We start from the raw sequence: 144,179 nt of genomic DNA, 5'->3' as shown, positions 1-144,179 counted from the left end.
GTTCTGACGGAATTTTTTGAATATCATAAGGAACATTTCCTGAGAGTTTGAGGTAATTATCTATAAAAACGTAGGAGAAGATAGATTTGTAGTAATTTCTATTCATTTGCCAATTTAGTTTGCCCTTCCCATAAGGAACTTATTGTAGTCTCCGACTTAGACCGGCTATATCTCAAAAAAAAGTTTGAATTTTAAAAATCTTTAAAAAGCAACTTGTAGCTTAGTTGAAACTTGATAAAATTATACTAAATTGTGAAAAAAGTGATTTACTTCTGTATGCCTTTAATTACTGAAAACTTACTGTAATGCTACTTGAAATGTGTTTTAGGTAACTCAAACAACAACTGACATAGTTTATCACAAACAAAATTCAAATTAACTTGGAATTTTTTTGTGTTTTTTCTCATCTATAATTAATTGATTAACATTTAAAATTGTTTTAAATTTCAAGTTTCAATTTTTTTTTGAAATTCTAAGTTGTTTTTTAATTTTTTTATTTCCATGTTAAGCTGTTTGAAAGTTTGAGGTCAATGGCTTGAAAAAAATATAAGATAGATTATTACTGAATTTTTAAATGTCCAGTGTTTTGGCGCGTCAGGCTAAGTCGGGCTAAATCAGTTTTTTTGAAAAAAGTAGAAAAAGGTCAGGCTAAATCATTTTTTTATTTAAAAATCCAAAAATCTCAGTTTTTCTCAGTCCAAATGCTTGAAAATTTTTGATTAAAAAATTAAGTAATCTTTTAAAGATCAAATTGAGATGTGATGTTAATTCTAAATAAAGATTTAGTTATTAAAGACAAAATCAGTCAGTATTTGTAAAAATAAATGCTTAAAACCTTTTGTTGAATCTCTAAAATTTTTTAAGAATCTTCATTATTTAGTTTTGAGTAGATTATATATATCATAGTTATGAAAATTCATTAAAAAAAAATACAGTTTAAACATTACAGTTTAGTTTAATAACTTAGCTGCATGTTTGAATTTGTTAACATCAGCTATGGTTTTCAGAGCTTAGTTGGTTGAACTGTTTTAATTTCTAATTTAAAGGCTTTATACCAAATTTTTTTTTGATTAAAACTCTTAGCAGTTTATTGATATATTTTAATGTTTGTTTAAAGTTCTTAGAGATATTCACAACACTAAAACATAGCTTTTAAATATAAATACTACGTTTTGTAGGAGTACAAATTTTAGGTACAATTCATTTTTCTTTTCAAGAACAAAATATTAAAGGTTTTTTAAAAATTTAAGTGTAAGATTTTTAAATTTGAAATGAAATCAACAATCACTGTATTTATTTATAGTTTAGGATTTATAATTATGCTTCAATTTCAAGAATTAGTCAAGATACTATAATAAATATTTTTTACTTATTTCAATACTTGTGTAAGCAATTCATTTTAAATTTTAATAAAACACGTCAATGCACGTTATTTTGTTTTAAATCTTCTGGTTATAATGTTTTTACGTAGTGCTTAATTAAATTGAACAATTGTTTTTAGTAATATATATTAAATTTTTACACTAGTAATAGATTAGATATAACACTTATTTTAAAACTTATCACTGAGTTTGTTATATTAAGGGCATAAGGTGTCAATCACCTTATTCACAGTTTAGTCTTATTTTATTGAGTTGTAACTAAGCTATGAGTTGCTCCTTGCAGATTTTTAAAGCTCATAAAACTTTTGAGATATAGCTGGTTGAAGTTGGAGACTACAATAGTACTATTCAAGACCCCTCCCCAATACCTAAAATGACTTCTAAAGGGGATTTTCCTTACTTTGAAAAAATTTCAGGCTAAATTGATCTCAGTCAGGCTAAATAAAAATAATTTTGTGCACAAACCCTGAATGTCTGTGTAAATTGACAGTGTGAAAATAGTGGTCCTTAGATTTCTATCATAAACTATGTAAAAAATGACTTTATCTCACAGGTCATACAAAATGTTATATATTATAAAATCTAACTTGTAGTTTTGAAATTTAAGGGCATAGAGGGAGAGTAAAACTTTTTTTCACAATTTGATTGTATTTTATATAGTTTTTACTAAGCTACAAGATACTTTTTACAGATTTTAAAAATTCAAAATATCTTTAGAGATATAGCCAGTCAAAGTCAGAGGCAACAATAGGTTCCTTATGTGAGGCTTTTTTCATGTTAATTTTTTTTATAAAAATTTATTTTTTGATTTTTTTTATATTTTGTTCTGACAGAATTTTTTAAATATTGCAAGTAACATTTCCTGAAAATATGAGGTAGTTACCTAAAAAAACTTAGGAGGACATAGATTTTTAGTTATTTCTAGTTATTTTCCGTTTTAGTTTGTGCCTTCCAAAGAAACCTATTGTTGCTCCCAACTTTGAACAGCTATATCTCAAAAATTATTTTGAATTTTTAAAATCTGTAAAAAGCATCTTGTAGTTTAGTAAAAACTATATAAATTAAGATCAAATTGTGAAAAAAAGTGTTTTACCCCTTCTCCCCCTGCCCTTATCCCCTAAGGCTCTTTATAAAGAAATCAATGCATTTAAAAAATAAGCTTTTATTTGGTAAAGTATAATTAGAATTTAAAAAAGCACTTTAAAAAAAGTCGGTAAACATAAATCACTTTAAGTTTTATACTTAATTTTTTTTTTAAGGTAAAAATTTGGCACAGTGTCTTAAATTTTTCTATAAACTCAGGCTACAATTTTGTGGACTTAGACTTTTTTACTTTGAATAATGGGAAGTTGTTGCTATATACTTGAAAATAAGTATTATAAATTTGGGAGATTAAAGTGGCCACATATTTTACAAAAAACTAACATTTTTTCATATTTTAAAGCTAAGTATGAATAATAATTGACAATTAAAACTTCCAATAATTTTTGATACACAATTATTTATGTAAAAATTTTCTTAGACCATTGTTTTTTATTGGCAATGGAAATTGAACTATTTTCTAAAAATATATCTATTTATTTTTTTTCTGCTGTAGTCCTCAAGTTTTCCTGTTAAACTCCTTAATAGTTTTCTAGTGAAAAACTTTAAAATATTAATAAATAAATATCTGGAATAAAAAACCATAAATTGGATGGTTTTACAAAAAGAAGAAAAATTACATAAGTAGTAAACATAGATCAACTATAAATAATTTAAATAAAATTAAGTTAAAATATAAAGGAGGTATGTACTTTTATAAAAATTAACTTTTCTAGTTAGCTGATTCCATAAAAAATTTATTGGTTCAGGTTTTGATTCTTTAATCTCTAAAATGACTTTAAACTTTGTTAAGCAATTAATTGATTTTCTGAAAGCTAAGTTATAATACTCAAAATAAGATCAGCTTGTAAAAATAAGGTTGATCCCTTATAGCCTTTAGTCTTGTAAACACCTTACTACTTTATGGAATAATAAATATATATGTTTTACGTATAATTAAAATAGTCAATATTTAGAAAGTTTTATGAATGTTTAATGAATAATTATTTTTTAATAAACTTAAGAATAATTTTTCATAAATTAAATAGTTAAAATAATAACTAAAATGAAACTTTACAAAAACTTTATAAAACATGTAATAAATTTGATGTACTAAACAAAAAAGTGCATTAATCAGTAAACATTTCAAATTTATTTTGAATTTGTTCAATTAACACAAGATAACTGCCACATTTCAAAGATATTGTAATTGTACAATGACATTGTAATATAATAAAAACATTTCAAATACTCCAGAGATAATAGTTAAACCTCTAACATGCCTTATGCCAACCAACCAACGGTCAACGTCACTGAACTGACAAACGAAAACATAAAGTTTGTGCTGGAGGACACTGACCTCTCGGTTGCCAACTCACTTAGGAGGATGTGGATCGCAGAGGTGCCAACCCTGGCCATTGACTGGATTCAAATTGAAGAAAACTCATCTGGTAAGTTTGTTGTTTGATTGTTATTTTTATTCTGAGTAATTATCTGGCTCTGATAAAGAAAATTCATCTGGAATGTTTTGTTGTTTTAATATTTTATTTAAAGTTTTGATTTCAAGTAGTTTTCTGACTTTGTTTAAATAAGTAAACTCATCTGGTAATTGTTAAAGTATTATTGTTTGCATATTTTTTCTCTGTTTTTGTTTTATCATTAAGACCATACAGGGGAATAAAACAAATTTTTATGATTAAGATTATTTTTTTGTTTTTTTTTTTTGGTAATTAGACTGTTTCAGAAAAAAAATTCATTTTTTTTTTGAATTATTATAGGATTTTTTTTAGTTAAATTTTTATGTTAAAATATTGTCATTTATGATTACTAATTTTTAATATACTAATTTTTTTTGCTTGTATTTTTTTAAATCTTTATAGATTGGTATAGTTATAAATAAGATCTTGCAATTTTATATATAGATTTGTTCAGTTTGAAAACACTCTATATTTAGAAAATTATACATTATGCAGGGTTGCCACACACTCAGGGAACTCAGGGAATCTCAGGGAATTTTCAAACTGTAGAAAATCTCAGGGAAACTCAGGGAATTTTGGCATTTTTCTTTTAACTCAGGGAAACTCAGGGAAGTTTTTATTTTTTCTCTAAATTTCAGGGAAGTTTTTGAAAATCTCAGGGAAATAATTTTCTAGATCTAGAATGAGGTTTAGTTAATCCAGTTTCAATATTTTGTTCAAAAGTAGTAATTTTTATTATTTAAGTGGTTATTTAAATTTTTTTTGCCTTGCGGCTAGTTCTTCAATATTCTTAGTATTAATATTGTAGTTTTTTTTTAAGTTTTAAATTTATATTTATATTTTCACAAAAAAGATGTAGAGTTAGGATGTGCTGCTTCTACTTTAATTCAAGATTCGCTTAATCAAGGTAAATTTTCTAACATTTTATTAAAGTCATCTCACAATGAATGTAAACTTTTTATATTTGCTATAATAAAAAAAATTAAAACAAGAGTGACTGTTGGTTTGAACTTTTCTTTTTTAAGAAGGGCTGCTGTTTTAAATCCGACATGTCTAATTGGAATGGGTAAAGACCGTTGTGTCAGAAACTTTACAAGGCTGGTCCAACAACTTGTCAGCATGAAGATACTAAAAGCAAAAGAGGGTGATGACAGCATTAATAAATACATTGATTTGTTAAGTTCTTCTAACACTCAAATACATTTTGAAAATTTTCTTGAAAAAAGTCACAGTTTAGACACCTTTTATTTTGACACACTCGATATCCCAAGCAAGTATAAAGATTTAACAAGAGTCCTTGAGGCTGTTTTTGTGCTTCACAATGACCAGGCAAGTGTTGAACGGGGCTTTAGCTTAAATAAGGAAGTAATATCAACTAATATGGGAGAGATGACAATAAGGTCCCGAAGAATGATCAAAGATTAACTATATGCAAACAATCTAGAACCAAGCACAGTTGAACTAAGTTCTGAATTGTTGAAATTTGTAAAATCTTCTAGGGCCCAATATTTGGCATATCTTGAGCAACAGCGCTTTGCTAAAAATGTTCCAAATAAAGGTGATGCTTTGAGCAAGTTAGGAGAACAAAAAAGTAAACTTACAAAGCAACTCAAATGTTTGAATGAAGACTATGACAAATATACTGCAGATGCCAACAAACAGTCTGATTTAGAAGCAATGAAAGAATTATTAGCAAGAGGAATAGCTGCTAAGGACAACGCAAATAAACTTGAAAATAAAATTAAAACTATTGATTTAGAAATTGCATACTTAAAAAAACAGTATTAAGATTTTTTTATTAGGTAATGTGAAATTGTTTTATAATCAAAATTATGTTTTCAGTTATTTAAAATAGGTTGTGTATGAACATCTACAAGACATAAAAAAATTTTTAACTTTAGATTATTTTGTATCAGTTGTTAGGTATTAAGTTGTACTTTGATATGAGATATTTCTTTAGCTATTTCTTTAAACTTTCTTTTTGTAGGTTTTTTACAATAATGTTAAGCTTTTAAGTTTTATTTACTGCATTCAGAACAGTTGCTAGGAAAGACATACAAGTCATAATGAAGTTATTATGTATGCATTTAAGTGAGTTCTTCATATGAAATTATTATTATAGTATAACTAAATTTTGTCAATTAAAATGTCAAACAAATTAAACTTTATTCTTTTATGTAGAAAGTTAACTAACAAGTTTACACAAAGTTGTGCAAAAATTTAGTTTTTAATTTTTAATTGGTTTAAACCTTTCAAGATTGCGTTTTTGAAAACAGTTTTTTTCATAAATTTAATGCAGAAGCATACACATACAACCTTCCTTTTATTATTAAAGAAGAAAAATGAGAATGAGGTATTAATAATTTGTGTTAGAAGAGAAAAGAATTTTTTTAAGATTTGAAAAATACTCAGGGAAATTTAAGGTTACTCAAGGAAATTTTTGGTCACTCAGGGAAGATTTTTTGGCTCAAAGAGTGGCAACCCTGATTATGGTTGCTTGCAGTATTAAAACACTTCATAGGATCTTTTTTTTTGTGTGGATTAAAAACATATTAGTGGAGAGTATACATTCAAAAGTTTGTATAAACTTCAATAGCATGTTTTATTACTAAATTAAGTAGGCCTGTCAACATGAATCTCTGGCCCTTGACATTTTTTTTAGCTTAAAGCTACGTTGTATAAGATAGAAAAAGTTTAGCTTTTTTAATTGAATATTTTTTAAATGGCTCATAACTTGATTTTTAGTACATAGTGCTTATTGAATCATTGTTTGTTGCATTTGTGCTTTGAATTTACTAAAGTACTTTTTACAGTACAAATTTTCAAACTAATGTGGCCCACAAAAGATTTTTTTGGCAAACATGGCCTGCCAACTAGAAAAGCTGCCCACCTCTGTGCACTTAACTATGTTTAAAATATACTACGACGTTTTTTTTTAGTTTTATATCTATTTTACAGATGTAAAAAGACAACAAGTGTATTAAGTTTTTTTAGACAGATTGAAGTGTTCGAAGTTGGTTTTGATTTTGTTTACTATGTTTCACTCGTAAAAACCTGCATGTTTTTGTCTATAGGTTATCTTAAAATTTAAACAAAAATATAACTAGTATGGTTGATTAATTAAAAATACTTGTAAAAATATTGACGTTCTTTCTCAATTCAAACAATGTTTACGTTTTTCACTGTTTAAAGTTGTTTAACTCTCATCACATTTATACTCCAGTGCTTCACGACGAGTTCATATCTCACCGCGTCGGGCTGATCCCTCTGACGAGCGATGACGTCATAAAGGACATGGTTTACTCGCGCGACTGCGATTGCGTGGAGTTCTGCGAGAGGTGCTCGGTCGAGCTGGTGTTGAACGTGAAGTGCACGGCTGGCGGAACCAGGCAGGTTCGGAATTGAGAAATATGGTATAGTTTACAGGGTTTCCACAAAACCTGGAATCCTATGTAACTTTGTAATGATGTAAAAATGAGTTTGTTAAGTAAATAACTTGCAGTACCAGAGACCTCATCGAAAATAAATATAGTGGTAAAAAGAATATAAAACACATAATATAATAAAGATTTTATTTTTTGAGCAAATTTTTTATAGTACAAAACAGGTTTGACTTGAGCTTGAAAAAAAAGTATATAATATGGAAATTAATTTGTTAGGTAAACAACTTGCAGTACCACACTGTTTTGGTTGTGAAAAGTAAATGATGTTGTGTTCAAATTTGTTAACCTTCACACTTTTATAAGGTAGACATCAAGAATTGCTTATTTAATTTTTATGTTTTAATGCTTGTTAACATTCAGGTTACAACACAAGACCTGGCATCTGGCAAATTTGTTTCTATCATTGTACTCTCCTTAATTAGGCTTTAAATATCAAATTTTTTACTCTACTCACAAAAACAAGTCATTTTGAAATGCAGATAAACAAAACTGCGCGTACTTCCAAGTGGAATTTTTGTGAGACATACGGGTAAGTAAACTAATCTAGATGTTTTGCTTCAGGTAACGACGCGGGACCTGATATCCCGCAACAGCAAGGTGGTTCCGGTCACCTCCAAGGACAGGGACGTGGCGGACGACATGTTCAGCGAGCACCACGACATCCTGCTGTGCAAGCTGAGGAAGGGGCAGGCTCTCAAGTTCCGCGCCTACGCCAAGAAGGGATTCGGTTTGTTTCATGCTATGTGTATCTATGTATATTATTGGTAGTATAAATTATAAAAATAACGTGCTGTTATATTTTGTTGTTATGTTATATTAAGGCCATAGCGGGGTCCAACATTTTTATTTACAAAAATTAACTTTGACATTTATATGAAAGCTTTAAGTACAAACTCAAGCCAGTTTTTATAGAATTCAAAAATATCATTTAACTTTTGAGATATTTAATTTTTTGTAAAAATTTTCCTTTACAAACGCATGGACGGCAAATTTTTTGTCAAAATTTTCTCGGAAATTTTAAAATTCACTGAAAATCTATCTCCTCCTTCAATTTTCAAGCAATCTTCTTCAAATTTTCAGGAAACGTTCCTTATAATAAAAGATAAAAACGTTACTTTAGAATTTAAGTACTTTAGAAAATAAAAATAATACAAAAATTAAAAAAAAAGTGTTTTTTTTTTTTTCAAAAAAAAAATTTTTTTTAATTTTTTTTTTAATCCCAAAGTATCGTTTTTTTTTTAAATTGTATAAAGATTAGACTGTAGAAGTTTGAAGAAGATTGCTTGAAAAATGTAGGAGGAGATAGATTTTAAATAAATAGTCTTTTTTCGCTGTTTTAGTTTTCCCTTCCCATAGGGAGCCTATTATGCGGCCCGACTTTGACTGGTCATATCTCATAAAATTATTTGAATTTTTTAAAACGATAAAAAGCATCTTGAAGCTTAGAAAAAACTATAAAATAAGATCAACTTGTAAAAAACATGGTTTACCCCCCCTCCCCCCTATGGCTTTAAATGTTCTAGTTTACTGATTAGTTTATAAGCTCAATTTCCGCGCATACGCCAAGAAGGGATTCGGTTTGTTTCTTACTTGATAGTTAATTTATATAATAAAATTTATATAGCTAAATAAGTTTCTATTAAGCTTGCATTTTATTTGGTACATAGATAAAGAGCTTGCAAACTGGCAGTGTTATAAAATAGTAAAACTCAGGCAAGGAACACGCGAAATGGCAGTGCGTATCGGCTGTTGCTTTCGAGTACGATCCTGACAACGCGATGAGGCACACGACCTACCCCAAGCCCGACGAGTGGCCCAAAAGCGAGCATTCCGAGCTCAAGGACGAAGAAGACAAGTAAGATGAGTTTTCTACCTTTGAGAGCTTTTATTATGTTACATTAAGGTCTCCAATGTGAAATAACTTTAGCTAAATAACTTAAGTAAAAATACTTTAAGCCCAGGCAAAAGTGTGCACCTCGGGTGAAATGCGCTCTCCGTAGCTAAGCTTAACAGTTTTGATAAGTATCAGCGGTAGTAGTTGCCATGTTTCAAATTTTTTCGTTTGCGCTCATCTAAATTACATGCTGGTCCCTTAAAAAGCTCTAGTTTATAAAAAAACATAAAGTTTTCGATCATCGATTAAATTCATCATTGTGACGCAACACACGTGACAACGTTTTCATTGTGACGCAACACAGGCACCAGGCGGACTACGACGCGCACCTGGAGCCGTCCAAGTTCTTCTTCAACATCGAGGGCGTGGGATCGCTGCGGCCGGAGAACATCGTGCTGAACGGGCTGGCGGAGCTGAAGAACAAGCTGGAGCATCTGCAGTTCCAGGTGACGCAGGAGTGCGCCGGCAGCGACTCCGATGCGCTCAGGGTCAATTAGAAGTTATAGTGGTTGTTTTTATGGGTTGTTTTGCCTTCATGTGGGTAGATTGGTAAAGTTTTTGAAAAACATTTTAGTGGTTCTTATCGTTGTGTTTCGTTTATTGCTTAATTGCTTTGCAAAATGAGTTTTCTTAAATGTTAGCTGACTTGCGGGAGGTTTGAAAATGTTTTACAAACACAACTTTAAAGTACTAATTTTCCTTGCTCAATAGTTTTACAAGGCAAAATGTTTTAATTACTTTTTTAAATACGTCGTTGATTTTACTATGTTGTTCTGGTTTAATGTGAGTAGAGTTTTGCTAAAGTTTTCCGATGTATTTCAACTCTATCACAGTTTGAAATATTATTTTATGTTTTATTTAGCTCCCTCGCTGAATATTTTTACAAGAAAATTGTTTTAAATATTTTATAAATAAGTTTTGTAAGTGGTTTACTTACATTTTTTCATCGTAAAAAATTTAATTTTAAATGATTCAATATAGAATTGTTCTGAGGGTTTTACTATTAGTTTGATATTATAGTTTTTGAACTTTCCATGTAAATTAGGGAACGTTTTCCTTGTTAGTTAAAATCATTGTGGGAATTTAAAAAATGTTCTTTTAAAAATACTTGTTTTGCTTAAATTAGTTTCTGATTGATTAGGAAAGTATATTTAACGTGTTTTACTTGTACTTTTTCAATTTTCTTTAAAATTTTGTGTCTTATATGAACTTAAAAATATAACTTTGTCGTGGTTGTCGAACTTAGAAACATATAAACCGCACCTTCTTGGTTCATTTTAAGAGATATACTTTTATTTTAAAATATTTTAGTTGAAAGTAAATTTTTGCTGACCGTGAGAATGATAGCTTTTAATTTCTTAATTGAATTTTTACCAATTTATGTTGTGAATTTTTTAAAATACATAATTGATTATACCTTGTGTTTTAGTTAAATGTGAATAAATTTTTAAAAACTATTCCAACGTATTTTAACTCGAATTAAATTTTAAAAAGTTATTTTGTACATTTGATTTCTACTTTTTTTTATGTAGTAACACTTGGTTTGTTTTATTAGTGAGAAAAAATTGAAAACTTCATTTTTTTTTAAATTTTATAGTATATATAAAATTTAGAGATAAGTTTTTAGTTGCACTTTAAGTATGAACTTAAACATACTTAAATGTACATAGCAGTCACACAAGTTTATTCAAAAACTTCTTACTCAATTAACCATAAATTAATCTAAGATCAGAATACTCGATAGTTGCGCAATTAAATGTTGTTCATCAATTACAGAAAGTTACCTTACTGATGTCTCTAACGACAAAGACTTAAGTTTTTGTAATTTCAAATTAAATGGTAATTATAACATTAAACATTTTGTTAAAAACGAGGTTGCCACTTTACCTGGAATTTGACAATTTAGGCTAAAAAACCTGGAATTTTAACATGTTCAGTAGTAAAATTTCAATTTGACACAAAAAATCTATCATAAAGATAAAAAAAAATTTCATCAACAATTTTTTTTTATGCAAAAACACATTTAAAGTAGCTTTACAGTATCTTTTCAATGTTTTTATACTATTTAACACAGTTTTCATTTTAAACTTAAGTTGAAACTGAAGATAGACCCAACAATTTGCACTTTTAAAAATTGAAAAATCGAGTGGCAACCTTGTAAAAAACAATCCACAAGAATAATATATACAGTACAACAGCTAGCTTACTTATTACCACACACTAAAACTGCTTGCAAAAAAAATCTGATTATTTTTAAAAATCATGCTTGTTCATAGTTAAATGCAAAACTCCGCTAAATTGTTTTTTTTTTCTTAGGCTAGGTTTAAAGACTTTAAATTCAACCGTTTTTCTTAACACAGTAAATTGCCAACTAGGTAGCTGTGTTGAAAATACCATTTAGTTTCTGAAATTTAAAAACAAACCCTAAAGTACTAATACCAAAATATTATGTTTTAAAATGTAAGTATTAAATTTATACAAATTTGATATTTAATAATTTATATACTTCAATGAACCAGAAAATAACTTACAAGTTGTGTATCTTACAATATTTAAAACAAGCATATTTAAGTTTAATTAAAGAAAATTAAAAACGGGGAATTACAAGTTTGCTTACCTAATGATTGAGACATATGGGTAAAAAATACTTTAAAGCCATACAAAGTTTAAATAATGAACAGTGCAATTAAAATTTCCATACTGAATGATTGAAGCATAAAATTAAAAAGTGTATTTAAAAGCAAATTTAGATTTTAAAAAATGATGATCAGTGCATTTGACATAATCATACCTCATGATAGATTTTTTTTTAATAATCATTTGCTATCTTATGTGGCTTAAATTAATCTTTGCAGGCGTAATGTAGGTAATTGAAGACCAAAATTTTCCAGGTGCGCACTGCCGGTTGGGTACGCACTTTTGGGCTGTGTTCGAAGTGCGTACCTAGTTGGCAGGTTAATGTGTTTAAGCATTTCTTCATGATAACTAGTCCTTTTGTTATTATAAGGTTGTTTTATTTTTGTACCTTGAAATTTTTTTATTAGTTTTTGACTCTCATTTTCTTTTTTTTTTAAATCAGGCTAAGTTTAGCCTGAAAATTGGTAACCCTACTCTGTGCGTATATTTAGTTTATATACAAATCAAATTTTAATATTACAAAGAACTCTTGATAATGTGACCAGCAACTTTTGAATTTGCTAAAATTTTTGAAAAAAATAGTTAGACTTGGGAAAATATTTTAAACAATTTAGTCTGACTTTGAATTAGTAATTTACTGGATCCAGCCAGATCTAATAAGATCCGAATCTATTGATTGTATAAGGTATGAGTCAAGTTTTTTGGTAAAAACAACATCTTTAATTTGAATAACAATCAAGCTAAATTTATAATTGAACGACACAAGCTCTAAGCCAGGTGTCGGCAAACTGCGGCCCGCGAGGTACTTTATTGCTAAAAACTTGTTTTTTAAACGCATTAAAATAAATAGTTTTGCAATAAAACTTTTTAATTAGACGCTTAGTATAATATTTACTCTTAACTAGTGGTATTTTACAGCTTATTTTATAAAATTTTGGTTTAGAAATATACTTTATTACTAACTACTATGATTATGTTCAAATTGTTACAACCCTTAAAAACTTTTTTGTGGATAGTGCGGCCCGCTAGCAATTTTTTCAGTAAAAATTGGCCCACGAGTTATAAAAGGCTGCCGACCCCTGCTCTAAGCTAACCATCAACTACTTACAAATACTTCGTTGTAGATACTTTTAAAATAGTATATGACATGTATTAAGAGGTTCTAAAATCTAAAACATTAAAAATATTTTCTGTTTGCTATAGAAGTTATGAAAGTGTTTAATGAAAAGTTAAGTATAAATTTTTAAATTTTACTTATCATGCTTATTTTTAAAAAGTTGTTTAAAAAATCCTGATTTTTAGTCATTTTGTTTTCTTTTCAGGTAACACCATCACTTATTTTAAAAGTTATTTCTGCTCTGATTTACTTTTTAATAATTTTTTTAATTAATTAATCTTTGTCCTATTCAGCAGTTGAGAGCCTTTTATAAGTGAAAGGTCTCATTTAATGGAAGTCTTTCGAGTCGCAAAACGATAAAAATATCTTCGCTGGCCACTTTATTTTTGTAAAATTATACTAAAGAAATCATTCTGTAGAATATAGCAGCCTAATATCAATATACATTCTCTTAGTTATTTTTCCAGCTATTAATATGGCAAGTGCTGTTGACATGCTAACTTTATTGCTAACTTTGGCTTCCTGCTGAATTAGCTTTCTTCCAACATCAGCTGCAGCCTTGTCATGTAAATATTGACTTTTCAATCCTAAAGCATACATTTTTGGTGGTGTAACGCCTTCTTCACTGGCAATTTCAGTTGTTGTGCTAGTAAATGAAAGTAGGCGTCGCTGTTGCGTTCTTGGAGCAGCTTCATCTAAGGGAAGTTTTTTACCAAATTTAGAATATGAAGACTTTTCTATAACTATTTTCTCGACTATATTTCTATCTGTTCTATGTAATTTTTTATAGTTTTTTTGGATAGTTTTGTAAACTTTGAATAGCTTATCAAGATCTTCTTTAACTTTAGATTTGATAGATTTTGAAAGTTCAAGCTTGTCTATCACTTCATCAGCAACATCGTCAAAGTTAGGCTTAGTTTGAAATTGTGGTTTTTGAACAGTTCGTATATTTCGATGTTAGTTAAACTATCCATATTACTGCTAGGTTTAAATAAGTTATAGTAATAAATCTACAAAAAATATATTAGTTTTAATCAGATGCAATACTCTGAATATCTTGTATCATAAATAAAAACACTACTATTACAAAAACTACTATAATAACTTCAGTACTACAATACCTTAAATTTGCTAAAATAGTAAAAAAAAACTATTTCAATAACTAAAACATATGCTAAGCTACCATGTTTTGACCAATACTAACTGTTCTCATCATTCTTGGAGCTTAAATGATCTGTAAACAAAAGTAAGTGAATACATACACATTAAGAACCTTCTAGAACATACAAAATGGTCTTTTTTGTCATAGTGAAAAACCAGGGATAGGATACTATATCAAATTTTTTAACAGAAATATCGCTTGTAAAAACCTAAAAAATAGTTATATTTCACATGATAGATTTGTCTGTAAATTTGTATATAGAATCCTTGTCATTTTTACTAAATTATGAAAAAAATATATGTTGGTTGTACGGTGGCGAATTGAGAAAATTAACCCTAAAAAATACCCTAAATTGCCAGCAAATCATCAATGAATTTTCGACGAGAATAGAAGATTTTTTAAATGAGAAATAACATTCTTTTACATTTAAATATTCAAAGAGTTTTGTCTTTTTTCAATTAACACTAAACCAAAGAAATGGAAAAACTTAAAAAAAAGTATTTGTATAAAAGCTTGTAAAGTGTTTTTTAACAGTAGATGTAGACCTTAATTTTGACAAAATTTAAGCATTTTTCGAGACTTTTTTAAACTTAAAAAAAGCAAATTTTGGCTACATTTAAGCTTACATAACTTTTAGTATACTTAAAGCAGAACAGAAATGAACCCAGTTTTTAAAAGACGAAACCCCGCTTTAAACAATTAAATAAAAATCTTGCTTTAACTGTTTAGTCGTAAAAATAGTCAATGGCCACTTGCCAGCCCACTGTGTTCTAAGGAAATTTTTAAAAGAAAAAATGTTGAATAAAAATGGATGCATGCTGAAAATCAAATTAAGAGCACCTTTGCATATATATAAACGCTTAGTTTTGGCATTTTAACAAGTTGTTTAAAAATTAAAAATACTTTTAGATTTCTGCTAGTAGTTTGTTTGAACCATGTTCTACAATAGGGGTGGGCAACGTACGGCCCGCGGGCCGGATCCGGCCCCCGGAGTCAAAATGACCGGCCCCCAAACCTTTTTTTAATTTTAATGGAATCCGCGAATGGATGATCGGGCCCGCTAGGCATTTTCAAAATTTATATGAAATCCTACAAGCCAATGTAAATATTATAAAATTTGTACAAAACCTTTTTTAGATTATTTTCACAAAATAAACTGTAAGACTTTAACCTGAAAACGTTTTTAAAAGAAAAATGGCATTTAATTTTTGTAGTAATAAAAACACTCTTTTGTTATAGTACCTTGTTCTGTTTCAAGTCAGTTCAATTGATTCTTTCTCAATTTATCCAAAAAAAATTGTTTGCTGAACTAACTTTGATAATCTTACCTATCATAACGATTTTCATAGAAAATGACATGTAAAAAATTGATGTCTTTCCCAGATGTGTAGTGAGTTGATCTTATAAATGTTAAGAAAAGTAGTTTTTAATAATATTCACACCTACTTTAAGTAAAACTGCTCAACTTTACATTTTAGTAGAATATTCCAAGTTGAGACTACAGTTTGCACTCTTTTCTGCTATTGATATTTTAATCAAGGAATTTTTGATTAATTAAATGGTTAAGTTTAATCATGACCAACTGATGACAGTATTTCAAAACAATATCTCATCAACTTTAAGTATGATTTGTTTAGGAAATTTATTTGTGCATGTTGTAATAACAGTTTACAATCTAACAAAATTTTGAATGAATCTTTATAAGTTTTTTAAATTGAAAGATAGTAGTTTAATGTTGTAATATAGTTAACTTCTGAATAATAATATTATTATAGCCTCGAGCCAAGGATTACCAAATTTAGATAACTTCGAATAGTTAAAAGTTTTAATTGTTTTAATTTGAAATCTTAGGCTCGAGTAACTTATAGTAAGTAAATTATTGTTTTTATAAAACTAACTAATATTAATTCGGTCCAGAGTTGTAATAAATAGAGAATTATGGGTACTTAAGGCCATAGGGGGGTGAGGGGGTGAGGGGTAAACCATGTTATTTACAAGTTGATCTTATCTTATAGAGTTTTTTTCTAAGCTACAAGATGCTTTTTACTGTTCTAAAAAAATCGAATTATTTTTTGAGATATGACCAGTCAAAGTCGGGCAGCATAACAGGTTCCCTATGGGGAGGGAAAACTAAAACAGCGAAAAAAAGACTATTTTATTTAAAATCTATCTCCTCCTACATTTTTCAAGCAATCTTCTTCAAACTTTTACAGTCTAATCTTTATACAGTAACAATAAAAAAAATTACTTTGGAATTAAAAAACAAACTTTTTTTTTACTTTTGTGATAAAATTTTTATTTTTTTAAGTTACTAAAACTTAAAGTAACATTTTTTTCTTTTATTATAAAGAACGTTTTCTGAAAATTTGAAGAAGATTGCTTGAAAAATAAAGGAGGAGATAGATTTTTAGTGAATTTAAAAATTTCCGAGAAAATTAACTGCGAAAAATTTGCGGTCCATACGTTTACATCAGAAAATTTTTACAAAAATTTAAATATCTCAAAATTTAAATGATACTTTTTAATTTTATAAAAAACTAGCTTATAGTTTGTACTTAAAGCTTTCATATAAAAGCCAAAGTTAATTTTTGTAAAAAAAATGTTGGACCCCCCCTATGGCCTTACTAAAAATTAACTTAAAATTGCATACTTGAGAACCTTGGTAATTAATAAATTGATTCAAAATTTTAAAACACCTTATCAATTAGCATCCAGCCGAATCCAAGTCTTTTGAAATTAGTTTTATTCGGATACGAAACCTTGTCTAAAATTAGTATTTAGCCGGATCCGGATAATATTTTTGAATAAAGATTCGGATCTAAAAAAGGATCCAACTGAATCAAGTAGATCACTTACTCGAAATGCTCCGGCCCGCTGAGGATTTTTTTTTGGATTCGGTCTTTCAATTATTTACGTTGCCCATCCCTATTCTACAACAAAGTTGTTTAAATTGAAATAGCAATAAACCAAAAACTATTTAGTAACATGGTTTTCACACACTCAGTATAGTTAAAGCTATTTTGAGTTTTCGAACGAATAAGGCTAGTTTAGAAAGCTTTTCTAAATTTCAGGCTCTTTTTCTTTTGGCTTTAAATCTTTGCATTTTCTAAGAAATTTTACTAAAAATTTAGTCATTATGTTATTTTTTTGGCATTGAAAGTTGGTTAGTATTATTATTTCAATTTTTGAACAGTTTCTTTTTAAATCTTCTTATAACTTCAGGCAGCCTTTTTTATCATAAAGAGTGTCAACCCTAAAATAACGCCTTTATTTGTTCTAAAAGGGGGATAAACAGCCTTTAATTTAAACCAACACTCTACCAGTATCTTGCTAAAAGACTTAGTAGTCCATTAAAGAATCTAGTATATATTATTTACTAAACTATCTTAATTTCTTTACGCAAATCTACAGAAACGTATACTTATGTGTGAAAAAAATTGCTTTTATTTCAACTTGAAAAGACTCTGCGTTCTTAGCTTTTAGCATTCATTTATACTTAGTTATGCACTCCTGAGAGATAACTTTGACATATATGTACTCTTTAGCACTTTTAGTGTCGTTAAAATTAAACGAATTAAACACATCCAAATTGTAACATTTAGAGCGTTAAAGCTTTAACTTGTCAAAAAGCTACATTGCAAAATTGATTCTAATGGAAGCTGTAGCTTCAAAAATGAAAATCATACAATTTTATTTTACAAAAGTTTGCATAACTTGTTGTTACTATTGACGACGTTAAATGTTTGATTTTTAATATAAATGTTTTTGACTTAAATTGTGTTAAGTTATTTTATACTTACTTTTAATGAATGTTTTCTGGGTTTAAACAAGTGGCAACACATAAAGAGTCATAGGGGGTGTGGAGCAAAATAAATTTCTTTGTATACAGTTATCACTCATACTTCAACATTTCATTTTTGATGTATTAACATAACTGCATATTTTCAGATTAAATTCAATAACAATAGAGGTAGTTTAAATTGCTGTGTTCCCGCTAGGACGTGTTATTCTAGATGCTTTAACTTTTGCAGATTCGTAACTTTTTTGAGCTAGCTACGTCCCTGCTTCACATTCTAATGTATTTTTCACTTATTGATGGTAATCCAATTCAATTTTTTTTTGGATTAACGAGTTATATAAGATTAATGATTAGTAGAAAAAAACTGGTGCACCATTTTATTACTAACTACTTTATGTATGAATGAGGGTGTGTATTAAAATATTTTTATCAACTAAACTGTAGTTAGGTTTTGATATTTTGATTTGTTTGTTAAGCTGCTTCTGTCATATAATAACGAAAATTACTATGGACACATCAATTTTGAAAAGTCAAACATTAAGTCTTGCTTGTACAACTCAGTTAAGTAACTTTGACAGGTAAAGTTATTATAACAAATAAAGTACCGCCTTTTTTTTTCATTAAATCGTATTATTCAAAACTATAAATTCCTCGTATAAAATAATTTGTCTGCTTTTAACATAAATAAAGGTATGTTATGAATAGTAATTTTCTGGCTTTTATATTCTATCAATTTTAAACTACTATGTCCCATGAATTAAATATTTACTTTTTTTAACTAGTTTAGAATAAAAAATTCTGAAAAAATATGTAAAATATATTAGTTTTTAAGAAGTTTGTTGTTTTAATATTTTTATAAACTTCCTCCATATTTGTGATAATAGCTAAAAAAACCTCATATAATCATGTATAACAAAAACTCGACCTAGTTGGCTTAAAAAGATTTATAATATCTTTAAGTTACTATCATGGGAACGGGTCATAATTACACGAAGACAAAATTACACGAAGGAACGAAACTGCACGAGGGGACAAAATTGCACGAGAACAATTTTGCACCAAGTTATATTTTTGCACCAGAGTAAAAACAGATATAAAAAAACAGAAAAAAAAATACAAATTAATAAAAAACAAAAAGAAAAAAAAAAGTTACTGACCGAGGGTAAGGGTTAGGAAACAAGGGTTAGGTTAGGGGTAACAGTGATAATAAAAATAAAATTACAACTAATAAAATTATTATAAAAAATTAAACTAAATTAGTTAAAAAGAAAAATTAAAGCTACCGACCGAAGGTAAGGGTTAGGGTAAATAGTTTTAAAAAAAAATATTATAAATAAAAATATAAAAAAATTACTAATAAAAAAAATTAACGACCGAAGGTAAGGGTTTGGAGTAACAGTGATAGTAAAAAAACTAAGTTAAAAAATAATTTAACCCGTGCAAAAAGGTCTTCGTGCAATTTTATACCCTAGTGCAAAAGTGTCTTCGTGCAAATTTAACAGCTACCCACTATCGTAGTTGTGTACAATGATAAAAATCAATTTTTTTTTAATACAATCTATCAAAGTACATTAATGAAGTCGAGTTGTCTAAGCTGCATTTAATGTAAGAAAAACTGCTATCTCAAATGCTTACGTCATTATACTATAACACAACTGATAGCTAGAAAACAACGTATATAAAACGAACAAGCCCTTGATGAATCAGTCATATGCACTCCGGATCCAAAAAATCCGTAATTTAAAACAGCTTTCCAGTATCTGTAATCATAAAAAATACATATTCTGATAGTCATAAATTAGGATTTACAAACATTTTTAGCTAGTAAATTTACTGTTTTTATTCCTTTTTTAAGAACCTTTCCATATAAATTAGCTCATTTCTTTTACCCGGAACATTTTTAGCTATCGTGATTTTAAATAGTTTTAAAAATATATATTGTAAAATTTACACAGACTCAAAAAATATCTAACTATGTGGATTTCCTTGTAACAAGCCGTTTAAACTCAAAAAGCTTTAAACACCCTAGCAAACTGCGTAACTTTGAAAAACTTTTTTTTTCCGAAAATTTTACAAAAATCGTTTAGAGCGAATGTGAAGTGAATACTTAACGCATAAACCCAATAAGAGCACTTTTCAGAATACTTGTTGTGAAAAAGCTAAATTTGCTTTTGCACAATTTTTCTCGAGTTAGAAAAAACGTCTCGTGGGCCAGAGGTTTCTGTTTGCGAGCCGGATCCGGTCCGTATGTCGTACGTTGCCCAGCCCTAGTTGAATCTTATGCACATTTGTTTTAACAAAAAAAATTATGCAAAAATGAACTTCCATCAGGTTTGAATTTGTTGTTAAACGAGTTTACTCGCTTTCGTACATGTAAGTTGTGTGCACATATACAGAAAGTTTATTTAGAAAAATATGAAACAATATCAACTAAAATTTAGTTTTTTCTTTTGGCTTTTTAAATAGCTTTATTAAATGGAATATATATGTTTAAACGGCATTAAATTGCTCTTTACAAGTAGTTATTCCAGTTGTGAGTGTGAACAAAAATTTGAACTGGTTTTGCTAAAGAACAGTTGCTAATTTTTTTTTTCACGATATTTAACAAGTATAAATAATATAAAAAGTAAAGATATTTTTGCAGACTCATTGTATTTTTTAACCTTAGTCGACGTATAAGTAAACTTGAGTTTGCTAAAAGATACACAAATTATCGGTGATGACGGTTTTCTCTAAAAATCAGGTATTGCATTCAAATATCTTTATAAAAAAATATTAATTCAAATATCTTATATAACTCAAGTTGAATGCGCTTACTTCTTACTCGGTTAATAAAAAATGTCTTTAAAGTTACTACTTATACTTAGAATAATTTCTGGGAACTTTGTGTTTTCGTTTATAAAAGTTGTACCGCTTGTTTTATACTTTATCAAAGGGTACAAGAGTTTTTTATTTTAAAAGTATTAAAATACAATCACTGTACACCAGGCTCAATTCATAACTAGTCGCTTTAATCAATTTCAAACGAATTAATAGATAAAGAAAGAATCGTTTCTTTAAACTGTTTCATACAAACAGTACTTTTATTAAAACACAATAGAATAAGTTTTATTAGTAAATAAAAAATTACTAACATAACGAATTTTAAACTTTTTTAGATTTCTTTTAAAACACTTACTAAAATTAATGCCACTGTAACTCTTTTTATGAAGCAAAATGAAAGAGTTTACTAATTACAAAATACTTTTCAAAGTAGTTTTGTAGAAAATTGATTGTTAAAGCATAAGTTTCTTAAAAAATATCGAGTTTTAAAATACTGTTATTTTTAAACAAATTCAAAATTTTACATTTTTTTATCATAATTTATATTTCCAATATTTATTTCAACAGTTTATTACAATCAAAACAATGTTTCACTCCTATACTTGCATATAGGAGATCCTCAGTTGTTGTAAATAGGTCTTATTCAAATAGATTCTATTTGAATAAGACCTATTTACAACAACTGAGGATCTCCTATATGCAAGTATAGGAGTGAAACATTGTTTTGATTGTAATAAACTGTTGAAATAAATATTGGATATAAATCTCCTTAAAGACATTTAAGTCGAGAACTTTAAATTGTTTGATTTAAAACAAGTTACATTATTATAATTTATATTTATAAGTTTTGAATACATCTTAAAAATGTAAGCCTTAATTTGTTATATTTGTTTTAAATGAAAAATTAGTTGTAACTTAAGATCTTTAATACATAGAGTTAAATATTGTTTTATAATAAATAATTTTGAAATACTAAATCAATATTTATCTTCTTGGGCAAAAACTGAATTTTAGTTAAAACTAAAAGGATACAAAAATTTTTAAGTTATTTATCTACAACGAAAGTTTTATTTTAAAAGCTCCTACATTTGATAAGTACAAAATTAAACTTAATACTTATATAATTTGAAAAGTTACTTTTAATGGAACATAAATAGTTTAAATAAACAACTTCGTTGCTCTTTAATATTAATACTTCTGCTTATTTCTTACAAGATTCAAAAAACTTTTCAACTAAATAAATATAAACATTTCTGATGAACAATAATTTAACAAATTATACCATAAAAGTTAAGTACTAAAAAACGGACAATATTTGAAACAGTTTACATGTTTATCAAAATATCATCAACTTATTATATCAAATAATCAAAAATATACTAAACTCAGTCAAACAAATAGAACTTAAATAAAAATCAAACAATTAAGTTGAGACAGTTTATTTATTATAACAGCAAACTGTTAAAGCTCACGAAAATAACTACTGCCGAAAAGAAAACTATGATAACAAATATACAAACACTTACAATTTTCTTGTAGAATTCATACTTTTTATCTTATAAATATTGTGGCAGAAAAAACATTCTGTAAAGAGAAGTGCATAAAATTGCACATTTAGAAAAAGCATGTTAAACTACAACTTTTTATACCAATAAATACAAAAACATCACATATTCATTTTATTAAGAGAAAGTTTTTCGTGAAACCTATGCTATTGAAGGAAATGTAATTTAAGAAAATAATTAATTGAAGCGACAAAATCCGCCATCAGAAATTTTCGTTCAGATGTTCATCAATGGCTGCAAAGTTATTATTTTTATAATAAAAGAATTTATTATTTAAACTTATTGCTATAACATTTTGCTTCAAAAATTAAATGAAAATAAATTAGAAATTCATTAAAATAAAACACTTAAAAAAGACCAATATTGATAATCTAAGTCAGGGTTTCCCAAACTGGGCAATATTGGGGGCAAAGGGCCAAAGGGGGGCGTGAATATTAAATGGGGCCACGAAGTCATAATTTGAGACTTACTAGATGTTTTGGAGTTGATTATGAATAGCAAAAGAGTCTTGGGCATTTTTAAATGGTAGTTTTTGAGAAATTTCGTCGGAGGGACCATAGCTTTTTTAATTTCTTTAAAGGTGGCCTTAAAAAGTTAGGGAAACCCTGATCTAAGCAAATACTTAATTAAGTTACATGAAATTTTATGCAGAACAAAATATATAATTATAAATTAAAAATGTCATTGTTTGATTGTTTTTAACAAGTTGTAGTGTTTGGTATATGTAAAGAAATACTACTAATTCATAAAAATAGTAAAATAATAATAATAATCTAAGTGTAAAAAAAAGTTGTTTAAATCTACTGTGAAAACATATTGAAACTGTTGGAACCACTGGTTTTATGAACCAAGTTACTAATTCACAAAATCTACAACCTTATTAAGTTTATTAATTCAAGATCATTGCACCAACGCATAAAACTTTGTGTTAAACAATAAACTTTGAATTTAAAATTGTCTTATTGACAACCTTATTAAAAAAGGTTCGCTTCATCACTGAAGTAACTCCAAATAAATTAAAAATATTAAGTACTGACAGTTGGAAAACCTTAAAACAAAAGCCAATGGGAGTGTATGAACACTACGCTTGAAATGTTAATACATACTTACCAAATATCATAACAGTAAAAGTCAACCTATAGTAGATAAATTGCAAACAAACTCACGTGAGCAGAAACTCAACAGCGCTGTTCACGTTGCCGTTGGTGGCCTGCAGCGCCCTGATGTTGGCCTCTCTGTTGGTGAAGCCCATCTGCACCAGCTGCTCCAACTGCGTCCTGTACCTCTCTTCGGGCGGCTCCTGCGAGTTTGCGCCTGCCAAGAGAAATAATAAATATCAAAGCTTGCTCACTACTGTGGGTATAAATTGTAAAATCAAAGGGATATAATGCTGGTTTTAGTAGACTGATATTTTCGTTTGCACTTGTTACAAATAATAATTTAGTAAATAAGTTTGATCAGTTGTTTTTCAATTGAAACGATTTGAAACCAACTAAATTGGTACGTTTGAGAATTTGTGCCTGCGAAGAGGAATAACTGTTAGTTTAAATTCTGATAAATTGTGGCGTGACTGACCAAACGGTAGGCGTTATTTTTAAAGGTAAAACGTTCATAAACACGGTAAGCTTTTAACACATAACAATCGATAAGCCCGTTTCGTTCGACTTAATTTTGGCAAGTAACATTTATAAAAAAATGTAGATTCGATACAACTTTAATGTGCTTAAAAAAACGGAATTTTTACTATTTTTTTGTATTTAAAAAATTAGGCAATAGATTATCTTCTAAAGATAACACTAAAATTATTAAACATATTTTTGAAATCAACATTAAATTAATTTAGTTAAAACGAAATATCAAATGCTGTCCGCAGTTTGCCGACCCCTGGTTTAGATAGATAAATGAAAAGTCAAAACTTTATGGTTAAAAATCAATACTCGAGTGTGAATTGCGAAAAACTCATTAACTACAATGAAGAATACTTATATGACAATTCTTTATATTAACAATCATGTGGTGACTTATTTATACAAAATCAAACAAACAAACCTTGTTGCTGGCCTCCCATGAGGTTCCTCATCATGTTCAAAATACCCGGGTCGTTCAGCATACCGCCCGCCGATTGGCTGTTGAAAATATTACCGGCATTTGATTGGTTGTTGCCAGTTGATGTCTGGTTCCCGCCAGTGGCAGCTCCTGCGCCTCCGAATCCTGCGGCTCTGTTGTTAAATTTATCATTATTTATTGTTACAATAAAAAAGTTGTTTGACAACTGAATAATAGCCAAATAAAAATTTCATGCAAATGATCAGTATTAAATAATTAATACTTCGAGTTGCTTTACACACATAAAAGTAGTTTTAATGAAAGTAGAGTTTTCATATTTCATATATATCTTTATTCCTAAACTATTGCTATTTAAAACAGCTTACTTTGTAAAACCAAGTCTACCAACTTCTCTGCTAAAACTTATACAATTGAAAGTAATAAATAAACGAATTGAATACTTTCTTGGAAAAATCTAGATCAGCAAGTGAAAAATAAAATATCCAAAAAAATTTGATGCAAAATAAATTTTAGATATACTTGGCTATGTAATTGAAAAATTAGTCAAGTAAATATTTTAATATGAAACAACAAATAAAAAACTGTCTTTTTATGACTATGACCAGTATAGACTACTTGTGTGATACTATGTCAAAAAAATATAGATCTGAAAACTGTGCAATTAAAACAATTTACCCGGGAAACAGTCCTGGCGCTTCGGATTGCAGCTGCTGCATTCCCTCCTGGATCTGCCGCAACGCCTGCTGCGTGCGGGGGTTTCCCATCTGCTGCATCATTGCAGGGTTGTCGAGCATCATCTGCATCATTTGCGGCATCATCTGCTGCATTTGCGGGTTGTTTGCGAACAACGGGTTGCTTCCCAACATCTGTGTGATATTAAAATGCAATAAAAAATATTAAAACAGTTTTGTTATCAAAGCTACTGATAAAAATGTTTTTGTGATTAATTGTACATTTTATTAGTAAACTGAATTAAATACAAACATATGGTCATAATCAGGCTGTTTAGGTTAAACTAACACGCCTTACTAAACTTTTAATTATGAGTTAAACGCCAATTTGTTGTTATTAATACTGTATCATAATAAGACACGACCGTTTAAATCTAGTGGTAACTGTCCATTAACCTTTAAACTTAAGAGCTATCAAGTTATACTGAGATAAAAAACTTATACTTGTGAATAACATTTTATACAACATGAAATTAACTTTAGTTGCACACACAAACCTGCTGCATCGTTTCGGGGTTGTTGGCCATCTGTTGCATCATGGTTCTGACGTAGGGCGACTGCATCATGTTCGTCATCATGTCCGGGTTGGAAGTCAATTGTGACATCATATCCTGCACGCCCGGCGTGTTGAACATTCCTGTTGAATTTTATGAAAATGTTTGTAAATTTTATGAAAATGTTTGTAAATTTGATAAAAAACTTCATCACTGAACGATGATTATAAATTGAAGAAACATTCACAAAAAAAAATTGTATTAGTTCCCAAACAACGCATTTTTAATTGCATAAAATACATTTAAGACTATTTTAAATGGAGAACAAACTGTAAAACTATTGAAAATTCTTATATTAAAACTTCATGATGTTGGGACTGATACAATATAACTTTCATTTCTAAACATTTATAAATTATTTAAAACTAGATCAGAGAAAATAAAAGTAAACCGCAATTTATCACCCCTGAAAACCCAAAAAAAGCAAAGATACCAACCGGCCATGTTAGCACCGAACATGTTATTGGTGTTGTTACCACCAGCACTGTTAGTGTTATTAGTTGTGTTCCTATTGGTTGAGGTGTTGCTGCTCGCTTGCTGCTGTGCACCTCCCCACGGGTTCGGCAGCGGCTCGGTGTTCTCAGTCGTTGGCGTTTCTGTTGGATGTAGTTTGTGGTAAATAAAATACTGGTAGCAACATAATATGCATTGGTTGGAACCAACTGACTATGAAGACTCTCTCAAATAAAAAGCATCATCATAAAGAAACTAGTTGTAGCCGGCAAAAATTTTACTTAATATCAAAAAAAAAAACAAAGAAACATTTTATGTGTACGAAATTGCAAACAGAATATTTAACAACTAACCACTTGGCTCATTGTTATTGCAATATCTATTACAATTATTGTCAATAAACATTACACAACTATGCTAGAGCTTTTAAATTAAATAACACTCATCTACCATTTAATTATTTTGTGGTAAAAAATAACTTATACAATACCTACCAGTAGGCTCATTGCTGTTGCTAGCCAACGATGCGAAGGGGTTTCTTGCGAGAGAGTCCATCATTGGCGATTGAATGTCGGTGAAAGCGCGTTGCAATGCAGCACTGCCGCCTGGCATTGACTCCAAGTTGCTCATAACTCTGTTTTGAATTGATCGAAATACTAAGTTATTATTATTGTTGTAGTTTGAGAAACCAACGAAATAAAAAATGAGAAGGCTTTGCAGTCTAAAACAAGCATCGATTCCAACTTTCTCATTACTCTGAGTTTTGTTTAAGAGTTTAATTTAGAATTTGCTGTCATACAAGCTCTTACATTACTTTTTAATTGTTGTCAACCCCTCACCTTAGTTTTATACTTTATAAATATACTGATAATTTTCAATACCTGTCCTGGTTCCTGAGATGTTCCTGCATGGCTGCGGGGTTCCTCGCGAGCTCCATCGTCTGCCTCAGCAAGCTCGGATCGTTCAAAGCGTGCCTGATCTCCGGGTTTCTCTGTTTATTTTATTATACTAATTAATGAAAAACTTCCACAAGCTTGTTTCTACAAATTGGCACGTTCCAAGGAGAAAAATGCTGTCGATGAGATATTGAGCAGCAACTTATTTTTGCGTTGAAAGCACAAAAAAAAACTAAATTTAAAGCATTTAAACGAGAGATACTATACTTCAAGAACTTGATAGTTTTGCTTCTATTCAATATTTTAACACAGGCAAACAATTCGAACAAGTTTCAATTATTTGCCACATTTGCGGGTTGCTCATCATAAATTATCAACAATTAAACGAACCTCCATGAGTTCTTGCATTTGCGGGTTGCCCATCATAATGTTTTGCAGGAGTTGGGGATTGTCCAACATCGACTGCATCATTGGCGAGTTCATCGCTTGCTCCATCATCTGTATGATATGTTTATATTACAACACAATTTTAAACCTCCTAATGCCAATTAAATATTTTCCCAGGTAATTGAAACCTGGATAAGCAATTGGAGGAAACAACAAGTTTGAGCGGCAATTGCTTTCGAAAAAAGTGAGTTTATTCACTCCGTCATTAATATTAAAATGGTAAAATTAATTGGTTTTTATACCAAAAGCTACAATGTAAAATTATTTTAAGTAAAAAAAATACATCTGATTCTCATTATGGGAATGAATAAAAAAATAAATACTCACTTTAAATATTTTTTTTTTAATTACTTCTTTGATTACCAAAAAAAAGATTAAATTGTTTAATATTTTTTTCTTTTCTAGTTAATTGAGTTACTTTTAATTTCATTAGTTTTTATTTAACTCTTAATTACTATATCTTATGCAGTTTTTTTTCTAAGACTTAGTGTAAACTAAAGGTATTTAATGAATTTAGTGAAATATATATTTAAAGCTTGTATAAAACTTAATTCTATATTACAATAACCTTTGGTTTTTTTTTAATTTATTTCCTTAAATTGAGGAAATACAAAAACTTTTAACTTAATTAATCAATTTTGAAACAAAGTGATCATTTTAAGTCAAAAAAATATTCATATATATGTGCAATGAATAACTATATTTGTAAAAAGCAGCAACTCACTTTTGTCAGTTTAAAAAGCAAAATCTTAAAACAACTAATTAAAAAGTAGACAGTAATTAAGACAAAGAACAAAAAATAGATGAAACCATAATGTGTTGCGAAAACAAAGTACAAAACTACGTCAACTTATATGGCTTTTTTAACAAAAATTAAATTAGTAATACTATTGAATAAATAAAATACATAACTATATATAAAACAACAAGAATTGAAATATAAATGGAGTATAAACGTATATGCGTATTCAATTTTTAATTGTAAGGGTGTTACATACGAACTTATATGGGTGATCTACACAAATCAAAATAAATACCTGCGGATTGTTCATCATCTGTTCCTGCATCTGCCTCATCCTGTCACCCCCGAGACCGCCTTGCTGTCCGAACATGCTGCCCAGTCCGCCAAGACCACCGAGTCCGCCAAGTCCAGCTGGTACAAAGTTAATAGTTAACAAGGTGTAAATTAAATAAACAAATCGAAAATTTTGAAAATGGTGTCTTTTAAATATGTTTAACAGTTTTCCGTTTGCAAAGTAAGATCCTAAATAGCTGTACTTATGTTCAAAATTAGTTTAATTAATTGTTACGCACACCCGTTTTGGAAGAATACCAAAATAATTTTAATCTGTTTGTATGTTAAAAGATAATATAAAAAGTATATGTGTATTAACTTGAAGATCATAATTATTTTGACAAAATAAATTTAAAAAACAAGGTATTCTTTAGATTAGTGTAGCAAATGTATTTTCTAGGTTTTCAATGCAACTTGGTCAAGCTTTAATAAACAAATACTGTCAGATAAACCATCTATAAGTATGAACACAGATTAAAATGTAATTTTAAACAACAAAAAAGTATAATAAATAATAAAAGCTGAAAACCTTTATATTACAATTAAAATACTGTAAAACAAAATCTTTCAAAATAAAGTGCACTCAGTATCAGTCAGTATAAAAATATTCAATAAATTACTTATAGTTAGTTACCAAACAAACTGTTAACTATGAAATCATAAGAGGATTTGAAATGAATAAAAATAATTACTTAAGAAATGTAATATTAAATTTAAAAATGTTATGTGTGTCAAAAGTAAATAAAAAAGTTGAGATTAAATAAAAGCTAAAACAGAACACAACTCACCAAACATGTTGTTGGCGTTGTTGGTGGTGCCAGTGTTGTTCGTGTTAGGCGCGCTAGCAGGTTGGTTGGTGGTAGCAGGACGGTTTTGCTGCGGTGGCGGCGCTGAAGTGGACGGCTTGTTCTTGATGACCACATGGATGGTGTGTTTGTCCTTTATCTTGTGCGTCTCAATGGTGTCCTCGTCCTTCAATATTTTACCGGCGAATATGAGCACCACCCTGTCCATGGTGGCTGAGAAAGCAGTGCATGCTTTTTCGCGCAGCTTGAAAAAAAAATGGTTGTAAAAATTAGATTTTACTAGTTTTGTTAACTATTTAACTACTTAGTTATTTTGCTAAATAAATTTTATACCCCTTAAATCTGCATTTGAGGTCTTAAGGTTTTGCATGTTGTACCATAATTGTGAAACTGATTTAACTAACATTAAATTTTGTTATAATGATGTTTGTGAATTTTAGTGTGTTAAACAAAAAGTAGATCAAGTAAATTTAGTAAGTTATTTAATGTTAGTTTTTGTTAGACTTGGTTGATTTGATTCAAAACTTTTATGCCCACAAAAGCTGTGTCTAAGGCCATAGTGTTACTTATTTTACAAGTTGGTTTACTTTGCAATTTTTTTAACTTGATACCTACTTCACTTAATACTACTTTGTTGTGGAGCCTGAGCAAAGCGCACATACCTTTTAATTTAAAACAAATTATTTTTATTTTCAAATTTGAGTAGCACTTACTCTCTAGACTCAAACTTCCATTTTGAAAATAAAAACTACATTTTAGTTTGTTATAGGTACATAAACTTGAATAAAAAATTTAAGTTCTGAGTTATTTTATAAATGGAGTGCTTTTGTACCCTTAAAAATGTATTCATGAAATATTTAAAAAAGCTTCAAATACATATATCTAACCTATATTATAAACTCTCAAAACACAAGAAGTAAACTTAACATTTAAATTTAAAATTAGAAACATACTATCTAGAAAACTAGTAGGTGAATATGAAGAAATAATTTCAACTGAGTATATCTATTACTTATTAATTATTGATGTTACACTTATTTAACTAAGTAAAAGTCTACAAATACTATTTATAAAATCAGTTTCAACAGTTAATATAAATTCAATAGTGAAAAAATCTAAAGAAAACACATAAAAATGCTATAAACTTCTAACAAAATTACCATATCACATAACATAATTACTAATTAAAGTATTATTTTTAATTTTTTGAAATTGAAACTGACGAAATCCAAAACTATTTTATAAATTCTTTCAACATTTATAGAACCATTTCACTAAAAAATATTTTTTTGGTTGCAGGTAAAAAAATAAAGTCATATATTTTTAGCACATGTTTTTAAAATTAAAACATTCATAATTTTAGCTTCTATTTTCCTTAAAAATATCTGTTTGTTTTGTTTTACAACTAACTTAGCTAACATATATATCTATAATATATCTTAAGTATAATTTCAAAATTTAAATAAATTCAACAATTTTTTAAATTTGTTTTTAAATTGGTAGAACATTTGCTTATTTAAAAACCAAAAAAAAAATAAATAAATTCCATTTCACAAATTCTTTAAGGTTTGAGACACAAGCTAAAAATATTGTAGATAATATATTTGGAAATATTGAAAAATCTGGTCTAAAAAAAACCACATATGCTCTGGTGTAAACCTTTTAATTATAACTACATTTTTTACTTAGAACTCTATGAAAATTAACTAATCGTAAATTTGTTACTCTTACTCATTAAATTATTTTTAAAATAAAGGATTTAAATAAAATACTATAAAAAAATCTATAAATTTTTCTAATTACCTCTTTTATGGTGCATTTAGGAGGCACTTTGACAACTTCTTTGCTTTTTGGTGCCTTCAAAGTGATGGAATACTCTTGAACTTCTTCTGACATTTTCAATCTTATATAACTAACTTATAACAAATCTAAAATACAAGTTATTTTGAAACACATGGGTTTTAAATGTAAACTATTTTCATTCAAATTTAACAACTAGAATTGAACTCCAGGTCTCTTATTAATGTCATAAAAAATTATTTAAATAACTATAAATTACAGTTAACAAGTACACTGTTTAACTGTACATTTCATAGAAAACTAATTTAAACATACTACTACTATTGTTGAAAATTTTCAATTACTGTCTGGTTGTACTTGTTAAGCTTTGTATTTATATCTGTACCACCAATTAGTAGTTGTTTTAGTTTTAGAATTTGTTCAGAGCTTATTTTAAAGTTAAATACATCAACATATTTAAAACTTTGTGACTCCTATTAAAAAACTTTTTAACATTAGAAAACTATAATTTAATCAAATTGTAAATTTTATAATATATTTTTTATTTAAGTTCAAGATTTTTTTACAAGTATATCTTTTAATTTTGGAATTTTAGTTATTCTAAAAGTCTATTTCTTTGTCAACTTGCTTGAAACCAATTTGAGTTACGGAAGTTATTTGATTTTTACACAAATAACTAAAAGCTTTATCAAATTTATACATTAAATGGAGCTTAAGATGTTATTAAAGCACTAACTAGGCATTTCTAAACTTTTCTAGAAGCATACACAGACAAAATGCAATTATTAACTAAGTTTAAAACAAAGCTTTAAAATGATTATTAAATAAAAACAAAAACTTTAATTTAAAAATAGATAATAACCATAAGTAAATATGATTTTTTGATTAAATTTTACCGTAGTACAACAATGACCTTGTATATTGAATAAGAAAAGATAATAAATTGAATTTAAATTGGATCAAATTATTACTAATCATCAAAACTGTACATTGTACAAATTATTATCTTTTAAACTTATCTACAATTACAATTTAACATAAATGTATTCAAATAATGCAGTTGCAACATAAATTTATAAATTCAGGGTTGCCACTTGTTTTTTTTCAAATTTTTTCTAGGTTTTCTTATTTCTTCCAGGTTTTTTAAGGTACACATTTTTGGGTCTATTTTTAGTTTAAAGTTAAGTTAAAAGTAAGAAACTGTTTTAAATAGTATAAAAACATTTACAAGATACTTTAATAATAAAAAAAACTATGATGACAAAATTTTTTTATTTATTTGATAGACAAATTGAAATTTCACAACTGAAAATGTGAAAATTGTTAAAATTCCAGGTTTTTCCAGCCTTTTTTTTGCGTTAATTGTCAAAATCCAGGTTTTTCCAGGATTCCAGGTAAAGTGGAAACCCTGTAAATTATAAAAGTTCTAACCTTAACAATAAAAACTCCTCTGATTCATAAACTTAGCCTAAATAGTTTAAGTTTGTTAGAAGAGCTTTAAAACCAATCAGTTTAAAATAAGCTAGTATAACTTTTTTCCAGGCATTTCTAGTTAAAATAGCTTCCCTGAATTCAATGATAATTTATGCTTTTCAAAATTTTCAAAACTTTATCAAATGTTTCTTGACTTTTTTTGGATTTTTTAAAGTGCTTTCCTGTTTAAAAGTAACCCTGTAACAACATGACTTTTTTTTATGCTAACTAGAGAACACATTTGAGGGGATTTAAATAATTAAAATTTTTAAAATGTGTAATTGCTGAATATTAACAGTTTCACAGAATTTTTCTCAGTTTTATTTCAAAATTTTTACACAAATAGGGCTTAAGTATATCCTTAATCTTTTAAAAAATTCAATTTTACGTTTGTTTAGGTTTTGACTGCTTATGTGTTTTTATAATAAACTAAGCTATCTCTTGAACTTTCAATGACAATGTTGTTTTAGTATGAAAAGTATTTTCAATAGCAAAGCTTTGACAAATAAAAAAGTTATTATATTTTTGTTAAAATATGATGTGTTCATTGTTTTTCTGTTGTAAACAGCAGGGTTGCCAGAATTCCAGAAACAAACAATACTGAATGCTAAAGAAACATTTTTTTATTTTATATTTAAGTGTATCAAACTTTCTGAAAGAAATCTAATAACCCTGGTAAGAGAGTTGCCACTCTTCAAGTTAAAAAGGCCAGCTGGAATTTATTTGAAAATAGGAAAAATAGTATGAGCCAAAAACTGAAAAACTAACTAAATCAAGCCTAAATACTTAAAAACACCAAAATATTTAAAAAAACATCCAATATTTAATGAAATTTTACCAAAAAAACATTATAATTCACAAAATTAGTTTGAAATTTTCAAACTAGCCTAAGTTGTCCTTATTTTTTGACAATACTGTACACAAAATTTGTAAGTTATTTTCAAAATAAGTTTATTCATGTGAAAAACTCAATCTTCTTAACTTACTTGGTTCATACATTTGGTTCAGACTTATAACTAAAAAAAAACAAAAGTGACTTTTTGGCATAGGTTTATATTTATTATTAATTTTTTAGCAATAGTTTTTGAATTAAATAACATTTAAATATAGCTTGTAAGGTTAGAATTTGACAATAAAAATAATTTTATAAAAGTTTTATAACTTTAATAAAAAAAGACTATTAAATAATAACCAAGTAGAAAAAAAATCAATTAAGATAGAAATGCAGGGTTTCCAAATGTTTTTGGCAAATTTCTTCCAGGTATTTAAAATAACACGTTTTAGGGTCTATTTTTAGTTTTAAATTGAATTTAGGGTATAAAACTGTGTAAAATAAACATTAAAAAGATATCTTAACGCTATTTTGAGTGTGTTTTTTAATAAAAAAAAATTTAATGGTGACAATAAATTTATATCTCTACAATAGATTTATTATGTTAAATCAAAATTTTACTACTTAACATGTGATATTTGTTTAAAATCCCAGGTATTTTTATGTTTTTTAGTGATTTTTAATTTAAATTCCAGGTTACAAAAAAGTTCTCAAATTCCAGTTTTTTAGTCTAAATTGTCAAAATCCAGGTTTTCCAGGATTCTAGGTTTTTTTTTGCAATCTTGGATATGAATTAATAGTTAAAATGACAGCTGGTTAAATCTTGAAATGGCATAACCATTAAATAAAACCTTGTTAATATTTATACATAAATAATAAAACTAAATTACCAGTCAAAAAAAGTTTGAACTACAAGCTAAATGTTTATGTGAATTATACTTATGATAGTAATTGTACAAAGAGTTTTATGTTTTAAATAAACATTAGATGCAAACATTGACCACAAAAACTTAAAACAAGTATAAACTTATGTTACTCTCTTTTAAAAATTTTAAAGTAAGCTTTTTAATCTTTCAGGTAAATTTTAACCACAAGGAAGTAATTTATATTTTTTCTATACAATATTTGTTCATTAAAGAAAAAAATTAGTGCCCAGAAAGTTAGGTCTAATAACTTGGAGCACAAAAATTCTTTTGGTTATCAAGTCATACTACACAGATACAGTTTAATGCCTTGTCCAGGACTTATAAAATATAAACAAGTTAACAATTGCTATGCAAAACAAAAAAAATCTGAAAGGTCAAAAAAATACTTACTAATTTGTTTTTTTATAATACAATCTCCTTTGGATAATTATATATTTTTCAGAATAGAAATTTCCAAAATACTATCACTTTTCTTGAGTATGTTTACTATAAAAGTGCATGACTATGCACTAGAATTTTTGTATGTACATTCACTATTCAACAATAGTTCCCTTAAACATAAAAAACTAGTTGCAAAACAACAGGCATTCACAACTCACATAAGTGCCGTTGCAGCATTTAGTGTAGTATTCGCCAAGTATTCGATGTAATTTTGTTTCGGAGAATTCTCATATAAAGAGTCAAAGTTGGTCTAAAAAAATGGTATGGGCGTCTTCCCTAAGGTCTGTAGTTTTGCAATTCAGTCTTTGATTTTTATTTTTTGACGTATTTTTTTTCAAAAATGACGTCACAAAAAAAAAAATTCGTCATAAAAAATAGTTTCGGAGAATTCTTAAATAAAGAGTCAAAGTTGGTCTTTAAAAATGGTATGGGCGTCTTTCCTAAGATCTGCAGTTTTGCAATTAAGTCTTTGATTTTTAATTTTTGACGTTTTTTTTTCAAAAATGACTTCACAAAAAAAAGTCATTTTTCGTCTTAAAAAAAAATAGTTTCGGAGAATTCTCGTATAAAGAGTCAAAGTTAGTCTTTAAAAGAGGTATTAGCGTCTTCCTTAAGGTCTGTAGTTTTGCAATTCAGTCTTTAATTTTTAATTTTTGACGTTTTTTTTTTCAAAAATGACGTCACAAATAAAAAGTCATTTTTCGTCATAAAAAAATAGTTGGAGAATTCTTACATAAAGAGTCAAAAATGGTCTTTAAAAATGGTATGGGCGTCTTTCCCAAGTTCTGCAGTTTTGCAATTCAGTCTTAGATTTTTATTTTTTGACGTTTTTTTTTTCAAAAAAGACGTCACAAAAAAAAAGTCATTTTTCGTCATAAAAAGATAGTTTCGGAGAATTCTTACATAAAGATTCAAAGTTGGTATTTAAAAATGGTATGCGCGTCTTTCCCAAGTTCTGTAGTTTTGCAATTCAGTCTTTGATTTTTAATTTTTGACGTTTTTTTTTTCAAAAATAACGTCACAAAAAAAAAATTTGTCATAAAAAATATATTCGGACAATTCTCATATAAAGAGTCAAAGCTGGTCTTTAAAAGAGGTATTAGCGTCTTCGTCTAAGCAAGTTGAAATAAATAAATGTTTCTGAAACCTATAAAGTTATCAATTGTTGTTACAATACACAATATTGTTGTTCATATAGTATGTATATTCTTTTTGTTCTTAAGTACTTTTTTTCGTAGATAAAAAAAATTAAAATACATGTTACAAATAGTTTACTACCATCCGGCTTTATAATAAATTAAAAAACTAAGCTTTTAAAAGCATTTTATAAAAATAAGTTAGTTGGAAATTGGTTTGTTTTACTTAACTATTAAAATCAATCAAAGTTTAGCATTTAAAAATCAATGAATTTTAAAATATACAAAATTTAAGTAGCTATAGTTTAGTAAAAATAAAGAGAAAAATAAACATCAGTGATAACTTTTTGTAGATATAAAGTTGACTTAAAATGTAAAGAAACTTTTAAAGCAATTAATAAAGAACTGCTTTAAACAGTAACTTTTATTTTAAGACACTTAATTTGTTTTCAGAAGTAAATAATAACATCAAAAATTGAAAAAATAATACAAGAAGGAATTTTTGATTGAGAATTTCACCCCTTCAACATAAAACTCTGTAAAAATTAACTACTACAGTAGAATTTTTTGATATGTTTGATCTTTTATAAACATGACCATAAAAAAACACCAAAAATCTACTTCTTTGTTCAAAAATAAAATAAATTTTAACGACCTAATAAAATAAAAAATAAAGTTCTTCTTAATATATTTAAACATATACAAAAAAAAGCATAACTTTAATAGCAGCTAATTAAAAAAAATTAACACTCTACTATAATGCAACGAAAAGTAAAGAATTCCAAAACGAAAAAGCTGACACTTTCTTCACATTTAAAAAATGTTTTAGTGTCAAAATTATATATATATCTGAATGTAAATAAACTATCACACTAATTAAAAAACAAGGCACTCTAGTTTACATTTTAAATGATGAAAAACAATCTTCATTAAAAAAATATTTACTCTTATACACAAAAATCAACTGTAATTTATTTTTTATAACTAAAACAAGGCAAACCTGTTCACATTTTTAATAATAAAAAGCAATCTTCAGCAAAAAAATATCTACACTTATACACAAAAATCAACTGTAATTTATTGTTTTTATAACTAAAACAAGGCAAACCTGTTCACATTTCTAGATTGTATTTAAAAACTAATAAATAAAAAAGGCACACTTGTTTACGTAATTAATAAAAAAAAACTGTATTAATAATCATTGATAAAAACTGTATCTAAACTAATATACAAAAGCTAACTTGAATCTAACTAATACACTAGTTAAAATCAATGCAAGCCTGGTCACATTTTAATAAAACAAACTGTATGAATTAACAAAATTGATCAAACTTAATTTGTCTAAGTAGTACACTTAACATAATTTAAAATCAAATTTTCTAACAAGTATTATTATTATATAAAAAGCATAATGTTGCTAAAAATATACTTTTAGAATTTAAAATACTTATAAATTCAATTTAATAAAGAAAGTTTAGATTGTTTACAAAAAATGTTTACACAAAGTTTAGTTAGAGTTAGTATAAAGAAGAATCGTAAAACTATGGACTTTAAAAAACATGTTTTTGTATTCAAAGCAGAAATGTAAAAGTTTTGATAGTATAAGAAGGCTATAGTGATATAAAATTTAAAAAAACTTTTATAACTTATCGCTGATTAATTACACAAGTTATTTAACAATAAATTTTCAAAAAAAAAAAAATGAACATATAAATATAGCATCGTCAGTAAAAATTCCTCTGACATTATAGTTTTTATTTTTATCGTTTTTAAAGAACAACAAAAAAAGGAAAACTATACTTTTTATTTTAATGTTGCATAAAAAAAAACATGATAATCAAAAAGTTGTTTGTAAAAAGTTTTGATTACTGAAAGTTTTAATACAAATTACACCACAATTTATCTAGTTTGTTTTACAAACTATAATTATCTTTTCAAGCGATTATCAGTTAATAGCTATTTACAAAAACCAAGTAACTTGTTTTAGTTAACTTTAATCTGAATTGTTAAATTAGTCAGTTACTCTATTAACTATACTTTTATTTTAAAACTAATTTTAAATTTTATTACTTATTGTACTAGTGTTTTGAAAACTATTTTAACTTTGACAAATACATATTTAATTAACTTGTTTTTATAACTAGTGTTATGTTTTTTTATGTGCCGTTTCTACTTTTTTTTGAAAATTTTTGTAATTAAACTTTATTTTATTGAATAGAGTAAATTAATATTATTAAAAATTATATAAAGAATTAAAACTTTAACAATCTTTTTGGGAATTGTTATTTAACCATTAAAAATTATTCAATGTAAAAAACTTTATAAGTCATTTTATATTAGATTGGCTTAAAAATTATATTTATAATCAATTTAGGTTGAACAAACTAATTTAAAACTTAAAGATTAGTTTGAAAAACTATTGAGCTAAAAGAGGACGGAAATACTTTTTTTAAGAAATAAATTTAAATTTTTTAAATCTAAAACGTCTTTAAAACAATCAAAAACTGATTTGCAAAATTACAAAACTTGATAAAGACTCTTAGTCTTTTCTTATCACTTAATATTCCTTATGAGGTAATACACTTAAGAAATAATTAAAAAAAGATTATTCTTCAATGACTTAATTGTAATAGAATCGATAAACAAAAGTCAATTTTCAAAAATAGAAATCTTGAAGAAGGAGCCTATTCTATTCTGAATAATTAATTTTAATATTTTTAGGAGAAATGTTCGAAACAAGTTTTTTAAAGCAAAAAATGATTTTATTGTGACGTCATTTTTTAAACGTTTTTAAAACAATCGGAAACTGATTTGCAAAACTACAAAACTTGAGAAAGATTTTTAAGTTTTTTTATTACTTTATCTTCATTATTAGGAAATACTTTAAGGAAATGTTTTAAAAACTATTACTTTTACATGAATTAATTTTAAAAAAATAGAAAGTCAAAAAAAATTCAAAAATAAAATTTTTGAATAGATGCAAATGCCCCATACTATTTTAAATTAACAATATTGCCTATTTATAAGATTATTCTCCGAAACAAGTTTTTTAGGGAGAAAAATGACTTTTTTTTATGACGTCTTTTTTGAAAAAAAACACGTCAAAAATTAAAAATCAAAGACTGAATTGCAAAACTACAGACCTTGGTGAAGACGCCAATTCCATTTTTAAAGACCATTTGTGACTTTTTATAGGGGAACTCTCCGAAACCATTTTTTTAACGACGAAAAATAACTTTTTTTTGTTACGTAATTTTTGAACAAGATACGTCAAAAACTAAAAATCAAAGACTGAATTGCAAAACTACATACCTTAGGAAAGACGCCCATTTAATTTTAAAGACCATTTTTGTCTCTTTATATGAGAATTCTCCGAAACTTTTTGATTATAGCAATTGTTTTTTTTTTCTTTGTGACGTCATTTTTGAAAAAAAAAAACACGTCAAAAATTAAAAATCAAAGACTGAATTGCAAAACTACAGACCTTAAGGAAGACGCCAATACCTCTTTTAAAGACTAACTTCGACTCTTTAAAGGAGAATTATCCAAAACAAAGTTTTTTCAGGATATCAAATATAGAAAAAAAAACTACTATTGAGACGTAATTTAAGATAATTTAAAACTTATATACTTAAAAATAAAAACTGTTTTCTAAAACTTCTGACCATCCAGAAAAAGAAGGTACTTTTTTTTTGGTATATACTTAACTTTTATATGATAAATTATCTTTTTAAAAAAATTTCGAATACTTGGCGAATACCTGGCGAATACTACACTAAATGCTGCAACGTATATAAGTGGTTAATTGAACATAAACAAAAACATGATCAAAATTTTTTAGTTAAAGGACCTGGATACGCAAAAAGACCTCTCGGTCATCGAGTTGCATACCTAACTTAATCAAAGTTATAAAAAGCTACAAATAAAAAAAAAACTTTACAGTCAAAATTTAAACTCTAAAACGAAAAACTCTGTGAAAATGAGACTATTAAACTTTACAACATTAAAATTTTTCTGAAAACAAAATACCCAAAATATTAAAATAATTGTTTTACACACACATATCGAACATTATATACACATAAAATATATATTAAACTATACGTCAAAAGGTAAAGTTTCTATCTGAAAAGTTTTTGATTCTAAAATTTATCAATAACATATTACATAACACATAACTACTTTAATAAAATTTTACTTATTGTAATCATGGATTTTATGAAATAAGACTTATAGGTTTAAATTTCTCTACATATAAAATATTTTTCAATACCACTGGTAAGGCAGCACACGTCCCTTACATGTATTTAAATTATTATTTATTGCTACGACGATAAAACATCTTAAAAAATTTAAAACTTTAAAAACATATGTTTAATAATTCATATCAGTTAAGCACAGCAACTTTTCAATGAAAATTAAAATTTTTCTATTTCATTTTTAAGTATAAAACAAAAACTAACAACCAAACTGTCTTAATATAAACAGCTAGATTATTGTTTAAATTATCAAACTAAGACTTTTGCAGTTTCAATATATGTACTTTTTTCGTAGTTTAAAAATTAAAACAAGTTCCTAAACCTAAAGCTACAAAATTTGATATAAATTACTTTGCAGTTTTGCACAATTTAGTAAGTTTAGTAAGAATGATAGCTTTTTTACATTTTTCCGCTTTCTATAAAAAAAGCTAAACTTATGAAGGCATACAACTCTTTTTTCATTTAACTGTAAAATGTTAGTTTATATTCAAGTTAAAAAAAAAGTCACGAATGAAAGTAATACAATAGTATCAACTAGTATTGCTTATTAAATGACAAAAAAAAGCGCTCAAATTAATTGGTCCTAGTACCGGCAGCGGGTGTAGGAAAAAACATTCTAGTTATCAAGTCGTTATACCACCTAGATACAGTTTAACATCTTGTCCAGGACTAAGTTGTAATAATTAAAATGAAAAACAGTAACTATATCAAAAATTATTGCTTTTTTAGGAAGTTAGTCATGATAATATGCTTGGTCCTCCTTGCTAAAAAGGCAAATTATGTTTTAAACTCAGGCAACTGTAGACATACATGCGTTTTAGACTATACAATATATAAATAACAAATGAATGCATGTCTATAGTCACACAAATAATAAATGTAGTGGTAGAAGAAAATAATGAATATAAAATTTTAATAGCATTTAAAAAGAATATTTATAAACTGTTTTTATAGTTTTTGTTTAGTAATTAAAGATTATTTTGTTTTTAACTAATTTTAAGTTATTAAACAGTTGGATAGAAGTAATTTCAGATTAAAACCATAGTTTTAATGTTTCAGTCTAATTTTGTTATCAATCAATATAAATAATTTAATAAACACTTTAATGTCGGTACTCTTTTTTTTTTCGCAATAGATATTTCTTAATTTATACTTATTACATCACAGCTGTAAAATATACAGTTTAGAAAAAAATATTTATGTATATTTTAGTATTTGTTTTTCTTAAGCACATAGTTTTTATCTGTTGAGATTCATATTTTAGCTGTTTTGTTTTATTTTTCAGAAATTGTTAAATGTTTACATGACTTCTTTTTGGTCAATTTTCAGTTATAACTTTTTACTTATGTAAAAATATTAATAAATTAAACGTCTCAGTGAGTTTAGTTTCTTAAAACGTTTGAAGTTCTTTACAATAAGAGTTATTTCTTCAGAGTTTAAATTTTAACAGTAAAGTTTTTCAATTTTTAGCTTAACATAGTTTCTATTTAAGGTGTGCGATTCGATGACCGAGAAGTCTATTTTCACGCCAAGGTCCTTCGAACAAAATTTTCTCGAGCATCTTCGTTTATGTTCAAAACATTTACTTGATATAGCTTGCATACAATAGCAGCTAAACTAGTAAATCACCATATTTTTTACGTTGGGTATCGGGTCTTTCCCAACTAGTGTTAATAGTAGTTTGTAGTTACCATTTAGTGGAATTAGTTTTTGGGTTCGCTGCATAACAAGTGGTTCTGATCAACTGTGTTTTTTCTACGAAATTTAGTTTTTTTAAACAAACGAGATTTTAAAATCAACTGCACATTATCAGGTTCTAATGTCTTTCGTGTACCTTAGTTCTTCAGATGTGATCCAATTGTTTTGCAAATAAACTCGTACGGGTACTTTGTTTTATTTTAGTTATTAATAACTTTTTCATTTCTGATTAAAACAAAGTTCTTAAACTAAAAACACTTAAAAGTTAGTAAAGTTTGATGATTAAATTGTTATTTATATCATTTTTAGTTTCACATTTACTAAGACATTTTAACAAAATAGTTTTCATTCCAATTTTTTTTTAATTCAGTATAGCGACTAGCAACTTGCTAAATGAAAAATAACTAGACATATTCATGATGTATTTTTATGTAACATCTATAGAACAAAATTACATCAAATGATGTTTTTTTAAGTATTTTTTAATTTATTTTGTGGTGGTACTCTTGTTCTTTTTTAACTGCTTTGCAACTCTTCCTGATTTCAAAACATATTTGGATGTTCAATTTTTGTTTTGTATACTTTCAAAAGCCCAGTCTCATTCTAAATTTATTAAAAAAAAGTTTGTACAGAAACACATACAAGCATTAAATAATTAGATGAAAAAATATAATAAAAGAACAAACTATTGACTAGAATGTCACAATAAACATAAATTCAAAAAAATTTCAGTGTTGAGTTTTCCGAAGAAAGAAATTTTAGGTTTGTCATGATAACTAAATAAAAAGATTTATAAATAATTCGCAAATCGGTCCAGGACACAAGTCAATTGTTTTTATTGGTGATTTTTTTCCCCTGCATCAGTAAATACAAAAAATAAATTAACGATGGTTTAAAAATCTACCAGTTTATTGCACGTTTTCTTCAAATTAATTTCGGACAACCGTCCTTCATCAGTGAAAATTTAAAACTAGTAGAACTAAACACATTCATGCAACAAAAAAATAAATAAAAGTTAAAATATATATTATGACGTAGTAGTTCAAAACTGTGTATAAAACTAAAATTTTAAAAGCTAGGCGATTTTTACATTGTAATAGTATTTTTGTAAGTAAAAGTAAATCCAAATGAAATGAATATAAAAACAAACACTTTACCAATATAAACTTTAAACTAAATTAAAACTATCTTAGTAAGGAACTGTTTGATGTTAGTTATTGTTAATAAATAGTTACTGCTATCGGCGAAATACAAATAAGAATAAAAACTTTTCCCAAACAATACTTAAAGTAATTATAAAAACTTTTATTAATAACAAGCTGTATCTTACAAACTTTTTATCTTAAAAGAGATAGTTTAATCCCTGAATAAAAATAACTATTTTGAAACGAAACTTAAATCTAAATAAGATAATAATACAAAAATTATATAAAGAATTAAATTAACTTGTTTCAGCAGCAAATTATTTTTTCTAATATATTGTTTTTTAAGGTAAACATTTTATCAAGTAAACAAACGGTTAAAAACTATTGTGAAACAAAAAAATATTCTTTGTGAAACTATCTTATTAAAAACCGATTACTGTAAAATTATTGATTTTATAAGTTTTCTATTATCTATAAAAAGGCAGTATTGTTTTGTTTATGTTTATACTTGCTTGTAATAAATTAACCCATTTACTCTCTAAATAATCTAAGTTCGTATGGTTGCTTGTTGAGTCTGTAAAAGTGATTGAATATGCTTCTTCAAAGGTTTTGTTCGATGTTGGATGCTTGTTGGCGTAGTGAAGTTTGAGTGCAGCTCGATCATTTGTCTCGCTGGTGGTCATGTTCTTCCAGTTATGTCTGTGAGAGCACCATCTTTGGGAAAAAGACGTAATTGTCTGTCCCACATAGTGCTCACCACAGATATTGCACTTTGCCGCATAAATTCCAAAATTTTTGCAATTCAAATTCTTTTTTAATTCAATTGTTTTACCACTTTTTGATTTTATTAAGTTAGTTTTTTTCACCATTCCGCCTACTCCCCCTCGGTTGCACAATAAGCATTTTCCACAAGGGTGAGATCCACCAATTGCTACACTATTTTCATAGGCTTGGATCTTATAGTTTGTTAATAGTGCCGCAATTGTTTGTGGACGTTTATATGCCACTAAAACATTCGGGTTTAGTTCTCTTTCTTTCTCAGTGAGTTTTAATAGTTTTGGAAAGTTTGTCGTCCAAACACTTATATTATCGTTAATTTCTCTTGCCTTCTTCATTGGAGGTCCAAACCGATCTTTCCATTCTACTGTGATATTAATCATATCCTCAACTAAAGCCTTACAGAAGCAAGATTTTAAACATTTATCTTTTAAAGACTTTATTGCTTCTAAGTAATCATTGTCACGTTCGCACAATCTTCTTAGTCTTATTGACTCACCGAATATAATTGATTTGTAAATGGAGCGTGGATGGTGTGATTTTCCATTTACAAATACACGATTTTTTGCTGTTAGTTTTATGTAGTTTTTTACATAAAACCCGCTTATTTCTGTCTTGTCAATGACATGATTAATATCCAAAAACTCAAGTTCGTCACCATCATTTTTTGTAGATATTTGTCTGAAAACTAGCTTAAGATTGTGTTCTTCAAACGCACATTTCAATTGTCTTTTAACATTATCTGTAACATCTAATGTCTCAGACAAAAAGACAATATCATCAATGTAGCGTTTGAAGAGTTTTGTAGTTTTAATTGTAGTTGCAATAGGCATTATAACGTGGTGCAGTGCAATATTTGCAATTGACACTGAGTTGTTGTCACCAGTTATAATTCCTTTGGATTGTTTGTAGAAGGAATTGCCGTTTTTTACTACAATATTTTCAAGACAGAAAATTGTGAGGTCGATCAGGATTTTTCTGATTTCTTTGGTGTAATTTGTGCACTTTTGGAGAGCATTTGAAATACTTGCTTTAATTAGTTCTCGACACAAGTTAGGGTACAAACCTTGCACGTCTGCAGCTACTAAGTAAAGAGTTTCATCTTTATTTTTTTTGTTGCTTAAATTATTTTTCCAGTTAGCTAATTCTTCTAAATATGTTTTACTATCCTTGCAATATTCATTAACATTATATTGACAAAATTTTTTTGAAATCGGTTTAAAAATTAATTCTAAAAAGGTGGTTACTTTTGTAGTGGTTATTTTACCTGCAGACTGTACTAGGCGTACGGGTATGTCAAGAACTCTTGTTTTGCTTATTTTAGAACTTTCAAGTTTATGAGTTTTAAATAATGGATAGGCGTAGGCTGGGTCATTACATTGAAAATTTTTTGCTAGTGTACCTTTGATTTTAGTGTAGATTCCGTTCTTAAATGTTACTCCGACTGTGTGTTTTAGGATATTTTCATCTATGCAATTGAGTTTGTGTAAATTAATCATAAAATCTTTAACTTTATTACGTATATTTTCAAAATGTTTTTCAATGTTATTTGAGTTTAATGTGTCGATCTTTTCAAACGTTTTAAGTTCGCGATTCATTATAAGTTTGTAATCATCATGGTTTAAAACAATTAACTTTCCGTCTTTGTCTGATTTACAAATCACTATTTCTTTATTTTTAACTTTTGTATTTAAATCATATAAAGCAGTTCTAAGTTTTGGATTCAAATTATTTCGTTTGAAATATTGTTTGTTTACTTGTTCTTCTAAATTTATTAGTTTACTTTTAGCCATATTACAATAAGTTTTAATTTTGTCGTCAAGTTGTACATTCAAAGGTCGATTGTACTTTTGTATTTTTAATTTAGTTGGTAAATTAATTTGATGTTTTAAGGTTGTTTCGTTATCATTATTGTTGAAGACATTTTGCCACTCAACCGTTCTAATATGTTTCATAAGTCTTAACCATTCATTATCTTTCAGATTGTTATTCCACTTAGGGGTAGGTACAAAATTTAAACCATGTGATAGTAAAACTTTATGATCATTGTTTAAAACAATGTTCGATTTGTTAACAACTGTTGAGTTTGCTTGTTCTAAAATGCATTTATCTAAAGTTAATTTCTTCATTCTTTTACGGTATTTATATCTTGCATAACTTTTTTTGTTTTTAGCTTTTTGTTTAGTTTTTCTATTGAGACTAATGATTTGACTTTTTTGTTTGTTAAATAAAAAATTAAATTTTTGAATATAGTGTTTCTTATGTTTGTTTTGTAAATGTGCATAACTTAGTTTACCTGCTGTATCTTCTGGTAGTTTGTTTTCTTTTCTGATTTGTGTTTCATAGTTCTTGATTTCAATTTGTATTTGTTGTAGTCTAGTTTTTAAGTTTCTTTTTTGTTGAATTAGAAGTAAGTCTCTGTCTATTCCTTTCTTGAAATTTGATTGTAAAATTAAATTTGTTTTAAGAGTTCGTTGCAAGAATGTGTTTAGTTCTTTTAGTTTAGTATAATGTGCAATTTCTTTTGACATGTGTCTTTTCTGGAGATTTATAGTCTGGATCATCTTAAAGATTTATAAATAATTCGCAAATCGGTCCAGGACACAAGTCAATTGTTTTTATTGGTGATTTTTTTCCCCTGCATCAGTAAATACAAAAAATAAATTAACGATGGTTTAAAAATCTACCAGTTTATTGCACGTTTTCTTCAAATTAATTTCGGACAACCGTCCTTCATCAGTGAAAATTTAAAACTAGTAGAACTAAACACATAACCGTTTGTTTACTTGATAAAATGTTTACCTTAAAAAACAATATATTAGAAAAAATAATTTGCTGCTGAAACAAGTTAATTTAATTCTTTATATAATTTTTGTATTATTATCTTATTTAGATTTAAGTTTCGTTTCAAAATAGTTATTTTTATTCAGGGATTAAACTATCTCTTTTAAGATAAAAAGTTTGTAAGATACAGCTTGTTATTAATAAAAGTTTTTATAATTACTTTAAGTATTGTTTGGGAAAAGTTTTTATTCTTATTTGTATTTCGCCGATAGCAGTAACTATTTATTAACAATAACTAACATCAAACAGTTCCTTACTAAGATAGTTTTAATTTAGTTTAAAGTTTATATTGGTAAAGTGTTTGTTTTTATATTCATTTCATTTGGATTTACTTTTACTTACAAAAATACTATTACAATGTAAAAATCGCCTAGCTTTTAAAATTTTAGTTTTATACACAGTTTTGAACTACTACGTCATAATATATATTTTAACTTTTATTTATTTTTTTGTTGCATGAATGTGTTTAGTTCTACTAGTTTTAAATTTTCACTGATGAAGGACGGTTGTCCGAAATTAATTTGAAGAAAACGTGCAATAAACTGGTAGATTTTTAAACCATCGTTAATTTATTTTTTGTAACTAAATAAAAAGTAAGTTACTTCTAAAGTCATACAAAAAAATATATTTAAGCATATAAACTATTACTTTTAGCTTGAACATCATAACTTTTTTTAGTTTAAAACTAATTAAGGTGTAAAACTATGCCAAATCAAAATAGTAAAATGTTGGAATTAATGTATTTTTAAGCAAACTTATACAGCAGGCTGTCGTTTAAATTAATTATATATACAACATTATTTTAAAGTATTTTAACTCATAAAAAGCTTTAATTAAAACACAGTTTATTGTTAAAACAATTAGAAGTTTCAATCAGTCAATGTAATACTTTTAAAGAAACAAATAAGAAAAACAGCAAAAACTTGATATTTTATTCAAACAACATTGCTTCCGAGTGTAATTGAAAATAGATATCTGGCTACATTATTTAAAAATTTAACAATGATTTTAGGTGTATAAGCTAAAGAACAATCCAAGAAAATTATCATACAAAAGTGAATATAAAACACATAAAAATGAATATTGCACATGTTTGTTTAATTTTTCCTTTTTACAAGAATCTCCTGACCTGTACAAAATATTATTATTTTACTAATCGTCTTTAAAGAATTGATCGTTCTGTCGCGTAAAATTAAGTTATAAAAATAAAGAAACTTTTTGTAAATAGAAAAAATAACTCCAATCCCAAAACATGAGTAATGATTAAAACTTAACTATAATTTTAAAAAAATCACTACTGGACATAGAAAGAAAAATATTAGAATTTAGTGGTATTAAGACATTTTATTGTTAAAGCATTTTTTAGAAATATAAATTAAAACCAAAAAAAAAAAATTTTATTTTATTCAGATTAACTCAAAATATTTATTTTGAAAAAATAGGGGATGGGTCAAATATGCATGAAGGGTAACTTTTGCACCAGAGTAAAAAAGAAAAAACAATAAGTAAAAAAAAGTTACCGACCAAGGGTAATGGTTAGTGGAAACAGTGATGAAAAAAAAAGACAAAAACGAATAAAAAAAAATTAATAAACAAAGCTACCGTCCAAGGGTAAGGGGTAAAAGTGGTACTTAAAAAAAATAGAAAATAAATATAGAGAAAATAAAATTGTTAAAGAAAGAAGAAGAAAAAATAGTTACCGAATAAGGGTAAGGGGTAACAGTGAGAGTAAAAAATAAAAAAATAAAAATAGTAAAAAGTTTTAACCCGTGCAAAAGTTACCCTTCGTGCATACTTGTTACCTACCTGAAAACCTTTATATATAGTAATTAAAAACTTCTTAAAACAAGCTTTAAATTTTATCAGAATATGTTTTATTTCTTTTTAAGCTTAATAAACTTTTTGAAAAAATAAAATAACTGAGAAACTATAAAAAGTTTTAAATGCAAATTACTTAATGCATTGTGATAAATTGGTTTGAAATAAAAACAAATAGCCTAATAACGTCAATTATTATCTATGAATTAGTATACTGAAATTATAAACTTAATTTTAAAAATTTACAATTATTGACAACAATTACAAGTTTCCCAGTAAATTTTAATTTCATTTGATAACACGTTCTTACACTCAAGCTAACCTTGTCTAAGTACGAATTTAGTATCATCTGTGTGTCTCGTGTTACTTCTAAACATTTAGTGAGGTTTTCAACTTGAAGCTCGCATTTTCTACTTGTTGATACTTCATACTGAGTACCACCGTATTCACTGGAGAAAATAAAAAGATATATTTATTCAATAAAAATTGGATGCTAGTGCTTAAAATAAATGATAACAAACTTATTTATTGTGATTTTAATAATCAAACAACTTTAGTATCAAAACATATCTTAATATTTTTACATTTCAATCATATAAAATCCAAAATAAGACCTTCAACAATATATTACAACAATTATTAATCTTAATTATTATCCTTGAAATTAGATTAAATTTAAATATATTAGTCATTATGTTCTTATTTGGCTACAAAAATCTAACATTACACTTCCAACAGGATAGTACAGCATTTTCTGATGCTTGTTTGCGCTCTTATTGTGGCTTTTCTTTTGCATCATGGCGCTGGTGTTCGCTTGCTGGACGGTGTAAACGAAAAAGACCATTTTGTCCTCAACAACGCACATGTTTATCAACGTGTCACCCGGTAATGGTGGTACAAACATCTTCTAAAATGTTTTAGAATAATTTAAAAATATGTTTTAGGTAGACATTGCATCACTTATCTTGAAATCAAGTATTTTGAATAACAAGGGTTGTCATTGATTTTTGGCAAAGTTTTTCTAGGTTTTCAAAATTTCTATCTGGTTTAAAAAATACATACTTGTTTTTGGGTCAATTTTTGTTTTAAAACTAATTTTAAGGTAAAAAATAAGTTATACAGTATAACAACATTAAAAAAATACTACTTTGAATCTATCTTATAATAGCATAAGTTTTTGAGCATGACAATTTTTTTTTATCTCTATATTAGATTTTTTCGTGTCAAATGAAAATTTTACTACTAAACATGTAAAATTTGTTTTAAATTTCAGGCTTTTTTTCTAAATTTCTCAAATTCCAAGTTTTTCCAGGATTCCAGGTTTTGTGGCAACCCTGTCTATTACCATAAACAACAATAAATTACTACATTAAAAAAATTAAAAAATTATTAAATCTTAGCAGTCTCTTTTTACTGGAAAACTAATGCTGTAAATTTTATTTAAATATTTTTATTATATTTAAAGAGCTAAATATTTTGTTAAGTTTATTTTACAAGCCTATTTATAAAACTCAATACAAGTTAGGTAAGTGTAGGAACGTAATTAATTTTTTTTTAAATTAATAAGGATTAACAGTACAAAAACCTAGATATATAAGTACATCATTGTTAAAAATTTAAACAAAACAATAAAAAAAATCAAACTTATTTAAAACATCTAACTGCAAGCGGACTGGTTTAAGGTTTGAAAGATAATTACTTTCAAAAACTAGCATAAAGAAGTACATCAGTATAAAAGGATACCCAATAAAATGAAAAACTACACTCAACTAACTGCAAGCGGGCTGTTAATGAGGTTGTTCAAAGTCAGCAGCTTTGGAACGTTCACTTTTTGCTGAAATTTCTGCAAGTTTTTGACAACGTCTTCAATGTAATAAACCACTGAACTCAAGTGATGATCGTTCTCTTGTAAAATCTTCAAAATTCTGTTCGCTTCCCGCAGGCTGTTGTACGCGTCCTGAATCTGATCGAGTTTTTTTGTAAATACCAATATTTTAAGCAATTCAATGCTCATACTATTTAAATATTACTCATTAAATATTACTTGTATAACAACAATGCTTCAAAATAACTTGTATTGCAAGAGTTTTAATATACTAGGTAAAAAATAACTTAACTTAAGACTTAAATAACTTTATTATTTATTGATAATACTCTGTTAAAGTTGTGTTTGTTGAAGCTTATAAGACTTGAATTTTTATTGAATACTAAACGTTTATGAATAAGCCTATTTTGATTACAAACTTTTATAATGAAGAATGTTTAAAAAGATATAAATTATAAAAAGCTAGCCTAAAAAGCTGTAATAAAGTACAGCTGTGAAATCTCTAAACCGAAACAATTCATGATAAAAACTAAACTGGCATTCTATTATATAGCCTTTATTCAAATAATTCTAAATATACTAAACAAATAACTTTGGCTATAAAAACAAATTTTTATTATAAGCAATTTAGAAAGTTTGAATTATATATCTTCTCAATTGCCAATTACTGTTTTAGCGCAGTATAAATTAAAAACTTTAATAATATGTATGATTTTGTTATAGATACCTTTTCATTTATTTTTAATAGAAGTATGATAATGAACAAATCTTTAAAAAATACTTATATAAGCATACTAATTTTAAAAATTAGTGAAGAACTTTAAGAAATGCAGATAAAACTTGGACTAGTTTTTAAAAGCTACTTTACATAATAACTAATGAAACCAAAACTTTTGTAGGTCTATTTGTAATATATTAATATAAGAGAAAAAAATTATTTCATTGAATAAAGATCGTAAGTACCACACAGAACTTGCTGTAAATAAATAATAAATAAATGATTTAAATTTAATTAAAAGATGTTGTTAGTAATGAATTGGAACATTTTAAGTTTTTATAGAAACAATTGTTAAGACATTAATTTACTAATAAGACTTAAAAAACAAACTATGGTAAATAAAAAAAAAAATTGACTGTTAATAAAATAATCTCAACTTCTAAAATAAAACATAAAAATTCACTTTTAAAAAGCTAAATCATAGCTACTTACAACATCATGAATTTTTAAACATACATGTACAACAATTTAAATTTAACTTTATTAGTAAAGTTTTAAATATAAGTAATTCTATTTTATATAAATTTGGCTACTAAAATATTGAAAAAGAGTAAAAACCTAAGATTACGAAATTATATACCAAAAACAAAGCTCAACAAAATAAACTTTTGACAAAAATTTCGAAATTCGGAAGACCATTAAAAAACTTTATCGTACACCACGCTATAAAAATGATAACAATAATTGAGTTAGACTCATTTCATAAACAATATAAGTTGCTTAATCTTACTGATATCATGGGTTTTTAGTAAAACTTGAAGATAAAAGCATCACAATAATCTGATCAGGGAATTAAACATTTATAAAACTCAAAAAAAAAAGGTTTGTCATTTAAAATTATGTTATATCATAAACAGAAGCTATTATAGTTTTCATTAAATCTTTTAAATAATTCTGTTTTATAAATTAAATTTAATCTTATAATTTGATGCCTACTTAAATACTTCACTCTAAAAGAAAAAATAATGAAAATATATATGTTTTTATAAATTCTAACTTGTTGTAATTTCCACTGCTTTAAAAATAAGGTAATTTGATGTCTACTTATATACCAATATACGCTATAATAAAAACTAACAAAAATGTACTCAAAAAAATCAAACCTGCTGTAACTTCCATTGTCTGTCACCCCTGAACGAAGCTTTTATGATGGGTTGCGATTTCGAATTTTTTATGAAAATTTCCAAACTGCACACGGTGTCAAACTGAAGGGTGCAATTTCCATGTATGTTGTCGATACCACTGTTTGTTTTAAATCATAATAAAATTTAATACTTTGACAATATTATTGGAAACGTGAAGATTAGAAAATCACATTTTGTTGCAAACTATTAATTAGTAAACTTTGAAAATACTATTATATCAATTTTTAATATGTTTTTTTTTATCATCGCTTGCTCGGTGTTTATACTGCGATTCTTTTTTTAATTTTAAGTATAAAACATAAAGAAAAATGCAGATTAGTTGTCAATACTGTTTGTTCAAAGAGTATTGTATAAATTTCAAACTTTGACAACATTAATATTTAAATTTTTCAATATGCTGTGGTAAAATATAAAATCACTGTTTGGTTTTTATACTGTGGTTTTGTTCGTAAATATTAAGAGTAAAACATGAAACTATACTAAATTGCAGTAAACTAATACCACATTTTTTTAAAATATATATTTAATGTTTTAATTCAGAACATTTTAGAATTAAGGTTTTTGACATGATGCAAAGGTAAGTTCTTTAAAAAATTAAATTAAAGTTTAGACTCTTTTTTTCTAGACAACTTAACAGCTTTATTATTGATTTATTACATTAGACTTAATTACCATTTAAATATTTAAGTTGACTATTTATCTGATAATTAAGTATATATTAGTAAATGAATGTATATATAAATAATTTCTAACAATGTTAGGTTAAAACAATTTTTAAAAAACTTAATAATTTTCAATGTACCAACAAATTTATTTCATGTTTAAGTATTTAGTAAAAACAATTCAAGTTAAAACCTAAACATTATTTAAACTTTAAATAACTTAATTACGAGATCATACAGAGTTGCCAAAGGTTTTATCTAATATTTTTTAGATCTTAAGACCTTCTTTTTGGAATTCTGATTTTAAGAATTTTTTTAAAAGCACAAGTCTTTAGTATCTTTTTTTCTTAAACTAAACTAAATAAAAACGGCGGTTTCAAAAAATATGACGCTTTAGTGCAGAAGAACACTAGAAAGACTTATAGTGAAAAAAAATCAAAAATTAATAATCTACATATTAAGTTTTAAAAACTATAATCTTTAAACACTTCTTATAATATTTTGTTCCGTTAAACACTCTGTGCTGTCAATAGTGATTCTTGTTTTAGTATTCTTTGACTTGATTTTTTCATTAGTCTGTTATCTTTAAAAAAAAAATAATAAATTATTTCTGACTCTACCTAAAGTGGCACTGTTTTAAAAAAATCATAAACTTTAATTTATCATTGATTACATTGTTCTAAAGTTAAAAAGTTGCACAAAAACTTAATTGAGAGTAAATAGTGAATACTCAAGTATTTTTGAAAAGAAAACATACATCTACATTACAAAATTTCAGTTTTACCTTTATTATAATTTTATAAAGTTTACAAATATATTTATGAGAGTTACCCCTGCTTCAGGCAAAACAGCTAGCCTGAGTAACGAAATTAGGCTCAGTTTATGGAACAATTGAAAAATAAGTACATAAATCAAGCTTTACATTCAATTAAGTTTAGAATTGTCTACCATAGAAATAAAAGAATTGAAACTTTAAAGCGGATCATAAAACCACTGTTTGTAAAAAGATTATGTATTTCATGATATGGATTATGACTTGAAAATTAATTATTTAAATACTAAACATTTACAAAACTAAAAAATAATTTTGTTGATATTAAACTTAATTATTAATATGAGCCACAAACTTTAAATTAATTCTTTTAATCAAGCTTAAATACCTACAAGTATAATAACTAAAGAACTTAATGAAAACAAAAAAAAGATTTAACAGAAAAAAAATTGTTATCAGGCTAGTTTACCAAAAATATATAAACTATCCTGAGTTTTTCAATAAAAACAATAAGTCTGAATTGGCCAGAATTTTTCATAAATTTAAAAACTAGCTTGAGTTATCATGAGTAGCCTGATTTTTGTGCAACCGTGATATATAATAATATTACAAACAAAATATTATAATATAAACAAAACTATGGAATATTTCAACTTGTAAATGCAAATTTAAATTTATTCTTTTTGATAATTTGTTGTATAAAATATAGCACACCAACTAATTGTTAGCTTTTTTTAATCACAATTTGTTACAATATGCTTCATATTTAAACAAACAAAAAATACTTAAAAGCTTAAAAAACTTTAAAAAAACTACGTTACATGCAAAGCAGGGGCGTAGCCTGGGAAGGGACACTGGTGCATGCAGCCACCAAAAAAAAAAAAGAAAATAAGTAAAAAAAAGAATGTAATATATTTATCCTTTATTGTTAATTTTTTCTGCTTAATTTGCATTTTTTCAACTATGTTTATCTAGTATTCGAAAGGTTAAAAGAAATTTTTAATACCAAATAGTGACAAGTTAGGGAAATTACCTAATATACTGATTTGGTGCGCAAGCAAAAGTGCGCACTGATGTCGATGAAAAACTCCATAAGGAAAAATTTTATAACTTTATAAGAATTTAGACTCAAAAAGAACTCAACTAGTTAGTGCACCGCAGTAGTATAACCTTATGACTGATTTTTCTATAAAAAGTTTACAAAAAAAAAGTCACGCTTAAAGGAAAATAATTAAACAATTTTACAAGTTTTTTTTATGCTACAATAAATGTTAAGACTACTGCTAGTTTTCTGCTCTTTATTTTTGTAAACATACAAGAAAAAGCGTGTTGGCCTATGAGAAATAAACTTTGTTTGTGATTTTTATTCTAAACAAATACAATAAGATGAATTAAATTTAAAAAGTATACTTTCAATTAATTTACAAAGTTGTGATAAATTGTAATAACAGTTATAAAGTTGGTCTATTTTAACTTCTGTGTAACTTTATTCAAACTATGTGCAATGAGGTGTTGTTATCACTGTTGTATTGTATATTAAAGAGATTGATTTTTTTTTTGTAAATAAAACAGATACTTTTGTTTTAATTAATATATTCATTTTTAAATATATAAACTTTACTGTAAGTAGTAAAAACAATTTTTATTTAGTAAGTTTACATTTGTGCAAGTATAAGTAATTCTAATGAAATTTATACTTTTTTTTAATTGTTTAATTTGTTAATTCAGTATTTTTTAAAACAGTTACTTCGAACTTATTTTACTTAATGAAACTATTTCAATTATATTACTTATAAAAAAGATCTTTTTATACCTAATTACAGAAGTTTTAGCTTAAGGGATTTTTTGGGAAAAAAATTGCGCACCCCCTGACCAAAACACCACACTATGCCAATGATGCATAGCTAGTATAGAAAATGTTTGTTAAGAGCTGAAACCTTACCAGTTTACAAAGAAGGTCGAAAATTGAAAAACAAGTTTAGCTATCTGCAAGTATAAAATACTTTGCAGCAAAAATTATTAACACTGCAACAGTGTGCAACTGTACTACCATTTTGAAATCACAAATTACAAAATAACTTACGCAGAAGATGCCGTACAGACCAGCTTCAGAGGTTTTTCAGATTTCTCAACAGCGTTTGTGAAACACGACTTCAGTTGAGCTTGCACCAGGCTCAAGACTGCGGGCAGTTCTTTCTTGGTCAGGTAGTCAACTTCCTAACAAAAATGAGCATTTTATAACATATTTAATTTGCCTCTAAGTGTATTTTTAGTCTATATTCAACATTTTGAAAAAGTCAAAAAAATTAGTGTTACAAACTGTCTAGTAAAATGAACTTAATTTAGCCATTGAGAAATATTAAAATTACAAATATCTTAAGCGTTTAATTTTTTGAAAGGAACAAAATAATGTTATTATGAAAAATTAATTGTTGTTTATATTAATTTTAAGTAATAGTTAATATTTATGCTATATTTAATTAATTACAACTAACAAATTTATTGATGAGTGTTTTAGTACATGAACATAAAACATTAGTCTTTTTTTAATGTTTGCCATTTATACACCATTAGATGTATTTAATAACAAAAAACTTTAAAATTGACTTTTAATAAAGTTTTAAAAATATTGACTGTATAAACTTAATTCTTTTGATTATTAAAGATAAACATATAAGGTTTAGATACAGTAAAAACTTATAGTTAAAAATTTATAGATTTTAAAACTTAAACAAAAAAAACAGTTGACTAAAACTTCTGTTGAAAAATTTGAAACAAATTTTTAAAGACTCAAATAGTTTTATTTAAGATTCTATTTGAATAAGAATTGAAAATGTTTGTTTTTCAATAAACAAAAGATCTCTTTGAAATATTTGTATAAGACTGAGACTGATTTTTTTGATAGTTCTAAGCATTTTTTATTTTTGTTTAGTTTTATTTGACATATTAAAATATTAATTTTTAAAACTTATTACTTTTTTTTTTTAGAAAAATTATTACTTAAGTCTAATACTTTATTCTAATAACAGAGTTGCCACTCTCTAGTAAAAAAGATATCCTGAATGACCTTAAACTGTCTTGAGGCATCCTGAGTTTTTTTTTTATTTATAATTTCATATTTTTTTGACAATTTTAAATTAATAAAAATTTAGTTCTTCAACAAAATTGGTTATAAAATAACAAAACATTGATACTTAATCTGTCCTGATAATCTATTATAAAAACCTAAAACTATTCTGATTTATCATAACAAAAACAAAACTATCCTGAGTCAGTCTGAGTACAAAAACAAAAACCGAAATATCCTGAGTCATCTTGAGATTTACAAAAACTTCAAAACATCTGAGTTATCCTGAGTGTGTTGGAACCCTGTAATGTCTTTATTAAATGAGACATTTAAGAATTAGTTAATGTACTTTTCAAAGTTTTAGTCGTGAAGATACAATATTAAACAGACATTACTGTATCTTTCACAAAAGTATATATCAAAATAAAAGTGATGTACTATTTAAAGAATATTTTTTTATTTTGACTGGTATTAATGTAATAAAAGTATTATGAAATTTGCATCCAAGACATTTTTTGCATCATATTATGTAACATCTTTAAACTTACTTTTTTAACTATTTAATACTACCTAGTCAAAACCAAAACACTTATCTAAAAATAATTACTTTAACTAATGATCTTTTCACTTATTTTTTAGAAATTTCTCGTAATAACCTCAAAAATATCTATTATTATACCTTAACCTAGGGGTGGGCATTGTATGGGTAGCAATTTATTTTTTGGTTGTAAACTAGTTGTGTAATTCAGAAATTTTCTTAGTTTAGTTTTCGATTCACACTAGTGGTTATACATGAAATTAAATACTAAATGTTTATACATGAAAGGTCAGCCTGCAATCAAATTTTCTTAGTAAACTTTGGCCTTTTAGCTAGTTAAGTTACCAAAAACAACTATTTATACATAAAAAATCTCATTGTTAACATAGTTAATAACTATTATTTAACGTAATTTCACTGCTTTGCATTTGATACACATAAATGTTGAAGGTAGTTATGTACTTATGCATCAAAAACAAACTTTTATTAAAAACAATGTATCATTTTTGCAGTCAATAAGGTTTGGGACTTTTAAAAAAAAAAATTTCACTGAAAAATCAGACTGGAGAAATTTAAGTGTTTTTTAAGAACAAATAGTAATGAATTTTTACTACATTTGTAGAACAATAAAAAACAAGTGAATATAAATTTTACATTTAACAACATGCCTGCAAAATTTAAACTAAATTACAAAGAGTTGTTTGTGTTTGAGTGATTTGAGTAATGGCCTTTACTTTGGACAAAAAATATAGGTGTTTATTAAGGTACAGTCAGAAGGTTGTAAAATTTTTAATACACTAGTTAAAAATTTAAAATACAAACACATACTAAATTGTATATTTACAACATGTCTGCATAATTTGAACTCTTTTTATAAAAAGTTTTTGTGTTAGAGCACTTCACTTTATTTTTTCTGGTCTAATTTTGTCAATGAAAAAACAACTATGTTTGTATTTTAGGAAAAGAGAATTAGATGAATAATTTAGAAACAAAAGAATAACTGTCCTGTACAATTCTTTATCTAATTAAAAGAATAGTTTAAATTATAATTTTTTTGTTGTAAAAAAACATCAGTCTCAAACTCCACCCCTTGCAACAATAAACGTTTTCTGGAGAGAATAATTCACATCTGTATTAATCATATAACATATAAGATGTGTAAAACAAATCTTTATTATTTTTAAGTTTTTGAATAAAAGTAGTTATCATTAAATTACAATTTACAACATAAGTATAAACTTTTAAACTACTGGACTTTATAAAAAGTATAACTAAAGAAACAAAATCCTAACTTTCATGCACCTAAGCTGATTAAAAGCATTAACTGAAACAATATTTTAAATTACAGAACAAAAACTATATACCTGCATAGTAGATGTTTATTGACCAGGTAGATGTTTATTTGTTGGAGCTTTGTTTCATTGCATTATAAATAAGGTATTGAGAATATCATATGAACTACAGCAATTGTTTTGGAGTAAAATTAATTTTTTAGGTACTTAACCATTTGTGAAACTTAGTATACTTTATCATTGTAGAATATAGCAGTTCTAAAGTAGTAAAAAGTATTTATATGTTTTAATTTTTAATTTAATTACTAATTTCGGTAATGTACATTTTCTACAAACCTTTAATCAATTGAAATCTACATTGGGAACGACATCAAATGTTTCTATTTGTTTTTACAATTGATATTTATTTTAAGTTATGCAAACAAAGATTATATATCTAATTTTTTATTAGATTTTTGTAATTAGTAATTGTACACATTTTACTTAAAGGTAAAACCTTTAGTTATGAATTTTTATCTTATTATTTTATGGTGGAAAAAAGTTGGCAAGCTAGAATTATCAAAAAAAAAAGCTTCTTACGGGCCAAAAATATTGAAAAGTCATAGCGGGCAGTGTATTAAAAAAACTAGTATAACATAAAAATAAAAAATAAAAGTTTATTTAAAAAAATACATTTATAGTTAACATTTCTTTAATTCGTACATTGTAAACCTAAAGTAAATTTCAAAATTTTTTTTACAAACGAGCTTTTATTTGTTTTCACAAATTGTTTTCAGGCTAAAATACGCTGTGAATTATAAATTCTGTTGGTCTGCAAAATAAACGTTGACAACATTGTAGTTACTTTTACTAGCTACATCAAAATTTATCGTCTCAAATTTGAAACTTATATTTCTTTACAAATTACTTAACGATTTTTGAACTAAAAACTTTTTATTGATACATTGTTCTACTTAAACTGAGAACAATTTGTTATTTTTCAAATCTTTCTAAATCTTTACAACCTAAGTAATAACTGTTTCGTATGAGTCTGACTTTAAAATTTAAGTATCAACATCAAAGATATTCTGCTAAATCAAAAACCGTTGAAAGATACAATAACAAAATTTAAATTTATATTGTTTTTTTAACTCTAACAAATATATTTTCTATATAAATTCATATAATTGCTCTTCTTTAACTTTAGTTTCAAATGGTTGACACAAACTTTTCAATGTGGTCTTTGTCTATATTTAAGATTAAGTTATCATTTTTTGCACCAGAAATCGTGTACCTAAAATAAATAAGCCAAAATTTCTTTAGATATTTCAAAAGCCAGTTTTAAATTGTAAAACATATAATAAACAAACAAAAAAGCTTATCTTTATTATTTACTTTAATACAAATTTCAAATTCATTTTAGAAGTTAAACTTGTTTATAAATTACGCTAATATATATAAAATAGTTCTTGTTTTACAAACAGTTTCTTTATTATTTAAGCTATGGTGAAGTTTTAAATACTCTCCAAGTTGACAAATAAAAACATTTGAGGTTGACATATATTCTAATAAATAATTATATTATTAACCTCGTGTTAAACTTAACTTATGGTTGTAATTAATAGTTTAAATTAAGAAAAATATAAATATTTTTATTTCTAATCGTTTAAAACTTTAAACATAGTACTTTAAGCATTAAGGCCTAATCTTTTAACTTTTAGTTTTCCAAGAGTTGTCTTCTCTAAGAGAAGATATCATTAGGATAAATATAATATCAAACAGTTTATAACTGCTTGTTTAATCAACATGATTTGTGCTACATTTTTTGTTTTATTCAGTAGTGAGATGTTTATAAAATTAATTTTTCTGATTTTGATTTGCTTTACCATTTCTTGAAGCTAATATAAAATTAGTTTAAGTTAATGCTACAAGTTGTTTAAATTGTTTTTTCTATTTAGTAAAAAATAAAACTAATACTTGGACTCAGTTTAGTTTTGATTTTTGCTAGCTCGTTTACTTCTTACATGTGAAACTTTGTCTGAAAAAAGAGGAAATCTAGCTAATAAAATGAATCACAGGGAACTAATTGCTATTTTCATTAATTAGTTGGATTTTTAGTTTATTGGATCATTACTAACATAATTACAAATAATCAGGAAAGGATAATCTTTAGGATAATTAGGAAAGTAGGTATTTTTTCTGGAATTGTCAGGAGAGTCAGAAAAATTAGAAGTTTTAAATAAATATGTATTTGTTTTTAAGTAAATTGATGTTTTTTTAGATGTAACAAAAAAAAATTAGAAATTTAAATACATAATTTTAATACTTTAATAATAGCACTTTCAAAGAACACTTGGGAACTACTAATAGCCAATTCAGTTTTGAGTAAGATTTCTGTAAAAATGTGGTTTTGATATTCCTGATCTTACTGGTATTTCTACAGTATCATAGACTGGGTGGTCTTTAGTTTTCAAGAAATTTCCTCCATGGATTAGATATAAATATACAGAAATGATAGGTAATGGTAATACAAATAGTTAATTAATAATAAATATAAATAAAGGGGTTATTTTTGAATTAAACAGTGTTTTACAAAAATTAGATTTAAAACACTAGAAAAAACATTGTATTAAGGTTTATTTACAGTAATTTTTTCATTTTTACAATTGTTACAATAATGTGGTTTGATACTGCTGTTTTCATCCTTAAATGTTTTTAACTCTTAATACTAGTGGTCTTGAAGTAAATCCAATGTATTAAATGCTCTTATCATTGAAAATCTTGAAAGATCACTTGTATTTGTAGACTACATTATGTTTCAACTGATATACATTCATAAAATATTTACCACTTTTGCTATTAGTAAATATAACTTAAGGGCATAGGGGGTCCGACATATTTTTTTACTAAAAATAACATTGGATCTTATATGAAAGCTTAAAGTACAAACTACAAGCCAGTTTTTATAGAATTAAAAAAAAATATTTAACTTTTCAGATATTGTAATTTTTATAAAAAGTTTCCAATACAAACCTATGGACCGCAAGTTTTTTGGGGTCAATTTTCTTTGAAATTTAAAAAATCACTGAAAACCTATCTTCTCCTTCATTTTTTGAGATAGAGACCTCAAAATTTCAGGAAACGTTCCTTTTATAGTTTAAAAGACTTTGAATGTTGGAATTTTAAAAATATTAAAAAAAATATTTTTCAAAATTAAAATAAATTCCTGCATTCAATCTTTTTAAAATTTAATAATACACTTTCTGCGAAAAGATTGCTTAAAAAATGAAAGAGGAGATAGATTTTTAGTGAAATGGTCTTTTTTTGCGTTTTTAGTTTGCGCCTTCCATTAGGAACCTATTGAGGTCACCGACTTTGACTGCTAATATCTCAAAAAATACTTTGAGTTTTTTCAAACAGTTAAAAATTTCTGATAGCTGGGATAAAACTCTATAAAATAAGATCAACTTGTAAAAATTAAGGTGGACCCCCTATGCCCTTAATAGTATTTGACATAATTGGTTAATAGTTTTTCTAGTTACTTTTTATATTTAATACTTGGTTTCCTATGTAAGATACTTTTGAATGTTTCTAAAGTCTAAATAATTAGGTTTTTCATTAGTTCACTTTAATTGTTTTTTTTTTCCATTAGTACACTCTTTATTTTAAAAATGTGTTAAAATGTGCTATGTTGGGATAATAAGAAAATGAGAATTCCAGACAAGTTTTGTATAAATAAGTAATAAAATTGATCCAAAAGCACATAAACACTCATTAGAAAATACAAAAAGAATATATGTTGCTAAAAAAATTGAGTTTCGACTGCCTTCTGATTTTATGGAGAAATTTGTTTCTGTCTCTGTAAGTGTTTATTTATTCAGATCTATGGTTGATGCGATTTGGTACAGATTCTAGTATCATAAGTGTTTTTTTTTTGGCAGAAACTGCAGGTCTAAATGCCAGGCTTGGCTTTAGTTTGTATAGCAAGAATTTTTCAGTTAATTTTGTATTGTATTTTGCTAACAGTAATTTTATGTATATGGATGGAACCTATTTTGCTTACACATATTTGGAGTTATCAAGTTTTAAATTTATTGTGGTTTTATAGGTAGCTACTATTTTTTAAACTAATTTGCACTTAGGCCTATGTAATTTTAAGTTTAGTTTTGCTTCAAAAATTATGTCTTGTTTTCTGTGCTGTACAATTGTAGAAAAAGTCTGTTTTGCTTGCTGTTACCAGTCTTTTGTTATTGTTTTTACATTAAGTTTGCTGTACTAGGCTACTCTTCTTTTTGTTGTTCCCATTTAAGAATTTCTTAAATTTGCTTAATTCACTTAAATGTTTTTGATCATGTTTGTAAACTCATTATTTATATTTAAATACTACAAAAATACTTCTTTTAAATTGTAAAAGTCTACAATTCTACAATTTAGATAATATACTAAAACTAAGTAGATATGGACATTTCAAGTAGAAAGTTAAAGGAGTTGGTTTCCAATGAGAGAAAAAATTTTAAAAGTCAACAAAAAGAGTTGGAAAATTTAAATGCTGTAATTGAAAACCTGCTAAAAGAGAAGGAAGCATGTAAGTTTATTAGTTCTTAACTTGTGTAATTAATTTCATTCTGATTTTAAACTCAAAATGTTGGTTATGGCTTAACAACTTAAAAAAAACTTTAACTTATTTTAATTAAAAAAATGCTTGTTTATGAAGAATATCTCCTTGTCATTTATTTTAACTATTTATTAACAATGAAAAATTTGAAACAAAAACAAATATAAATACAAACACACTGTAATGAGCTGCATGTTACATAATTCTACAAATGAACATTATTATTATTACATTTCATAAACTAGCTTTAAGGTCATAGGGGAGTAGGTCATGTTTTTACATGTTGATCTCATTTTATAGAGTTTTTTTCTATGCTTCAAGATGCTTTTTATTGTTTTTAAAAATTTGAATTATTTTTGAAATATGACCAGTCAAAGTCGCATAACAGGTTCATTATGAAAAGGGAAAATAAAACAGCAAAAAAAGACTATTTTATTTAAAATCTATCTCCTTATACATTTTTCAAACAATCTCCTTCAAACATTCACAGTCTAATCTTTACACAATAACAAAAAACGTTACTTTGGACTTTAAAAAGTTTCAAGTAAAATTAAAAAAAAAAAAAAAAAAAACAACTTTTTTTTTTTTATCATAAAATTTATATTTTTTAAAACAATTAAAATTCATAAGTAACGTTTTTTTTCTTTTAATATAAGAAAAATTTCTTGAAGATTTGAAGAAGACTGCTTGAAAAATTAAAGAGGAGATAGATTTTTAAGGAATTTTAAAATTTCCAAGAAAATTAATCCCAAAAAAATTGTGGCACATAAGTTTGTATCAGAAACATTTTACAAAAATTGAAATATTTCAAAAGTTAAATGATATTTTTGAACTCTATAAAAACAGGCTTGTAGTTTGTACTTAAAGCTTTCATATAAAAGCCAAAGTTAGTTTTTGTAAAAAAAAGTATTGGACCCCCCCCCCTCCTATGGCCTTAAAAAATGTGCTGTGAGAAATAAATTTTGTCAGAATTAATAAATTTATATTCAATGTATTTTAGCTTATAAAGATCTTTTACCTATAATTTTTTTATAAAATTAACTAAAATAGTTATAATGCAATTTCTAGTATAAAAATAATTAAAAAAGTATAAAACTATTAACAAAATTAGTTGTTTGATTAAACTAGTTTTTTTATTTATATGTAATGCTGATAAATTTTTTCATATAAATTTATATTTTTGTAACTGATAGATGTTAGTTTAAGTTTCTATTTGTAATAAATTTAAAAACCTTGAACTTAATAACCATAACTATAGTAAAGTGCAAATTTGATGACAGTTATATACTTTATATCTCAGTATTTTTTTGTAAACTGTTGTAAAAAAGTGTCTTGAACTTGAAAAATATAAAAATTTAAGTATACTTATTTTTTCAGTCTACTAAGATTTTTTTATTATATACTTTTGTAACATTAGATAAAAAAAGTTTAAGAATAACTAATCCTGATTTAAAAAAAAAAACAAGTTTTCTTGTTAATTTTTATTATAAACTTTAATTTATGATAAAAAACTGTTTTAAACAGTACTATTTAAAATACAAAAAAGCTATAAAATAGCCTTAAAATAGTTGTCTAATGAAACAAAAACCAAATCACACTAATTGCAAAGCTTTTGTCTTTTATTTAAAACATTTTCAGTGCAAAAAATTAATTTACTATTTGAAATTAATGTGGTGCAATTTTAAATATGTTAAAAAAAAATTGTTCTTTATACATACTAGACTCTAAAGCACTCTAATTCAAATTCTTTATTTTTGTTAAAGAGTCACAGCTCAAAAAGTAATAAATACATTTAGAGTATCTACTGACCATTTTAATTTTTTTGTGAAATTTCAAATATTTTTTGAGATATGGCTAAAATGATCTTTGAAATGAATAAAATCTTAATATATCTCAATAAGATTTAAATTTGTTTATATGGTTCCCACTTCCGTATAAATCCCTAAAAATCCCTATAATTTTGAAATATTCTGAAAAATTCCTATAAATCCCTAGTTAAAAATTGAAAATTATGAGAAAATTCTTGTAAATTATGTTTTTTTGCTTGGTAATTGAAATTTAAAAGCCAAAACAGCAGCGTTTCAAGGTGAAATAACACGTGAAATTTAACTGCTTTTTTTTTAAATCAAAATCTTTGCAATCTCATATTAGTAAGACCTACTCATGTTCTTTTTTATTTTTTTCAAATATATATAATTTCCGAAACATGGTCTCATAATATATTTTTTTAAGAATTTAAACTGTTGTGTAACCAAATGTTTTACATTTAATCTATATTTTGTTAATTTACATCTAAGAACGTTCAAAATTCTATGTTAAATGACCGTTTTTAATTCAAACCCAAGAATATATATTGTAAGTTTTCAAAAGTTCCAGACCCTAGATATATAGTTTAAGTCTCAAATTTCTGAAATTGTACCTAAGAACTCTTTTATTTTTTTGGCAACTCTTCCAGGGTTACTAAAATACATACATCCATGAAAAACCTGAAGTTTGGCAATTCAGACAAAATAAACTAGTATTTTGAACCTTTTTTAAATTGTTAATTGTAAATTGTTAAATTGTTGTAAAATTAAATGTTATTGAACTAAATAACAAAATTTTTATTTGATACAAAATATCTATCATAAAATAAAAAAATTGTATCTTTATTTATTTCTTTTAAAAAAACACTTGAAGTAGCTTTACAGTATCTTAGTTATACTGGTTAAGACAGGAACAGATCAAATATGCACAAAGACATTTTTTCATGAAGGGTCAGATATGCACAAAGGGACAATTTTTCACAGATACATTCTTGAACAAAGACACTTTTGCACAAAAGTAAAAAAAAAAAAAAAGTAAAAGAAACAAAACAAGATAAAATAAAAAAATAAAAAAATTACCAACCAAAGTTGTTAGGGGTAACAGTAATAGTATAAGAAAAAATTAAAGAAAATGAAAATTTTTAATAAAAAAAATTGAAAAAAAAAAAAAATTATTAATGGTTACCAACCAAGGGTATGAGGTTAGGGGTAACAGTGAGAGTAAAATTGAAAAAAAAAGATATTAATGATATTTAAAAAATAGATAAAATTACAACCTGTGCAGAAGTGAAGCCTTGTGCAAAACTGACACCATGCAAAAATTCCCTTTGTCCAAAAGTGACCCCTTGTGCAAAAGTGTCTCTTTGTGCGTATTTGACACTTATTCATTTAAGACATTTGTTTTTAATTCAACTTTAATTTTATACTAAAAATGGATCACAAAACATGTTTTTTAACAACATGAAAAAAAAATTCTGAAATTCTATAAGAAATTTACAAAAAAAAAACCTTTGGCAACCTTGCTCTTCCTTTCAGATCCCAGAATATCTAGGTAGGATTCAGTAGTTTACATTGTTGCTTAACCCAGTTTTACCCTTCATTGACCTTGGTGGCAAAAATTCTATCTAAATCTCTTGACTTATTCTCTGTTCAGCCCTTTTTCAAATCAGCCTGCATGAGTTTGAAATAGCTCTTAGAATGAATTAGTTAATTTACTGCTTGCTGTTGATTTTAAGATGGTTTGGAAGGTTTCACATAACAACACTCAATTCATCTGGTGTTTAACGTTCCAGCAAGTTAGACCCTTGATATGGAAGTCACGTTACTTATTGAATTTTTTTTTTCAAATATTTTTATTGCATTTATTTTCAAAAAATAAACAAAAGAGGTTCTAAATACAGCACCAATGTACCAATATAGTATTTCAACATATTGGGCTACATACTTTTGTTATTTTAAATTAGTTCTTATAAGCATTGGTAGCCTATCTAGAGACCCACCTTGTACTCTTTATTAAGTCTTTGTACATAAACTTAAACATAGCTTTTACCATTTAATTTAAAACGTTATTTTTAAAATTGAGACAAAGTACATAAACGTTTAACTAGACTCGTTTGAAAAAAGTTTTTCTTACCAATCTGTTATAGACATGGGCATAAATTTCTTGCATATCAGGGTAGTAAGATGTGAACTGATATGCTAAATGACTTAAAAGATCATGATCATTTTGTAGGGTACCAAATAGATCTAATAGATTTTTTACTACAAGACAAATTGAATGGTCAATGAAGGTAGGTTATAGTGGGGATATTATTTTCATATGTTTTAGCATTGTATTGATAAATACTTTACCTAGGAATAGTCCCTGCTAAGCTTGTTAATTGGCTTCTGATGACATCGATCCAGTCTAGGTTGCTGCAAGTACTATTATACTTAGACTATAACTATAAGTTTCAGTTAGTATTTCATTTGTATAGTTACATTTACTAAGTATTTAATACAATTACTTTAAAAATGTTAAATAGTTAAATTACTAACTAAACTACTGTTAAAATGTAAATTGAAAATTTCTTACTTTTGTATTTATTTGCTTATTATTAAAAAATTATGTAGTAAATTCATTTGCTATCTGCTCATGTGGTTACTGTTGATTCTATTGGTATAGATATATTTTTACAGGTAGGCCTAAGTTATTGCTTTAAGCAAAAGTTTACTTTTTTTTCATTATAAGTTATTCTGAGAAAAATATCATATTGTGTTTTTTTACCTTTTAATACGTGTTTTTCTTATTCTTTTATATTTTATTTTAGTAAAATAATACTTTCACTCTTTATTTGTAACACAAAATAGATAAAGTAAATATTTGGTGTGTTACTCAATGACCAAAAGGTCTTTCTATACACCAGGTCCTTTGACTAAAATTGTTGGTTTTTGTTGTATTTAATAGACTATTAGTGTTGTCTAAGATTCTTTAAATAAACTATATTGTAAATAATTTTAAAAGTAGTCCATTCTTATAACAATAACTTTTTTGAAGGCCAAGAAAAAATAATTCATGCAGAATTCCACAAAAATGAAGCTTTGAGTTAGTTTATTTCTTTTTGTACACTATTTATAGCTTAATTGTTTTTACTCTACAGGTTTGCAATAAACTAGTATAACTTTTTTTTGTGAGTTTAATATTATTATGTAAAATTAATTAAGTTACAAATGAAAAGTTTTATTACAAACTTGAATGAAAAATATTGTTAGTTGTTGTAGGCTTTCCTTTTATATTCTTTTGAAATGAAAATCAACAAATAAAATGTTCAAGTTTTGCAACTAGTGAAATAGTTATCTTTAAGTTTAGAAAGTTAAGAATAAATCTCAAAGACCCTTAGCTTGTTGAGTTTTACAAAAGCATAATAGAAATTCAGACAACTTTTTCTAAAGATCATTAAGTATATTTCATGATAGAGATGTTTTTTTTTTTCAGTACTTTTTTTGTAATTTTGTTATTTAAAAAAAAACTACTTGCAACTTGAGGTAGAAAAATGTAGCTTTTTTCATTTTGATAACATATTTTTCATAACGTATTTTTGACACATTCATTGTTAACTTATCAAGTTATAAAGTATATATAAGTTCCATAATTTTTTTTAAGAATCTATTATGAGTTTAAAAATGATTATATTCTTTTATACTTTTATAATATATATATATTTTAATATTACCAAATCTCTATGGTTATTTTAAGTTTTATGTTATACAAAAAGTTTTTTATAGTACATAGCTCGAGTTCTAAATAAGGTACAGTGTTAAATTTTTCAAAGTGAAGTTTGACTTCCTACGGCCTTAATCAACTTTTTGACATGTAAAGATTTTGTTTTTTTACTGAATAATGCTTGATTATTTCTGTCATAATACCTTAAGCACATAAAAAATACGTTTTCAAAAAAAAGTTAATTTAGTCACTTAAATTACTGATACAGATGAATAATTTCTATTTTCTTATGTTAAGTTGCAAACGGTATTCAAACACAGCCTTCCTGCTTTATTTTTCATTCTTTTGATTTCATTAATATTTTAAGCTATTTTTAAGTGGAAACTTTTTTTCGTTTTTCAAAAATTTGTTTTGTTTGCAAAAAAGCATCAGTCACAAACATTTTGTTAGAAAGTCTGGCAGTTCTAAATGAAAACGCTAGCTGCAAAAGACCTCGTTCTAGTGAGTCTAAAAAGCAAGTTATGGCAATCAGCAGAAAGATAAACGAGTGGAAAAGTAAAGGATTGAGAGTGAGATTTGTTTTAGTTTTGAGTAGATTGTATCAGTAGAATAAGTCATTTTGAAGTTATCTATTGTTTGTAGTATTTGTTTAAGTGTAGTACAAGAACAGTAAAGAATAAATTGTAAGCTATTAAAAGGAGATAGTATTTTGTGTTTTTTTAACAAAAATTATTTCTTTCGTTCATTACTCTTAAATGCATAATAAATATCAAAATGTTTTTTAGGTATAACAGTTTTTTTTTTGTATTTATCAAAAGGGTTTAAACAATAAATAATTAAATAAACTTATTAAAAGTATTATATAATCCCATAAATAACATATTGTATTTTTCAAATTTAGTAAATGTTTAGTAACTAGGCAACCCTTCGAACACTTAAAAATGATTTTGTATAAATTTCATATGGTAAAAACAAAGTGTATTTATAAAAAAATTAAAGTAACAATGTTAATACCATAAGTAAATTTTTATTTAGTTTTATAATTTCTCAAATACTATGATCATATTTTGTGTTTCTTTAACAAATCAGAAAATAAACACAAGGACAAACTGCTATTTGTTTAAATTTTCCAGCAGTTTGCTTTTGCTATTAATATTATAAACCTTAAATTTTTTTTTAGTATAGGCAACTAAATTCAGTACTTTTACTATTGTATATGAGTCTACTTATTTATTTATTTTTAATAAATTTTGCAATTGTTGTTCAGTTTTGTTAACAACATTAACATTTTATATTATTTTTTAGTCTAGGCACCTCAGTTTAGTACTTTTACTACTCATATATTAGTCTACTTATTTATTTCAAATTGAAATTGTTATCCAGGCAACTCATTCCATGATAGAATGGACTGCTGAGTGGGGAAAGAAATTTTCACATGTCAAAACGCAAGTAAAAGACCTTAGCAACAAATATGTTAGCAAATATTTTACATTGATATTATATGCTAGATCGTTTAGTATAACAATATGTATACAAAAGTATAAATTATATTATTATAATGAATATTTTTTTTCTTAAGATTATAAGTATGTACAAAACATTTAAAGTATGGTCGTTACTTAGCCAGAAAAAATTAAGAGAGTTATTCGTTTGACCTGTATTGGTTGTTATGGTAGCAAATATATAATGACCGTAATATTAAACATTACTTCTAACTATGTAGAGTTTCACTTGATTTAGGCTCCTAATTTTAAAAACAGATACAATTTTTGTTATAAAGATTTTTTTAAACATATTCATACAAGGCAATAAACACAGAATAAACTGTTTATTTCTGTGATCGTTGCCTTTTTTAAAGTATAATGTAAGAAGTTAATTTAATTTAAAATATTTATTACTAAAAAACGTAAAGTGCCAGAAAATTAAGTAAAATTATATTAGTATATTAATATTAATATAAATGTATATTATTATCAATATTAATATTAATAGATTTTAACATTTATACACATTAAATGAATATTTAAGTTTTTAAATGTAAATAGAATTGAAATCTAACTTTAAAGCGTAAGCAAACAATATTACTAATATTATAACATAAAATAACAAATATTTTTAAAGGTTATATATGTGTATTTCCTAAAATTTACAGTTATAACTTTTTAGTTTTACAACTTGTGTTCTTATTGTTAACATGTTCTCCGTAATTGTAATACAAGACTTATTTAGTTATTATAATTTTGTTCTTTTTCTCAATACTTCTGCAACTGCTGAGAAAAATGTTGTTTCATAATTCAGTCTCCTTTAAAATGCTTGTAGGTTCTCAGTGCAGCCTATTATCAATATTTATAACAGTTCTTTTAAAACTCTGAAAGTTATATTTGTACATTTAATATGAAACCTTGAATACTAATTGGTATCTGGATATTTTTATTGGATGTTTTAAGCAAATAAAATAAAACTGATTTTTTACATTTTGAAATAAAGTTAGTATGTATGTCAATAATTGTGTGTGATTGAATTGTAGTTTTATTAAATTTGTAGTTAGTTTTCGAATATTATATTTTTAAAGTAAACGTATGTTATTAAATTAATTTATATTGAACAAAATGTATTATATGTAAATCTATTTTTGGTATGTGTACTCGAAAAATACCTTAATTTGTAATGTAATGTTAATGTAATTTGTAAAGATTTTTAAATATAGTTTATTAACAAAAGATAGCCAGTGATTGGATACTAAAAATATTTTTAAAATACTAACATAGGGGTGGTCCACCTATTTTTACAAGTTCATCTTATTTTTTAAAGTTTTATCTAAGCTACCAGAAGATTTTAAGTGCTTAAAAAGATACAAATTAAGTTTCAATATAAAAGCAATCAAAAAGTTAGCCAGATTGAAAGTTTCTGTATGGAATCCAATAACTAAAAATGCAAAAATAGATTAGTTAACTGAAAATATTCACATCGTAAAATTTTATCTAATATTTTTAAAATTTCACAGTAACTTCTTACGTTTACTTAAATCGTTAAAAAAATTTAAATTATTCGATAACTAAAGTGTAATTTTTTTTACTAACTTTTTTTCTATAAGTTTTAAGTTTTTTTATATGTTCCAGATTATAGCACTACATTTAAAAAAATTTATAAGGACCGTTTGTTAAATTTGCGGTATGTATCTAAAAATAAAAAAAACACAGTTATTGTGAAATGATTTCGAATGTTGATAATGAGAAAGTTGTGGCCCATATGTATGTACTTAAAACTTTTTAGAGAAATTAATATATCTCAAAAATTAAATATAAACTATGTAAAGTAAATATATTGAAATTTATTCATACTTTAAGATTTCAAATAATGGTCTATGTAAAATTTTGTTAAAAAATCCCCTATTCCTTTAAACCCAGTGATAGAAAGCACTTGTATATGCTTTAAAAGGTTTTGGAAGAATGTTTATTTTAACTTGTTCAAAACTTGCTTAAAGTATTTAAAAAATATTATGACATTTAAGAACTTTTTTATTGTTGTTTAGTTTTTTATTATTTTTATGTAATTTAGATTAAATTAAAACTTCAGTAATATATGAATTTTTTTTTAAATTTAATGATTTTTTTGACTTGTTTATCTACTTAACATTAGCCATATTTTATCAAAATTTAATTGCAATGCCTTTCTTACATTACCATACTTACAGTATTACTATTTTCTTACTAATAGCCAAAACGTATTATGCTTCTTGAAGTAAAATTTTTCAGCTTACATTGATAAAGTAAAGTTGTTATACATGATTAGGGGGTAAGGTAATTTAATAAAGTTGTCTTATTTAGACTTTTTTAAAGCTACCAGTTGCTTTCTTACTGCCTTTTAAAATTTGATGTCATATATGCAATCATATATCAAATTTGGAGAGTTTTTTAGGCTCCTTATTAAGGGCATAGAGAATTGAAAAATAAAAATTTTATATAAAAAATAAACAAGAAAAAACAGTTTTTTTGTTATAAAGTTTTAATTTTTATATTTTTTTATATTCTGTTCCGACAGAATTTTTTAAATATTGCGAGGAACATTTCCTGAAAATTTGAGGTAGTTATCTCAAAAAACGTAGGAGGAGATAGATTTTTAGTGATTTCTAGACGTTTGCCGTTTAAGTTTGAGCCCCCCATAAGGATCCTATTGTTGCCCCCGACTTTGATCGGCTATATCTCAAAAACTATTTTGAATTTTTAATATCTGTAAAAAGCATCTTGTAGCTTAGTAAAAACTAAATAAAATTAGATCAAAAACCAAAAAAGGGTGTTTACTCCCCCCCCCCGCCCATGCCCTTAATGTGACAAACTAAGAAAGAAAAAAACAGAATAACTCATAGAAAATTTAATCCCCCACAGTTTTCATCTGTGAACATATACAGTCTAATTTAAATGATAAAAAAAATCACAATTAAAGAACTCGTTTTTCATTTATATGGCCCAACAAAAATTTTAAAGAACCTTTTTTTAATTAGAAATGGTTTACTTTAGTTCCTATGTACAATATTTTATGGACATACTAATAATCCCCTTAAATTTGGGGTCCGCAGTTAAATATTTTCTTTTGTAAGTTTATTATTTATCTTGACTATGTCTTAAAATTGAACTAAAAAGTTACATATGAAAGTAATTTACACGTACACTTAATATTTGATAATACTAACTTCAAGTTTTTGTAATACACGTTTATAAAAATTTACTTGATGTAGGTAAACTTTATAAGAGTTCCTTGAAAATGTAAACTTTTTTAAGAGGTACAATTGAAACATAAAGATTTGATTTACAGAAGTATTTGATAACGGTTTAAATATTGAATATAAAGTATCAAAATATTAGTTTGCAGCTACTACGTAAGTTTTAATATCACTAAATCAACATATATGCCTTAAAAAGTTTTTTTTTTATTTTGTAAAATTACTTACACGCCTATGATTATAGCTAGGTTTAAGAAGTTCTTTTCTAATACTTTGCTTTATATTTTATAGTATTTACATTTAGTATTTTGATAACTATAGATTTTTTTTAATATTGTTAAATTGGTTTCAAATGTTTCTTTTATTTTTAGAAATAAGCTTTTAAATATTTTTAATGTCATAAAAGTTAAATACTCCTCTCATTTTGTATATGTAAAATAATATAACAAAAGTATTTAGTATTATTATATTCGTACTTAACTTAGATACTTAACTAAATGTTCAAAATTATTTTAGAATCTATATCTTAATAGCTCATTTTATGTTTTTCATAAATTACAGTTTTGTTTTTGAGTAAACTCCTTTTTTAGAATAAACCCCTGTTTAGTTGCACATGCGAGCTTTTATTCTCGGATACAATCTGTGCTGCCAAGGTTGTTTAGAGGCAAAAAAAAATAATTTACACTTTTTATTCTGCATTTCAACTTTTAGAAAAAAGTAAAACATATTAAGGTGTACAGGTTTAAGGATTAAAATTTTTCAGGTTCCTATGGTACATATAATGAAATGGTACAAGCTAAAAGGAAATACAAAACTTTTGCTGAAAACTTATCATTTTATATAGATTTTATACAAACTGTTTTAAGTTTCACTTTATAAATTAAAACTTGTAAAACCAAATAAAGGTATAAAATGTTTATAAAAAGTTATTTTTTTGGGACATTTTTTTTAATTTTAGTAACAAGTTTTTATTATGTTCTTTTCAATTTTAGCATATAAAATATTTTAAAATAATTAGTTGGTAAGCTATTATTAAACTTTGATGTATACAGCTATAAAAATGCAGATAGATTTTGTTTAGTTTTGTTAATTTTAAAAATTATTTATAAAAATATTGGTAACCATAGACTTATAAATATTTTATGCTAATCTTCTACTTATTTCAAAACTTTAGACGACTTTTTATCTCCAAAAAGCAATGTTTTATATACGAAAGCGTTTACATGGAGTTAGTTTTTTTAATTGCCTTAAGTTACTAAATAAAGGTATCCAAAAGTCGGCAATATTTTTTCATAGTTTAGAAACTAGTAAATTATTTCATTAAAATGTTTACTGACTAGAAAACTGGGTAATATAGAAGTATTTAAAGCTACTTAAGTGAAGCTTTAAAAAGTTTTTTTTTTGTTGTTGTTTTTTAAGGCTCTTTTAAGTAGAAGTATTTAAAACTAGTTCTTTGTATTCTTTATATAAAGTAGCTGCAACCCAGATATAAATTGTTGAATGTTGTAGAAATATTAAAGTTCGTTTTATCATGTAAGTACTCATTATATATAAACATAGTAAGCTTGGAATTTTAATTGCTTAGAACCACTATATAATATTTAGAAATATATCACTTTAATTAAATTTCGACTGACTTCAAAACTCGGTAATATAAAAAGCTACAGATCTTTAAAATATTTAAATTATTTGTTTGAACATTAATTTTTTATTTACTTACATATTCTTAAATTAACAAAAAATGTTTGAAATTATATCATTAGAAAAGTTTTCATCAAAAGCAATATAATAATTTTTTCAACATTTTGAGTTAAATTTGTTATGTAAATAATATACTGATTATATATAAACAGAGTAAGCTAGGAATGGAATCTGAACTAAAATCTGCAAGAGAAAATCAATTTAAAGTTGCATATGATAGTAAGTTTTTTTTACATCATATTAGTCAATACTATTTAGAATTTTATCAGTTCTGTGCATCAGAGTTTCTAAAATTGTGCACCAGTGCTCAGTAGAATTTAGCTGTTTCAAATATGCACAAAAGGTTTCAGGAAACAGTTCTTCACTTGTTGAAATATGATGTAACTCGTTTTTAGGCGAATTTGTTTAACTTTATATTCAAATTTTTATTTGAAAAAACTTTATTTGCTTATAACGTAAAAATCATAAATCCCACATACTAAGTTCTCATAGAAAAATTCTGTGAGAAATAGCTGTTCCCAGTCTGAATGTATATTTTCACAACTGTGTGTTATTTTTTTGATGTTTTTAACCGCATGGTGACAATGAAGAGCAAGGTAATTTGTTCTGTTCAATTAAAGCTATAAAGTATTTAACAATGGATGAGTATTTACACTTCCTTTTATTTCAACACAAATCGTGTATTTCTTTCTTTTAAATAACCCAAAATGACAACAACTAAATAAAAGTGGTATTATTTAATTGTTTAGGCTGTAAAATACCAACATGACATTTATAGTAAGTTATAGCAGTAAAATTATAAAAAATAACTAAAAACAATGAATATTTCTAAATAATATCTTTATTTCTTAAACTTGTTAGGAAAACGTAAATTTATTTTATTAGTAATACTGTAACAAAAAAAATAAGTATTTAAAATTTTGGGCTATGCAACAAGCTTATTTACAAAATCTTTTCAAAATCATATTAAAACAACTTTTTTGAGTTGTTCAATTTATATTACCGAGTTATTTTAGTTGTGTGAACTACTCAATTAAAAATATAATTTAGTGTAACACTCAGTATGCATTACTATATTTGATTGACACAAAATTTTTATTGGTTGGTAATTTGTGTAGAAAAAAATAGTATTAAATCTTTATTATGAAAAGCTCTGTTCATACTTTATGCAAAAACACTTTACTTTTTTTGCAAAGTTTTATTTGAGTGATAGACTTGTTATATGTCTATTTTGCTATAAAAAGTATTTTAATTTGTGAAAACACATAATAAAAGACTTAAGATTGCTATTAATGTGGTATCAAAGTTTACATATATTATATTTCCTGTTTTGAAATTTGAGTAACATTTATCTCTAAACTAATGAACTTAAGTGTAATCAAGAAGGACTATGTATGGTAAAAAGTAAGAGTTGAGTTAAAATTTGCTTTGTGAAAAATTCGCTTTGATAAATTATCATAACAATCTTTTATTTAGTTATTAGTTTAGAATTTTTTAGTACTGTTTACAATATAAATGTGTAACTTTACTAATATTTAACTATAAAAACAGCCTATTTTATTACAATTAGAATAATTTTTTTGGTATGCTAGTTTTAAGATTACATAAATTTCTACTTGAATTTTACAAATTTCAATTTTTTAGTTTAAAAACAGAAATAATTTGAAAAAAATTTACTTAATTTGTAAAATAGTTAATGCACGAGAAAATTATTAGCTTTTTACTTTTATGACGTTTTCTCATTTTGACTCATATAAGTAGTTATTTTAGGTCATTTTATATGACATCACTTTTAAAGGAAGTTTAAATTTATAAACTGATGTTTAAATTGCTATAATTAAATAAAATATAATTATTAGTTGAATAATGTAAAATATTTTAACAAACCAGCCTTATTTTAATTAAACGCTATCCTATTTCTATATGACTGTACCATATGTACTACAGTGTTTTCTAATTCAAAATGTTTGAAGTCCGTTACAAATGACAACTATTTTATCCAATAACTTACTTACTGGTTATATGAAGTGATTTTTCAATTCAGATTTGATTTTTTCAATGTTTGAATTGTGAAAATTTAAAATTGTACGTAGTCTTGAGAAAAAATTGAAAATCCACACAATAAAAAACAGAAAATTGGATGGTTGATTATAAGACAACAATTAGTTAAGTATCATCGTTATCATATCTAGTTTAAGAAAAATAGTACAATTTGAATAAGAAACTTTTTAGCAACTTTTTTAAAGTTTACTGAAAACAGCTAAGAAAGATATTTTTTAGTTTTTGAATTTAGATATTTTTATAAAATAAAAAAATACTGTTTTTTTTTTACTTAATAAATAAGAATTATTTAGAAACAAACTAATATTCTATATTATAATAAATACTATATTGAAGCTAAACGATAAATTTATTCTTTAAAAAAGTTCTATAGTTGTTTTATTTCTTAAAGTTTTAAAAAAGAACATTGAAATTTTTTTTATCGGTATTTAGTTTTATGAATTTTTTTAGAAATATTGAACTAACTTTAAATTTTAGTAATGAATAGAAATTTTGTAATTTATTATTTTCTTGACGTGTTTATGTACTTCATATTAGCCATACTTAATCACTTTTTAATTGCAATGCATTTCTTACGTTACCATACTTACAGTATTACTAAATTATTACTAATAGTCAAAACGTAAAATGCTTATTAAAGTAAAATTTTTAATGTCTTTAACAAATAACAACCACGCATTAACTGCTTACTGAATTTTCTTATTTTCTTGTTTAATTATCTATTACTTTTTTTGTAACATTAAAAATTTTCTTTTAGTTGCTAAAGGTTAATTTTTAAACAAAACTTTAAATATTGTTCAGTAGCTTACCTAGTTAGTTTAATTATGTATACAAAATACGACTTTGAACTTTATATTTTTTGTATTTATTGAACAATATGAAACAAAAATCAAATTTTTAATTTGCTTATTTATTAAAATATTTTTTCACAAATCGCTTGTATTAAAAGTTTTGACTGCTTAAAATATCCTTGATTAAACATTTAAAAAATATCACTTATTAAGTTTGTCAGTATAACACCTAGCTTTGAAACTTTCTTGACAAAGTATTAGGGCTGCTAAAAAAATTTGAATTTGACAATTTATGCTAAAGTAAAAAACAATAAAAACCTGGATTTTTGATCAAAAAACACTAAAAAATATGGAAAACCTTGAATTTTAAACAAGTTTTATTTGTAAAGTAGTAAAATTCGATTTGACACAAAAAACCTATCATGTAGATCTTTTTTCGTCATCATAAAAGAAAAATGATTAAAAAACGCATTTTAAGTAGCTTTGCAGCATCTTTTTATTAATGTTTTACTACTTTAAACCGTTTTTTCCTTAAACTTGACTTTAAACTAAGATAGACCCAAAAACTTGTACTTTTGAAAACCTGGAAGAAATTTCTCAAAAAATTTTGGCAACGCTGCAAAAGTATATAAGCTTAAAAAAACAAATCGGACCAACTGTAACGATCATAAGTCAAAACTTTTAGTTTACTCTTTAATTTGTATCACATTAACACACATTTTCCGTAAAACAATACGAACTTTATGTTTATAAGTTTTACATCTATTGGATAAACATCTAAATTGAAAATACAAAGCAAAATCATTAAATATTTCATATATAAGTTTTTTTATTAAGATTTTTTATCTAAACAGATTTTGAGACTTTCTCTTTATAGTGTGGTAGCTTTTATAATAAAAAGGTTATGGCTATTTAATTATCTATGCATACTTCTTTTAGATTTAAAAATCATTAAGAAAAGTTATATCTGAATGTATATTATATAACATCAGATCAGCAAAGTTTCCAGGGTTTTGTAAAATGCTGTGCACGGAAGATGATGTTCATATGCGTCGACAAGCTTTGATTTCAATGAAAGGCTCTTAATCCAACATAAGCTTAAAACTAAATATTTAAAAGTTTATTGTTTTGATCTGTAACTCGTAGCAACGTGTTTATTGTACCATTCACACAAGCACACACTCGAAATTGCATACTACATGGGGAGCCACTTGTTCGAAAAAATTCAACAAAAACGCTGCAAACAACTCACAAATCGGCCACCAGTGCGGCAGCAGAGCATCGAAAGGTCACTCGTCAGAAAAGCAAAGTGCGTGTGACGTCACAATTATCGGCGCTTTCCTATTCTCTTCAGTTTCAAACCGCCTTTCAGTTCGGCTCTTTTCTGTTTCTTGCTGAGTTTTCAATGCTGCTGAATTTTCGTGTGATGGCTGCGTGTGCTCGTGTTGCTGTGAAAAGTTTTGAAGTTTGTGCAAGCTCTCAGGCTCTGTTTGGTTGTATGTGTAATGCTTGCGAATTTGACTTTTTTTTTGTATAAGTTTAACTTTTTTCACTTAACGTCAATTGTTTTTATGCTGCTTATTTTTAAATTTCACATAAACTATATAAACCCTTGGTTTAAAAACAAAAAATACTGAAAATATTCAAGTAGCAAATGTATTCTATTCAATTTGAAAAACAAATATTTTTTATTGAAAAACATTTCAAACTAATATTTGTTTGTTTTAAACGTCGAGTGTCTTTTTCGACTTGTCTCTTTCTTGTTTCTTTTTTACAAAGTTCACTGCTGAGTTTTCGTGCGATGGCTCTCTGTGCTAGTGTAGTTGTGAAAAGTTTTAAAGTTTTTGCGAGCTTTCAGGCTCTGTTTGGTTGTATGTGTAATGCTTGTGAATTTCACATATTTTTTGTATAAGTTTGATATTTTACATAATGTTGTTCGTCATTAAGCTGCTTATTTCAAATTGTCACATAACTTATGTAATCCCTTTCTGTTTCACAATTAAAATTGAAAGTATTAAAATAACAAACGATTTTAGTTTGTAAAACAAATATTGTTTGATGACAATTTTTCAAAATAAAATTTAGTTGTTATAAATGTCAAATCTCTTTTTAAATCGGCTCGTTTTTGTCTCTTGCTTTTTTCAAAAACCTTGCGCTGCTAGCTCTAATGTCGTTGAGTTGGGCAAAAGTTTTTGTGCTTGTAAACTTTCAGAAAATTGTATGTGTATTTTGCTGTTGTTTTAAAATTCCGCATAGCTCATGAAAAAGTATAATTTTGTGAATTTAATATGTAAACCTAGTTTTTGCATTAAAAAAAAGGTAAATTTTAGAAATATTTATGGATAAGTTTAAATTATACAGCAAAAAAAAAGTTGTAAATTTTTAAGTATAAAATTTGAAAGAATTTTTTAGCTGTCTTAGACTAAATTTATATTTTTGAGACTTTTGAAGTTTGATTGTTGTTTTTCTTTAGTATGTTGTTTCTTTTTTTAAAATTCCAACTTTGTGTATACCGTTTTAAAAACTTTAACGGCATATTTATTTGGTACACTTATAAAATCAATAATTATTTAGTAATATAAATTTTAAAATTGATACTAACTTTATGAGAAATTTTTACTTCTCTTAAATGTAAAAAAACGGCTAAAAAATATTTTTATTCCAAAAATTTAAACTATTCGAAGTAAATAAGTATATATATGGTCAATTTTTAGATCTATTCAATAAGACAAGTTAATTAAAGATTGTTTTATATACTTAACATTTTTTTTCACCATTTAAGAACTGCTAATAGTAGTGAGATATCTTATGACTAACGCATTGCATATTTTAACGTAAAATATTTTACAGCCTCTGTTTTGAAACTAGAAAATAAAAATGAACTTGCAAGAAAAGAAACATTAAAAAGACAAATTAAACTTGGTTTGTTTAATATAAAACTTTTAAAATATTTACTTTACTTTATTAGTAAAAGCTGTCATCAAAAGTTATTGCTGTTATAATAGTAATTAATCACTTAATTATTAAAAAACCAAGTTATTTAACATTGTTAAATAACTAGCCTACCTAATCCATCATTTTTCAAAGCTTGAATTTGTCTTAAGCTAAAAGGTATTATAAACTATGATAAATATTTTTTAACATCCTTATTGCACAATAATTTCAAGTAGTAGTACTAATATTTAAAGCCTTAACATGCTTTTCAATTTTTAGCTTTCTAAAGTTTACATATATATACTAATTCTTGGTGGTTATAAATTGGTAATAAATTTTACTTTCTATGCATCATATAAATTTTAAATTTAATTTATAGGAAAAAAAGATGAGTTTCTTACTAGCGAGCAAGCTATTCTAGCAATGTTAGTTTGTTGTAGTTTACTTAAAATTTTCTAAGTTTATTTTTAGTATATTTAACTTTGTAACTTTATTAGTTGTTTTCAATTAAAAAAATTTAAAGTTTAATTTTTTGTTATTAATTTGTAAGTTTATAAATAGTTGTGAATTTAAAACTATGAAAGTTCTTTTTTAGTTTACATAAGATTTTTGAAAAGTTTATTTGTATTAGTTCATTTAAAATGTTGGAGTTTATACAAGTTTACTAAACTTCGCACTAAATTTCGAAAATATGAGGTATATAGTATATTGCTGTAAAACCAAAAAATTCCATAAAAATTCATTAAATGTTTATGAGTGTTTGTTGCTTAAAACTATATGATCGTAAAACTATTTCTTTCTAATTAAAATAAGGTTGTTCAAACTTAAGTTTTTATAACAATAGTGTTTTTTAAATACTTAATTTAAAATAACTTCAAGCTTTTAATCCCTTTTATTCTCTGAAAACTTAATTGAACTAAAAAAATGTATTCACTACACTGTTTTATGCTTAATTCACTATTTTTAATACTTATTTAACTAACTAAATCAGTAATAGCTACTAGTAACTTATATCAAGTTAATAAAAGTTAATATCGAAACACTTTTTTTAAAGTTAATAAAGTTTATTACTTCACTAATAACAAACCTTAATCTTTTTTTTTTCTTAACAAAATACACATATAAGATAAGGATACTTTAAATAGATACAATTTATACACATTGGCTTGCAATATAAGTATTTTTAACTAAGTATAATATACACTTGTACCAATTTATTTTTTAAATTATATTTAAACTGTACACTTGTGAATAGAAATTACTTTATTTGTTTATTTTTTTGGTGTTAAACTTTCGATTAAATAAATAAAGTTTAACATAGCTAAAACAGATAAAAAGTTTTAAGATAAAATAATTGATTTAAAAAAAATTCAAATTTAGGTATTTTATATATATGTTAGTTTTGTTCTTTTAAACAGTAAGTATATGCTGTAACTACTTTTGATTTGTATCTTAAGTATATTGAAGCATGCAACTCTTAATAACCTTAATTAGTTGATGTTCACCATACTAAATATTTTTTATATGCTTCACAGTTTAACTAAAAACTCAATGTTATTGTTTTTTTAAAGTGGGTGATTTTGTTTTTATTAAATATATTTCAAGTTTCAATATTTGATTTTGATAAATACCAACTAATCAAAGTGAAAGTTGAAATATTTTTTTTATATTTATCTGTTTCTATTTGAGATAATACTAATTTTTTAATTCTAAATACTTGCACACCGTAAAATGTCAAGTTTTACAAAAGCATTATTTGGTTACGTAAGCTTTTAAAACTTTTGTTTCACAAACTTAATGAAAACACTACCATTAAGTATGTATTTTACAAAAATAAGTTTACAAGTTGAATTTTACAACACTAAAGTTGTTAATCAGAATAAAAATTGTTTATTTTACGATTTTTTTTTTATTTAGAAGATATAAATTTTGGTTTCAAAATGTACAGCGTAAAGCAGTCAGCTGAAAACTAACAGCTGAATTTAACAAATTGAGTTTACAAAACCACTCTACCTTTAGCAAATATCAATCATTACTTAGATACTATGTGGTGTATGTTTCGCGTTTTCTAAGATTAGATTTATTGTTGGCTCTGTAAATATTTATGATTAATGCGATTGAAAAGGTTTATTTAAAGCTCAGTTCTTTTAAACTTAAATGATAAATTTTATTCTGTAAATTTCAACTTCAAAATTTAGGAATTTTCAGTTGTCAATTAAGAAAAAATTTTAGCTGCGTATACGTTCTTAATCAATAGTTTATTAATAAAACAAAAAATTTATTGTGAGCAAAGTAAATGTATATAAAGTGCTAAATTTAATTAGTTTGTATATATCTTTTATAAATTCGAGATAGTATTAAAAATCTAGCTAAAAACTTGTAAGTTATTTTTATATTATTTTAGCATATTTTAAGTTATAAAATAAGTTTTAAGAGTTTTAAAAAACACTTTTAGTTTTCCCTTTACAAGTTTAAGTATTATGTTTATGATATTTAATGTAATGTGAATATTTATAATCAATGCGATTGAAGATTTAAAAAATCAGTTCTTATAAACTGAAAAAATAAACACTATTTTTTAGTACACTTCAAAATTAAGAAACTTTCTATTATACAAGAATTTATTAAGTGTTTTAGCTGCATATACTTTCTTGTTTAACAATTTATTAATAAAACAGAACTTTTTATGAGCAAAGTAATTGTAGATGAGTTAAATATACAAGTTTTTATATATTATTTACAACTTCATATAATAAAAACATCTAGTTAAAAAGCTTGTTAAAAGCATATATTAAAATCAAATATTCAAAGAAATTAAAAACATTTTTAGTTTTCCCCATCACAATTTAAGCATTTTATTACTGTTTTAATGTTTACCAAAAATATATTTAGATCTAAAAAGGTTTTTTATGAAAGAGAATACATTCATCGAATTTTTTTTTCGATATTTGAAAAACATATCTAGAAAAATTTTATTGATTTGTGAAAAGTAGATCATTTATTGGTAAACTGAAATGCTTTTAATAAACACGTGTACAATTTTTTCAACTTATACAAACCGAGAATTAAGCAAACAAAAAAAGTTTAAATTCACTAAAATATACTTCAAACTGTTTTTTATGTCATCATACTACAGGTTTAAACTTGAACTTTAAAATATTTGTTTAGAAAAAATCAAATATCAAAATCAATAATGCTGTGTTTGAATAAAGAGAAAGGTTAATTATGCCGTTGTATAAGTTTAGTCTTTAATATTATAAATTTCTTAAATGTTTATTCAGTTAACTAGTTAAAATTTACCGAACAAAAGCTTGTTCATAATAAACTTATGCCTTGTGACTTAACGCTTGAACAGTTATGGCATTAATGCTGAGCATGGAATTTTTTTTTGCAGAAAATTTCCTTTGGAAGCAATCGATTTTGCCGACAGGAATTCACAAGTTGAAAACGATTTGATGAATGAAATTGAAAGGTTAAAATATAAATAAGATGAATTTATCAGACTTTAGTTTTACAAAACATTAATATTTCAATAAGCACTGACGAGGTCTTTGACCGAAACTTAGTTTGTAAAATGAATTCTTGAAAGAATATATTCATTATTTCTCCTCCTCTAGTTTAAATCTCTCTATTTGTTTACTTGAAACCAAAACATATAATATTTCAATATGACTGTTAGAGTTTTACATAAATCATGGTTGGCACTAAAACGTTTTATAAACTTACGTATTTGAATTGATCCAAAAATAATCCACAAATGACTAATTGTAATGATTTTAAAGCTTATTGTGTGTTTTACCACGATTGTTTAGTAAAGACAGTGAAAATTTGTTGCACATAACAGCTAATTACAGTTTTTTTGTCTTTAAATTAATGAAAATTTAATGTTAAATAATTTTACAGATATAAATACATTTATAATTTAGTAAATGAAAAATTAAACAAAATGTTTAACTAAATTATAAACTAAAATTAATTTATAATTTACCCACTTGTATATTTTCTCTCAAGTCAATACTTTTTCACGTTTCAAAGCAAATTTCAAAATTTTTAAGTTTAAAATCACATTTTAAAGTTTTAAATTTATAGAAAAAAAATTAACTACAGCAAACAAGTTACTTCTAGTGTTTTCTTTGAATATTTTTAAAACTAAAAGCATATTTTGAATAAATCATAAACTGTTACAATAAATACAGTTTTTTTTATTCAGTGTACTTGTTTTTAACTAACAAAGCATTAAAAGTTGTTTTTATTTTTGTTATTTATTATAAATTACATTTAGCTTTTTTATTAAAACTTTATTTATTTGTTTTATATGTATATTAAGTTTTATTTGTAAATCTTCTACAATGTTTTAGTTTATAATTCAGTTTATGATCCTTATTTTTCAATTATTTTTTACAGTTTAGAAAAATGGATTGCTGAAAACCATGTCGATTAATTTCTTCACATCAATTTATGAAACTCACAATTTATTCAGCTTTTATATATATATTTTATTATATTGGTTATGACCTCAATAGCTAATTTGTTGTACGTTAAAAATGCATTTTCACTGTTTATTTAATTTTTATTAGGTTTGTATTTTACTAGTTGAATTTTTTTTTGTTTTTTTTTTTTAATTTTTTGTTTTTTACAGTTTGTTTTCTTAAAATAAATTACATAAGTATAACTATTTTAATGTAGACAAAAATTTTTGTTTTTATAAAACTTTAACATTTATAAAAACTTACATGAAATATATTAATTAAGATAATTTAGTAAAACAATTTACTTGTTTCCTTACATTGTGGCATGTTAAGGCTTATTTACTTTTCATGTCTTCAACCAAATAAGTTACATTGCACTTAATAAACTAAAAGTTCTTATTATTTTATCTTCTACCACAATTTTAATTATAATTAAACACGTGAAGTCATTCAAATTAAAATACAACTAATTAATGTACAACTGCAACTTTTAATATGTAAGTAGTTTTTTGTGCTAACTTATACTTATATATCTTTATCATGAAAACTGGAGAAGTTTTGAATAGTAAATTTTTCAGTTAAGCTTAAAAAAAATTACTTAAAACCTAAAATTAAAAAAAAAACAAGTTTATTTGTACACTTACTAAACTATTCAGTAGAGTTAAATTGTAATACAATTATATAAGTTTTTTTGTTCAAGTAGTTATATTCTGTAACAACAATTTAATTTTTGTTATGGTGGTACTTCTAATAAAATTTAAAAATTTGTTCACTTTAAACTAGTATATAACAGATAATTAAACCAGTGGTTTTACAAACACTGGTTTACACTATGTTTATAAGTAGTTTTGCAAACATACAAAACATAATTAAACATCTACCATTTAAAAGCTGACCATAGCAGACTATTAATTAACCTTTCTCAATAACCTGAGACAGGTATGTGTCAATTTAAAATTAACCGAAAATTATTACAAAAAGTATTCAAACACCTGATTCAGACAAACAAATATTTCATATAAAGTAGGTTTATCATTTTAGTTCAAATATACAGCTACAACACGGTAGTAAGTTTAAAAAAAAAGCATAAATATAAGTTTTGAGATTTTTTCTTATGTAACTTAGTTGTTATAACAAAGTGTAATAAACTTTCCATAAAAACTAGTTTTAATGTCAGTGAGTATATTGCTTCATATTTAATTTAATAAAGTATGAAATTTAACAAAAATCAAGTAAATTTTAGTTTTTTTCATTGATTCTGAAATAACTACTAAACAAGGAAGTCTTAAATAAAAAATTTAATATTTCAATTTAACACAGCTGCTTAAACATTTATTGGTCTAAGTTTTATACTACTTTAAGTTTTATGTTAAGAATAAAATAAATAAGAGACTAAATTTTTATACAGAATGACTATACATTAAAGAAATAAGTAGTTTGCTTAAAGAATTATTTTGTTATAATATAATTTTAAAACTATGATTGAAATAATTTTACTAAAATATAAAAATTTTAAGTAATGTGTTTAAAACTGCTATGACCAGTAATATCTTATTAAGTATTTTTATTTATACAAATTAAGTTTTAAAAACTACAAAGTATTAATCCTTAAAAGTCAAAATGTATAATATATCTAAAAATAAAAAGAACACATCCATTTAGGGGTCAAAGAAAGTTTCTGAAATTATAAATAATATTAGTTCTTGTATAAGCTTTGTCTTGAAAAGTAGAGTTTTATTCAATAAAATTATTACTGAGTAGGATATAATCGGTTAATATAAAAGTTAGATGTTCTAGTAAGTGTCTTTTTTTACTGCAAATTATAATATCAAGTTTTGATTTATTTTTCAGATTTAGTATACAACTTTGAAAACTCATAGTAAAGCTTATTTATAAAAAAAAATTTAGCTAAATTAAAACTTTAGAAGTAAAATCCCTTCATATTACCTAAAATCATGGTTATAATATTAATATAAATATTTCTTTAATGATAATATACGAAAATGCTATAAAGTAGTGTTCTATTACCATTTTTCATTATTAAAAAATATTTTAGTTTCACAATTTTTAAACCCCTACATATCAAAGTAAATCATTTTTGGTAAAAACTTTGTTTAGGAGTAAGCGTATCTGGTCACCAAGACATGCAAAAAATTCTCAAGATCATTATAGTGAAATGAAGTAATTAATAAAACTTGTTACAACAGTTTTCAGGTTTTAAAACACTTTTTTTTATCAAAAATTCTACAATGTTGAGAAAAGAAGAGTTAGGTAGAGCTAGTTAAATAAGTTTAAACAAAAATTGACATTGCTTAAAGAAAAAAAATTAAGGATAATAAAACTGTATGTAAAAGTCATCTATATATTTCAATGTTAGCAAAATTAACTTATTTTGGCATTAAATTGCTTATGGCAGTTATTTATTGTAGCTCAATTATGGTCTTATCAACTTGTTATCAAAAAAATATGCACACATACAAGCAAATGTTTTATTCAAGCTATAATAAATTAAACTTATCTACAGACAATATTAATTCATACAACTATCTGTATAAAAGATTAATGGTAGGGAGTTTTCAAAATGTTTATAAAAATCATTAATGGATTTTATATGGGCATTTTCAGTTATAACTTTTATAAATTCAATCTAAAATTTAAAAATTTTTATGTCAGTTTCAGAGGAAATCTATAAATCCACTAAAAATGTATTTTTTTAAGACTTGTAACTTTTAAATTATTTCTAACTTGTCAGAAAGATGTAGAAAATAATTGAAAACAGCAGAAATAGGTCAATTCATAATAAGTTTAAGTTTTTTTTCGTGTTTTAAAGGGCTTAATGAAATAACCATTGAACCAATATATAACATAAAAACTCAAGGGATATTTAAATATTTATAACAAGATGACAAAACTGTTAAAAGTATACTGTTATAAAACACAACTAAAAATATTCCACATAGAATATTCAAAACTTTGGATCATGGTAAACTTTATTCATAGCTATGGCTTTGTTACAAGATCTTAATTTCTTTACGATTTTATTTGGTATTGCCAGGGCTTAAGTAGAAACACTTGTAACTTATAGTTGTCTCAGTTTCCATTAGATTAATTCACAAAAACTGCTTTAAACGTAAAACTCTTTATTTATCTAATTGATATTACCTTTTAATGTAGATTTCGCTCTTTTAATTCAGAGATCTAAGCTACAAATTTTCAAAACATTTAACTTAATTCTTAAATATGTAAAACAATTGTTTAAGTATTGTAGTAGAACTAAGTCTATCTTTCGAGTCTATCAAAACTTTGTTTAGTAATTTCAATAAAACTTCAAATAATCAAGTCATATAGTTTACTTTATTCTATCAAATACTTAATTGTACATATTGTTTTCATTTTAGTAAAACTACTAGCAAAAAGCAAAATTTCATTAAATTATAATAGTTTGCTTTTTATATTCAACAATTATTATTAATATAATAACAACTTAATTAAAAATTCTTATACAAAAACTTAACTTAAGCTTGTTTAATCACTTCAAATATGATGAAAAAATGTTTTGTATACATAATGGTATGATTTCATGAAAACAGAAAATTCAATTACTATAGCTTATCTGAATAAATATTAATATTGTATAACAATACAACTATATGGTAAACATTACAGATTAAGAAAACTTTTTAATGGTCTAATTAGTAATTAAAAAGTTATTAAAAAGCATAGAAATCTATGATACATTGCATAATTCCAAGTTAAATTTTAAGTTCATCTTACAAAGGGTATCAACATTACATATTTCAATAAAAATTGATTATCAATTTACAAACTACATGTAAAACAATATTTTTAACATTGAAAAGATTTGTCTGGAAAATAACCAAAAAATAAAAGGTTAATATACCAGAGTGCAGTTCAGAATCAAAAATATTGAATTAAACTATCTGTTCACAACAGGCTTCCACATTTCAGCATTAGTTCTCTCCCCCTTTAATGGCGAAGCCATTCCTGAATAATACAAGAATTATTCGTAGTATTATTACTGTAGGAAGTAACTTAAGTAACCATAACTTAAAGATATTAATAGTTGTATAAAAATTAAATTCTATAACTTTCTAAATATGGTTATAATTATTATAACCTTATTTTGAAAATTGTAGAATTTTTGTATTAATATGTAGTGTTTTAATAAATATGTATATATAGACTTTTTTAACTGTTTTTTAATACAAATTTGTAATTGTATCATAATTATTAGACCAAGATTGCCACCTTCTAAAATAAAACCTGGGTTGTCAAAAACTAGATTAGATTAGGACGAAACTTATGGGTTGAGGTTTTACAATACAACTAAATGGTTAACATTACAGACTAAGAACTTATTAGCTGCATTACTCTATTGGAGTTTCCATTCTTTTAATTTATTTTTTATGTCAAAAAAATTATCTATATGTACAATTTTAGTTTCGAACTGAAATTTCATTTCTTTACATGTTGAAATTGTTTAAAATTCTAGTTTTTTATTTGGCCTATATTAAATTTCAGGATTTCAAGTTTTTTTTTTTGCAACCTTGATAAGCTCAAATTTCTAATAACATCAAAATAAAAAAAAAAGGGCCTATTTAAGAAAAAGACTAAATTAAAATATAGCAGAAATATCCAAACCTCCTGAAGGTGTGACAATTATATACTATTTACAAAAAACTACATGACTAAAAATAAGCTTATAATTTCAAAGTACATGTCACAAACATTAGTAATTCCTTATGCAAAACTTTTGAAAAATTATGAAATCTGCCTTGATCTTATTTTAATAAATATTCAAAAACAGCTTAGTGAGCTTTTAATTAACTCCTGAATTTGGAAGAATTTTACAGAAGTTCAAAACTTGCTCTAATAAGTGGCAATCATGATAATTATTTATTTTATTTTAGACTATTAAAACTTAAACTTAACCAAATTTATTTTTTTCACCTATATTTTTAATTATAACGTACTTAATCAACTATTATACTACAACCGTGGTAAAATCTTTATTTTTTTAAGTATTTTATTTAACATATGCGATAACAACAAAATTAAAAACGCAAACTCAAAAATACATTAACTTAGGGGTATACAACTAGCATTAAGATTATTTACCGTTTTTTTAAGTTGATCACCAACCCAGTCTTCATTGATCACATTGAGCAGCTACTTTGAGCTCACATCAACCAATGACAACCTGCAACAAACAAATGCTAAACATTAATTAATTAGCATTACATTTAGTTGCAATAAATATACCGGTATAATATATCTCTTTTCAATGCTTTTTGTGTTGTTGGCCCGCGTAAGCTGTTTGTTTTTTTACAAAAATATGTTTGTGGTCAAAATAGTCAGTAGTTTGAAAATGTTCCCGTTGTAAGTAAACTTCATAATTTTAACTGATTATCTGCTGGTTCCTCAGGAACATGTATTAACTTTTGGTTTTCCTGTTCCAGAGCACAGCTCAAGGAATTGAGGCTGTCAATTTCTTCCATTCTGCTGATCAGCGACTTCTCCTTCTCAACCATGTACTTGAGATTGGTCAAGGCTTGCTCGTAATCCTGGATCTCCTTTTCAAAGCTATCCTGTCCCTGACTGTCCAACTTGGAGAACGCGTGCTCCTCATCCGACGGCAGCTCAACGTAGCTCAGCTCGTCCTTCTCAGAACTGCTGGAGGTGCCGCAGTCTGCCGATGAGTTGGCGTAAAAGTAGTCTTTGAGGAGAAAGTCGTTGGTGTTCCTGGGAGCGTTCATCTTGGGGCGGTAAATGGTGTCCATTGAAGTTTCATCATTGAGCTTGGCCACCACAAGCTGATCTTTCAGCAGCTTCTGCAAGTTCTTAGACCTCTCAGTCTTCAGTTTTCTGTTGCCTTGCTTTGCTCTGGCGTGCTGCTTTCTCTCAATGCCGTTTGGCTTTTGGTTGAACTGCAGGTCATTTGAAGAGCTGGAGTCGGTTCTTGCCCTCCTGGATTTGGAGCGGTACTTTCTGTAGACGGCTCTGTTTTCCATCACATCAGAGCCATTTTCGTAAGTCTTCTTGTCATAGGGCTTGCTAAAGGAACGCCCGTTTTGATTTTTCTTATTCTTTTCCATCATTGTGCTGAACATGGTTTGAAGAAAAATATTGTTTGTAGAAGCTAACATAAGTCTGAAAGAAAATTGTTTACATAAATATTTCAAAGTGAATTTAACTTATTTGCAAAAAGTTTACTTCCACATTTATTTAAATATTATAAAATAAATACAAAAAAAAAATGTCTTTATTAATACCTACAAAAACTATATATTATCTAACTTATAAAATAAAACATTTCTGTAAAAACTTTGTCTAAATATTCCATTGTTGACAATGCAATTTCTAAACTAGTGATAGATGGTACAAACTTAATATGTATTATATTTTGATAGTGATAGATGATATTTTGAAAAACAAAAATGAAATTATCTTTGATATTTTTTTAACAAATATTTATTACTTCAGCACATAGTTTTATTTAATTAAAACAGAAGAATAAAAAAGCTTAAGAGTATGAGTAAAATTACATATTTCTTCTGTTTTTAAATATGCAAAGACAAATAACTTTAACTTTCATATATAAAAAAAGAATAATTAAATGTTTGGGTACTAGGGCCAACTCTGATGTGCACTTATGTTCTCCTTTTTTTTATTAGAACAAAAATGTTGAACTATTGTAGACATATATTTAAATTTTCAACTATTGTTGCTTACTAAGCTCTATGTCAGGGATTTCTAAGTTTTTATTCATAAATTGACATAATATTTATTCAGAATAACCTTTAAATCAGGGTTTCCCAAAGTGAGCCAATTGGCCCCCTAGGGGGTCATGACAGATACTCAGGGGTCCAAGAGCAGCAAAGGGGGAAGAGGGGGGGCCATGAGCAGTAAAGGAGCCACAGGGGGGGTCATGAGGCCATAACTTGAAACTTACACTAGATATTCTTGAGTTGCAGATGAAGAGCAAAAAAGGTCTTATGTGTATTTTATGGTAGTTTACAAACTTTTACTAGATATTCTTGAGTTGCAGATGAAGAGCAAAAAAGAGGTCTTTGGTGTTTTTTATCGTAGTTTATGAGTAATCTTGTTGAAGGGGGCCGTTGCTTTTTCAATTTCTTTAAAGGGGGCCATTTGCAAAAAAGTTTGGGAAACCCTGCTTTAAATGATTAATTTAGAAAATATATACAGCTCTCACTAATGTTTTTATACTATAACATGAATTAATTACACTAGTCTACAGGGTTGCCACTCTTTGAGCCAAAAAAACTATCTTTAGTAACTAAAAAAAATTCTGGGTGACCTTAAACTGTCTTAAGTCTTCATAAGTTTTTTTATTTCTGTTAAGCTTTCAAAAATAAATAAAAATGAAGTTTTTGAACAAAATTGGTTATAAGACATCAAAATATTGAAACTGGAACATTTAAATCTTATCAAATTCTAGAAATATATGTCCTGAGATTAATAAAAAACTTTATAACTATCTTGAGATTTTATAAAAAAAACAAAAATATCCTGATACATCCTGAGTGTGTAGTAATAGTCTAAAATTTTTAAATAGAAAACTTTGAAATAACTTAAAAATTTTAAGAGCAAAAAGATTCAAAATAATTTTGGTAGTTCAGGTTTTCATTAGCTAGATATGAATTTTTCAATCACAAATACATAACAAAGGTATGTAATAATTAGTATACAAAACTAAGTATTGTATTTAGATTTTTTTTTCAACTTTTTAATTTTCATCAATTAATACCAATATTAAGTTCACCCAATTATGCATTTTTTTATTAAAATTCGAATACTTAATGTCAAGATTCTTTTGTTTATGTTTTTATGCATCAATGAGTTCAGATTCACATTACTGCCATTGTCTAAATGTTATTTACTGTTTTGAATTCATTTGACAAGGTCAGCTAACCCTCACCAAAACCAGGTAATAAACAGAAGCAGTGCATAAACTTTTGTTTTAGTATACATAACTTTTGAAACTATTTAACTTTTTTCTTTTCTTTTTTTAACTACTACTACTAACTACTTTAACAGCTGGTTTGAAAATAATTACAAGTACTAGTGCAATTTTATTAAAATAACAGAAAACCACAATTACAGTGACAAAATATAATTTAAAATTATTACAGTTGCAGTTTTTCAAAGTAAAAACAATTCAAAGTTAGAAATTGACCCTAAGTTTACCCTTTTTCTAAATCCACTTACCCTACAACTTTTTAAAAGTTTTTATTGTTAATTATTATTTAAAATTATGTACATTTATCCCTAATCTGCCTTACTAAAAATTTGAACCAGAAAAAATTGCGACATTGCACAATTAAAAAAATATGACCTTAAACTTTAATTAATTTTAACTAATAAAATTAATTATATTAAAATCAAACAAGTAAAAAAATGATGTCATTATTTTACTTGATTTAAAATCTTTGCTTTCAAACATAACTTATGTTAATCTTTTTTAGGCTAGGACCTCAATTGTCATTCAATTTTATTAAGGGCATAGGGGGGGGTAAACACCCTTTTTTGGTTTTTGATCTTATTTTATATAGTTTTTACTAAGCTACAAGATGCTTTTTACAGATTTAAAAAATTCAACATAATTTTTGAGATATAGCCAGTCAAAGTCAGAGGCAACAATAAGATCCTTATGGGAGGCGCAAACTAAAACGTCAAATAACTAGAAATCACTAAAAATCTATCTTCTCCTACGTTTTTTGAGATAACTACCTCAAACTTTCAGGATATGTTCCTCGCAGTATTTAGAAAATTCTGTCGGAACAGAATTTAAAAAAATTAAATAATAAAAATTTTATAAGAAAAAAACAAAAAAAAACTGTTTTTTTTGTTTATTTTTTATATAATTTTATTTTTTCTAACTTTTTTAAAAATTCCTTCCGACAGAATTTTCTAAATATATCAAGGAACATATCCTGAAAGTTTGAGGTAGTTATCTCAAAAAACGTAGGAGAAGATAGATTTTTAGTGAAATAGTCTATTTTTGCCGTTTTAGTTTGCGTCTTCCATAAGGATCCTATTGTTGGCTTTGACTTTGACCGGCTATATCTCAAAAACTATTTCTATTTTTTTAAATCTGTAAAAAGCATCTTGTAGCTTAGTAAAAACTATATAAAATAAGATCAAAAACCAAAAAAGGGTGTTTACCCCCCCTATGCCCTTAAGTTTTTCAAGATATTCACTAGATAACTATAGGTGAAATTTTATTTAATATTCAAAAAATGTTTATTTAAAGATAGGATTATTAGCAAAAATATATATTATGTATACAAATATATAACAAATACCTTACTATTGAAGTTACACAGTGTATGTTTTTTTATCTGCAAGGTTTTTTAAGAGCATAGGGGGTAAAATGCTTTTTTCACAATTTGATCTCATTTTAGATATTTTTTACCAAGCTATAAGATGCTTTTCACAGATTATAAAAATTCAAAATAGTTTTTGAGATATAGCCGGTAAAAGTTAGAGCAACAATAGGTTCCTTAGAGGGAAGCGCAAACTAAAACAGCAAAAATAGATTATTTCACTCAAAATCTATCTTCTATGTTTTTTGAGATAATTACCTCTAACTATTAGGAAGTGTTCCTTAATATATTTAGAAAATTTAGTTTGAAAGAAATTTTCAAAAATCAAAATTTTATTCAATTTTTTTTTTGTTTTTTGCTATAAAAACTTTATTTTTTATTCTTTTTTAAACTTTCTTCCAACAGAATTTTCTAAATATTGCAACTAACATTTCTTGAAAATTTGAGGTAGTTATCTCAAAAAATGTAGGAGAAAATAGATTATAGTGATTTCTAGTTATTTGCCGTTTTGGTTTACTGACCTGAGTTTTTTTATAACTAACAAAACTATCCTGCATCAGCTTAAGTCCATAGAAAAAACTATTATATCTTAAATCATCCTGAGTCATCTTGAGATTTTCAATAATTTCAAAATATTTTAAGTTATTTTGAGTGTGTGGCAACCCTCAAAAACTCAAATTTAAAAAAAAGTTTATTCACTATAATATAAGATTCACCTCATAGATAAAATAACCATAACCTAAAATTTTTTTAATAACAAAGGCTTTTGGAAAAAACATTCTTTAAATATCTACTAAATAAAATTTTTCAATTTAGAAACTCACAACTAATGACTGTAATTGTTGTAACCAGTTTATGGGTAAAATAGGTTTTCATGCAAAGAATGTATTTTAATTTCTAAATAGTAAGAAAAAAGACTAAATTATTTTTATCACTGAGTGCTGTTAGGAACTTTATCAAATTTTTTTGTAGTGTCCCCTTGCTTAAATCATAAAAAACAGCCTGGGTCATCAAATACTAGCCTGAATATTCACACTATAAAACTTAATTAGTCATTAAGCCAACTTAAGATATTAATAATGGTTTATAGATAAACTAAATTAAAATATATTTGGTAATTACAACTTAAAGTGATAGGGGATACATTTTGTTTACAAAAATTAAGATAACACATAAATTATAAGCTTGGAGTATATTGTGTAAATTATTTTGAAGAGAACTAAACAAATTCCTTTAACTTATGATAAACAATCAATTTTGTAAAATGTTTCCATACAAATTTAAATAAGAGAATACTTTTCGGTTGATCTTATCAGAATACTGAAAACTTACTTAAAATTTATCATCTCCTTCAGTTCTAATTTTGTACAAATTTTAATGAAATATAGTTATTGTTATAAACAACTTGTAATATATAATTTTATACAAAAATATATATGCTAAATAAATAATTATCTTTTTTTGGTTTATTTTTTAAATATTTGATATATTTTTATAATAATTAAAAAGCATGTTTGCTACAAGTTTTTTTTCAAAATTAAAACTAAATATGTGAAAAATAACTGAAAAAAACTAAAAAAAACACTTTGAAGATTTTAAAACACATTTGGTAGCTTAGTTATTTAAGGTAAAAACAAGGCCAACTTTAATAAAAATGATATACACCTCTATGACTTAAAGACTTAAAACAAATTATTTTGATTTTAAAATGATTAAAGTTATAATACAAAGTCAAAAGCAATGGGGTTTGAAAAAGTTTGTCTTGTTTTTAACATTAGCAATTAAGCTACCAGTTGCTTTTTGAGATATATAAATTAAAGCTTGGGATTTGTAAAGTTTGATCTTATTTTATAGAGTTTTTTTAAGCTTCAAGATGCTTTTTATTGTTTTAAAAAGCTCAATTTATTTTTTGAGATATGACCAGTCAAAGTCCGGCCGCATAATGGGTGCCCTATAGGAAGGGAAAACTAAAACAGCAAAAAATGAATATTTTATTTAAAATCTATCTCCTCCTACATTTTTCAAGCAATCTTCTTCAAACTTTCCTAGTCCAATCTTTACACAATAACAAAAAATGTTACTTTGGACTAAAAAAATTATTTTTTTTGAAAAAAGAAGACTATTTTTAATTTTTACGATAATTTTTTTTTTCTAATTATAAAAATTCATAAGTAACATTTTTCTTTTGATATAACAAACATTTCCTAAAAGTTTGAAAAGTACTGCTTGAAAATTGAAGGAATGGATAGATTTTTAATGAATTTTAAAATTTCTGAGAAAATTGACCCCAAAAAAATTGCAGTCTATACCTTATATCATAATTTTTTACAAAAAATAAATTATCTCAAAAGTTAAATGATATTTTTGAAATCTATAAAAACTAGATTGTAGTTTGTACCTAAAGCTTTCATATAAAAGCCAAAGTTAATTTTTGTAAAAAGTTTCCAATACAAACTTAAGAACCACAAATTTTTCAAGTCAATTTTCTTGGAAGTTAAAAAATTACCAAAAATATATTTTCTATTTTAATTTTGAGCAAGAGACCTTAAACTTTTAGAAAACATTCCTTTCATAATTCAAAAGACTCATAATGTTTGGTTTTTTAAAATACTCAAAAATAAAAATTTTAGATAAAAAAACAAAAAAAAGAGTTTTTTCTTTAATAAAATATTCATTCAAAAAATTGTAAAAAATTCCTGCATTAAATCAATTTAAACATTAGTAATGGACTTCCTGTGAAAAATTGAATAAAATTGGTAAAAAAATGAAGGAGATTTATTTTTAGTGAATTTTTTTTTTTGAGGTTTTGTTTTAGCCTTCCATTAGGAACCTATTAAGGCCACTGACTTTGATTGCTTATATCTTGAAAGTTACTTTGAATTTTTTTAAGCAGTTAAAAAGTTTGATGCCTCAGATTAAACTCTTAAATAAGATCAACTTGCAAAATCAAGGTGGACTCCTTACGCCCTAAACTCTAACATCAACTCTCGTATTTTTGACACTTAACTCTTAACCCTTTACCTTATAAATCCTGAGATATTTCAAAACTTGAGACATTTTTTCTTAAACTTACACATAATATTACTTTTAATTACATCTACATACAGTGTTGCCACCAGTTTTTTCAAAAATTTTTCCAGGTATTTAAAGTACACATTTTTGGGTCTATTTTTAGTTTAAAGTTAAGTTTAAGGTACAAAACTGTGTTCAATAGTATTATAACATAAAAAATATACTGTAAAGCTACTTTAAATATTTTTTTTGATAAAAAAAAATTATTTATATGATATAATTTTTGAGTCAAATTGAAATTTCACTACTGAACATGTGAAAATTGTTAAAATTCAAGGTTTTTTTTTAAGTTTTTTTAGTGATTTTTGTTCAAAGTTCCAGGTTTTTATTTGCCTAAATTGTCAAATTCCAGGTTTTTTAAGGATTCTAGGTAAAGTGGCAACCCTGTTTTAATAAAAAAATTTGATGACAAAAAAATCTTATTTATAAGACAAACTTTTTGTGTCAAATGAAAATTTTACTACTAAAAATGTTAAAATTTTAAAAATTCCAGGTTTTTTGATCGAAATTTCAAGTTTTTTTCAAAATTTTTCAAACTCAAGGTTTTTTTAGGTTATTTTTGCCTAAATTGTCGAATTCCAGGTTTCCAGGTAAAGTGGCAACCCTGTACATAGGGTAGCTTCAAATTTCCACTATGGTTTTGGATTGCTTGAAAATCATGCAACTAATTTGTATATTTGCTGAGTCAGCAATTTTTATTTTCTTGTTTTTTGTTTATTGAATTATAAAATTTTAATTTTTGATTTTTTTTTTATGTTTGGGTAAGGTGGGTTAGGGTTAAGGGTATAAATACTCAGCATACTCTGACTCAGCAAATATGAAAATTAGTTGCATGATTTTCAAGCAATTCAAAAACAGTAGTGGAAATTTGAAGCTACCCCTGTATACATATAAATATTAAAGTACTATTTATTGATGTTGATTTAATAATACAACTCTTAAAATCAACAACACATCATTCTATAATAGAAAAAAAAATCTAAATAGGTAAAAATTTATCATCTTTAATTTTTACTGCATATAAACTTTATATTTAGAACAAAACATACAACATTAAGTTTTTTTGAAGGTAAAGTGACTTACATACAATACTTATAATTTGAATGAAACTTATTTTTACTAGAATCAATGAAAATTAACTCATTTCAATAGTTAAAATGTCACCACTTAACAACATTACACCTAAATTCTAAATAGAAACCATGTCTACTAGTTTATACAGTTCAGTTGGGACTGACCTGTTCCACTAGCCAAGCTCTTACCTCCACAGCCCTCAGTGCCTTCTGATAATTGTTGAAAAATATCAACTGTTTTCTAGGCAGTAACTTTTTTTCTTGCATAAATTTAACTTTTCTGTTACATTGTTACACAACAGAGATTTTCACAAAATTTTAAATTTATATCAGGGACAAAATTCTTTCATTTCTGTTCAGATATATCGTTTAATTTAATTGAAGTTTTACAAGAAACACTTTGAAAATAAGCAAAATTTTTTGGAAAAACTTTTTTTAATTGGTTTAATTTTTTTTAAACATTTTTTTTAATTTTTGAACAATAAACTAAATTTTTATAATATCAATTGTACTCAAATTAAGTTTATTTTTATTCTTTTAATTGAAAAAACAAATTATTAAGAACAAGTGATTTATTAAACTTTAACTAATTATTACTTTTAGTTAGATCATAACATCTTAAATATTTTCTTAAGTCCGTCGTGTAGAACTTTTTTTATTTTACTAGTAACACTTTTACTAGTTTTCACTATTAACCTTAACATTTTTAAGTTGGTCATTTTTAAAAGAAACTTTTAAAATTTTGATAAAAAAATACTACAAGTTTTCGTAATTTTAAAATTCTACGTAAACTTTAAGCATTTTATTTTTTTTTAATTTTAACTTATAAATACTTTCACACAATTAAATTATATAAGCACATTGCTTTTAGACATTTAATTATTCTACTAAAGTATAACATAAACATATAACTTAAATTTTTTAACGATATTTTCATTAAGCGTTTACAATATTCTTAGCTTCACTATACAAAAAAAGCTTTGACTTTTTTTTTATAATTAGAAATTATTAAATAAAAGTAATATTATTATAAAAAGATATGTATCTATTTCACCATAAAATTTTCTTTTTAGAAATTATAGTTAATTTAGTAACACTAAAAGAGTTTGGTACACAATTACAATGGTTTTACTCTCGTCAAATTTTTTAAGCAAGTATGTCAACTTTTCATTGAATTCATCAAACTGTTTTTTTTTAATTTACACAATAACTTCTAAATTTTTCTAAATTAAATATTTTTTTTGTTCTGTAATAAAAACCGCAGAAGTTTTTTTTTCAATTTACTTAGCATAAAAAACAAACACACTTTGTTGTCTTTACAAAGTAATGAACACAACGCAAGCCAAAAGTGAGAAGTCTTGTATCTTAATCTAAGCCCAGCCACATATGAAGATATAAGTTAGCTGTAGTTAAAAACTATAACATTAGTTATGTATTGAAAATTAAGTTAAAGATCTAGTTTAAAAGAAGCTTTGATTTGAACAACAGCAAGAATAAATGTAAAATGTGATAAAAAATAATGATTAAAGTTTTTATTTTCAAAAAACTACTATAAGGTTACAAGCTAACAATATTGTTGGTTACTTTAAACAAACGTCTATTTTAAAAGGAAAGCTACCTTCAGCTACAATACAAGCTACTGTTGGTGAGAAGAACTATAGCGTTACATGACATTAAAATACAACAACCCAATTGTTTTTGGTTCTCATTGCTCATAGGGTCATATTCATATCACAAAAACAATTTTAAATATAGTAAAGTACAAACCGTAACAGGAATTAAAGTCAACTAAAACTATGATTATAAAAAAGTTTAAATAAAAAGTTTTTTAGAAAATCAGTCCATAGTTGCTAAAATTAATTTTAATTGAACAAATTAGAGTTTTTTCTATATCTGAAACATCAAAAAAATTAAAGAAAGTCCAAATGTTAAATACTATGAAGGTAAAAAAAAAGTATTGAAAATGAAGTGTTAAAAAAAGTTCACAACAACTCACAAATAATGGAAACTTTTATGTCGGAGTTAAGGAAGTCATGAACCCCAAAACTATAGAAAGATACAAAACGCTTGCTTGAACTTACAAAAAAAAACTTGCTTACAAAAAAAGGCTAAACCAAGTCAAGCACCTGTACTAACAGACATGTTTTGAAGAAGATCTGGTTAGTTAAACTTCAATACCACTGTTATTTCTTTCCTTTAACTGAATATGGTAAATACATTTTTTTATTTATATTTAGATCATGAGACTTGTAATTTTAAACTGCACTACTCGTTATTTTTTATAAGTTTTTGAAGGATATACTATGTATTCATTAAAATTTTTGTTTGTACATTTTTTATGCTCTAGTTGTTTGTATTAAACACAAATAACTTTTTATTTTTTTACAGGTCGAATTAATTTTTTAATGTTGAAGAAAATAGTTTTGCGTTTTGATCACAAAGCTTTTTTTTATTCAAATGCGTTCGTAACAGGATGATTACTGTAGTCTTATTACACCAACAAAATTAATTACAACTGTTTTTAGTTTTACCGCTTAATTTTTACAAATCTTATACTGCCTATGATGAAGGTATTTTGATTTAAATTAATTTTTTATTGATGAAAAATCTCTGAACTTTAAAGCATGAATACAATCAGTCTTAACAAAACCTAAAAATTCCTTAAAACTTTAACGAAATTTAACTGCAATGCTTTAAAACAACTTAACGTAGAATTAAAGACAACTGATACCTTTATACCTGTTATACTTTTCAAAATGTGAATGGAAAAGACCTTAAGACCCAGTCTTAGCAGACTGAACTTTAAACTTTAAAAAGGTTTATACTTTTTCCACACTACCTTAATGCCTGTGATGAGCCGTAAATATATGGAAAAAAGAAGTAAACAGTTTAAGTTTTCTTAAATTTAAAACTGTAATAAGTTCTATAAAACATTAACTAATTACTACTTATATTTATTTTAATCGTTTAAGAACTCTTTTGTAGCTAGTTAAAATAATAGACAATACAATAATACTTAAATTAAATTTTTGGAGTGATGTAACAAAGAGCACATTTTAGAGTAAATTGTACAAACCGTAAGAAAAGATATTTTTTTATAGTATTTAAAAAATAATATTAATTTTAAAGAAAATATTTTTCAATTTTTGCTGAGCTTTAACTGAACTTCTACTCAAACAACTTTAAAAAAAAACTAGAACTCTATATTTTCTAACTTTCTTTAAAAAATTACTTAACTTATTACTTTACTAAAATTACTAAAAAATAAATATTTTAATTTATTCAAGGTATTTGTACTACCAATACCAAGTACAAAGAATTTTAATAAATAGATTACTTTATAAATTTGTTTTAAATTAAGAACTTTCGTTATTTAATTCTCAAGAAAAATGTATTTATTGAAGTTTTTACTTAATGTAAGTTATATAACCCCTTTAATAACTTTTTGCTACAATGTTTTTATAACCTTAAGTTAAAACTAACAGTTAAAAAAGTAATGTAAATTTGTTCAAAAACAAACTAGTTTTAAAAAAAAAATATAACAAAGGTAGCTTATATTCTTAAAGCTCAGAAAATTTTCAATGTATAAAATAAAGTATTTAAGGTTTATTGGTAGTTACCACGTTTTAATATTTTGTACTGTGATCTTTAATTGTTTTTAAGTCTAGCTAGTTTAAATAAGTATTCTGCAATTTAAGAATGAAACGCAGAGTTTAGACAAATTCAATCTTATGAGCTTAGAATTAGTTTATCTGAATAGAAGAATGATGTTAAATTTAAATATTATGAGATATAAATAATTAAGTTAAAGCTTACTTGAAAAGAAAAAATTGTACCACAAAAATTTTAGTTTAAAAATTTAGCCAGAAATAAACTGTTTGATATTTAGTTTTTTAGTAAACAAAACAAAATACATCATAATACAAAAAAAAATTGACATTTAAAAACTTAGCTGAATTTTTTATAAAAAACCATAAAGTTTAAAAATTTTGTTGAAGGTTTATAGAACTAAACTTCTACTAATCATTAAAAAATAACGAAAAAAACTAAATATATAAAGCATTTTATTATTTGAAAATATTTTTTTATGAAGGACTCAAAAGTTTACACAGCCTTTTTGTTGAAAATTAACTTAAAGTTTTTAAAACTGTTTTAAGTATACCTAAACGTTTTTTGCTGTACATATCTATAGTTATTAACTTATTTACTTTTTTTAGTACTTAGTTTAAACATCTATATGCATTCATGTTCTTTACAGGTTAATAAACAAATTTTGAACATGTAAAGATTGATGTTTAACTTAAAAGAAAACTACTATTTTTAATTGCTAAAAATTAAAGGCTTGTAAATTAAAAAAATAAATCTTCTCCGGGATATTTTTCTAAAATCACTCTGCTTAGTATATTTTCAATCATAAAACTGTTTCATAATTCATAAGTGTTTGCAGGTTTAATATGCAGAGCTTAAGTATGCTATATTTAAAAAATGCTTTGCTTATCGTTATAACTTTTCATTCGAAAGTAAGTATTTACAAAATCTATATACAATTTTTTTTGTAAATATATCTATCTAAATTTTATAGTTCTGAAATTTTATGTAAACATTTTTATATAGCGACATATAAAACTAAGTTTTATCATAGAAAGGCATTAATACATTTACCATAGCGGGACTACTTGAAAAAAAAAAATTTACAAAGTTTCTAATTAATTGTAATGTTATTTGTACCAAATTTCAAAAAACTAGTATAAATTAATCTCTGTACTACATTAATATCAATAAACCAAGTCTGATATTCATTATTAATCTTTAATCTTAAACCCTCATCGAGTGCAAAAATAAAGTTAAAGATGTGCAAGTAACAAATTTTTTTTTAATTTTTTGTTTTTATTAGTTTTGCTTTTATTATTAAAATATTTTGTTTTACTTAAGGTCCGATTGAAACTTTACGGTGTTTCCCCTAATATTTGTTAAGACAGAAAAATAAAAAAGCATTTTTTCATGATTTTTTTTATTTTTAGTTATTAAAATTTATTTTTTGATTAGTTTTTAATATGTTTGGTTAAGATGATAAAAGAATAAAAAAATAAAAGCTTTGAAAAAGTTTGCTGCCTCGGCAAGTATTAGGGGAAACACCTTAACGTTTGAATCGGACCCGTTATTATAACAACATTGCTTTTTTGAAATTTTACGGAAAAGTTTATAAAAAAAACTAAAATGCATATATTTCTCATAAATATTTTTGTTTATATTACGTGAATAAGGTTTTGAAAATCTTATGAAGATCTGCAAGTGTAAGATTTTACTCAAATAAAAAACGTTAAAGCTAAGTGACTATTGCTAAAAAAATAAAAAATGTTTTAGAAAAAAAAAACACCGCATTAAAATAAAATAATTGGTAAAGCTTTTCTTAGTTTAGAGTACAAATTAGTTTGAAACTTGCATAAACTTATATGCAATAGTTTTTGGACAAATCAACAACGTAAAGTGTTTCTTAGTACATTTGTGTTTGAAATTATTTACTAAAAAACTTACATTAAATACATAACTAAAAAACTTGATAAGTTTGTACCGTTTTGATAATGTAAAGTTTTAAAAAGTATGTGTTCATTTTGTACTTGCTATTTTATCTCTGCTTCAATGAAATGCAATTTTATTTTGAGAACATCTCTGGTATGTTTACCTTATTTTAAAGTACTTCATATATAGCTTCTAAAACACTTTTTAGCTTAAAACTAAAATACTGTATAAATTTTTTACGAAAACATCTATATTAAGTTTGGTTATTGTTAATAAACTTATTTTAAGTTTTAAGTATAAAAATCACAGTATTGTTTTTTAGTTAGGTAAAAAGAAAGTATTTATTTTTTCCTTGGACTAGAGGTTCTTGAGCCATAGTTTTTGTGCATTGGTTTCCTTACCGTGTTTAATAAACTTGTACTGAATAGTATAAGAAAATAATTATATATTAAATGGGTAAATTATTAAACTAAATGAATTAAAATATCTATAAACTTTTTTTTGTAATTTTAAGAGATTGTGATAAAGAGTTATAATACGCATAATTTCAGCAAATTTAAAGGTTTTTTATACTTGTTTCGAAGTTAAAGTTTTCCTGTTATACTAATTGCTTGTTTTGTAAACAAGTTTTAATAATTTGCACCTTTAATTATTGTTAAAAATAATAACTAGCACGACTTCATGAAATCCTCACAAAAGTTTATTAATTGCAGTTTTATATCTTTTACGTATTAGAAATGAGTTAAATAAATAAAACTTCAAATTTTCTAAAAAAAAAAAACTTTTTCACAATGACTAATAGATTTTCAGTTAGATTACACGTTTTTGCACCACACATAGAAGAAAAATTTTTACGTCTGCACAATAATACCGAAATACAATCATTTAGTTTTCATTCAGATACTGAACTTTTTACAAAAAAAACACTGGTAAAGGTTACAAAAAAAAAACGTGTGATTTAGTTTTCTTCGCAACTGTGTGAAAAAATACGATAAAATCTTACCACTGACAGTAAAAAAATTCTTTGAAAAATTTCATATTTAAAATCAGAGCTAGCTTGCCGCAGACGACGAAAATATCAAGCTTCCAAAAAATCGCATCGATTTCTAGGATATGCGAAATTCGCAAGCGCCTAGCAGATGCGCGGGAATTCCACAAGATTTTTTTTAAACATTTTCCATTTAGCATTCCAACATTTTTTATTAAATTCTCCACAAAAATGTTTTTCATCAAATACTTTCTGTTTACCATTCCAAAAAGTTTTGATGGTTTTATTTTTCCTATTTATTGTCTTCGCTGCTCACAGAGAACCGGTTGTTCAAAGCTGCGAAGTATTCGAATTCGTTGCTCGAGCTGCTCCTGCGTATGCTGTGACGCAAGCAACTTTCGTTGTTATGACGTAAGCACGACTCGTTCGTGTTAGTGTGACGTACACAGTTATCGTTGTTGTGACGTAAGAAGCTCTCGTTGGTTTTACATCCGGGGGTTTCCGGTGGGTCGTCCCGCACTGCGCGGTTAAAGACGCTGCAGTTCGTGGATGAGTTGGGTGATTCCCCCATGTTGCTACACTTTTTAGTGACGGGGGAGCAGGGTTCTTCTTGGAGGAACCTGCAAACGTGGTTGCGCATCCACCTGGAAGCGGTGGTCGTGATCGCTTTCAACCAGGATTTCTAAAAAATGAACTTGATGATAACAATTTTAAAAATATTAAAATAGTTAAGAAAAAAAAATTTAATGATTTCATTGTCGTAAAATTAAAAAAGTATACTTTTTATTTTCAAACGTTGTTTGATATCTTTTATTTGTTTAAAATACTATCAAACTTGTCTTGATTTTTGGCAAAACTTTAGTTTCTTGTCTTACAAAGCTAAAACAGTCAAAAAACAGTTGTTATAAAACGTTTCACACACGGAGTCTCGTATACGCTTATGGAAAGAAAAGTGCTTAAAACTTCCAAACATATTTTTACACCCCAAGTTTTTTTTACCTTTTCCTCCTCGGAAGCGCTCTCCAGCACGACGGCGCCGATCATCTGCTGGAACCGGTTCTCGTGCACGATCACCAGCGACCTCCGCTGGTTCACGCTCGACTGCTCCTGAGTGCACAGGTCGTACACCATGAGCCGGTCCAGGGCAATCGGCTGCCTGTACACCGACAGCAGCGTCCCGTCCTTCAGGTACGCGTGGCGCTTCAGGCTGGACGGGATCTCGTTGGGTCTCTGTGTTGAAAAAAATAAATATATTGCTCTGTTCTTTATTTCGGTTTGAAGATATGTCTAAACATTGAAACTTAGTAAACGATTCGAAAATTAGTTGTCAAATAAATATATATATGTATATTGTTTATTGAACGACAAAAAGCGCCCAAAATATTTGGTCCTGGGACCTGGTGCACGAAAAACCTTTCGGTTATCGAGTCGCACACCACTTGGATGCCTTTTAAGCTCATGTCCAGGACAAATAAGCATGAAAAGAATAAACTTTAGTTGACAAGTGGTAAAAGAACTCATACTTGATGTGATGAATCAATCTGACAAAAATTAAGACAAACTTGTTTTATGATTCTGTACTACTTTTGTTTAGTTTCATAGTTTTACTTTATTGGATCACTAAAGTATAACTTTTGTGGCGGAGTAAAATTCATGATTAAGTAACTGAAGTAACTTGGCACTTCGAAATCATTTGCAAGTAAAAAATTTCGTTCTTTGTACATAGTCGAATTACATAAGTCGAATTAATAATTTTTTTTTTGTTATTAGGCTTTAAAAATACTTGTATACTTGTTTTGGTAATTATGTTTAACACTGATTTAAGATAGTAGTCAAAAGTTTTCTTTTGATAACCTGTGGTTCAAATACAATTATATATTTTTAGGAAATTTGTACTTGAAAATCTAAATAGAAATATAAAATTATTGTTAATGACTTTTAAAAATCTATATTTATTGTAAGTTTATTTTATTTTAAATATTTTTTATTAAACAGGTGTTATCGTAGCAAAAGAAAATACTAACGCGTTTTCTTTTTCTTTGTTTTGTTAGTAGTATGAACTCATCAAATAATATTACATACAATTCTATAGTTTTTCCGTTCTCTGTTAAAGAAAGTTTAAAAACATTATAAACAAGTTTTATAACTAGTTTCAAGTTCACAAGATGATTTTCTTATACAAAAACAACAGATTGAATTTTTTTTTAGTTTTATAAAGTAAGAAACAACATTTAGGTTTCATAAAATACAACTTGTTTGATGTAAACTCCAAATATAACAATCTACTTTGGTTTGAAACTGTTTTTCATATTTTTATACAAGTTTTGAATAGTAAAGTTAAACTTGAAACAAACAAAACTAGTTTTAGATACTTTACTAATTTTATTGAGTAAGTTCATTGAAAAAAGCAAGACGAATATCAAAACATACCAATTACATTCAGTGTTCCTTCTTTTTCTATCTGGCGTTTAGTAGAAGCTAGCAAATTGCAACTAGGTTGGTGTTTTAGCACGTTCTTTAATGCCTGGTGAAAAAATAACTGCATGAAAGCTTTAAACTTTAACCTTTGCATTGACAAAAAAAAGGTGGTTAACTTGAGCATTTGTATAAAATTGATAACTGCACTTAGTTTGTTTTTAAAGTACCAGTTTGCTCTTATCTAACACCTATACCTAACAGGTTACTTATCTAAATTTTTGAATTTTAATACTTGAAAAATTGTAAGCGTTACTTTGTAGTTCGTTCACTTTTTTGAAAAATATTTAAAAGGTCATACTGTTAGTATATTAACAAATTTTTAAACATATTCAAAGGAACTTTTATAATAAAGTCGGAAACATTCTTTAAAAACAACAAAATAAAATAGGTGCATATATACATAAGTAGTAAAGAAACAAATCGCACTTCGGGCAGAAATGTTTTTGGCTCGATGTCGTATACAGGTGGCCATGAAATTGATCTTTGCAGATCTTGTAAGAACTGATACCTCGCCAAACAAGAAACTTTTCCTTCTAGGCTTTCTATAAGTTATTATGTGTTTTGTTAGAATTTTTAAAACACTTGAGTAGTATTTTAATTTGTAAAGTACAAAATATAAACCATTTTATCTTTAAAGTTTAATATTAAAACTATGATATTAGAAAAAATTGTATAAAAAATTCTTGGCAGTGTTTGTTTTTAGTTTTCAATTAATCTTAAGCTACATCTACCTACAGTATAAAAACATTAACTAAGTAAATCTTCTACAACGACTATTAATCAGACCTCGTCGTACTTTTTTTGTTTTTGAAACATGGTTCATAAAAACTTTAACAAGAGTTTAAATTGTCGGAATTCGCGTTGTGGAGATTTGAACAACTAACTGAGCGATTCCTCGACAACTTCAACTGTCCGCTGCAGCTTGTCGGCCTGCTGTATGTCGTCAGTGTACTCTATGATGTGACGTAACAGTAGCGGGTATTTCGTCAGGTGCTGCATGGGAGAGACTAGAAAGTCGTTCAGCTTCAGTCGGTGGCAGCGGGTGTTTTGCTCGCACCACTTGAAAAAATATAAATATTTATAACTGGTATTTTATTTAGTATGTTGTTGTTAAAATTTTTAGTATTTTCTTCCAATGGATGCGCTACTTTTCCGGGTTTCGAAAAAAAGTGCGTCCATTGAAGGTAAACGATAAAAATAAAGTAGACCAACCATAGTAGAAATTTATAAAATATAAGTTAGGCTTTAGAATTTAAAGTAACTGTTTTATTGTATCACTTTAAATATGTTATTGTTTTTACAAATTTATTTAAAAAAGTTAGTTAGCTTTAAACTTAAGAGCAAATTATTTATCTTATATTATTGTTGAGCTAGCGTTAAGACCAACAAATTTGAAAAATATTTACTGATATTGTTAGTTTATTCAAAACCGACAAAGTAATTTTTTTGCTGATAATCATAAAGTAGTTCTTTTGTTTACGTTTAGCTAAAACTTGAAAAGTTATAAAATAATTAAAAAAATGTTCTTCAACTGGTCTTACTTGTAAGAAGATGTTAAAGTCGTTGTCGTTTTTAAGTTCTTCCGTGTAAGCCACTGAATTATCGTACCCAGCAAAATATCGTTGGTAGGGTGGACATATTGATGATTCGAACTGTTTAAACATATATATTATTATTTAAACAAATTTGTTTAGTGCAGTTTATAAATATAGAACTTATTTTAGTAGATTTGTAGAGTATCTAAGCTACATTTAAATCTATAGTTCAATTTTAATAAAGTTGCTTATTTCAAACTTCCACCAAATAAGGATTTATTACAGTTTAACTTTTTGAAAAAAAAATTCAAAACTAATACTCTCAAATGTCAGTATGATTAATTAAAAAGGTAATTAACGGGAGAAAAGACATTTATTATTGAAACATCAGTTCGTAGCGAAAAAAACTAATTTACTAAGACTTGATAATAATTTGAGTAAATCAAAAATTTTTATGTTGAATAAAATTAAAAGTTTTGAACAAAAGTTAAGGCAGACTTTGTATCTTTTCTTTTGTAAAACTTATAAAAACTTAAGTAACTATAAAATACACTCTAAAATTCAAAATAAGTTTTTAGCTTGTCTAAGATAGTGTAATATTTTAAGTAAAAGTAAGAAAAGTTTAAAACGCAGCCTAAATATAATTGTTGTTTTAAACTTTTTAAAGCAAGACTATGCGAAAAAAACAAACATAGTTTTGAAGGTATATATTTGTTAATAAAGTTAACACGTTTGCTTATTTTTAAAACATGACAATTTTACAAAAAAAAAACTAACAGTTTTAATGCTTTAAACCATATTTTACTTTAATTTTTATTCAATACTTAGTTTGAGAACTGTGGTTTTACATTAAATTTGAGTCAAGTCAAAATTTTTCGCTGAAAAACGGATTAATAATTAGGACAACAATAGCAAAATAAGAGTAAAACTAGATTTTCTGAAAGTAATTGTTACAAGTTTAGAGGGTTACTTGGAATAAAACTTTTAAAATTAATTTATTGACAAAGCTGGCAGAAAAAAAAAATACTTCAACTGATGTCTTTTTCAAACTATATATTGTTTATTGAACGACAAAAAAAGTGTTTAAAAAGTTTGGTCTCAGGACCTGGTGTACAAAGGAACCTTTCGGTTACCGAGTCGTACACCACATGCTTTAAAAGTTTCTTACGAGCTATTACACATAGCTTTTTCTATCATTTTAATATTTAAATCTTCAGTAATAAAAAAATTAGTTTAACAAAAAGAAAAATTAAAGAAAATAAAACTAGACGAAAATTAACTGAATTTTGTGTCTAATAATGTTAATAATGTTAATAACTAAAAAATATATATAACTTTAAATAAGCTTTTAAAAGAAGATACAACTTCTTTAAAGAAAGTAAAATGTAATACGCTGAAATATTTTTACGAATTTTTTATATAAGTATTTTGTGCTTAAAAAGTAATTTTCATTTTGTTTAATAATTTAACTTGAACATAATCTAAGACATAATCTTGGACATAAGAATAATATAGTAAACATAATCAATTATTGACCAATAAAATTGGTATTTCATGTTACATCGAATATTTAGTAAGAGCACCGTAACAATGTTTAAAAACTATTAATATGCAGGAGTTGAGTTTTCGCGCGGAAAGTAAGTTAAAGTTAGGAATTAAAATACTGACTTGTGTTTTGGAATAGGGATTATATATGCAAAATATACCAACATGTAAGTAGCTTTTTATGTTGTTGAATTTATCAAGTAGTTCTAATTTGTTGTTCTAACATTAGCTTATAACAAGCTTTTATACATCTAAAAACTATGTGTGTTAAAGTATCAATAGATTTCAAGTCCTTAAATAAATATTTGCTGTACATTTTGTTGCTTAATCCTTCCTCTATAAAACATGATTAAAATGTATTATAACAACAAAATAATTAATATCAGTCAAGTTGGAAAATAGAGTAGGATTAATATAAAGTACAGTTATTTTCTAATTGTTTATTTAGAAAATTAAATTAACTAACTGTTTCAAATGCTGACATCAGTCCTTCTGAATATTCGTTTCTTGAACTTTTCTTTACTACTTCAAGCAGTGTTTCACAAAATTGTAGTGTCACCTGAATTTATATTGAGACGGTTAAAGTTGTAATATGTTGAAATTAATTTCTAATTTTAACTGTAAAACTTTAAAGTTTATTGTAAAAAAAAACATTAAACTTTCACTGTTTCTAATTCTTTAAATAACAAATTATAAGTTTTAGCATGATAAATAAAAAATAGTTAGATAAGGCTATGTTGTATGATAGTGTACTTGTTAAGTATATTCCTTGTGCCTTTTTTTTTGAACTAAGACAAAACTATTTTTTGGCAACAGTAAAAGTTATTTAAACATAACTTTTATTCTTGAATTATTACAGCAGAGATTAATACTACAACTTTAAACTATAATCTATATAGAATTTAAAAACTCAACAACAAAATATACTTATTCATATTAAAAAAATATTAAACAATCTCACAGTTAAAAATGCAGTAGCTGTAACATTTAAAGCAACGTGTTATGGATTGAATCATAAGCATCACTGGTAAATAATCAAATTAAAAAAAAAATCCATCAGAAATCAGTACCCCATTATATACCATGGTTCAATTGTATTTTTTTATGGATTATAATTTAATTGTTTTAAAATTAAAGGTTTTTTAACATTAATATAATTCTAGATTGATATTTTTTAAAACTTGTCAAAAAAAAACTTAGTTAAAACTAATTCTATTATTTGTCATTTTCACCATTATTGTTTTACTAAAAATCTACAATTTGAAAATCCGCTCTGCGGTGAAACTTGGTAATTGTTTTTCTCAAAAGTAATAATTTATTAAAACATCAAACTCACCGAACACAACTGCTCGATGTTGCCAAACACCGATCTCGCGTCTATATGAAGCAGGTGGCCTTCGCACTGAAGCTGCTGCAACGGCTCTAAAAACACCTGTGATTGAAAAATCTCAGTTATTATATACAGTGGTCCCGGACAAGACGTTAAAAGGTATCCAACAAGGTGTGCGACCCGATAACCGAAAGGTTTTTTTCGTGCACCATGTCCTCGGACCAACTATTTTGAGCGTCTATTCTGTCGTTCATTAAACTATATGTTGTGCATATATATAAAAAATAAAATTTACCACGTCAGGTGCACTTTTTTATACTTTTCATAATACAAACTGCTTATTATTGATTGAAAGTTTTGTGGTTAATATTCATTTGAACAAGAAAAATTTTAATCAACCTTTTCTACACGTTTAGATATTAGTGTTAATGCATGGATAACTATTTCCTTATATTTATCGTAACACAAATTACTTAAAACCATTTAGGAAAACCAAAGAAAAACGTTTTATATACTATTATTTTTTCAAAGTTTGTTTGTGTTGAACATACTTTATTATAAAATAATATTTCACATACTTTTTTTAGAATGTTTTTTCATAATCTTGCTTTTTTTTTTGAATAAATATTTATACACACGCAAAAAAAGTATCAAAACACGTATATCGTCTGTTTCAGAAACTCATGCAATCATCTTATGCAAGCGTGTCAAAAATAATTTAATGTGACACGAATGAGGATGTTGGTGCAACATTCTCACAGACATGAGTTTTTACTTATCTCTTATATAAAGTGCATGTATTTTTGGACAGGTAATTTTTCATTTTTAGACATAAAACATTGTTTTAAGTTATATTGATAGTTTTATACATCAAGCAACTTACAAATCACTGTCTAGTAGTGCAATATTTGCAAAAATATTAGGATAGCATAAACTTTGTTTATTGTACAACAAATGTTTAAACTTTTTTTAAACTAAAACAAAAAAAACGTATAAATTACGGTTGTTGGTAGTTACTAGTGAAACGTTACACTGTAAATAGTTTTTGACTTTTTTCATATTTTTTTTCAAAAAAAAAGTCCTTACTTCTAACAAGACGAGCATGCTGTTGACAAGGAAAGACCTTTCAGTTGTGAACAGTTCCTTCAAAGCTTCGTAATACTTCACTTCCCTGTTGGACCGCACGTAGTTTTCATTCGAATCCACCGGTTTCATCTGTGACTTGCTCACCGGCTTCACTGAGGTTTCGTACTGTGAAAACAGTTTTACAACTTATTTAATTTGGTTTAGTTCGATCGTTTCTCAATAAACTCTTAATCGAAGCACATCAAATTTTTGTAGCTGTTTGCTTGAAGTTAGTACAACCAGTTTAAAAACTGTACTTTAGTTTAGTTTAAATTGCTTTAATATTTTGCTTAAACCTGTTTTTCTTTGTAAGTGTTTTCAAAATAAGTGTAACTAATATAAACGACACATCTATCAACATTTAATTTAAAGTGCTTTTTTAAGAACATAGGTTAGTTTGATTTCTACTAAAGCCTATTCAGAAAAAACTATAGCTAAATTTAGATTTTAGCATATTTTTTACCTTAAATTGAATTAAGTTTCGGATTCGTTCGTCGTTATTTTCAATTTCTTCCTTGCATTTTATTTCGCTCATAGCCACCATGAGCTTCGCTTCATTTTTATTGTTCTGTTCAAATAAATAAAAGTTTGTGAAATTTTAAAATTTGGATAATCCTTTGAAACGCTAAAACTTTTGCAACTTTTAAATGTCTTTAATTTGCTTAAAAACCTTTTAGTCTTGTTCCAATTATCGATTTAAACAACACAGGTGTACGAATCGATTTTGTTGGCTTTTTTGTGTGTTTGTACAAGTTTCATTATACGGAAAAAATCAACAAAGTTCTTTAGTTGAAGTTACACAACAAAGAGTTTTCTAAAGCTGTCTGTTTTGAACTTTTTCGTAATATAAACAGAAGTTTTTTTCGAACACCAAATAAAATTAGTTGTTTAGGAAAGTAGAATTCACAAAAGTGATTGAAATAAAATGTTGTACGTAACTACTGCGGCTTGTTCTTTTATAATTCACTTACCATAATTGTGTACGTCATTTTTGCGTAAAGTCAATATTTCAATGCATAATGAACTTTTAAGTATTGATGTTCAAAGTTTTTTGTATAAATTGAATTTTTACTACGTAGAAAAAATGAATATACGCATATGCTTATATATTAAGTATTGTGGTTTTTTTTGCTCTAGTTCTCCAATGAACTAGTTATTTATAAATGAAAACTGAAAAAGTGTATTTGCCAAGCAGTTGCTTGGTTTTATCGATTGTTTTATTTTTTTATTAATTAAATAATGCGATTAGTTACGTTGTTAGTAGAAAAAACAGATAAAATATATTTTTATATGCATCAAACAGTAGCTTGTGTAAAGCTTATAAAAATATGAAATCAAATTTCGTTTTTAAGAATAAAACTTATTTCTTAACTTAGCACTAAAAATATTCTCGCCAAGTCTTGTTTTCAGTAGAACAAGTTGAACTGCTCATTTGTTTAAAACTTTAAGTTTTTTAAAACAAAAAAAAAATCTTTATTCGAAACTCACTTTGAAACCAAGCTTTCCCAGACTCCATTTAGACCTTTTCATATCTGTTATATTTATTTATTATAAAATATATCTAGTCTCTTTTACAGTCAAATCACAGTATCTCTATAAAATTAAATTAATCTATAATAAAAACACACAGCCAACTTATAAAAATTTTTCAATTTAAACCAACCGATATTAGTAACCATGGGCTGATTTCGCTGAAGGGTGGCGATCCGGTCAGACAACACTGAAAGATCTGACTCTGTAAAAAGTATTGCAATAAGAAATAAATATTTGTAGAAACTAGTTTGACGCAGGTTTGAAAGCTAATTTTTTGTCGTTGATTGTATATAAAGAATACTTTGTATTTGAAATGTATACACTTAAATATAGAATTTAATAGATTAGTTTTAATCATTTACGACTTTAAAAGTTTGTAATACTTTTCTAACATCAGTTACCTAAAATTTTGTGCATAGTGTTGTAAAAAACAATCTGAAAACGATTTAAAACAAGTTTGAATATTTCATTATTAATTTTCAAGTTGCGTTGCTGTACAGGTGCGCAACGAAACATCAGTATTGAAATGAGTCTTTTTTAAAGATTGTTGATTTAAAGTCTTTGTTGTTTTCAAAGCTGCATTCAACCTTGTAATAGCAACGTGTGCATTATTTAATAGTTTTATTTAAGAACCCGGTAACGTCGAAACGACGGCAGTTCGTCTCGTGTTGGGGCGACTCAAGTTGACCTGCTGTTGATTTGTCACCTGTTGGTTTGTCACGTGCTGCTGCGCCATTTGTTGCGTCATCTGTTCAACGCTGTCGACGGAGAACACGAATGATGAGCTCGACGAGTTGAAGTTGCTCTTGTTTTTTCCTTCCGATCTGTAGTTTGTTTGTAAACAGTTTTTGTTTTTGTACGAAATAATAGAATTTCTACACCTTTCTTGATATACGTAAGTAATATTATTTGTTTAAAGAAACTATGAGCTATAAATGTTTCAAGGTTACACATATTATGTAACTGAAGAAAAAAATTAACAACAATTCAAAAATACCGAAATTGTAAAATAACATACTGTAAAACTACAGTAGCAAATAAACAAACTGTGCACAGTTTTTAAGTTCGCGCATGTTTTAATATTATAATAGCTTAAATTATCGATGTGAATGATAATATTTTTAAGCCTGAAATTGCTTGTAGTTGCACAACTTTGGTGCATTTATTGTATTACCTTTTTAAACTTGTTTGTGAAAAGTTATCACTTAGAAAAAAGAACACCCAATATCAGACTTTTATGATTATTTTTTGTTCAATTACAGAAACAAGACAGACTCTTTGGAGTGTTTTTCTTTTAATTATACAATAAGTACAAACTAATAAAACGTATAGTTGTAAAAATTTATTCTTTTGTTCTTGATTAGCAAGATACTTATTTCACTAATTGTTAACTGTGGTCGTTTTACTTAAAAAGCAAAATTAACATCATAAAGCAAATTCGTTATTACATAAACTTTCGAAAACTTCAGAAAGCATTAAAAAAGATTAAATAAAGTTGAACTTGCGTTTGTAAAAAAAAATAAACTTTTTGTTCAATATAAACTATTCTAGTAACAAAATTAAGCAAGGAAAACTATTAAACCTAAAAAGAAAGAATTTATTTATGATAACTCAAACTTTGAAAGCAACTATCACAAACAAGATTAAAGATGAAAAAGGTAAGACGGTTAGAATTAATAAAACTAAAATCAATTAAGACTTGTTGGTGTTTTAGAAATTAAAGAAAATTACATAAAAAAGAGTTCAACTGAGAATTCCGTCAAAAATGCAAGGTGAGTTTATAGTTTTTAAATCTGTTTTTTTTTTTATGGAACTTCAATTTCAAATACTGTCTGTCATATTTAATCGGTGCGTCACGGTTTCAAAAGTTCTCTGAAATTTCGTTTCGTAAACAGGTGTTGCCTTTGAAGTGGGTTTAATTTTCTTATAACGCCACAGTCTCCATTTGCAAAAACGATCCGCGTATAAATAATGGTGACGTCATAATTCGAATTAGTCCTGCAGTTCGCAGGCTTTTCAGGCGATTTTATGGAAAAATTTTAATGTTTTAAATTTTAAAAGAGGTCTGATCGCCATAGGACGTTCATAATAGATGGTTTAAAAACAAAATTTATAAAAACTTTAAGGCAAAAATATACCTTTTCTTTTAACGAGCATAAAGTTATTGTTATAGGAAAATTTATTAATTTTTCAAAAAACATAAAACTTTAATGTCAATTATTTTCCTTATCTTAAAAGCTATCTAAAATTTTTTTTTTTATTTTAGAGAACGCACCTTTGCCTTTAATTTAAAAAAAAATATTTAATTTGGGGTTGGAATTATTTCATGGGGTCCCTCCAAAAATAAAGGTTTTTTTTCGTTTTTTTTCATCAAATGGTATTAAAATCAAAAATAAATATTTTTTTTTTTATTTTTTTTTTTGATTTCCCTTAGTTTCCATGTTATAAAAACTCGTAAATAGTTTTTTTATAAATAATGTTAATATTTTTTACGATTTGGCCCAAAATCAAAATGTAGTATATTACACTATCATTTGCCTTGGCCATTTCCTAGATAAAAAATTGATAAAAGGAAAAAAAAGTTAATAAGAATGTGAATATACAACAAATTTAATTAAATTATTTTATTTTAATTTAGTTTGATGTAATTCACATTCTTATTAACTTTGTTTTTCCTTTTATCAATTTTTTATCTAGGAAATGGCCAAGGCAAATGATAGTGTAATATACTACATTTTGATTTTGGGCCAAATCGTAAAAAATATTAACATTATTTATAAAAAAACTATTTACGAGTTTTTATAACATGGAAACTAAGGGAAATCAAAAAAAAAAATAAAAAAAAAATATTTATTTTTGGTTTTAATACCATTTGATGAAAAAAAACAAAAAAAAACCTTTATTTTTGGAGGGACCCCATGAAATAATTCCAACCCCAAATTAAATATTTTTTTTTTAAATTAAAGGCAAAGGTGCGTTCTCTAAAATGAAAAAAAAAAATTTTAGATAGCTTTTAAGATAAGGAAAATAATTGACATTAAAGTTTTATGTTTTTTGAAAAATTAATAAATTTTCCTATAACAATAACTTTATGCTCGTTTTCTTTTAATCTATTGAAAAGTTTAAACTTTTAGTAAAGCATCAAGTTAAAAATTAATGCAAAAAGAGTTAATACACTATCAATAAATATTTTAAGTATAACGGAATTCTTTTAAAAGTAACTAGTAAAAAAAAATACAGAAAAATGATTTTTTATGTTTACTAGGCCTTATTAGTTTTATCAATTAAAAAAAAAAATTTCACAAAACATGACGATTTAGTATTTCCTCTGAATATAAGATGAACTTTATTATTAATGTTTCAAAGTTTCAAGTTTAAAAAATCAAATTTATCTAAAAAACTCGAGTAAAGTTTTTTAAAGCAAAAAGTAAAATGTAAGATCTAAAAATTTTTTCATATTAAATGTTAATCAGGAAATTTTACATTTGGTCTTTACATTAAATTATCAAGCAGAAAGGCTTAAGAAATTTTTGATAAAGTTTAGACTTACTTATCAGTCTCAAACAACAAAAAAGCTACCTTTGTTATAAACATAAGGGTCATTTGTATTATTAATGACAAGTTTAGTAGTTATAAGAAAATTTTGTAAACATTAAGCTCATTTAAAATTATCGTTTAAAATTATTTATTATTTAAAAAGTAAATTTTAACTTGTCGCGTTTTTTAATAAAAATAAATTTTGAGCTACTTCAGAAAAATCGTGTTTATATTGTCCAAGCTTTATTAAATTTTTGCCTTTTAATGTCAGCTCAGTTGAAAATAACGCTGTGACGTGTCAGCTTTTAATCTTGATGTGTTAAAAAAACAACACGTCTCTTTTTAAAACAGAATTTAATTCAAGCCTAATTGTTGTGTAAGAATGTTTTGAAAAAATAAGAAACGCTATAAAAGACAAAACCTAAATTATTATTTGTGTTTTGTCTCAACGAAAAGATAAACTTAAATAAATTCTTTGTAAAGACGCGACTCTTCTGTTTTATTTTATGTTAAGTCTTCTTAGGTTATTAGCTCTATAAACGAAATATGTGGCACTTTAAAATAAATTTCAAGAAATTTGTACAATATTTTAAAAAGTTTTATTTTCAAACAAAATGTTAAATAAATTTTATAGAAACGTTTAAATATCGTTAAAATTAAAAAAGAAATTGTTATACAGATATACATTTGTATATTTTTAAGACATTTTGAATTGTACTGTTTTTCAAAATTTCAATCAAAATTTATAATCTTAAAATAAATTCCTATAATATATAAACAAACTGCTTATAACTTTTTAAAAACAAAATTATTATTCTTTAATACGTGTTTGTTTTTAAAAAACGATTAAACTATTAAAATTAGCTTTTCTTAGAGTAACTTAATAATCTGGCTTGCACAGTTATCAGTTGTTTTAAATATAAAGTTTTTTTTTGCAAAATATTTACAACATACGTATTTTTAGTAAGGCCTTCAATTTACAGTTTGACACAAAGTATAAAGTCCAAAAACTTTTCATCATATGTGTCATTTCACTGAACAAAGTAAGTTAAAATTTTTAGGCGAGTATTTACTAGAAAAATTTGTTCACACAAAAACGTATATATATATATATATATACATATACAAGTGCGCTCTGATGAAAGTAAATGAGTTTAAACAATCACCTTATTTTCTATATATACATGTATATCTATATCAATTATATGTATAACACATCAATTTCTAGCCAGTCTACTTAAAGTTATCTAGAAATATTTAAATTTCCCTAATACTCTATAATTTTATTTTAATATAGAAATCAAATAGATTAAAGAGCTTAATAATGGCTAATATGATATTTCATCAAATATGTATTGAGTTAAAATTATCATAATTTTCGCTTTAACCTTCCTTTTAAAAAAGTTAAACTGAAAAGTTTCTTAAAAATTTAAATAATGTTTTAAACTCTTATAAACTAAAAGAAGAATCTTTTGTATGAACTTTATAACTAACGGGTCAAAAATAGTAATTCACCTGTTTTTTTGTATTAACATTAAAAATCTTTTAGTTGTAGATACAATTTCAGCTTAACTAATACTAGACTAGTTCACAGAGGATAGTTATTTTATAAAAGCTTTGAAAATGTTTACTAATATCAAAAGTTAAAAAATGTAAAACTATCGAACCACAGTATTTATTCGTACACCAGGTCCTTAGACCAAACCTTTTTTGCATTTTTTTTTGTCGTTCAATAAACAGTATATAACCACCATCAAAAATAAAATTCTAGAAAACGTATTAAATTATGACATCATTTCCATATTGTGAATCACTATAGCTTTATAACATGTAATTTTTGCAAAACTTGAACTATGTATAAGAGCATTCTGATTAAATGTTATAAATATGGTCAAATAATTTTTTTTTTAATCTCATAATAATTACTTGTAGCCATTTATACCGTTATGAAGCATAAATTATTTTATTAACAAATCATAAAGGTTGAAAATATAACTGTTGTTAAAGTAAACTTTTTAAATAAGTTAAATAGTTTACAAAAACTAAAACAAAATTTTCACGATTTAAAAACATATATTGTTTCAAACCATATTCCCAGTATGACCTGCATCTTTTTTACATACAACCGACAAAACATTTTAAAATAACAAATAAAAAATAATGTCACTGATCTTACTTTTATTACTTGATGCAAACGCAGCACAAACCTGCACAAAATTAAGTTTAAAAAAGCTGCTTGCTTTAAAACAACCAGTGAAGGTGTTTAAAAAAATCAAAACAAACTTTTCATCGAAGTTGGAACTGTCCGAGTCGACCGGCGTCTCCGCACTTCTCCGCTTCGAACCGCCCTTGCTCTGCCGTGCACCGCCGCTGCATCCGTCAATTGCGTGCAGGTTCGGTATTGCAGCGCCTTCCTCGTGCGGATGGTTCCTTCTCCTGCATAAAACGCAGCAGCGTAAGCACTTGCGCAAAAACCCGGGAAGCTTTAGCTTTTTCGGAAGGCTCGATTTCTGGCTCATGGTTTTTGTTTGTCGCGTTCGTTCGCGTGAAAAGTGAATGATTTTTCGTCGCGCAGAAGGGTTTTTAGCGCGCGCGTTGAGGTGTTTGTGACAAACAGCTTTTTCTCTTTTTCGCTTATTTGTGCATTTTTTTTTTCAAAAGCACTCTTGAAAGATTTGAAGCGTCGCTTTTTGCAATTAAAAGGGAAGATAAAATCGGATTAAGCACTTCATGTGTGGAGATAATTAATTAGCATTTAAGCTTGTCGTTAAAAAAACACATGTTAAGTGTTCATAAAAAGTTGTAAAGCTCTAAGCTTAGAAAATGTTTAGAACTAAATGTTTTGAATCTATTGAACGAATTTTATAACCAACGAGTAAAATATTGATACATATGTATATAAATTTTAAAGGTTTTAAATAAAAAGAAAACTAAATGGTTTTATTATTAATATTCTTAAAAAATGATCTATAGTAAAAAAGAGCAATTTTTTCTTTAATTTTACACCTAAAAACTTAATTAAGCTAAAACTATTTTATACATTGCCATTTATCTTATCTGAAGTCAAAGTCGTTTGTTAAAGTTTTAAATTTTATTGTAGTTTTCATATTTCGTTATAAAAAACGTTTAAAGTCATATAAACGAAGTTTATACATAAAATGCACAAAAAAGCATGTTCTCTCAAAAACAAACTATATAAAAATAATCGGCCAACAAACAAGATTCAAAAAGTTTAAATGTATGTAGGAATTAGTAAATTTTGTTTATCTAAACGTGCGTTGGCGTCACTGTTAACCATATTCAAACTTAATAAAGAATTTAATGGGTTTTTTATCAAAAACAAACAATGAATAACAAGTTTTTTCAATAATGACCATTTTAAACTGTAGTTCAATGTGTTGTAGAAATAAGTAAATATGTAGCAGCGTAAGTATTAAAATGTTTCTACTGAGAAAAACAAATTAAAGTTCGTTTTCTTAAAACTGACAACTTTCTAATATCGTAAAAACCGTAGCAGGTCTATGACGCATGAGTGTCACATAAAATTATCTTTCTGGATTATGAGCACTTTGTCTTTTCCTAACTCTCTAAGTTTTCTAAATAAAAACACTTTTTAGTTTAAAAAAAATGTTTTGTTTTGTAAAGATTATATTTTAAAGTGATTAGCGTCATGAAATTGTTTATGAGTTTTACAAACAGTTACTAGATTTTAGAATATGGTTTTGATTGATGTAAACTTATAACTCGCAATCAGTAAAAAGTATGTAGAGTACAAGCGTACCAATAATGTTTTCATCATATAATGTTTAGTAAACCCTTTAGTTTGGAAGCATGTAATTTAACAACTGCTTTTAAACTATTTATAAGTTTCTATTGGCTATCTCTATAGAAGTTTATTTTATGCGCTTAAAGATCAGATAGTTAATGTAAAATCAGTAATAAAGTATCAAAATGTTTTTCTTCACACAAACTACGCACATAGTATGGAAAAAACAATACTTAAATATATTATTTAATACCAAGCGATGAAATCATTAGTTATATAAAAACTTGAATATTATTAAGCGTCGGAATAACAAAGACTACGTGACTTTTTTTTAAACTGACTGAGGTTTATTTAAAGGTAAGATCAAATTGTTTTATTTTTGATGGCTCTGTTTTTATAAGTATTTTAAGCAGTATGTAAATGCTTTTAAGATTTATACAAAAGATGATTATGAGGTTATATATTCAGCTTTTCATAAATATAGTAGCATGTCTTGTAGTTTAAGCAAACTAAACTTATAGATATTGGTTTTCTTTTGTTATAGTTTTGATTAAACATACGTTTGAGACAGTTTTATAAGAATCTTGGTCGAATTTGAACCTACTTTATCACTAACCTTAATGCAAATTTAGCATAATTATATTAGTAAGCTTTGTTTAAACAAAAGCTAAAGCACAGCTCTTGTTATAACTAATAAAAAATTACCTAAACATACCATACATGTTAAAATGTCAAAATAAAACAATTTAAACATAGAAATTCATAGCTGATAATGCATTACATATGACAAACTAATTTTAAAAATAAAAGAACTGATGTATACAAAACAAAGCATCCATCTCAAGCTTGCTACAATTGTTACAAAAGCATTTGTATTTTCAATACGTTTGTGTTCAAAATATAATAAAAAATAGTAAGTGTCTGATTAAAAATTGTTTTAAAATAAACTTGTGTGTTACCACAGTAGTAGTTAATGAAAAAAAAAAACAGTATTAGCAGCAGTTTTTGTCAACGTTTTGTCAACAAAAGTTACCAATCGTCTTGAATAAAGATGAAGTTCAACTAAAGTTATGCGTCGATCTAGTCGGAATTTTTGCTGCATTCTCAAGTTTTCACGATTATGAGTATTTTGTTAGTCTTTTCAACTGTACTTAAATGTTCAAAATTTTAGCCGTGGTTTTATAAAATAATTCAATCCTTTATTATAAACATCTTCGTATTAAAACGTTTTGGCATTGTTTTGCGTTTTTAGTTACACATGTTAGTTTCAATATGCAACTAGTGGTGAATTAGAATTTTATGAACTTCATAAACAATAAAGAGAATAATAAAAGTAATATTTTCTAACTGATTAGAAGTAGTTTATATAAAGTTAAGAATTTATATTTTCCAACAAAATTACGAAAAGTTTTGCTATAAAGCTGTTTATACGAGGCTCAATTACAACTAACTGCACCAGCATAGAAGTACCTACACCACCTGTAACTGTTTTCTATGTAGTATTAAAAAAAAGGATAATGAAAGCAAAACTTTTGGACTGATTGAAAGTAATTTAACTTAAAATTAGAACTAGTATTTTCCAACAAAAAACGCAAAGTCTCTGCAAAACTACATTTACTAGACTCAACTACAATTTAAACAAAACGCATCAACATATGAATTCACTGGCCGGTTGAGGATGGGAGTGTGAAATAAGTTTAAATTTTACTGTTAAAGTTTATATTTTAAGCTTTTACAAACTATTTTAATCCGAAATGTCACTTACTGACCGGTTCAAAGTAGGAGTGCAGTAGAACGACTCCGAGCTGAAAACTTCCTGCAGAGAAACCGAATTTTTAGAACATTTCTTCCTTCCGCTAGTGGGCGACGCTATGCAGCTCGACGGAAGCGACACGATCTTCCTCAGTGACGTCATCTTCCTCCGCCCGTACGACGTCATAGCGTCGCTCCTCCTCTGATGCTTGATCCTGCTCTTTGAGACGAGCGGGTCCTCGTCTTCCGACGATCCGATCCGCCACTCCTGGGAGGACTTGTAATTGGACCTGGCGAGTTTGAGAATGTCGGAAACGTTGAAGGCCAACTTGCTGGTGGAGTGGAGGAAGGAAAAGTTTCTCGGTTTCTTTCTCGTGAAGTTCTTGTGCGGGTCTCCCATCTTTTTTTTTTGTTTGTCGGCTTTTTATTTATTGTTTTCTGAGTTGAGCAATTATTTTACGGTATTGATACTTATGCACACTTTCTGATGAAACACTTTTTAGTTATGAAAAAATCCACCAGCGATTTGCTTGTGCTATATTAACTTTAGTTTAATCTAAATATTCACATGTTAATAGTTTATATTTAAGTTGAAGTTATTTAAACCGCAGAAAATCAAAGAACAAAAATTTTTATCAGAAATTCTTTTACTATTTTTAACTCTCTGCAAATTAACATAAAAGCTTTTTTTATACTCTTTTTCAACAGTTTTTACATCAAAAATTCTGTTTTTAGAGTTGAACCTAATTGTCTTACAAAAGCATTGAATTATATACTCCAACAAAATCAATAAACTAAAAATATATTTAAACGACTAACACATTTTTAAAAATTTTTGTTTGTTTATACAAACAGTAATTCGCCATGCTTTTAACACATTTGGTATTTTTTTGAAAACAAAGAAAAATATGCAAGTTAATACGCGTGAACACCTGTTTTTGGCTTAATTGAATTGTCAAGTGCGTGTAAGAGTTTATTGAGAATTAAACTTAAACGCTTTAGTTTAAAAACATAAATTAGTTTACTAATTACAACTTTCAGTACTAGGTCTTTTAAGTAGTTGTAAAAACTATTTAACAATGCTTTAAATTGTCAGCACTCAACATGACAACTTTTATAAACTTGTAGAAAAAGAAAATTTAGCACTTATTATTCAAAAACATAACTTATTTGATATATTACAGTTTTCAATATCATATAAACATTTTCAAATATTAATAAAGCTGTAAAATAAGTTTCTTTTTATGTAATACGAATATCGATACTACTCTCTAAAGAAAGTTTATAGATTTTAAAATCGTATTTTGTAGGCTTGAAAAACGTTGTCAGTAGCTATCAGTAAAACTTAGATATAAAGATGTATCAAAAGTATACCTTTTTTATAATTTTTTTTAAATCTTATATTATTCATATTTTAAAGTATTGCAAAAAAAAACATGTTCACCGATTTAAAAGTATTTCAAACGACAAAACTTTTACCCTTGCTTTATACAAAAAAAAAGTAACTTTAAATGCTTTAACAGTTAAACTTTTTTATCCTTACTAACTCAATGTTCGCTTATTTATATGAATGACTTTTTAAAACAGAAAACTTTAATTTTCATTCTCATACAAATAAGTTGTCTATAGTTATAACATTTCAAAAGTAGAGAAAACACTTAAAGACAAGTTTTTAAAACTATGATGTTTTGGAGACGAACTAATTAGTTTTTGAGTATTAATAATTCAACACTAGAAAACTTTTAACATACAAACGTATTATTTTGAGTAATTGTCTGTTTAAACAAACGTAGAAATCTTCAGACTGTATAAAGTATAGTGTAACAATTAATGTAATAATAATAGTTTAAAAACTAACTTAAAACCCGACAAGCTAGAACAACAAAACGCTACACAAAACAAACTTCAAACTTCCAGACTCACTCAACTAAGCACAAGTTTTTCGACGCGACGCACTAAAACAATAAATAAAAGCTGATGAGATATCTTTTATCGTGTCTGAAGAGAGTGGCTACCAGCCGCAAGGTCGAAGAAGTAGAAATTATCGATTCTTTCACGAGGAAAGTTTACAACACAGCAGCAGTAGCACGATGTAGTCTCCGTTACATTTCTGGTTGAACCGCCAAATCGAATTTAAACCGAATTGAACGAGCTACTTACGAAACAAAGTAAGAAATTACTGAATTTTTTGCAAGGTTCTTTTTCAATGGTAGTAGTTTTTGCCATTGTTTTATTTAGCACGTTTTTTTGGATAAAACCGCTTGATGTTTATTTTGAATACAATTTTATTTTTGTACGACTTTACCAAAAATATAGTAATTCCAGCTTCTTTAACTATTAGTAAATGTAATTTATAGTTCAAACTAATTTTATTTTTAAAAACTAAAACATAAGTTTTTAATTCTTTTTACACGAACTTTCAACTTACGTGTTTAATGGTTTGTACTTTACACGTGATCTTTCAGTTTTCTGATCCTTAAATAAACAAAATAAATTTGAAAGTTTAAAATCTTAAAATGTATAAACGAGTCAAATACTATCTTACAAAATAAAAATGTTGATTTATGAGCAATTAATCTAGTTATTTTTCGGCAAAAGTTTTGTTTTTACATTGTTAAACGTAGCTTTGCTAAATATTTTGTTGATCTCACCAGCCACCGCTATATCGCTTTAAATCATTATTGTCGTAAGATTATGTAAAAACTACTTTACATAACAAAAATATCACTTAATAGCTATTTTTCTTAAATATTCATAGCACTATGAGAATTAAAAGTTTTACATAAACATCTTAAAACTTGCATACTGTTTCAAAACACTAAAATTACTTTTTGTTTAATCAGTTAACGAGTTAAAACTTAAAAGCAGCTTACATTTGAAAAGGTGTTGTTTCGTTTCACTCGACGTCCGTCACACCCAGCCCTTTTCAGCTCGTAAAAATACTCGTTCTCAATCTCCACATTTGTCTTGATCGGAAAAATGAAATCCTGGTACAGACTGTTTCGGTGCTTCAACGCGTTGTTGCTACAGTACTTTTGAAAACTCTTCGAGCCTTCACCGCGCTTTCTCGAGCTGCTAGCAGCATCTGCGTTTTTTGAAACGATTTGTTTTCGACTCCTGTCTGAGCATGAGCTTATTTTGTTCGACCAGTTTTTAACAACCGCTTGGTTTAAGGCCGTTTCTAGCTTGCTCTTGTTTTTGGCAGCGGAAATTATTTTGGTCCTCAACAAATTGTGGTTGCTTTTGAATTCTGCTTTGTCTTGTTTCGAAAATGAACGATTTTTTGGAATGGAGGTATTTCGATTTAGTTGGTCCAAGCCTCCGATTTTAAACTTGCTTTCGTACATTCTTATTTAAAAAAATCTTTAATACGAATATTAAAAGATATTAAATAGAATTTATACGTTTAAAGTTTTATAACTTTTTAAGGTTGAATACTGGATTAAACAAATGAAACCAACAAAAACAAACGAAACTTTATGTACGTTTTTTATCAAAGTTTGTGAACTTTTTAATACTTTTTTTGTGCTGTGTTTTCATAAAAAAATCTACGATTTATGTTTACAAGCTAAAGTTTTAAACATTATAATTTTCTAACTAAAATTAAAAGAAATTTAATTTCTTGGTGTAATCTTTTTTAACAGTATAGCTCTATTTAAAACTGAAAATATTAAAAACGGTTAAAACATCAATCAAAGTAAAAACTAAAATCAATAAAACTCTAATCAATACATTTTACTCTACTATGAAGTGAACTTGAGATAAAAATATAAAATAATCTTTGCTTAGTTCAAGTAACTTTCTAACTATCAATAAATTGAAATCAGTTTAAGCGTTATATAAATATTTTTATTTTTACTTCAAATATATTTAAGGTGCGACTGTTTTCATAGGAAAGCAAAACACTTTTGATAAAAGAATTTTCGCAGTTTCAGTTAAAAAATTCTTTCTCAACTCTTTGTTTTATTCAGGTTTTTATAAAAACTGTTTACAAATCTAAATATCTTTTATGTTCTTGTTAAACTATATAACACTAAACTAATTCAAGTTTGTATAAATTAGTGTTTCCTCTAAACTAAACACATAAGAGTAATAAAACTTTTACTTAATTAAGTCTGTCTGACAAAAATTATTAACTTTGATCAAGTTTTTTATATATAAACTGTTTTAAAAATGAGATAGTTTGTAGAATCTACTAAATTCTTCTAGTTTATTTAAGTTTGGTATGTATAAACTTTTTAACTATGGTCTGACTAAATCTATAATACCATCAATTAGAGCTTGAGCTATTTTAAGTTAATATAACACTCCTAAATAAAATTACTTCTTAAACATAAAAAAATGTTTTTTAAACTAAAACCGTAAAATATTTATAAATGTTTTAAGTTTTTAAATTTTATAACACCAAAACATTTATTTTTTAACTAAAAGTAGAAACAAAAAAATAATTTAAATATAGAATAAGTATTCATCTTGATGCTTTAAAAAATACTTAAGGTGTAAGCAAACTTAAACAAGTATAACTTTTGAAAATTATTTGTTTTATTTTTGATAAATTTCGTTTAAACACATAATTAGTTCAATTACTGCTTTGGTTTTATTGCGTTTAATTTTGACTATTTTATAAGTACTTACTTTACTTATTCATACTAATTTTTAATTAAACGAAACCAAAGCAAACTAAATTGTAGAAAAAGAATACTTTACGAAGCAGTAGTTTTGCTGACTTTTATTAAAAGCTAAGCGTATATTTTATTATATATAAACAGCGAAAATCATATACTCTACATACTACAATATTTTCATTGAAGCATTAATACCTTTTTATTTTTATAAGTAACAGCAATTTTAATAAGAATTTTATCAAAATGATAAATTTTTTAACATAAAATACTGAATGTAAACTATAAAGATTTTTTTACAAAGTTAATACAGATGTGTTAGACTGCTTTTTATTTTTATTGGTTTAATATTATAGTTAGATATAAGTTATAACAAGCGATACTTTTCTAACATTAATATAACTAATATCACGATTAATAAACTTATGAATATATTTTTTATAATTATTTACAACCAAAATAACATAAGTTATAGTCTAAAATACTTGATATAAGTATGTAAAACTTATAATTTTGCTGCATTTATTAAAAACTTTTTATACACTTGGTTATATTTAAGTAGCAAAACTTGAATGCTGTACTTAAGTGATTAAAGTAAATTATAGACTAATTTTCAAAAAAGCTTTGATAGATTTTATAAATAAGTACATTTTATACTTTTGTAGAATGTTTAAAAAAAGTGTTTGAAACTTAAAATGTTTTAGTTTTCTTTTAATTTACACACTTATGTACGTAGTAGATACTGTGTTACGTCTATAAACGTAATGATTAAAGTTTTGTAATAACTAGGCTGGCGTAACAAGCTTAAATTTTAAAATCAAATAGTGTTTCATTTATTTAATTTAAGTTAAAGTTGAAAGCTTTTACATAAGTTTAGTTTTGTTAAGTGATATGATAATTTTTTTGAAGTTTTTTTCGGACTAAAAACAAAAAATCGTAAAAAATAAGTTTATACAATTTTAAACTTTAATAAAACAACGTAAAAAAGCAAAAACGAAGCAGTCAAAAAGAGTGTATTGGTAAGAGTTACAAAAAGTTCAAAAATTACCTAACTTCGATCGAGTTTTACAATAAAACTTGATAAAGTATCTACTTAAGCTAAATTCCCCGTAGAAGAAGACTTTTTTTCGACATTTGGATAACATCAAGCATTACTCTCCATCACTGAAGATGGATTATACTGTTTGTGTTGGAAGTGAAGATCTTATTAAAAGCATATCAGCAATATTTCAACATGAAGTTCCTCCAATAATGCTTTTCATAGGTGAAAAATCAGTTATTGTTCCTTCGTACAAATTGAAAGATTTTGAAGATGTTATCAAAGTTGTTTTAAGCGTTGGAACTGAAAAAGTTTCAACCCAAAAGAGAGACAGTTTTTAATGTTCGCTAATGATGTGGGTTCAATTTCTTTATTCTTTTTAGCTTTTAAAATCAATTGAACTTTTTAATCATTTAAAGAGTATAGAAGAAGCATATAAAAAATATAAAAAAAAGAAAATTTTTGATCAAACAATCTTACTTAATAAATTATTGTTAACTGTAAAAATATAATAACAAACTAGTCTTTTATTTACTTGTAGCTTAATACTTATTAAAAAAAGTAGTTTCAGTTCATTTATTCACTCAACTGTAAAGAATTTTAGTAATAATTAAGTCGCATATTCTATTTGAAGTAACATTGAATTACTTTGTATAAAACTTTTGCTTTAACTTTAACAAAATTTTTCATGAGAATAAAAAAAAATCATTCATGTAATGACACATTAAAAAACAATTTTTACAAAATAAGTAGTTAATTTATTAAACTAAGGTAGACAAAAACCTGAAACTTTTTCTCTTGAGAAACTTTCTTTTTTTTAAGTAACAGATATATAACTATGAATTAAAGTATTTCAAAACAAACAACGAAATATGGCGAATTATAACTAATAATAACAAAAAACTTATAAAGTTAAATACATATATAACCCTTCAAATACAACAAGTTTGTTTATGTACAAATATGATCAAAACAATATTGTAGGTTGACTAAGTTTAAAATAAATAATTGTTTTATAATTTACATATGAAATAAGCTTTAATTCGTAGAATAAAAACAGTACTTAGATTAAACAAACTTAAGAGCTTGAAAACTTTTCAAACCAAGTATAAATTTACAAAAATTTTCATTTGCTGTATATAATATATAAAGTTATATTTTATAACATAGTACTGTTATTTTGATAAAATAAGAAGTTGTAAGTTGAATATATAGTCCAAGTAACTACAAAAAAATTATATTATATAGCAAACTGTAAGTAGAACAAGAGTTTTAGTGCATTGAAAATCTTATTAACCTCTAACTTTTTATCAATTGTTATAAAATAATGTTTTATTGATTTTAATAAACTGGTTAATGATTTCTAAAAAAAATTGAGCTTAGAAAATTATATTCCTTCAAATCTTAGTCAAGACTAAAAAAGATGTGTTTCTAAAATTAAAACTGTTTTTACAGCGTAAAGACTAAATTTTTCCAATTTTTACTAATATCAAATCTAGTAGAATTTGTTTTGTTGACTGCTAGTTTAAAAAAAAATATAAAGAATTTAACGACTTAAACTTAATTAAAGAGACAGATTCAATTTTGTATACGGCTTTAAAATTGTCAAACTTTCATCAGTATTTTAGTTACTTTGTATGCTGATGTTTTGAAGTTCAGTTTTAATTATTTCATAACATACGCTAAAGTTCTCAATTCTGTAAAAGTATGTAAAATAATTAACCAGTTTTGATTAATTTAGCTAGACTTCTGAATTTTATTTTTGTTTAGTATACTTCTACAAAAGGTTATGGCAGTTGTATCTACAAATCATCTACAAATTTAATTTTATTGTTATTTAAAACAATTAGAAGGTATTTGTTTTTACAATTCTATGAACTATTTGTATCTTTAAATATTGAAAATAAATTGCTTTTTGCATACTTACTTCACAAATAGTTTTCACTTAGGTTTGCTTCATAAACAGTGAAATTTCGAGGCCAGGAGATAAGTGAATTCGGTTTACAGTATTACGTTTTTGCTTATTACAGCTAACAAAACAAATAATAAACGAGAACTTTAGATAAACTATGTACCATTTTGTTTGTCAGTTGTAAACAAAAACTTCGAATTTAAACAATATAGTACAAAGTTTATAAATGATAATAGTACAAATGTAGATTACCTTTTTATTTGAAGCTAAAAAAAAGTCCTTACTAGTTTCCAAAATATTTTGGAATTTAGTTTTACGTACTACTTACATATTATCGATCTCAATGTAAAGGAATTTAAGAAAAGAACTAGCAGCTTTTTATTTAGTAAGAACACTAATTCTTAATAAAAACCTTAGTTCTTGCTTTTATAAACACTTGTAGCATCGCTATATTCGTTACGTGTATTTTTGTAATTATCGTAACCGTTATATATCGCTGTTGAGCTTATGGTAAAGCTTTTTCAGCTCTTATTTATTTTCTAATACTTTGCTCAGTTTAAAAAACAAAATTAAGATAAAAAATTTAAACTTTATATTATCTTTGTAATTTGTAAAATTTAGGCTAAACCAAGTTTATTCATAAACAGTGAGCTGTAAAAAAGCTTGGACAATAATTTTTTTTTGGAAAAACGTATTAATTTTTTAATGCTGAAATAAATTTTGTTCTAAATTACAGTAAAACGATACATCAATGCTTATTCTTAAATATTTTTACTAATAACACAGACTATAATTAAGTAATTCTAAACTTAAAGCGGTTTAATTAATTTTTTTATTTATTTTTTACTACTACAACTAAAATTATAAAATCCTACACAAATCAGTTGAAAAAACCACAAAAATCCTACTATTTCGAAACGTAATAAAAAACCAATAAATTAAAAAATCCTAAGTAAAACTTTTTTTTAAATAGTGCATTAATCAATATTGTCTAAAAAATACTCTTGACTGTTTTCAAATAAGTAATTTCTCTTTTATAACATTTTAAAGTATCTTTAAGTCTCCTAATATTTTCTAATTCTTTAAAGCGCGACAAAATAATAATTAAATCTAACCTGAGATTTATCAAGAAAAAAATCATTTTAAACTCATATTTAAAACTTTATTATTAACTAAAGCTTAGCTAACAAGCAAAATCAGATGTACAAAAATGACAAAGTTCTTGTTCGTTTTGCCTTTGCATCACCGTTAAAGATTTCAAGACATAAATAAAACTTAAAATCAAAAGACACTGGTTACTAAATCTGATAAAAGTAAACAAAACCTGAAATGTATTTTAAAAATTGTGAAACTGATCTTCTAAAATGTGTGCCAAATAAAAACGCTTCATAAACTATTTATTGTACAAAAAATGTAAAAACAATTGATTTGAAAAAAAAAGCAATTACAAACTCAAACGGTCTACATTTATTCGTTCAGTTTCTTAGGCAACGTTGACAAACACTTCAGAGATAAACTTTAAGTTTCTTTTAGAGTCATAAGACCAGCTTAAACGATTTAAAAGAAAAATAAACGAAACAAAGTTCATTAAACAACCTAATAAAACAACGTAAATAAAATGATTTTTATAAAATTAAAATATAATTGTCCGCTGTCTTTTAAAAACTTTTTTAAGACCTATTAACGATTAGAAGACTAATTTGATTTTTTAAATGTTTTTATAAAAACTAACTTTAAAAATACATTACTTAATGACTATCATGAGGTCACCTGAAATTTTAATAGACAATTTTTACTAAATAAATGCAAGTGCTTAATAAAGTTTTCATAGAAACGTTTTATCAAAATTATAAAAACTGAAAAGATTTAGTAGGCCAAAATATAAAAACGATATGTCGTATCTAGCTAATTGTGTCGAAATAACGTTTTGTAAAATATAAATATACAAAAGTGACAGTCAAACAATTGTTACAGACAATCAACCTCTTTTGTAAAGTAATTGGACGGCTTACAGTTTGTATTTTATATATAAGTCAAACTAAGCTATTTAAAATATAATACGCATACAAAAAAAAAACTTTAAACTAATAAGCTAGCTAAAAAATAAGTGTACATCTGATAAGAAAAAGTCCAATTGATCATACCGAAAAACTATTTGTAATATATTTAAAATATTTTAAGGAGTAAAATTCAAATTTAGATGAGGTAGCGTGTTTGTAACATGCATCGGACAGCATAATAAGTTTAATAAAGTTCAACGATTTAAAACTGTCTAAATTTTTCAACCTAACTTAAAAAAAAAACATTACATCAGTAAACTGCTGCTTAAGGATTCAGCTGATGAACTCCAGTCGTCAGATCAGATTTTTTCGTCAAACGCCAGAATCGCAGAAAACCACTAATCTCAGTTAAGTGTTACAAAGATGCCTTTTTAAAATATATTGCATCATGTTCATGTGAGTTGAGTTTTTTTGTTGAAAGTTTTGTAACATAATTAGTTGTAATTAAGGAAATAAAACATTATTATAAGATTAAAAGTTTTAACACTAAAGATAATGAAACAATAATACTAGTATTACAAGTCAAAGTATTAAGAAACTATAATATTAAGATTAAGTAATTATAACTCTTTTAAGAAATTGATACTTTGTTATATGTGTCTAATATTGAGAAACTAAGCACTTTCACAAAAGTTAAACAGTAGAGAAAAGATTTAAGTAACATTTTAAGTAGATTGTTTCTTTATTTTACTACAGATTAAGTTATTTCATAGAATTTTTTGCTTGAAGTAGCTCTAAAAAACTAATTTTATCACTGAAAAATCATTAAATTTTGTTTGATCTTTAGATATGATCTCAATATTAATAGCCTATCACAAAAGTTGGAATTTAAAAAATTACTTTTTTTTTTTGAAGCAAGCTTGATTTAAATACAGCTAAAACTTATCAGTATAAACTAAAAACTATCTATTTACTTGACTTTTTCAAATTTTAGTTGGAAAATATATGTCATCTTTGATTAAAACTAAGTAAGTAAGGACCTCAACTTTTTTTTTGAGCTAGAAAAAGATTTCTAAAACATTGAACAGAGAAGATTAAAATCAGACTGTTTAAAAAACTGAGAAAACTTTTGAACTATGACAACTTTTTTATGAAAGTAAATTCTTCTGAACCTTTTAACGAGGAAGAACAAGACATTTTTAACTATATTTTGACATAGAATATTATTTATTAATTCTATTACTTACTTTCAGTTACTAATTTGTTGTTTCTGGTTAACTAAACTAGCTAATAAAGGTTAAAATCTTTAAGATCTAGTTCTACAAGTTTAAAACTTGGCATGGGTTCAATACATTGTTCCCATTTTAAAATACCTAAAACTCCTGATAGACTATAAACCATTATAATGTAATTTTTTACTGTTTTATTAGAAAATATAGTGGTTTTATGAAGTTAAATGCTTTGCTTAGTTTATTTTTATAACAGAATTGAGGTATACATCTTCAAAAAACATCAAGTAACAGTTATTTTAAGAACAAAATTTAAGTTATAGGTTTATTTAACAAGAAGTCTCAAACTAGATCAGGGAGTATATGGGGGCGTTTAAAGTTTTTAAAGAGTAGCATAGGTTCTATAAATTCTTTTCAACCGGTAAGCAACACTCAAATATTAATTTTACTGATATATTATCAATGTCTATTTAGTAACAACTCTTAAATTTATAAAAAATTGACTTTTATATCCATTTTTCTAATAGACGGCTTTATTTAGTTGTTTCATTAAATAAAGGCACTAGAAAAGGGGTCGGCAAACTGGGGCCCGCGGGCCAAATGCGGCCCTTTAAGTCAACATCTGCGGCCCGCGAGCACCTTTTCTGCAAAAAATATACATTTTAAAAACAATGAAAATTATATTTTTTGTAATAAAAAGTTACATTTAGCCTCTTAATTCAATAAATACTCTTTACTAATGGTGTAATATTACTTAAATTGTTATATTTCTGATCTTAAATAATTTTTTTTCTAGTGATTACTAGAATTGTTTTTAGATAAATTCGGCCCTCAAAAGTTATTTTTTAAATAGTGTGGCCCGCGAGCAAGTTTTCTTAAAATAATTGGCCCGCGAGTCACATAAGGCTGCCGACCCCTGCACTAGAACAATAATTAAGTTTGACATTATCACCTTAGTGTCTTCATCTTTACCGTTTGTATGAATTGGTAAATAGGTAATGCAATACTGGAACAAGTTTGACTAGAGTGTTTAGTCATAAAAAAGCTAAAAGTAAGCGATATTACTAACTATAACAAGAAATACTGACATAATAGGATTAAATTTCTTGTTAGAAGGAAATTTATAAATTTTTTGCTACTTCTTGAGATTTTGTGTTCAAAATAAATTATGTAAAGCTATAGTTTTATCTTTTTGTTTGTATTCATCTCTCCAGCAGTTCTCAAGTTACAGGGGCAATCGGGTAACTTTTTTAAACTTTCTTCTTACATTACATTTACTGAAGATAATTTTTTATCATCTACTTGATGAAGATTGGTTTTGCTTTTAAACTTGATATCTTTATAATTAGAAAACCCTAATAATTTCAATGTTATATAAATGGACAGGTATTTATAAACTTTATATTACATGCTTTAAAAGTTGCAAACTACCAAAACAATTGTTTCATAACAGTTTTTATAATTACTTAAGATATACTCAAGTATACTTTTGAGATTAAGATATTAATTTTGTAAAATTTTGAGGTGTAGTCTGTTAAGGTTTACCATGAGCATAGTATGTATGTTTTTCTGTGTTTTAGTTTATTTTTTAATACTATAAATAACGTTTTGTGATATGTAAGTTTTTTTAATAAATATAAAATAAGGAGGCTTTTAAAGCAAATTATTATTATAGATTCTGCATTTTTTATTAATTTTTATGAACTCTTTTAACTTCATCCAACTTAACTTCAAGTATTTATCAAACAGTTTGTGTGCAGTAAAAAATACAAAAAATTAACGGAACAAAAATCTTTACAAACTTGTTTGACTTTCGAACAAAAACGATTTAAAAGTTAAAATAATGAATAATTTATTACAAAGAAACGCACAGCTAGTGTATGTTTTTGTAAAATAGATTTAAACTGATAACAAAACCGGTTTTATCTTTTTTTTTAACAAATTACAACTCAAGCACTTTTGAAACTGTTATGTTTGCTTTCCCTGTAATTATAAGCTGTTTTGTAAACTTAATTTGTTATATGTGATTTAGTTTTTAAAGAATTATAGAAAATTATTTAACTCAAGTGTTTACAAACGTCAACGTCATTTAAATACACATTTAAATAAAATTTTTGACTTGGCAGCAAGCCTGAAAAAATAGTTCTTAGGTACTTAAAATTGTCTATGTTTTGTTTTTAAAGTATAAACGGCTTATATCAGTTTTTTGTTGACTTTATTGTTTTAATATAAACATTATTGTTTACTTTTATTTCACAACATGAGCAAACGTTTGACAAATTTGGTTTATATTCAAAACAAAAAGGCGGTTTTGGTCTATACAGTTTTGGTTTGAAACTTTTGGAAACTTCAAATATTCAAAACAACTACCTTATTTATTTAACATTCTTAAATACTTAATGCTGTTCTCAGAACTTTATACGTGTTTTACAAAAAATAGATTATTTATATAATGTTAAAACGACAAAAAAAGCGATTAAATTTTTGGGTTCTAAGTGCACGAAAAAACCTTTCGGTTACTCAGTCGCCTACCACAGATACCTTTATACGTCTTGTATATTGCTTATATATTGTTTTAAATTTTGTTCACAATAATTAAAAATTTACAATTTCTAGATGTGAATCAGATTTCAGGGAACCTTGTCGCCATAAGCTCTTCAGGACTTCAGGACTTCAGGAACCTTGTATTGCGTCGCCATCGTTCGGTGCTCGTATCTAAAGTAGTGTTTACTAATCATCAGGTTGTTGAACCTATGTTTGATAGTTCTTGTTGTTTAAAATTTTATTTTCTTTGACTTTCTCTGTGTTCATCTTAAGTTTTGCTCCTTAAAGAAGAATCTGTCTTAAACTGATTAAAAACGCGCTATTTGTGTATAATAAGGTATAACGCTGATTAATTTTTACTCAAAAGTTGTAGTTTAGTTTAGTAATTATACACTTTTTTCATTTTTGAAAGACCATTAAAAAAAACTGCTATATTTGTTATCCGTTTTTAACAAATTAAACAGTATTCTTTCTTCATACACTAACACATGTTTCTGTGTGTTTACGGATTAACACAGTTCAACAAAGCTATGAAAATCTAAGTTGATCTACATCTTCTATTTCAAAGTTGATTTTCTTAGCTCCGTTGAAGTGTGTTAATCCCTTAATACACAGTAACATGTGTTAGTATAATAAGGAAAGAATACTGTTTAATTGTTATTGTTATTTATTTCAGTGAACCTGTTTTGCTAAGATCTTTATTAGCAAACGCTTAAATTTATACTTTGAATAGTTATAACTTGTAACCGTTTTTATTCAAAAAAACTGATAGTTTGTTTTAATTTAAAATCTTTTGCAAATTCAAAAAGTTTTGAATCTTTTTTAAAGCTGATATACGTTTAAAAACCTTTTTCAGTTTGTGCAAACTTGTTAACAATTAATGTTTTAATTAAATGGTTGCGGGATAGTTTAGTAAAGGTCTAAATTATGAAAAAAAAAAGTTTTGCGAGAATTAATTCCTAACCAAACAGATTATAACAAAAATAAGTTTTTTCATTTCAAACTTAAGGAGAATACAATAGAAAATAAAGTTTCATTTAAGCAAAACAATTTTTTTGAAATTATTTTTGAATAAGTAATTTTAAGAGCAGATAAGTCTTTGTCCAAAAAAGCATTGTTATTTTCCGGAATTTATTAAAAAAAGCGGAAGTGTATTTTTGAATACGGATAATAAAGTAACTTTAATTATGTAAAAAGATAAGTTTTTTAGGTGTTGTACACTATCAACTGCAGTTTTTAAGTCTGTTATATGTTAAGTTCTGGTTGAAAAATCTGAAATGATAGGATTTTTTTTTTTTTAAACTTTAGTTTAACTATTTTTAAAATAGTTATGAAAATTTGAATAAGCTATAAAAAATTGTTTCAATATAATAAAGTAGTTCTGTTTTTCAAGTTTACCCTACATAAGTAAACTAAAATACATCTCTGACCGTAAATTTTATTAAGCATTATGTGTTATTATCATGCTTGAGTAATCAAACTGATAATAACAAATAAAAGCTATAAAATACTACAGTATAATTATAAACAATTATTATTTCTAATTAACTATTTAATTTAGTTATAAACTAAATTAATGGATGGATATATGTTTTTATTGTTTATTAAAAATATAAATGATGAACATTTCTGTCCTTTTTCTCTAAAAGATTAAATAAGTTTAGTTTCTTAAAATACAACTTACAAGTTAATTGCAAGTTGTAAAACAAAAAAATATAACTAGATATGTAATTATTGAGTAAATATTTAAGTTATTTTTTAGCACAAATTTACTAATTCTTCTTTAATCACACAGCAAGTATTTAAACTATGAATATAATGACTGTAACATAATCAAAAAAAAAGTTAAGCTAATTCAGTTATTTTATTGTTATCCGGAGTCTCTGTTGATGTGTTATTAATTTCAAAAAACATTTAGCTTATTAGCTGTGTGAAAGAAAATTTAAGGTTTTTTCATAATAATCAGTAATTATCTGGCAAGATGTAGAACCAATATTAAGCTGAAATTAAACAACATTAACAAGAACTTATAATGTTTTTTCATTATTATATTTTTATTAACTACAAGGTCCAAATTTCAAGAATGAGATTTAATAAAGAGTAAAAGTTGATAAGTTAGGCACTTAAAGAACTAAACAGCCATGTAAGGTACGCATTTAATTTTATTCACAGTTAAATTTAAAATTTTTAGGTACTTGTTACAAAGTACTCACTAAATTTTTAGTTACTATCAGGTACAAAATAATAAAAACCTTTAAATTTAATATATAAGCATGTGAATAAAAATTTATTTCATACTTTACAACAGTTGTGTACTTCTTAAATTGCGTACCTTATTGATGTCTTTACATTTTAACAATCATGTTCTGAAAACTTTGACCTGGTAGTAAATAAAAAATGAGTATCAATATTGTTAAACTTCAGCTTGATATTGGTGCAACATCATGCTAGGTAATAATAATCTTCCTCTTTACTATTCTTCTTGTGATGTACACATTTTAAGCCAAAAATTTAATGTTCAAAATTCCCAAATTATTTTCTGAAATTTGAATGTATATTTATTTAAAATTAAGAATGCATATTTATGAGTTTCTTCTACACTTTGATAAATACTAGCACAAGCTACAAAACACAAAGTAATTATACTAAAACAGATTCCTACAAGTTGTTCATCTCTCTTTTTTTATAAAACATTAGTCTCAAACCATACCCATTGCAATTTTTAACTTGTGTATTTAAGTTTTTAAACATACTTTAGGTTGTTTGAAAAATTCAAGCTTACTTAAAGTGGTGTGAAGCTTTTTGTGTAACTCAAGCTAGTTTAGATGTTTGTCCTAAATCTCAGTCTAGATTTGTGCCTTAAACTGATTTTTTTCTTAAGAACTAATGTCATAGGGTGGTAAGGCACATTTTACATGTTGACCAAAAGTTGACAACTATTTTAAGGTTCTTAAACTTGGCTACCAATTGCATTTGTAAAATTCCAATTAGTTTTTGAGACATGAATTTACAAAGTCAGTGAGTTTAATAGATTTTGACATTTTGGGTTTTATTGAAGGACAAAACTAAAGAAGCCAGATTATTTCTTTAAAAAATCTATCTTCTTATTAAGAAATTATTCTCAAATTTTCTTAGTTTAAACTAAACTTAATAGTTATTAATTTTATTATAGAATTTGTTTAAAAATTAAAATATTTTTCCATCTAATAAAATACAACCAATTTTTTAAACAAATTATAGAACCCTTAGTTTTTATTTTTACAAAATTTTTTTTTTACCTATGCAACAAACATTTCCTTAAAAGTTTAGAATAATTTATTAAAAAATTAAATAAAAAATATATATTTAGTAACTTTACAAGACCTGAAAAAATTTGTAATCAAAATTTCTACTTAGTTTTTATCAGAAACTTTTCACACAACTGACTATATCTCAATTTTAATTAAAGTTAGTTTATCCTGTGAAAAGTATATTATGTAATTAATTGTTCATATAGTTCAATAAAAAAAATGTTTGACTTCCCTACAGCTTAAAATTTTTATTTTAGAAAAAATCTTTATCTTGTCTGTTAGTACTAAAGTTTTATTAAATCTATTTTTTTCTGTTTCTGAATTTCTTACTTTTTTTTTCTATTTTCTCACAAATTCAGGCTAAAGTGATGTAACTATGGCCAGTTCTTTACCATTCAAACTTGAGTTTTTGCTTTAAAAAGTAGTTTATTTAAACTGATTATTTCATTTAATAATTTATTAAGTATTCCTGGACATAACTGAAGTGTCCTCTAGTTTTTTTTTACTAAAAAAAACTTGACATTTTTCTATGCCTAAGTGTATTTATTTTTAATAAAGTACTAGTCTTTAACTTAAACATCATTACTATCATTTTTAAACCTAATACTGGTATTATTTAAATACCTATGAAAAATAATTTTATTTTTTATTTTTAAGAAAAAGTTATGCTCCCAGAGAGCTCCACTTTGTTTTTTCCACGTAAAAACTATTTTATAAAACTTTATCTTAGCTATCTAAAAAATTTTACCACTTAAGAAAATTGATTGTAAGTTTTGACGTTATAATGATCAAAGTTTCTCATGGTGAATTTTGGTACCTTATGGAAGGTACAAACTGAAAATACACAAAAGAACTATCTTACATAAAACAAGCTTTTCTTTAAAGTTTTAACCCATTTTATTTTAATTTATCTTATTTATATTTAAGTAATTCTTTAGTTAGTAATTTTTAATTAAAATTTTACTTTATTTTATTTTTTTTACATTTTAAACCGTTTAAGAAATGTTTTCTGAAACTTGAGCTTTTTAGCTAAATAAGTAAAATAGTGTATAGATTGTTAAGTGATTTTTTTAATTTTTGAAAAGCTAGGCAATAAATGACTGTGGCCCATGCATTAGTAACAGAAAACTTTTATAAAAATTATCATATCACAAAATTGGATTTATTTTTTTAAGTTTAAATTTTATATAGTTACTTTCTTTAAGTAAAAAAGAATGCTCAATTTACTGGGATGTAAAGAGCTTATTTATATAGATTTATGCAAATTATATATTTTATTTGCAACCGGTCGTGAATAAAATATATAATTTGCAAAAATCAATTTAATTTAAATTAAAAAAAAAGTTAATAATAAAGACATTCAGGTCTATATATTTGTATTGCAAACCTTTTATAAAATCAGCGGTACTCAGGCAACTTAGCATAAGTCATATTTTATTTTTCAACATTTTTGAAAAACTGTGGCTAGTTTTCAGATTTTCCTAAACGTTAAGCTATTTTTTTGACTACAACACTTTTCAATTGTAAAAGTTATGTTTTGATTGAGCCATTTTTTTCTATTACTTTAGTATTTTTCTTTCTTCGGCTTTATTAATATTATTTTGCTTGTTTATATGACTTTTGAAGTACTTTTTAACTTTAAGTAAGCTCAGGCTGTTTATTTGTTTTGCCTAAGAATTTTATAGTCCCGTAAAAGTTGGAACTTTTAAATTTCACATAGGTTACAATTATAAGATTTTATATTAAAGCCAATGTTAGTTTTTATAAAAAAAAAATTCTCTGCACCTGCTCTATGGTCTTGAAATGTTAATTAAGTACAACACACTCAGGGTACTAAGGATGTTTTTAAATTTTTTAAAACCTAATGACAACTCTGGATAATTTGAACTTTATCTTTAAACTTTGGATAGTATTGTTTTTTGTGAAATACTCAGGATAGTTTTAGGTTTTTTAAAATTTGAGATTTTTTTTTTTAATGAGGTTTAGTTCCAATTCATTATTTTATAACCAATTTTGTTGAAAAACTTGGTTTTTTTTTTGAAAAGTTTAAAAAATGCTCACACTTTTTTAAAGATTAAAAAAAGTCAGGATTACTTAGGACACTTTAAGGTCACTTAAGACAGTTTGTTACTCTGGACAGTATTTTTGACTCAAAGAGTGGCAACCCTATTATAAGGAGTTTTAACAAAACCAAAAAGTGGCGCTGTTTTTGTTAAGTTATGTTGAAGCACTACAAGATTTCTACATTTAATTTTTTACAAATAAATATTTGATTTTATATGAAGGCTTTTAGTATAAACTACAAGCCAGTTTTTATATAACTTGAAAATTTTGTTTTACTTTTTAAAAAAATTAATTTTAGTAAAACGTTTCCAAAACAAACCTATGGACCGCCAATTTTTCAGGGTCAATTTTTTTGAAATTTAAAGAATAACTATATATATTTTCTCCTTCATTTTCTGAACTAGAGACCTCAAGGCTTTTAGGAAACATTCCTTTTATAATTTGAAAAACTTTCAATGGTAAAATAAAAAATCATAAAAAAGATAAAATATAATTTTTTTTTTAATCAAGTTTTTATTTGAAAAAAAGTTGAGCATTAAATTTTTTCAATACCAGTTATAGGCTTTCTGTGAGAGTTTAAAGAAGATTGGTTAAAAATTGGAGAACAAGAAATATTTTTAGTAAATGAGTCTTTTTTTTGCTTCTTAGTTAGCACTATCCATAGTAACATATTAAGCTCACCAACTTAAATTGCTCTCAAAACTGTTATGAATTCTTGTAAGCTGTTAAGTAAATACTGTTATTCTTTAAGTGGTCTGATGTCTCAAATAAAACACTTCAAAATACAGGGTGGTCACTAAACATGGAGTCCTGGAAAACCAGGAATTTGACAATTTAGGCTAAAAAACCTGGATTTTTGAACAAAAACTACTAAAAAACCTGTAGTTTTTGAGAATTTTTACGTGTTTAGTAGTAAAAAATCATTTTGACAAAAAAATCTGTCATATGATATAGATATAGATATTATTTCATCATCAAAAATTTTAAAGTTAAAAACACAACTAAATTAGCTTTACAGTATCTTTTTAATATTGTTATACTTTTAAACACTGTTTTTTACTTTAAACTTAACATTACACTAAAAATAGACCAAAAACTTGTACTTTTAAAAACCTGGAAGAAGTTTCTAAGAAACCAGTGGACACCCTTAAGCTAAGATCAATTTGTAAAAATCAAGTTGGACTCCACGCTTTGGCCTTTACAACATAAGATATTTTATTATAACTCGAGCTTTTAATTTTATTATTTTTACAGTAGCTTACAACTTCAACAATTTGAACAGAAAGTTTTTGATATAATTAAAAAAAAATAACTTTATTTTTAAATAATAATTTTTGTTGAAGAATTTTTAAACCAAGTTTTTAAGAACTACTTAAATTTTTTGATAGTAACTTTTTTATATTATTAACTATATTCAATAATATATGGTAATTACATTACAA

The 144,179-nt window shown here is 25.8% G+C and overlaps 5 protein-coding genes across 6 annotated transcripts; 1 reads left to right on the top strand and 4 right to left on the bottom strand.

The window, feature by feature from the left end:
* The first annotated feature begins 3,732 nt into the window (after nt 1-3,732).
* LOC145837736 (DNA-directed RNA polymerase II subunit RPB3-like) lies at nt 3,733-10,692 on the top strand. Its single transcript, XM_082945168.1, has 5 exons — nt 3,733-3,913; nt 7,164-7,333; nt 7,945-8,110; nt 9,097-9,238; nt 9,582-10,692. The coding sequence occupies exons 1-5, from the start codon at nt 3,742-3,744 to the stop codon at nt 9,772-9,774; spliced, it is 843 nt and encodes a 280-aa protein (XP_082801294.1). The 5' UTR covers nt 3,733-3,741; the 3' UTR covers nt 9,775-10,692.
* Nucleotides 10,693-22,238: 11,546 nt separating this feature from the next.
* On the bottom strand, nt 22,239-31,339 carry LOC145839427 (ubiquilin-1-like). Its single transcript, XM_082946999.1, has 12 exons — nt 31,213-31,339; nt 29,392-29,653; nt 28,566-28,681; nt 27,472-27,579; nt 27,067-27,176; nt 26,680-26,819; nt 26,170-26,328; nt 25,676-25,815; nt 25,123-25,313; nt 24,430-24,599; nt 23,547-23,694; nt 22,239-22,614 (listed from the first exon to the last, which is right to left on the bottom strand). The coding sequence occupies exons 1-12, from the start codon at nt 31,303-31,305 to the stop codon at nt 22,608-22,610; spliced, it is 1,644 nt and encodes a 547-aa protein (XP_082803125.1). The 5' UTR covers nt 31,306-31,339; the 3' UTR covers nt 22,239-22,607.
* A 16,235-nt stretch (nt 31,340-47,574) lies between these two features.
* On the bottom strand, nt 47,575-58,782 carry LOC145838522 (protein rogdi homolog). The gene is made up of 7 exons (XM_082946131.1): nt 58,710-58,782; nt 55,824-55,957; nt 52,265-52,403; nt 50,333-50,521; nt 49,281-49,465; nt 48,881-49,007; nt 47,575-47,869 (listed from the first exon to the last, which is right to left on the bottom strand). Exons 1-7 carry the CDS (start codon nt 58,713-58,715, stop codon nt 47,852-47,854), a joined length of 798 nt encoding a protein of 265 aa, XP_082802257.1. The 5' UTR covers nt 58,716-58,782; the 3' UTR covers nt 47,575-47,851.
* Nucleotides 58,783-88,989: 30,207 nt separating this feature from the next.
* On the bottom strand, nt 88,990-91,581 carry LOC145838423 (uncharacterized). Of its 2 annotated transcripts, XM_082946013.1 has the most exons (3): nt 90,699-91,581; nt 90,555-90,636; nt 88,990-89,420 (listed from the first exon to the last, which is right to left on the bottom strand). In XM_082946013.1, exon 1 carries the CDS (start codon nt 91,544-91,546, stop codon nt 90,827-90,829), a length of 720 nt encoding a protein of 239 aa, XP_082802139.1. In that variant the 5' UTR covers nt 91,547-91,581; the 3' UTR covers nt 88,990-89,420; nt 90,555-90,636; nt 90,699-90,826. The 2 variants fall into 2 exon arrangements, with proteins under 2 accessions (XP_082802139.1, XP_082802138.1); XM_082946012.1 differs by having other exon boundaries at nt 90,555-91,581.
* Nucleotides 91,582-105,456: 13,875 nt separating this feature from the next.
* Nucleotides 105,457-121,038, bottom strand: LOC145839169 (pleckstrin homology domain-containing family G member 7-like). The gene is made up of 15 exons (XM_082946778.1): nt 120,803-121,038; nt 115,616-115,806; nt 115,113-115,184; nt 114,938-114,981; nt 113,913-114,017; nt 113,411-113,575; nt 112,331-112,426; nt 111,461-111,553; nt 109,456-109,566; nt 108,799-108,973; nt 108,341-108,456; nt 107,867-107,960; nt 107,461-107,540; nt 106,436-106,666; nt 105,457-106,118 (listed from the first exon to the last, which is right to left on the bottom strand). The coding sequence occupies exons 1-15, from the start codon at nt 121,036-121,038 to the stop codon at nt 105,729-105,731; spliced, it is 2,199 nt and encodes a 732-aa protein (XP_082802904.1). The 3' UTR covers nt 105,457-105,728.
* Nucleotides 121,039-144,179: the final 23,141 nt, after the last annotated feature.

The sequence above is a fragment of the Thalia democratica genome, chromosome 6 (genome assembly GCF_965202585.1).
Source record: "Thalia democratica chromosome 6, ktThaDemo2.hap1.1, whole genome shotgun sequence".
In the NCBI taxonomy this organism is placed as follows: Eukaryota; Metazoa; Chordata; class Thaliacea; order Salpida; family Salpidae; genus Thalia; species Thalia democratica.
This window is presented reverse-complemented; position numbering and strand designations above follow the sequence as displayed.

Excerpts from the sequence above, each read along its gene's own strand:
- LOC145837736 (XM_082945168.1), top strand. The coding sequence starts at position 3,742 with ATGCCTTATGCCAACCAACCAACGGTCAACGTCACTGAACTGACAAAC. Across the intron at positions 7,334-7,944 it reads CGGCTGGCGGAACCAGGCAG|GTAACGACGCGGGACCTGAT; the intron begins GTTCGGAATTGA and ends GTTTTGCTTCAG. Across the intron at positions 8,111-9,096 it reads CTACGCCAAGAAGGGATTCG|GCAAGGAACACGCGAAATGG; the intron begins GTTTGTTTCATG and ends AGTAAAACTCAG.
- LOC145839427 (XM_082946999.1), bottom strand. The coding sequence starts at position 31,305 with ATGTCAGAAGAAGTTCAAGAGTATTCCATCACTTTGAAGGCACCAAAA. Across the intron at positions 26,820-27,066 it reads CATCTCAGGAACCAGGACAG|AGTTATGAGCAACTTGGAGT; the intron begins GTATTGAAAATT and ends AATTCAAAACAG. Across the intron at positions 25,816-26,169 it reads GTTCGGTGCTAACATGGCCG|GAATGTTCAACACGCCGGGC; the intron begins GTTGGTATCTTT and ends AAAATTCAACAG.
- LOC145838522 (XM_082946131.1), bottom strand. Across the intron at positions 52,404-55,823 it reads GTCTGTACGGCATCTTCTGC|TGGTATCGACAACATACATG; the intron begins GTAAGTTATTTT and ends TAAAACAAACAG. Across the intron at positions 49,008-49,280 it reads TATCCTGTTGGAAGTGTAAT|TGAATACGGTGGTACTCAGT; the intron begins GTTAGATTTTTG and ends TATTTTCTCCAG.
- LOC145838423 (XM_082946012.1), bottom strand. The coding sequence starts at position 91,546 with ATGTTCAGCACAATGATGGAAAAGAATAAGAAAAATCAAAACGGGCGT.
- LOC145839169 (XM_082946778.1), bottom strand. The coding sequence starts at position 121,038 with ATGAGCCAGAAATCGAGCCTTCCGAAAAAGCTAAAGCTTCCCGGGTTT. Across the intron at positions 113,576-113,912 it reads GAAACTTAATTCAATTTAAG|TACGAAACCTCAGTGAAGCC; the intron begins GTAAAAAATATG and ends CTGTTTTCACAG. Across the intron at positions 111,554-112,330 it reads ACATCGAGCAGTTGTGTTCG|GTGACACTACAATTTTGTGA; the intron begins GTGAGTTTGATG and ends ATATAAATTCAG.